The 144,179-nt window shown below is 36.1% G+C and overlaps 1 protein-coding gene, 1 long non-coding RNA gene and 2 pseudogenes across 5 annotated transcripts; 2 read left to right on the forward strand and 2 right to left on the reverse strand.

Annotated features, from left to right (window-relative positions):
- Positions 1–8,147: 8,147 nt before the first annotated feature.
- Positions 8,148–8,438, reverse strand: LOC131821164 (U6 snRNA-associated Sm-like protein LSm8; annotated as a pseudogene).
- Positions 8,439–29,544: 21,106 nt separating this feature from the next.
- On the forward strand, positions 29,545–100,508 carry GPR174 (G protein-coupled receptor 174). Of its 4 annotated transcripts, none has more exons than XM_059157989.1 (4): positions 29,545–30,013; positions 55,208–55,303; positions 82,502–82,566; positions 97,129–100,508. In XM_059157989.1, the coding sequence occupies exon 4, from the start codon at positions 97,679–97,681 to the stop codon at positions 98,669–98,671; it is 993 nt and encodes a 330-aa protein (XP_059013972.1). In that variant the 5' UTR covers positions 29,545–30,013; positions 55,208–55,303; positions 82,502–82,566; positions 97,129–97,678; the 3' UTR covers positions 98,672–100,508. The 4 variants fall into 4 exon arrangements, with proteins under 4 accessions (XP_059013972.1, XP_059013971.1, XP_059013975.1 ...); XM_059157988.1 differs by having other exon boundaries at positions 55,208–55,299; XM_059157992.1 differs by lacking the exon at positions 82,502–82,566.
- On the reverse strand, positions 91,827–92,223 carry LOC131821714 (protein JTB-like; annotated as a pseudogene).
- A 21,931-nt stretch (positions 100,509–122,439) lies between the features above and the next one.
- LOC131821929 (uncharacterized) lies at positions 122,440–126,425 on the forward strand. The gene is made up of 2 exons (XR_009350019.1): positions 122,440–122,547; positions 126,356–126,425. It is a non-coding gene; the product is annotated as an uncharacterized LOC131821929 (long non-coding RNA).
- Positions 126,426–144,179: the final 17,754 nt, after the last annotated feature.

Consider the following 144,179-nt stretch of genomic DNA (forward strand, 5'->3'; position numbering starts at 1 on the left):
AAAATATAACCTATACACAGGGAACAGAAACAAGCAATAGAAAAAATCTTTGAGAGGGCCCAGATGTTGGACTTAGCAAACAAAAATCCTAAAGCAATTGTTATATCTATGCACAAAAAACTGAAGGAAACAATGTTTAATGTCTTGAAGACATGAAAATTGTATATTATAAAGTAAATAATATCAATAAAGATATAGAGATTATAAAAATGGAAATTATGGAAATAAAAACACAATAAGCAAATTGAAAACTTCAAGAGAAAGGTTCAAGAGTACATATAATTTTTATTTTTTTAACTTTTTTAAATATTTATTTTTTTGGCAGAGATCACAAGTGGGCAGAGAGGCAAGCAGAAAGGAAGAAACAGGCTCCTCGCTGAGCAGAGAATCTGATGTGGGACTCGATCCCAGGACCCTGGTATCATGACCTGAGCCAATGGCAGAGGCTTTAACCCACTGAGCCACCCAGGCGCCCAAGAGTACATGTAATTTTTAGAATAAAGAATCAGCAAACTTGAAGATAGATCAACATGTATTATGCAATCTGAAAGACTTAAATAGAAGTGAGGATAAGTGAACAGCCTTAGAAGAAAGTGGGGCAAGATGAAGCAGACTAACACACATATAATGGAAATATCAGAAGGAAAGAGATTGATTAAAATGACAGAAAAATATTTAAAGAAGTGATAGTCACAAATTGTATCAATTTGGTGAAAAGCACTAATCTTCACATTCAAGAAATTTTAAAAACCTTCAAAATTATACTGAAACAAAGAAGTCTACAAACAGAAACATAGTCAAAACATTAAGAGCCAAAGATAAAGAGAAAATCATGGAAGCATCCAGGAAAGGCATTTGTACCTGACCTTTTAATTTTTTTTATTTTATTATTTTTTTAAGTTTTTGTCTACCTTTATGTTCCCAGGATTTTTTCAAACAATTTTAGAATCCTTGTTGTAGCCTGTTTTCTTCTTTTGCTTAAGTTTCTTCTACAACATTCCTGTTTTAGTTTGCTCAGGATATATGTAATTGTACCCCAGCAGACTCTGAGCAAAGGTGGGTGATGCTTTGGCAAAACCAAAGAAAAAATCTGGAGACAGTGAATGAGGCATATGTTTATCAGGGAGCTTACATACAAGGAGTTTAGAAGCAGCTAATGGGACAAAATATCTGTTGCTGGGATCTACATGCAGCAAGCTTTTATAGAGTAGTCTAGGAACTATATGCATCCCTTCCCTCCTTGCAGAGCCTGTATTCCAAGGAGAGCAAGGCTTGCCATCTGGACATTTTTCATTATAAGGAGATGCTCTGTTTTGGTCACACCTGGAACACCTGATCTTGAAGACTGAACTACACATTTTTCTACACATTCTGATTGATAGGAATATAGAAGTGGGTGGGATCTCTGCATTCTCAAGACTTACAGGGACAGTTAAGGTGTGCTTGCACAAGCTAGCTATTTGGCACATACAATGCAGGCTTCCATAACAGAATACCTTAGACTGGGTAACTTAACAAATTGATTTTCTCATAGTTCTATAAGTTGGAAAGTCCCAGACCCAGGTTCAGTTTTTAGTGAGAGAGCTTCCTTCCTGGCTTACAGATAGGTCCCTTCTTACATGGGAGAGTCACTGTGTGTGTGTGTGTGTGTGTGTGTGTGTGTGTGTGTGTGGAGAGAGAGAGAGAGAAAAGAGGAGAGAGAGGCGAAATTAGTTTTGGTGTCTCTTCCTTTTCTTATAATGGTATCAGCTCTATTCGATTAAGGCCCAATTCTTATGAAATCATTTAATCTATAACTCTCTTACAAGCTTCTTCTCTAAATACGGTCACATTGGAAATTAAGGCTCCAACATATGATGAATTTTGGGGAGTACACAGTTCAGTCCATAGCAGTCACCATCGTGAATAGTCCAGCTTCTGATTTCAGACCTCCAAAGAGACAGGGAACACATTTACTTGCTTATGCTGTCTTTTTAAGTAATTGTTTCAATGGTTTTTCTTGCATTCAGCAAACATGTCTCTTGGGAATTTGTATTTACTTCTTCCAATTCTCCCGTTAGTATTGTGTTGATTGATCTGCTCACGGAAAGGCCCTGGCTCTGTAGCTGGTGCATAGTAATCATTGAATAAGATATTATTTTGTGAAACAGCCCACTGAGTTATTTAAAGGTAGATATCATGTTCTTCATTCTACACTCCCACATTCTGCACACTAAATGTCCTGAGTTATTTCAAATAGTTAATCTTGTAAATATATTTTTATCATCTTAGATGTTCTCTTGGCATCATATTCTTTCCTCAAGTGTGACTAAACTTCATAAGCGATTTTAGGAGTGGTCTGACTGGCTTGGAGTAGAATATAACTATCAATACTATCATCCTAGTTTATTTCCATTAATTCAGCCTAACATGAGATTTATTTTTGTTGCTGCTGGTGATTGTTGCTTACTATTCACTGAGCATGAGTTAACAGTGAGCTGAAATTCCTCTTTTCTACTTGCATTTCTGCTTAGCTACAATGCAACTGTTCTCTGGCTGGTGACTTTTTTTAAATGAAAGAGTAAGGTAAGACAATTTTCCTATTTAAAATCCATATCATTAAAGCCAATCCTAGTTAAGATAATGTTGGATCTGTGATTATGAACATTTTAAAAGCATTGTCTCAGTTTCAGTTTTTCCAATAAGCATGTAATGCAGCACAGAGAAACCTTGAGCCAAAAAAATGAGACATATATGGTATGGTTGAGGCATGATGCTGTCAGGTTGTATCTGTTTATAGCTAATTGCTTTAGAAATAGTTGGAGTAAAATCTGAAATACTGTGAAGTCACTGATATGTCTGATATAATCATCTACTTACTAAGCTAGAATAACCTTGAACAGTCCTTTGAAATATTTAAGTCCTTTGTGTTTCATTTTCCTCATGTGTAAGAAGAATATAATAATACCTGCTCTACTTACCTTTCAGGACTATTGGAAGCACAGATTATCACCACTTAGGAAAGCCTACCTAAGAATAAAGCCAAGCTAGAGGAAATAAGAGAGTATATATGATAAGAAGCATGTTTTTGCTTTCATTGTCTGTAACCTAGATCCAGAAATGTTTGAAGTCCTGGAAATTTTTCAAACATAGTCTAACACATTTTTTCCCCAGGTCCAGTTTGAATTGGGTTTTAGTCAAATGCATATGACAAAAGTCCTTACTAAAACATCCAGAATATGGCAGAGGAGATCTTGGTTAATATGATGATAACCCTAAGGATTAAAATGCCTGACATATGGAAAACAGAGTGAAAGGAATAGTAATGAGACATATACAAGGCTCCAAAAAGGAGCAGATGGCTTAGAATTTGCCTATTGGGTATTTGATTAATTACTTGGGATAGAGCATGGCCTTTTGGGATGGGGAACCAGGGACTCAGATACTCTCTACATAGTGGCAAGAGGAGCATTTTGTTCATCTTACATTACTTGCTTTTTGCTGCGCTAACAGAGAATAGAGTTGATGTTATTCTTGTTAACAGTTTAGTTGATGTTTACAATGAGCTGGAGATGTGACCTTTGTTTAATAAGTCATGACAAGCAAAACTAAATGGGAAATTGCTGATAAATAAATTGTTTTAAGTATCTTTGGTTTAATATAAACTAAAAAGTAGATCAATATTAAAGATTTCATTTATTGCTGTGTATAATTTTTAAAGCAAATTAACTGGGAAAATAGGCTCAAAAGAAGTAGGCACTTCTATACTGGAGATATAGGCAGTATGGCTCATGAAATTTGTACAACCTAATTAAGTAGAAATATAAATAGCCTATTTGGGTTTGGATATTCTGCTAAGATAGATGGTTTCAAATTAACTTTCTATTATCCAACCAGAAGAACCTTCAGCAAATCCTTGAAATTAGAAGGGATTCATGGAACCAATTTAGTCCAATTCCTTAAGCCAAGGAAAAACTGCTTTTTACTGATCATTTTTTATTTTCTACTGTATGTGAATAATCTGTGGAAACTATACCTAAAAAAAAAGGTCTTTTCCTCCATATGACCTAGAAAAGAAGAGCATCTTCATAAGTTATTAGCTCCTGGTCTTTTAGTCAGATCTGGGATTCAGGGCAAGAAAATCAACATGCAGTGGTCTCCAACCAGTCCCATTTCCTTGTTCCCCCAAGATTACGACTGTTTCCTTCCAGAGTTCATCACAGACACAGAGAACATTGCCTATGAACATATAATTTACTCTAGCTGAAAAGTCTCTTAACCAATTCCACCTTTAATCCATTTTTTCTTCTTTTCCCCTCAGCTCTCAGCCTCTTTGCAGTCTCTCTATTCCTATCACCCAATTATCTACCCCCATTCCATTTACTCTGCTGTTAATTCATTTTTACCTCATTGTGCTCTTGAACCAGATCAGGCATTCCTGAGCCGACAGGGTCCCACCCCTCAGTCCCTTCAAACTCCTGATACAGTCAGTTCTGTATGGGAACATGCAAAAACACAGGCAATTCCTAAACAGGCATTTCAAATTAAAGAGTGTAGACATGGATTTAGGGTATTTTACCATTTTTAATGTTTATCTTCTTAATCATGTTTGACTTAAACTAAAATTCCTAAGAGTTTTATTTATTTATTTTTTATTTTCAGCATAACAGTATTCATTATTTTTGCACCACACCCAGTGCTCCATGCAATCCGTGCCCTCTATAATACCCACCACCTGGTATCCCGACCTCCCACCCTCCGCCCCTTCAAAACCCTCAGATTGTTTTTCAGAGTCCATAGTCTTTCATGGTTCACCTCCCCTTCCAATTTCCCCCAACTCCCTTCTCCTATCTCCCCATGTCCTCTATGCTATTTGTTATGCTCCACAAAGGAGTGAAACCATATGATAATTGACTCTCTTTGCTTGATTTATTTCACTCAGCATAATGTCTTCCAGTCCCAGCCATGTTGCTACAAAAGTTGGGTATTCATAATTTCTGATGGAGGCATAATACTCCATCGTGTATATGGACCACATCTTCCTTATCCATTCATCCGTTTAAGGGCATCTTGGTTCTTTCCACAGGTTGGCAACCATGGCCATTGCTGCTATAAACATTGGGATACAGATGGCCCTTCTTTTCACGACATCTGTATCTTTGGGGTAAATACCCAGTAGTGCAATGGCAGAGTCATAGGGAAGTTCTATTTTTAATTTCTTGAGGAATCGCCACACTGTTCTCCAAAGATGCTGCACCAACTTGCATTCCCACCAACAGTGTAAGAGGGTTCCCCTTTCTCCACATCCCCTCCAACACATGCTGTTTCCTGTCTTGCTAATTTTGGCCATTCTAACTGGTGTAAGGTGATATCTCAATGTAGTTTTAATTTGAATCTCCCTGATGGCTAGTGATGATGAACATTTTTTCATGTGTCTGATAGCCATTTGTATGTCTTCATTGAAGAAGTGTCTGTCCATATCTTCTGCCCATTTTTTGATATGATTGTCTGTTTTGTGTGTGTTGAGGTTGAGGAGTTCATTATAGATCCTGGATATCAACCTTTTGTCTGTACTGTCATTTGCAAAAATCTTCTCCCATTCCGTGGGTTGCCTCTTTGTTTGGTTGACTGTTTCCTTTGCTGTGCAGAAGCTTTTGATTTTGATGAAGTCCCAAAAGTTTATTTTCACTTTTGTTTCCTTTGCCTTTGGAGACATATCTTGAAAGAAGTTGCTGTGGCTGATATTGAAGAGATTACTGCCTATGTTCTCCTCTAGGATTCTGAAGGATTCCTGTCTCACATTGAGGTCTTTTATCCATTTTGAGTTTATCTTTGTGTATGGTGTAAGAGAATGGTCGAGTTTCATTCTTCTACATATAGCTGCCCAGTTTTCCCAGCATCATTTATTGAAGAGACTGTCTTTTTTCCACTGTATATTTTTTCCTGTTTTGTCGAAGATTATTTGACCATAGAGTTAAGGGTCCATATCTGGGCTCTCTACTCTGTTCCACTGGTCTATGTGTCTGTTTTTATGCCATTACCATGCTGTCTTGGTGATCACAGCTTTGTAGTAAAGCTTGAAATCAGGTAACGTGATGCCCCCCGTTTTATTTTTGTTTTTCAACATTTCCTTAGCGATTTGGGGTCTCTTCTGATTCCATACAAATTTTTGGATTATTTGCTCCAGCTCTTTGAAGAATACCGGTAGAATTTTGATCAGAATAGCATTAAAAGTATAGATTGCTCTAGGCAGTATACACTAATAATGAAAATATGGAAAGGGAAATTAGAGAATCGATTCCATTTACTATAGCACCAAGAATCATAAGATACCTGGGAATAAACCTAACCAAAGAGGTAAAGGATCTGTACTCGAGGAACTACAGAACACTCATGAAAGAAATTGAAGAAGACACAAAAAGATGGAAGACCATTCCATGCTCTTGGATTGGAAGAATAAACATTGTTAAAATGTCTATACTGCCTAGAGCAATCTATACTTTTAATCCAAAGAGTTTTGTGTCATACCAGCACTGTGTAGTTAACTTAGTACTGTCCCAAGGTTTTAGCATGTCAGTTTTGATTTTAAATTATTCTTTGAGTGACCTACTAACACTAACCCCCTTTGCATACTGCAATGTAAAACAGTTGACTAGTCTCACCTCCCATGGAAGATATTCTGTGTTTGTTTATCCAATACCCATTCCAACCTAATTCTAGTTTGAATTCTTCTACAATTAAATTACGAAACTAAAATCTACATTGCATGTATGCATACATACACAAACACACATATTTTTAAATTATTTTTTGGCAACTGATATACATGCCTGTGACCCAATTTGGTTAAGCAGATGAAAATTTATGACACTTGGAAGCAGAAGAAAGCAATATGAGGCTGGGGCCATATGGGTGAGCTTGGATCTTATGGAAATCATTATGGCAGAGGCATCCTATTCTTTTAGGCAATCTGTGCAAAGTGTCACATAAAGTCTCTAATATCATAGTGCTAAGTGTTAGATAGTGAATATTCTCCTAGAATATTCCCATGATGTGACATATATCCTTGCTGAATTGTCCTTAGCTGTGTGGCATCTGGGCCTATTTTTTTTTTTCTCTCCCTCCTGGAGATTCAGTGATTTATCTAATAATCTTTGACAAGTTGCTTCCTGTATAAATGAAGTAGATCCAATTTTACAGTGTCTATAACTAAAAACTTACTTATGTCACTTTAACTTCTTGCCACAATCACAGTGGCTAGATTTATTTGAAAATGTATTAATTGAATGCTTTGAGTTTCAGAAGATGTCCTTACATTCACTTAAGAATACCTTTCTGTATTGAGTCTACAAGTGTCTGTGGTTTTGAGTATATCTCATCAGGTCTTTCCCACATGTATTAAATAGGCCAAAAGCATAAATACATCATCCTTAGAAATATAAGGTAGTAGAGAAAAAGGTTGCTTAGGACACAGTGTAAAAACCACTGAACCAAAGTTGAGAGCCTGAGTTCTTGTCTTAGCTTTTTACTTCCTAACTGTGAGAACATGTGAGTCCCTTATCCTCTTTGGGCCTTAGTTTACTTCAATGAATAAATGAGGTCAGTGGTTTTTAACTTTTTTGCATGTTATGGACTCTTAAGAAGCTTATAAAATCTATAGAATATTTTCTGTAAAATACACACACACTCCAAAAATTTTATACAACTTCAGAGATCCTTTAAACTCAGGAACCTCTATTTTAAATTTTTTTCAAATATAATGGCAATAGCCCTGGAATTCAACATTTAGTTCCCTATTATTTCACTTATCCTCTTCTATCATTACACAGATCTAAAGATACCTAAAAATGCCAGCATAACCCTGTATCCAACACAGTGAGCACCCTCTCTACCATTTACAGTGACTCTCAGAAAAGAAACATCAAAATAAAATAGAAAGAAGAAAAGATAAATGATCTCTCATTAGACTCACAATAATTTACACTGAGCTCATCTGTATTATCTGTATTAAGACATGTAGAAATATTTTAATTTACATGTCATATCACAATAAATCAATGTGGAGTCAAAGTCCATCATTACACATTCAGAAAAATTCCATACATTATCCTCCAAATAATCAGTTTCTATACAAAGATTTATAGATATGCAAGGTACATAGTTTTTCCTCAGTGTGATACAGAGTTTAGAAGTTCTGCTTGAATAGTCCCCAAATCAAATGCAGGATTTGTTTCTTCAGCAATTTCTCCAATGAGTGCAATATTGTGACTTTGTTATGATGTGTATCCCTAGTACCACTTGTTTTACTCCTGTGAAGGGCTGAATACTAGTTCATGACTTTCATCCAAACTCAAGTTAATGGTCTGGTTAAAACATTGCAATCTTTGCACAACCATTCTCTCCTCAGAAGTAATAAATGCAACAGTTTGGTTGATGTAGTTCTCCAAGGCAGATGTCATAATGCTGGGCTCAGCTGCTCTGGACAACACAGCAATGCAGGTGATAAGTGAAGCTAAAAAGGCCTGCCTGAGCTCATCTATATTACACTATTTTAGCATGCTGTAATTATAATTATACTACATCGGACAATTTGTATAATTGTCTTTGGGTTTAAATCTCCTCACCTGTAAAATAAGGAAGTACGACAAACTAGCAGTATAACCATTTAGGGGAATATTATATGAAAGCCCTCATTTTCTGGGCCCTTCCTGCCAAGTCGCACTTCTGATAGCACAGTCTGTGGTGGTAACCTTTCTTAGTCCAGTGGTTCTTAAATTTTTTTTGTCCCAGCCCCTTCAAGGATCTGATTAAAATGTAGACATTTTCCCCAAAAAAGTGCTCATATGTATGCACACAGAAATTTTTTTATAAATGCTTTCAGAAATTCCAGAACCTTCTGAAGTCCATGCATAGGACCAGTAAAAACTCCTTTACAGGAAGATGTTTAAAAATCCTTTTATAATTTTTTAAAAATTTAAATTCAGTTTAGTTAGCATATACTGTATTATTAGTTTCAAGGGTAGAATTTAGTGATTCATCAGTTGCATATAACACCCAATGCTCATTACATTAAGTGCCCTCCTTAAAAATCCTTTTACTTCCAATAAGTTGTGAGTCTCTTACATGGTCAGCATGTTTGGCTGAATGCAAAAATGGGTGGTGGATACTTCCCTAAGCCCTTCCCATTCTTCTCCACCATTATTTTTTCCTGTTAATTATCCCCAGATTGCCAGGATCCCCACTGAGAGTAGATTTACCTAATAGGTTTATGCTAAATAAGGAATTTGAGGCTGTACATGTTACCCTTCTCAATAGTTTGCTTTTGCAAAAAGGACAAGGAAGGGGAAGAGCAAAAAAGGACACACTTGGAATACTGACTTTTCAGACCTGATGGCAGGTATATGAGTGGGCTTTTAGGGATTATAACACTTGTATTGAATACTGTGTTGTGTAGAACAAGTGACCTTCTAGTTTATCTATGGATAGGGTGTTTCTTTCTATGAAGGGCAAACCACATGCATATATCTGAATACAAGCTTTATGAAGTGAATTTTGTGTGGGCTCCTGCTGAATCTCCTATCACAAGTGTCTGACACAAAAGATACTCTCACTTATTGTTAATTATAAAGACTTAAAATCAGTAACAATAATACCATTCTTGCCCTGAATTCTGGTGTAAGCATGCAGATTCTAACAGCACCCTTTTGTTTATTTCCTTTGAGTGCTATTTTTGATTGAGATATTCAGTGCTCATTTGCACTTACACTGTGACTTTTAGTACAATGTTCTTTGAAATTTTTCAAAATAACAAATTAGGCTCCCTCCAGGCCCAAAACTGGTCTGATTGCTATGGCTAGAACTTCCAGTATTATGTTGAATAAAAGTGGAAAGAGTGAACATCCTCATCTCATTCCTGATCTTAGTATTTCCCCATTGAGTATGATGTTTGCTGTAGGTTTTTCATATATGGCCTTCATTATGTTGAAGTATGTTCCCTCTAAACTTATTTTGTTGAGGGCTTTTATCATAAATGGATATTGTAATTTGCCAAGTGCTCTTTCTGTGTCTATTGAAATGATGATATGGTTTTTATCCTTTCTCTTATTGATGCGATGAATCATGTTGATTGATTTGTAAATATTGAGCCAACTTTGCATACCAGAAATAAATACCACTTTATGGTGGTGAATGCTTTTTTAATGCATTATTGGATTCAAGTTGCTAGTATTTTACTGAGGATTTTTGGACTCTATTCATTGAAGATATTGGCCTGTGGTTCTCTTTTGTTGGTATTGTCTTTATCTGCTGTTAGTGTCAGGGTAATGCTTGCCTGCTTTCCTCATAGAATGAATTTGGAATTTCCTTCTGTGTGTGTGTGTGTGTGTGTGTGTGTGTGTGTGTGTGTGTTGTAAACTTTGGAATAGTTTGTGAAGAATACATATTAACTCTTCTGTAACTGTTTGGTAGATTTCCCCTGTGAAGCCCTCTGGTCCTGCCATAATATATAATTTAGAAATGAACATGGTCTTGAGTAAACTGACTCTTTGGCCACTGGACTATTTGGGATAGAAACAATGTTCAACCAATTTCCCCTCATTTTCTTCCTTCTTTGCTTTCTGTAAATTGAATTCTGTTTTCCAACCCCCTTTTATGATCAATTCAGAGACTATCCCTCAAGGAAAAAACAAAACATACAGATATAAGATAACACTGAAAACTTTGGTAAAGAAGGAAGGAGTTGAGTCGGTGATATACCCTTGGACTGCTTGTAATTTTGGTACTGAAAGGTAATTTGCAGTTTATTTGGGACTATGTGGGAGTTCCACAAATATGGAATCTACTTTATGCCATAACCTGATAATCCCAAAGCTGTGAGAATTTTTCTCTTGGCCATGTGCATCTCCTGAATAAAAATTTTTAAGTTATTCTTTTATTTTCTTTATATTTATAATGATTAACATAATTTGGTTCCAATATTATATTTTACCAATAAGTACCACTATATCCTGAGAATCAGCAATGATAATGTGTCTTGAAATTTTAAACTGCTTTTCTTTAGATTTTATTTATTTATATGTCAGAGAGAGAGAGAGAGAGAAAAGTAGGCAGAGGGAAAAACAGGGTCCCCGCTGAGCAAGGAGACAGATATGGGACTCAATCCTAAAACCATGGAATCATGACCTGAGCCAAAGACAGACACTTAACCAACTGAGCACCCAAGTGTCCTTGTGTCTTGAAATCTTAATTTCAAAATTGCAAATCAATTTTTAGCATTTTTTGACAATCAAAGCTGTATAACTTAGAGAAAGTTACTTAAAAGTAAAAAGTTATACTTAATATAATTTATATATACTTATATATATACTTAATATATAGCTATATATTATATATAACTATATATAAGTATATATGTATACTTATAAAAAGTTATACTTAAAAGCTGTATAACTTAGAGAAAGTTACTTAAATTACTCTTTTTTTAAAAGATTTTATTTATTTATTTGACAGACAGAGATCACAAGTAGGCAGAGAGGCAGGTGAAACAGACTCCCTGCTGAGCAGAGAGCCCGATGCGGGGCTTGATCCCAGGACCCTGGGATCATGACCTGAGCCGAAGGGAGAGGCTTTAACCCACTGAGCCACCCAGGCACCCCTAAGTTACTCTTAAGTTACTCTCTTAGCCTGGTTTTTAATCATAAAATGGGACAAATACTATCTAAAACGTAGGGTTGTTTGGATGAATAAATAATAGAACAAATGTGAAATTGGTAGTACAGTGCTTAGTGGATTGCCAACTCTCTGGCTGATGAAGTCCCAGAACCTAAGTCAGGTTCGGTGGGGTGAGAAGGTTCGGAGCCGACGACTAAAGAAAGAATTCTTAAGACGTCGTTGGTGCAAAATGGTGGTTTATTAAAGCACGGGGACAGGACCCATGGGCAGGAAGAGCTGCTGCCCCGGGTTGTGAAGGTGGGCATGTTATATACCCCATGGTTGGGGGGAGGTGGTGAAGGAATGGGAGATTTCGACAGAGTTCTCACATGCTAGGGAGGGCCTACAAGGTGCCGGGGGGAGTCTTTGCCCTTATGGCTTGATCAATGTCGTCCTTAGGTCAGGCATTAACATCAAGATAATTGGGAGATTCTTGGTGGGGTATTATGATCCTGCTGTCATTTACATTCCCTTCTACCTCAGTCTCCTCCAGTTTATGGTGGGAGGGAGACATTAGGGCTTCAGTTATTTGCCTCTGGAAATTTGTGCTATTGATAAGGTAACCTCCCTGTTTAGGTCTCTAGGACATCTTGTAGAGCAAGGGAGATTCCTGTTCTGCAGGATTGCGATCCCTGCAAGTTAACTATTTATCGTTTTATGGCAGTCAGGGGTGCCTGAGGAATGCCACACGTATGGAGGGGAGCAGGTGAAGAGGGGGTGCAAGGCGCCAGCTTTTGCTTTGTCCTCAGCCAGCCTCCTGCTCCCTCATCATTCCCCCCTGAACAATTTTGACCCTTAAATCTTTAAGGTGGTTGAAGGTGGAAGGTCTCATCTTCTGTAACTTCTTCGTGCTGAATAGGGGCGTAGAGCTGTCCCTACCTGCTCGGGTCAATATTGGTCAGGGTAGGAACGTATAAGGGAGTTACAAAAGGTGGAGGCAGCTGAATCCAGCGCTGACAGTGAAGAGGCGTCCTCGCGCGCGACAAGGATCGTCTGCCGTGGTGTAGTCATTGTAGCAATGGAGTCTCAGCACAAAGTAAAGAAACATGGAACAAAGCAACATATTAAGATTAATAAGGCGATAAGAATAAGAAGCCCAAAAAGGAGATTCGGCCATAGTCCTCCTTCAAATTAGGAACTTAGCCATTTACTGAGAGAGAGAGAAGGATCTTGTAGGGCCTTAATCTGGGTGTTCATATCCTTTATTATTCCTGTGACATTTTTGCGATAGTCTGGGATGTATACGCAACATTCTGTCTTGATATTGCATGTGTGCCACCCTGGGCTGCTGTCAGGACATCTAAGGCCATCCTATTTTGTAGGACTGCCTTGCGTATTTGTGAGACTTTGGTATTAAGGAGGGAGATGCCATTTAGTGGATCATTGAGTGCCTTTGTAGTATATTTATTAAGGGCTTCTACATGCCACATGACATCCTCTAGTCCCACAGATGGAACAAAAATGGATGCTAAGTAATCATACCATTTAAAAACAGATTGCTTCCATCTTTGTTTTAAATTGGAGAGATTAGCTGGAGTTGTAATGGTTTTAGTAATGCGCCCATGGATCCAGGCAAATCCCAAAGTACAGTGACCTATCCATCCTGGAGGAAACCAGGGCCACAGGTTGGTTCCACATATCCAGTGGGTTCCGTTTGGAGCTGGCCATCTAATGCCAGGTCGCCTTACCCAATCAGTAGCAAACCAGTCAGTAGTCTGGAGTACTATTATCTGGGAACACATTTCTAGTGGTAGCCATCCCAGATATCGTGCGTTATTTGCCCAAGTACCACTCGTATGATTCTTTTGTTCCCAGCATAAAACTGCCTTTTGACTGAGCCGTCCAATCGTGGGCGTAAGCCACAGATGCGCATCCCAGATTTGATATATATCATCCTTAGTATAGCGATAAGGAGGGTTTCGTAACTTAGGCCCTAGCCGGTGAGTATCATCTTGTGAGCCTGTAAAGCCAGTTAGAATTTTAATAGTTTGAGAATATGAAAAACTTTGATTATGTCCTGGTGAATCCCATGTTTTACTGATCATGGGCCAGGAAGAAACATTTTGATTAGTAATAGATTTATCCCGGAATGTGCTGTCTCCATCTACCATCTCTGAGATATAATTTTGTAGAGAATGCCAATCAGTGCCCTGTAAAGGAGAAACCCACCAGGGTAATCCAGACGTACTTGAAATAGGCAAACTTCTGCAGATCCAGCAATCTGTCTGATTATGTAGTTCAGCAAAATGCTGTGCCCACTGTAGAAAGGAATTGTCAGTTAAGACAAATGAAAGGAAGACAAAGAGAATATATATAACCTTCATTTTCGTTTGAAGGGAAGTTTGAGGTCTTCTAGGGGCTCACAGGAGTAAGAAGTCACGTTGGTTTGTTTGCTCGGTTCCTATGGAGGAGGTACAGGTTTTATTCTAGATATATGAACCCATTAGGAGTGTCCTTCTAATTTCACCGCAGTGGGGGTACATAATATGACCCGATATGGACCTTTCCATCTTGGATGTAAGTTTTCAGTTATATCTGACTTCCAATTTTTTAAGTAAACCTTATCTCCGGGATTTACATGGGGTGGGCTTTCAGTTATAGTTAAATCAGGTTTGGGGAGAATACGATTAGTATACTCATTAAGTGACTTATGATTTAAACCAGCTTCCAGTGAATAGTTTAGTAAGGCATTATAATCTCCATCTAATAACAGATCTACAGAAAGAAATGGTCTCCCATAAACTAACTCAAAAGGGCTAAGTCCTATAGGTTGTTTTGGGGCAGTTCTCATCCTGAGAAGTCCTATTGGTAGGAGAGTAACCCAATTTTCTCTCATCGTTAACAATCCAGTCTTGTGCGTTTTTAGTATAGCCTCGCTCCGGAGCAATATAATTTTCTTGGTCTGAATAGACTGGAGTTATGGACTCCATTGGAGTCAAGACTGGTATAAGGCTTAATATCTGTTTACCCTTTGCTGCCTCTTTGGCTGCATGGTTTGCTAGGTTGTTTCCTTTAGATTCCAAGGTCATATCCTTCTGATGTCCTTTGATGTGAATCACCGCTACCTCCTTAGGCAAGTGTACAGCCTCAAGAAGGGCTATGATCTCAGGACCATACTTGATTGGGGAGTTATGGCTTGATAGCAATCCCCTTTCCTTCCAAATATCTCCATGATCATGTAGTACCAGGAAAGCATATTTGGAGTCAGTATAAATGTTAATTCTTAGGCTTTGGCAATTGCAAAGTGTTAGTGAGCACCATAACATACCTCATCAGAAAATCAACTGTCATTCGTATTTTTAACAGGGGCATCTTAAATCTGGCCATATAGAATAAGCAAGATCAAATAAAATAAAAAGAACATTTTTGCTCTATAGAGAAAGAAGTACAGTGGTCAGGTTCAGGCATACAGGTAACTAGGTTTAAAGTTTGACAAATTTTAAGTATTATTTCTGGCATATCCATAAGTATGGCCCAATATTTAATTAGTTGGCCTCCATCATCCATTGGTGGCCTTTGGCTTCTAAGACAAATCTGGACCTGATGTGAAGTCATTACAGTCAGGGACTGTTCCATAGTGAGTTTTGAGGCTCCTTTTATGAGGGCTGTTCTATGCTTAGCTAAAGCATCTATTTGCAATTGCACCTCAACAGAGGTGGCCTCTAGGATAAATATGACTAAGGGATGAAACCAATAAGAAGACCTTTGAGTGGTCCAGCCTTAACAATATTCTGATTACAGAGGATCACTGGCAAGTGAGAAAACTTGTCAAGAGATAAGGGGAGTTCCCCATGCATCATCTGATCCAATCATAAAGAAAGTGGGGTCATCCATCATCTCCACAAGTCCATAGTTAATCCTATGGAGTGTGATAGGTTGGCTTTTAGGCAATTTCATTATCCCAGCCACACATAAGGTGTAGTTAAGTTATATAATTGTAGGGAATCAATCCCATTTTTTCAGTTGTTTAATCATGTGCCACGGGGTTCTGCTAATATCCCCACAAAATAATAAGATTGACTAAAGAAGCTATTGTGCAACTTCTCTGAAGTTTACCTCAAATTGTTGAGCTTGGGTAAACAAGCATTTAAAGACAATCAAATCTAGAATTTAATATCCATAAAGGTGTGTTACCGAAACATAATTTTTCTCTCTAAAGTAACCCTCATTTCCAGTGATAGCCAAATCAGGACTAATTCACTTGTGACACAGGTCCAGTTTTAACAAACTTGGCCCATTATTTACATAAGCTCAGCAAGAACAGTGAGTGTGATCAAATAGATCTATTAGAATCTGCTTTGCTGGAACTTTGCATTAGGAATCTCTAGGTTGAACTTTTAGTAGCCTCTCCGGGCCAGAAGCCAAGCCCTGTACTTGCCATGAGGCATGCCTGCAATACCTTTGGGCGAATTCCTCTTCCCGAGACTGCACCTACCAAGGAGTGACATTCTTTACTCACCTGGTGAGGCTGCTGGGAACTCTGTAAGCAAGGTATCAGGCCAATAGTCCCAAGGGGCTTTATGGCTCCAGGTTTCATAAAGTCAACCTTAGTTCCTTAAAGCTGTCTGGTCATATCTGAGTCTTTTCAAATATGACATCCCAGTCAAAGCCTTGGTAAAATAACCCGTGTTTCCAATTCTTTCCTGTTACAAGGAGAACAGATTCTTATTGAACTTATGCAAATGACTGATTGCCATGGAAGAAAGAATACTTACTAAGACCTTTTGGTTTCAAAGGGTTCAGATAGAGAGAAAAGGTGAATGCTTTGAGCACTTTTACAAATGAGCACTTTTACATCTCTATAAGCTACAGATAACTAGGAGGGAGTATCCCTAGTCTGTAAGAGCAAACATTAGAGAGAACCAGCAATGTTTAAAGTAAGACAAAACATTAAGAGACACAACACTATAATCTTTTAGTTCATTTAGTCCCATGTTACTAATTCTGGTGAATGCGGCTTTAGTCAGTTTTGGAAATTCTTAGCCATTTCAGTTTTAGGATTTTCAAGTATATCAAATATCTGTATTTGTCCTGAAAGTCCTTTATAAGAATCTCCTTGAAGATAAAACTCATTATGAATAAGAGAATTAAAACAATTATAAATGACAAAAACTCAGAATGGATATGGTTAGAGCTAAAGAGACATGGGAGTTTACAATTTAGCTGCAAGGAAATCAGGTTATTTCTGTGATACATAACTTTTCCATAATTACAGTATCAAGCGGTGATCTCTCAAAACGTTAAAACTTTAGGAAGTGCGTAGAATCTCTAGAATAGTTATAGTATTTTCCCAAATGTAATCCAAGGTTTATCATTGGTTCAGTAGTACTTCATGAGCAACTTCACATACCAAGGAAAAGCCTGAGTTAAAGAGATTTACGATTTAAATCTTGTCAACATTTGCTAAAATCTTATGAAGTTTTAAAGCACATGCCTAAATATAATTAGGGATGTTAAACACCTGATAAAACTGAACATAGAAACTGGTTTTTCTGGGCAGGCAAAGAGAAAACCATTTACATTTTCTTAACAGCAGATCAATTGATCTAAGAAAACATTGTCCTTTGAACAGAGACAATTTCTGTCTTGTACCAATGTACCTTTAAAACCCATTCATTTCAATCTTAATCCATTCTTGACCATAGCTAAAATTCCTTTTCTGAAGATTTCCCTTCACAAACCTTCTACAACTTTCCTTTGCATTCAGGTTTTGTCCCAAGACATTTCCTTCCAAACAACCATCTCATTTAGGACAAAATTACCTTCCTTTACCTTCAACAAAATGTATTCCCATTCCTTAAATCTTTCTTACATATCTCCTACTTTCCTACATACAGAGTTTCCCTTTATTTCCATCAGTCTTAGTTACACTAAGCAGAACTTCGTATTCTTAGAAACACCTTTAGTTATTAACCAATTGTGAACTGTTACAACAGAATTCTTCAGGTGGCAATTTATGAATCTGTTAAGTGGAAAACAAGTTTACCAGCAGATTTAAATACTCTTAGTTTCTTTGCAGTAAGAAGTCAAAAGCACAAACCTACATCCAGTAATTAACGACTTAGCATTTTATCCTGTTTGGTTAAGACCTAGATGTCCACAATTTAATTCCATTTGTCATCTAAGCAAAACTTTAAAACTTTCAGGTTACCAAAGACTTTGAAAGCTACTTCAGCAATTACCCATTAGAACTTTGAGACAGACATTTAACCATCAGTTTAGTCATTTCTTTGCTAACAAATTTTAATAAATAACACAAGTTTATTTGACCTTCAATAAACTTTGATAGAATAAAAGTTTCACATTTACTGCTGTAACTTCAAAGACGCATCTTATCTTAATTAAACCAACAAACTTAACTTAGTTCCAATAGTGATTTATGTTCCACCTGGGCCCACTCCACTTTGAATGTTTACCTGAGACATACGTGGGAAGATCTGGAGTGGGGAGTGTTAGGTCCAGGGGGTGCTCTTCTTGCTTCTTTACAGTGGAGAGAGAAGGAGCCATGGTGCATGATCTAGAGGCTAGTCATGCAGGTTGCACGCGCGTTGGCGTCCTTAGGTCAGGCATTAACATCAAGATAATTGGGAGATTCTTGGTGGGGTATTATGATCCTGCTGTCATTTACATTCCCTTCTACCTCAGTCTCCTCCAGTTTGTGGTAGGAGGGAGACATTAGGGCTTCAGTTATTTGCCTCTGGAAATTTGTGCTATTGATAAGGTAACCTCCCTGTTTAGGTCTCTAGGACATCTTGTAGAGCAAGGGAGATTCCTGTTCTGCAGGATTGCGATCCCTGCAAGTTAACTATTTATCGTTTTATGGCAGTCAGGGGTGCCTGAGGAATGCCACACGTATGGAGGGGAGCGGGTGAAGAGGGGGTGCAAGGCGCCTGCTTTTGCTTTGTCCTCAGCCAGCCTCCTGCTCCCTCATCATGGCCATCAAACACTTTCCAAAAAAAGTATTTTACTTAAAGAAGGAATAAGTATGTTTAGTATTTTAATTGGTAACTTGACAAAAAATTAATTTAGGTATCCTATTTTTTTTAATTTTTTTATTTTTTATAAACATATATTTTTATCCCCAGGGGTACAGGTCTGTGAATCACCAGGTTTAAACACTTCACAGCACTCACCAAAGCACATACCCTCCACAATGTCCATAATCCCACCCCCTTCTTCCAAACCCCCTCCCCCCAGCAACCCTCAGTTTGTTTTGTGAGATTAAGAGTCACTTATGGTTTGTCTCCCTCCCAATCCCATCTTGTTTCATTGATTCTTCTCCTACCCACTTAAGCCCCCATGTTGCATATCCTATTTTTTAATGTATTTTAATTTGTTAATTGCAGCACTCTAATGTCTTATTGATGATGATGATGTGTTAATTTTGTGCAATCACTTCACAGCATAAAGCAGTTTGCAGATTATAGAGTGCTGAACAAATGCTAGTTATGATTAAATCAAATGATAACAATTTAAACTATAGAAAATTTGTAGAAAGGGAGAACCAGTGGTATTTAAAATTATAGGTCAGATGATATGAATATGTATAGAAAACTTATTTTAATGATAATCTATATTGCATTATGCAATATTGTATATGCAACATAATAAACTAAGTTGAAATAGTAATTTTAGAATCATGAGGTAAACATTAAATGATAATGAAGCATTTATTAAAAAGAAAATTCTTTCCTCGAACAAATAATAGAAGCTCAAACTTTTCCTTTATTTACACTTTATTATTATTATTTTTAAAGGATTATTTATTCCCTTTAGAGAGAGAGAGAGACAGTGCACAATTGAGCGGAGGGCAGCAGGAGAGGGAGAGAGAGAATCTCAAGCAGATTCCCCACTGAGCATGGAGTCCTATACATGGCTCTATCCCATGATCCTGAGATTATGACCAGAGATGAAAGAAATAAAAGGCATTCAAATTGGCAAGGAAGAAGTAAAACTTTCATTATTTGCAGATGACATACTATACTATGTCATATATACAACAAACCTGAATGACTCTACCAAAAACATACTAGAACTGCTAAATGAATTTTGTAAAGTTGCAGGATACAAAAACAGTGAGAAAAAAATCAACCTACTGAACCACCCAGGTGGGCCACACTTTCATTATTAATTATTGTTATTATTATTTTGCCTCACAAGATCATAATTATTTACAAAAATAGGAGATTATGAAGAATAATTTACAAAGCCATGCCTCTCTGAACAGGGAAAACAGACTCATTTTTATTAATCTTTTAAAAAAAAAATTCCAATAGAGTTAACATAGTGTGTTATTTTAATTTCAGGTGTATAATATAGTAATTCAACACTTCCATGTATCAGCCTGTGCTCATCACAGTGCACTCCTTAATCTTCATCACCTACTTAACTTATTCCCCCACTAACCTACCTTCTGGTAACCATCAGTTTGTTCTCAATAGTTAAGAGTTTGTGTCTTGGTTTGTTTCCCTCTCTTTTTGTTCTTTATTTGTTTTGTTTCTTAAATTCCACATATGAGTGAAATCATATTGTATTTGTCTTTCTCTAACTTATTTCACTTAGCATATACTTTCTATCTCAATCCAAGTCCTTGCTGATGGCAAGATTTCATTTTTTAAGGCTGAATAATATATATATATATATATATATATATATATATATTATATATATCGTATTGTATATTGTATTGTATTTTATTGTAACAATATTGTATATTGTATATATGTAATTATATATATATAATATATATATTTATAATAGTATATATGTATACACCACATCTTCTTTATCCATTCATGAACCGATGGATGTTTGCACAGTTTCCATAATTTGGCTATAGTAAATAATGGTGCAATAAACATGGTGGTCCATGTATCCCTTTGAATTCGTGTTGTATTTTTTTGGGTAAATATTCTGTAGCACCATCATTTAATGATAGTGTAATTCCTTTTTAATTTTTTGAGTAACCTCTCTACTTTTTTCGACAGTGGCAATACTGGTTTGCATTCCCACCAACAGTTATCTTGTTTGCTGCAAAAAACAGTTATCTTTACATTTTTACCTGTAAAGGTAAAAATGACCTTTACAGCATAAGGTCATTTCTTATGCTTTTTATTTTAGCACTCATGGTTTTGATTTACATTTCCCTGATGATGAGTGATACTGAGCATCTTTTCTTGTGTCTGTTGGCCATTTGTAGATCTTCTTTGAAGAAATAGATGTTCATTTATCTGCCAATTTTTAATTACATTATTTGGCTTTTGGGTGTTAATTTGTAAAAGTCTTTAATATATTTCCATACTAACCCTTTATTGGATATGTCACTTGCAAATATTGTCTCCCATTTAGTAGGTTGCCTTTTCTTTTATTGATGATTTCCTTTGCTGTACAAAAGCTTTTTATTTTGTATAGTACTGATAGTTTACTTTTGCTTCTATTTACTTTGCCTCAGAAGACATATCTAGAAAAATGTTCCTACAACTGATACCATAGAAATTACTGCCAGGGCTAACTTCTAGAATTTCTATGGTGTTAGGTCTCACGTTTAGGCTTTTGTTTTTGTGTATGATGTAAGAAGGTGGTCCACTTTCAATCTTTTTCATGCAACTGAACAGTTTTCCCAACACCATTTGTTGAAGGACTCTCCTTTTCCAATTGGATATTCTTTACTGCTTTGTTTGAGATTAACTGACCATATAGTTGTAAATTTCTTTCTGAGTACTCTATTCTGTTACGTTGACCTATGTATCTATTTTTGTGCCAATATGATAGTTTTCATTACTACAGCTGTGTTATATTACTTGAAGTTTGAAATTGTGATACCTCCAACATTGCTTTTATGTCTCAAATTTGTTTTGTCAATTCATGGTCTTCTGTGGTTTCATATAAATTGTAGGATTTTTGTTCTACTTCTGTAAAAAATGACATTGGTATTTGACAAGGATTGAATTAAATGTGTAGATTGCTTTGGGGAGTAAAGACATTTTAACAATTGCTCTTCCAATCCATGTTCATAGAATATATTTCTATTTCTTTGTGTCACCTTGAATTTCTTTTATCAGTGTTTTATACTGTTCAGAGTGAAGATCTTTGAACTCTTTGGTTAGGCTTATTCCTAGGTTAGGTTGTTTATTTGAGATTTTTCTTGCTCTTTTAGGTAGGCTTCTATTGCTTTAAATTTCCCTCTTAGATCCACTTTTGTTGCATTCCAAAGGTTTTGGACCATTGTGTTTTCATTTTCACTTGTTTCCATGTAATTTTAGATTTTTTTTGATTTCTTGGTAAACACATTCACTGTCTAGTAACATGTTATTTAACCTCATATTTTTGGGAGTCTTTCCAGATTTTTTCTTATTTTTGAATTCCAGTTTCATAGCGTTGTGATCAGAAAAGATGTGTGGTATGAATTCATTTTCTATTTATTGAGACTTATTTTGTGCTGTAATATGTGATCTATTCTGGATAATCCTGTGTGTACCTGAAAAGAATGTGCATTCTATTTTAGGAAGACATATTCTAAATATGCCTGTCAAATCCACCTGGTCCCATAAGTCATTCAAAGCCATTGTTTCCTTGTTTATTACTGATTGGACTATCTGTCCATTGAAATAAGTATGATATTAAGGTCCCCTATTATTGACACTTGGAACATTCTCCAGAGTAGATCACATATTAGGTCACAAAACAGGTCTCAACAAATATAAGAAGATTGACATCAAACCACACTTTTTTTTTAACCCTAAGGCTCTGAATCTGGAAGTCAACAACAACAAAAACATCTGGAAAGTTCTCAAATACATGGAAGTTAAACAGCATGCTGCAAAACAATGAATGTGTTAACCAGCAAATAAAAGAAGAAATTTAAAAAGAACAAGGAAACAATGAAAATGAAAACACTGTGCTTCAAAATCTTTGGGAGGTGGATGGGGAATGGGCTAAATAGGTGATGGGGATTAAGGAGTTAAGGAGTTCACTTGCTGTGATGAACAGTGGATGTTATATGGAAGTGTTGAATCACTATATTGTTTACCTGTAACTAATATTAAACTGCATGTTAACTAACTGGAATTTAAATAATTAAAAAAAATCCCTTATTATTACTGTTTTACTATCAGTTTCATTATATTTGTTTTTAACAGCTTTATGTATTTGGGTGCTCCCATGTTAGATGCATAAATATTTACAATTGTTATATGTTCTTGTTGGATTGTCCACTTTATTATTATATAGGGTCCTTCTTTGTCTCTTGTTACAGTCTTTGTTTTAAAATCCAATTTTTCCGATGTAAGTATTGCTACTCCAGATTTCTTTCCATTTTTTGGTAAGATTTTATTTATTTATTTGACACAGAGAGAAATCACAAGTAAGCAGAGAGGCAGGCAGAGGGGGAAGTGGAAGCAGGCTCCCTGCTGAGCAGAAAGCCTGATGTGGGGCTCAATTCCAGGCCCCTGGGATCATGACCTGAGCCAAAGGTAGAGGCTTTAACCTACTAAGCCACCCAGGCGCCCCATGCAACTTTCTTTTGACAGCCATTTGCATGGTAATTTTTTCTCCATCCCATCAGTTTTAATGTGTAGGATTTTTTAGGTCTAAAATGAATCTCCTGTAGGCAGCATTTTGATTGATACTTTTTTTAAAAATCCATTCTGTAGCCCTATGTCTTTTGATTGGAGCATTTAGTCCATTTACATTCAAAGTAATTATTGATAAATATGCATTCAGTGCCATTTTATTATTTGTTTTGTGGTTGTTTCTGAAGACTTTTTCCTCATCCTTTCTTGTCATACTCTTTCTCTCTTTTTTTTGTTTTCTTTAGTGATATATTTGGATTTCTTTCTGTATTTTTCTTTGCATGTGTATTATTGGGTTTTGATATATGATTACCATTAGATTTTTATATAACCTCTTCTGTATATAGCAGTTTATATTAAGTTGATAGTCATTTAAGTTTGAACCCATTCTTTTCTCCTCTCCTCCTCAAATGTTAGGTATACATGTCTTAGGTATACCATGTCTTACATCTTTTGCTTGGTGACTTTATTGAGTGACTTTTTTTTTCTTTTACAGAATATTCATTTTTACTGCTTTTGTATTTCCTGCCTTCTTACTATCACTTTTGGTCTCTCCTTTCTACTCAGAGTCTCATTTAATATTTCTTTCAGGGCTGAATTAGTGGTCACAAACTCCTTTAGTTTTTTGCTTGTCTGGGAAACTTTTCATCTCTCCAGTCTTTGTGGATCAAGTGTTCTTGGCTGCAGATTTTTCCCATTCAGCACTTTGAATATATCATGCCACTTTCTTCTTACAAAGTTACCACTAAAATATCTGTTGATGGCCTTATGGGTTCTCCTTTGTATGTAACTGTCTTTTTTTTTTTTTTTTGTCTTTTTTCTTTTAAAATATTTTCTTTATCCTACATTTTCCCTGTTTAGTTACAATATGTCTCGGTATGGATCTGCTTTTGTTGATTTTGTTGGAGTTTCTCTGTGCCTCATGAACCTGGATATCTGTTTTCTCCCCAATTTTCAGCTATTATTTCTTCAAGTATATTTTCTGCCCCCTTTTCTCTATCTTTTTCTTCTTAGATCCCTATAATATGAATGTTATTATGTTTGATGAAATCTCTGAGTTTGGCAAGTTTATCCTCATTTTGCATAATTCTTTTTTCTCTCTTTTGTTCAGCTTGATTACATTCCATTACTGTCTTCTTGGTCTTTAATTCATTCCTCTTCTTCTTTCAGCCTGCTGTCCATACTATCTAATGTGTTTCTCATTTTGTTTATTGAATCCTTTATCTCTATTATATGTATTTTTTTCTTTTTGGTAAGGGTTTCACTGATGCCTTCCACTCCTTTCTTCATCCAGTGAGTATCTTTATAATCATTGCTTTCAATTCTCTATTGGGCATGTAATTACATCTGTTTTTGTAGATCTCTGACTGTGGCCTTGTCCTATTATTTCACTTGGGAAAAATTCCTCTGTTTTCTCATTTTTGTCTAAGTCTCAGTTCCTGTTTATACGAATTAGGAAAATCAACTATATCTGTTCTTGAGGGCAATGGATTTATGCAGAAGAGTTCCCATATTCAGTGTAGTGTCCTTAATTCCCTAGGGCCAGGTGTCTCAGAGTGTGGACTCTGCTGATTTATCCTGGTTGCTTTATCTTTCAGTAGTCTGCAGAAGCTTTATTTGCCTATTGTGTGCAGAGTTTGGTCCCTGACCTGAATATGGTGAGTTTTAAGAAGGTGTGCTGTGGTCTGCCTGTAAAATAATACCTGCTGCCACCACCTCTGGAATCATGTCCCTGCAAAATTTCCAGGAATTCTGGGGGAAGGGTTACACCACTCTTTACTTACACAAGCATGACTGGGAAGAGAAGGGTAGTTCCACTGGAGTGAAGGGGATCTAGTCTTGGTGTAAGCAAGTTCCATAGCAAGCTTTGTAGTCTTGCTGATTTCTGCATGTGGCCCTGTGCTTATTCTCAAGGGAGAGAAAGGGAAAGCTGTCTCCCAGTTCCTTCATTACCAGAGGGGTCTCTCTGTGAATACTACCTCTTTGGTACGTACACTGAAATAAGTAAATAACCTCCCCATTGTGTGCCCCAGGTTTTTTTCAGATTGCTGTTTTCATGTTGTATCTTCACAGCCTGTTTGCCCTGCTTTCTCTCCAAGAGCAGTCCAAATGTTTTTTATGTTATCTTGGAGTCAAGCCCACCAACCTTTAAAATTGCAATCTTTAAGCACACTTGGTTGCCAGAAGTCACGAATTCATTCCCTCCTGCTTTCCAAGCCAATCACTATGGGAATTGCTTTTCCCCGTGCACCACCCTTGGGTTTGTCTCTCTCTCATCTTTCTCTATCACCATGGCTGCATCCCCACTGCAGGGACTACAATCTATTTCTCTACCAAACTGCATTTCTGTACGTCTTACCTTCTTCGATATGGCCTCTTCTCTACCTTTAGTTGTGGAGTTTGTTCTGGCAGTCTTCAGGTCAATTTCTGAGGTATTTAAGATAATTTGATACTTATCTAGTTGTATTTATAGGAGCCTAGGGTCCTCCTATTTTGCCACCAACTTCCCCTTTTTTTCCCACTTTAATATATTTTACATTTCGAAATTACAGTACCAAGAAAATATTTATAAATTGTCTTGACCTGTATTTCTAATTTGAATGAGCTTAAACATTTTTTTCTTTTTAAAGTAGATCCACATCAGTCAAAGTAGATCCACATCAGTCAAATGTCCACCCCTTTTATGTATAAAGGCAGAAGCATAGAATGCAGCTTTTGAGTTTATTTGATATTTGATCTTTCCTCTGTAACTAAGACAAAGCCTTGATACAGATGATACAATTGTGAACAAATTACCCATATCATTAATGCCATGAGACACTAGCCAGATAGAAATGACTTCGGTGAGAACATTGTCTTAAAAGTCAAGAAACCTGGGTTTAAGTCCAAGATTTATCATTAATTCACTATGAAACATGAATCCAGTCCTTCTCTCTTACATTATTCATCCTTAAAATTAGAGCTTAGACTAAATCATCACTCAAATTTCATTTGGTTCTGATATAGTGTTCTTATCTGACCAATTTGGAGTGGAATTTAACAATGTTCCTTTGGGGATATTAATTTGATTCTAATTGGGCTGAAGTTCCTTGATCTAAATAGGAATGATAAGTCTAGGTCAGGAAATTTTACTACCAGGTATTTTGTGTCATAATACATGAAGATTGGCTCCTATGAGTTTTTATTTGGGACAGCCAGCTAAAACCACAAGACTGATATGTCCATGCCTAGACCTTACTTGGTGGAAACAGACAGGAAGAAAATGAAGATAATAAAAGGTGAGCCTATACCAAACAGCAAAATTTATGGGCTTTTAGAAATCTGAAAATATATCTTTCTGTTCTGGGCTTATTGAAGTCCTGCTATTCTTTTTTTTAAATTTCTTTATTTTTTATTTATTTTCAGCATAACAGTATTCATTATTTTTGCACCACACCCAGTGCTCCATGTAATCCGTGCCCTCTATAATACCCACCACCTGGTACCCCAACCTTCCACCCCGCCACCGCCACTTCAAACCCCTCAGATTGTTTTTCAGAGTCCATAGTGTCTCATGGTTCACCTCCCCTTCCAATTTCCCCCAATTCCCTTCTCCTCTAACTCCCCATGTCCTCCATGCTATTTGCTATGCTCCACAAATAAGTGAAACCATATGATAATTGACTCTCTCTGCTTGACCTATTTCACTCAGAAGTCCTGCTATTCTTAATTGGCCCAGCCCAATTTCTCATTCTCCTGGAAGTCTTGCCTGACTTGTACCCTGAAGTTCCATTCCTTATCCAAGCCTCCCCCTCTCCCCCCAGCATCTCTGACTTCTGTAAAATCTTGCAGCAGTAGATATGACATTTTTAGGTCCTTATGACATGTATGTTGCCTTATATTTGAGGCATCTACATAATGTCTTATCTGCTTAACCACATTTTAAAACATTGTCCTTTTGTTTACCATCAGCTCTCTCCTACTCTTTTCTCTTCATTCTTTCTTCTTCAGCTATATTTGATTACTGGCCTTCATTTGGCAGTTACTTGGTAGATGTTTGCTGAATGAAGTTAAGTCAGAGAGAAGGGAGAAAGCACCAAAATAAATTCAAGACACAGGAAAAAGAAAATAGGAAATTTTTCTTTAAATAAGCAAATAAAACATTAATGCCCTATTCTGCCAGACTGTGAAGTACAGAATAAAAAGATACAACAGGAAGAATGAATTGTGATCTGTTGTCAATATATCTGACTTAATGCAATCATAGATTAATTTGACTCTTTCTCCTATATTCACTACAATTGCTGAGCACTATTCTCACCATAGCTAGCTTAGTGCAAAATCATTAAATGTTTTTGTAATTCAGTTTTATGTCCTGGAATCTTTCCATTTTTCTTTTATATCCTGCTCCCACCATCTATTCTCAACTTTCTAATTCTAGTAAATTCATTCACACCAAAGTTTTCAAATAAGTATATTTCTAAGTGTCAGGATTTGAAGATCAAGGAAGAAGGAAATGCTTGCCTCCAAAGGACTTGTGTTTCAGACATTAGTAAAGAAAATATTTTGAGGCAAAGAGTTCTACAGATGCTTCCTATAATATACTGTGAATGTATGTCCTGGTATGAGGCTTGACCTGCATTAATATATTTCTTTCTTCCATGGTCTATATGAAAAGTTCCCTTGCTTTGGTCTAAAATACTACTTAAGTCTTGGAGATTGCCTTCAGTTGTCCCTTGTTCATCTCTAAGGGATCCTGCTGATGAGGGAGCAGAAGGCTGGCTGAGGACAAAGCAAAAGCTGGCACCTTGCACGCCCTCTCCATGCACTCCCCTAGGTAATATGTGTGACATTCTCAGGCACCCCTGGCTGCCCTAAAAGAAAAACAAATAGTTTACTTGCAGAGATCACAATCCAACAAGACAGGAGTCCCCCTCAGTTTACAAATGTCCTAGTGATTTACAACAAAGCAGCTATCTTATCAATAGCTCAACTTCCAGAAACGAACAACAAGCCCTAATGTCGCCCTCCCTTCTATAAATAAAACTGAAGGAGGCTGAAGTGGAAGGAAATTAAATAAAGTTAAATTTCTTCTAAACCTAAATCTCACTAACAAGGATACTTGATAGCAGGAATGTGACATTCCACCAGGAAATTCCCAATTGTCTTCATGCTAGTGCAACATTAAAGGGAAAAATGGCCGTGGCTTGACAGTAACCAGGCCTTCAATATCCTGACAGTATCTTTACCATGATAGCCCTTCTGAACACCCCTTTTGTCCTCACCTACCCAACTCCTGTGTATATAATCATCCACTCCTCACATCCCCGGAGGAGCAGCTCTTCCTGCCCATGGGTCCTGTCCCCGTGCTTTAATAAACCACCATTTTGCACCAAAGATGTCTCAAGAATTCTTTCTTGGTCATCAGCTCCAGACCTCACCCCACCGAACCTCACCTATGTTCTAGAACTTCGTCACTGCTGCCGGTGGTGATATGTTGGTTGTCTAATACAGTGTAGTGCTGATTTCTAGAGCTCTGAGGCTACTTGGAACCCCATCTTCAATAAGCTGTGGCTAAGGGTCTGGGCTGCAGGAAATCATGTTCTTTTCACCCAATTATCCCTAACTATGGAGAGGAAATGGGAGTTTACTTGCACTTCCTGGCCCAGGACCCTGGGAAGAATGGGGAGTGGGTGAACAGGAAGTGGGAGGTTAGTTAGGTATCTTCAAGTTTTTCTTAAAGAGTATTTATTTTAATATTGGGCTTAAAGGTCTACACATCTAAGAATACCCTAGGCAGAGGTCATTCCCACTTTGAACTCTCCTACTAGGAGCTACCTAAGGGCAACTTTAGGTAAGGAGTATCTACCTTGGTACCTCAACACTATATATATGAGGGTCTGAGAGAAAAGATCACAGTGAAGATTGCAGTGGCCTACTCTCTGTGAAAGTGGGAGGTTAGGGTACCAGGTGGTGGGTATTATAGAGGGCATGGATTGCATGGAGCACTGGGTGTGGTGAAAAAATAATGATACTGTTATGCCAAAAATAAATAAAAAATAAATTAATTAATTTTAAAAAAAAAGTGGTCAGAAGGTAGATAACTTCTGCAAAAGGCTCCATAAACAAACAGGCCACCTATTGTCACAAACTCAAAGCTTAGTGCAACCACAAGATTAGAAGACAATGAACAATGAACGGTGGTCCTATAAATAGAAACAAGGGTTTCTTTGCTAAGTGTGAAGTTTAGCAGGCGTTATGTACAGCCCATAGCATAGCTCTGCATCATTAATCAGAGAGAGAGAGAGACTGAGCACCAGCGAGCTTGCTAGCTCAAGCTACCTCCTGGAAAACGGAAATGTTCAGTGTGCACAGAGGCTTGCATATTTCACTCTGACATCTCACTACCATGTTTTCCAACATGGTAGTGGTTAGGTAATGCTGAAGGTTTTTTTTTTTTTCCTTTTGCTATCTTCATTTTTTTTTGGCTTTTTAAAATTTTGTTTTCTTTTTATTCTTCTCCCCGCTCCTTCTGTACCTCCCTCCCTCTCCCCTTTTCTTTTCTTTCTCTTACTTTTATTCCTTCCTTTCTCTCTTTCTTCTTTCTTTTAGTCTTTATTTCCTTTTTTTTTTTTTTTGGTAGTGAGAAAGAATTAGATTGTTTTTTTCTCAGAACAGGGAGCTAGAATTTATGTATATATCAGTAGCATCCTTGTTGGAGTTGTTGTCGCTTGAATTCTTTGGAGATCTCTGGAGAAAACAAAGAAACTGAAACGGTAGGCTCCTTTTTTAATGAATATTTAGATCTTATCTGAGTCTTTTACTGTTAATATCTAGAATTGGTCTCTTCATACCAGATTCTGGATAACCTGTCAGTTCTAAGGGTGGTATGTATATCATGAACATGGACCATCCTAGTATGTCATTTCCTTAGTATTTTTACCACCACCACCACCAACAACAACAACTATATATGTATACATACAGTTGGCCACTTGATGTGGGAAGGGGAGTAACTTAGAATAGGAAGAAATTAAGTTTGACATGGAGAGATTTTTCCTAATGTGTTTCACTCAATTGATATTGAATAAAATATACCCATGAACATTCATAAATTAACCAACTTTGTATTAAGAATATTCACTTGCAGAATGTGCAGAATATTTTTTATCTACTCTTTGTTACCACTTTTTTGGAGGTGATATTTTTATCTACTAAATGATTAAAATGGTAAGGTTTCTGTTAGTTTCAAAATGAGCTTGTGATTAAAAAACAAGAGCTATAATGTCTCAGGACCTTTACTAATATGAATGCATGTTCTAATCAGCTTGTATAAGTTACATATTTTTACTAAAAATGTGAATTGTAGTTAAGTGTAGAGATTCTGCTTTCAAAGAATGCTCTGCAGAACAACAATGACAACAAAACACAATTAAAATGAGAAAAAAGAAATAAGAAGACAAGATATATAGATGAGCTGTATCTATCAGAATAATCAGTACATAAAAGAAACAACAATGAGCTAAATGATTTTAGGTTAAATTTACATCTTTAGATACACATAATTAACTTATTTTGACAAAATGTAAGTAAATACATTTTATATTTAGTAGTTTCCTGGTTTGCATTTTTTTTCCTCGTTTGTGCTCAAGTAGAAATATTGAGGAAGGTGCCTTCTAACTTTAAACCAAATGATGGGATTATTAGTAGCATGGAACTGTTAGGAGATGCATTCAGAGATTATGAAAAAAGAAAGGGTAATTTTTAAAAAAAGGATGGATTTCCAACATGATCCATGATGAAATCTCAAATGAGTTTCCTACTCCTTTCTCTGCTCTTAACAATGGTGTGCATGGACGTTATATTAGTTTTTCATTATTTTTTCCATGGACTTCATTTTATATTGCTTGGATCTTTTTAGCAAAGAAAAAAGGTATACTTTTATTCAACTAGAGTTACATTTGTTAGAGAGCTTTGTATCATTCAGCAAGAAGTATTTCTTTCCTTCAGCTGCTATAAATATCAGGTATTGTGGTAAAGGTATTGATTTTATAGATGGGAATCAAGTTTTTCAGCTGAATGAAAGATTCTACCAGCCACACTAGCAGATACCTAGATCACATAAAAACCATCCTTCAAGAAATTTGTGTTGGAGGGTTTCTTTAATTATAGAAAATATTCTTTGCACTTTTAAACACTTGTACTGATCTATTTTGCTGTATGTTTTCAGTATTATTTCTGTGAGACAGAAATCATCTAATATACCTATTCTGTTTGGGCTGGTACAATATGCTACTGAATATTGTAAAGGTGAATAAATACAAATGGACATTGACTCCTCCAAAAAATTCACTGAATTTTCACCTAAAGACCCTTAAGAATGAATGAATTCCATTTTCCCCCTTTGCACTAGGTGACTGAAATGAATAGGAGAAAGAAGCATGCTTTCTACAATCCTCTCATAGACAGTTTCAGCATTAATCAGATACTCAGAGTAAGAAAGGGAATTTAACTCTTTCTTCTGAACCCTATCTAATTCTGAAAGGGGACCACAGATAGTGCTGTTTCCCTTGCCCTTTAAATTGACCTCCCAAAAGCCTTTTTATTGTGTCATAAGTCTAGAGAATCAGTCTGCAGACACTGAGACAAAGAAAATGGTCAGAAACAGATTCAAATCCTTTCACTGATGGGAGAAATGGAAAACATCTAAGATTATTTTATGCTTGAAAAATGGAATACACTCACAGTTTTCATTTTACAGTCGGAAAAACTGAGGCTCAGATAATTGAAATGACTGGGCCAAGTACTTCTATGAGTCTGTGACAGAGAAAAGGCTACAACCTACATTTCTGACACCTCATCCAGTGCTCATTTCACTTTTTCTTACTACTTAACAAGGCTTGAGGATTAAGAGAAGCATGTATTATTCATTGGGAAATGTTAAAATGTGTCATTTAGAAATCGCTCAAGAATAAAGGGGGCACTTTTCAGGGTTCTTCCAAGGACCTTACAATATAACAAATTTTGTTTTGCTGGGATCTAGCATTGTCACTGTTTCCTTGCAAGAGTAGGAGGTAATTATTCTACTATGCCCATAGGAAAGAAAAAAAAAAAAACCTAAAATGAAAATGAACATGCACAATGTTGCAAAGTTAACACAGTCCTGGCCATGTACTTGATATTTATGTGCTATATCATATGCCAAGGCAATGTTTGGCCAAGCTCTAAGACAAGAGAAAGTACTCAGGAAGTCCTGAGTTCTAGGAGATTCCACGTTTGAGTAGAGTCAAGATTATAGGGTAAGCATAAAGGCAAAATAGACTTAGAATAAAGTGTGAAGAAGTTAATATAATAATTTGTGGTATGTGAATCCACAAGAGGATATAGTCATTAGAGGCTTGACTATTACTGCTTATTGTATAACATCATGATATCTGGGATTTGAAAATTAAAGTGAGTTCTCTTGATACAGTCATTGAAAGATAATCCAGACAGGAGAGTGTGCTTCAGAAGAATAACTTTTACTTGTAGCAATAACTAGATTAGCATAAGCTGCTACAAATCAAGATGTAGACACAATTCCTGAGAAATAATCAGAAGTACAGGTTTTGGACTAAAACCAAGTTTGTATAGATGCTGGAGATGGATATGGGTCAAGAAATTCACTAAATCTCATTAGCTAGTGAGGAAACAAATGTTTAAACCATTGCTCATGATTATTTGGCAAATCACGATAAGAATGGCTCCTGCTCAGAGCATGAGCCTAGCCTTCAGTTTCAACTGTATCTTGGACCGCATAATTACTATCTCGTTAGGTTCCTAAAATATATGCAAATGTCAACCATTAACTCAAAAAGCCCTTCAATTCCTTTCTTACTTCTTGACAATGCATTTGTTTTTCCAACAGTTTTTGCTCAATGTCACACTGTTTATGGAAGGGAATGACAAGGTTTCCTCCACATTCTCAGCAACAGAAGAAAGCATTTAATTTTGTTATAATTATAAATATTTAGCTAGAATTATTTTCAGTTCTACTTGGCAGGTCACATACAGGTATTTCTATAAAGCTAACAACATATTACTAATGTTTCTTTTTAAAAAGTTTTTATTTAAATTTCAGTTAGTTAACATACAGCTTAATAACATATAGCTTAATATACAATTTAGTGATTCAACATTACTGTACAACACCCTATGCTCATCACAACAAGTGAACTCCTTAATCCTTGTGTCGTCTTTTACCCATCCCCACCACTCACCTCACCTCTGGTAACTATCATTTTGTTTTCTATAGTTAAGAGTCTGTTCCTTGGTTTGCTTCCCTTTCTATTTTTTCCTTATGTTCCTTTGTTTTGTTTCTTAAATTCCATATATGAGTGAAATCAATTGGTATTTGTCTTTCTTTGACTGATTTATTTCACTTAGCATGATATTCCTTAGTTCCATGCACATCATTGCAAATGAAAAGATTTCATTCTTTTTATGGCTAAGTAATAATCCATGGTGTGTGTGTGTGTGTGTGTGTGTGTGTGTGTGTGTGTGTGTGTATTCATTGGTAGACAAACACGAGGGCTGTTTTTATAATCTTGCTATTGTAGATAATGCTGCTATAAATATCAGAGTGCATGTATCCCTACAAATCAGTATTTTGTATCCATTGGGTAAACACCTAGCAGTGCAAGTGCTGGATTTTAAGGTAAGTTCTATTTTATCCTTTGAGGAACTTCTGTACTATTTTCTACAGTGTCTACACCACATGGCCCTTCTACGAAGAGGGTTCCCCTTTCTCCACATCCTCCCCAACACCTATTGTTTCTTGTGCAGTTGATTTTTACCATTCAGACTAGTGTGAGGTGATATCTCATTGTAGTTTTGATTTTCATTTCCCTGATGATCAGTGATGTTGAGCATCTTTTCATATGACTGTTAGCCATTTCTATGTCTTCTTTGGAAAAAAAAGTCTAATCATGTTTTCTGTCCATTTTTAATTTGATTATCCAATTTTGGGGTGTTTAGTTTTATAAATTCTTTATAGACTTTGGATACTAACCCTTTATCAGATACGCCATTTAAAAATATCTTCTCGCATTCCATAGGTTGCCTTTTAGTTTTGACAATTGTTTCCTTCTCTGTTCAGAAGTTTTTTATTTTGATGAAGTCCCAATAGTTTATTCTTTGCTTTTGTTTTCCTTGCCTCAGGAGACATATCTAGGAAAAAACGTGTTATGGCTAATATCAAAGATGTTACTGCCTGTGTCCTTCTCTAGGATTTCTGTGGTTTCATGTCTTATATGCAGGTCTTTAATCCTTTCTGAATTTGTTTTTGGGTATGGTGTTAAGAAAACGGTCCAGTTTCATTCTTTTGTTTATTGCTGTCCAGTTTTTTCCCAACACCATATGTCAAAGGGACATTTTCTCTTTCTGGCTTTCCTGAAAATTAATTAATTTACCATATAGTTGTGGGGTCATTTCTGGATTTTCCAATCTGTTGATCTATGTGTCTATTTTTGTGACACTACCATACTGTTTTGATCACTACAGCTTTATAATATAACTCAAAGTTTAGAGTTGTGAAGCTTAATTTAAAACAGAAAACGTTTCTGTAGTTTGCAATAATTGTCTTACTTTATTCACTTTTGTAACCAGAGTGGCTTTATTTACACATATTGACTTTGTTTATACATATTAATGTGACATCAATCAGAAATTTCAAGAAAACATTTCCTCCTACAGATTTTGAATTAAATGGGTGTTTAAAAAACACATCTGAAAAATAATAAATCGGTTTGTTTTTCACACATCATTTATTTTCTGACACACCATTTGGTCTGACATTTTCAAAATAGAGAAGGTACTCAAAATATTCAGGTTTTTTAAAAGATTTTATTTATTTATTTGGGACAGAGAATGAGAGAGAGAGAGAACATGAGAGGAGAGAAGTCAGCAGGAGAAGCAGACTTCCTGCCGAGCAGGGAGTTTGATATGGGACTCAACCCCAGGACTCCAGGATCATGACCCGAGCCAAAGGCAGTCACTTTACCAACCGAGCCACCCAGGTGCCCAAAATATTTAGTTTTAAAGAACCAACTCACACGTCACCTTAAGTCACCTAAAAATGATTACATACTCTAAGCAGTAAATCATTGCCATTAATGTCCTATAAATAAAGTGTAAGAATTATTTTATCATATAAACATGTCATTAACTTATAAGAAATATGTGGTAAGAGGTGAAAGACCTGTACTTTGAAAACTATAAAACACTGATAGAGAAATTGAAGATGACACAGAGAAATGGAAAGACATTCCATGCTCATGGATTGTAAGAACAAATATTAAATATCTATACTACTCAAAGCAATCTACATATTTAATGCAGTCTTTATCAAAATACCAAGAGTCATTTTCACAGAGCTAGGACAAAAAGTCCTAAAGTTTGTATGGAACACAAAAGACCCCAAATAGCCAAGGCTATTATTGTTGTTGTTTAATCTCCCCCCCCCCCCCGCTCACTGCATTCTAAAGTATTAGCAGATTTCTCATGTTTCTAAGAATATTGGGGTTAAATTTATGTGTTACTGATTTTTAATATTTCATAAAACTCAATATGATGAAGGAAAGTTTGGTCACTTGACCTAGCATTAGTCTTCTGTGGAAGAACTACTGAAAATAGAAATATTTCCACATCACACCATCTGGTACAGTAATTCCTTTTCCTCTGAAAGTCTATCACATCCAAAACCTTATCAGGACTAAAACAAAACATGATTTGTGATTAATTTCACATCATGAATATAATAAAACTAACCCAGAGATGATTTAACTAGCTGAGGCAGAGTGTGACTATGACAGAGAGTTAAGTGGCCAGTCTAGATAACCAATACAGAGGAATTAAGGAAAGTTGATTTGGGGCCTGAGTTACCCAGAGTATGTGATCATCATTTGGATTTTGGGCTAGCCGTTTTTGTTCTGGCCAGTTGCTGAAAGGTCTGTTTGGTTGTGGAGGACTGAGTAAGCGTCACTCAATTCTGGACCATTAAATTTGATTAAGCAGAGCACTATGAAGATATTTTTCAATTTATAGAGATAACAGTGATGTTGTTCAGAATTCAGATATTATGACCTGCATCATATTTTATATAGAATTACTTATTAATAACCATCTTGGTTCTAAGTTAAAGTTGTAAGAATTGCTATCTGTGTGTCTGAGCTTTTCCTAGGGAGGAAAAATTACTTGGGAAATTTAAAGCTGTGTAACCTCTGGGAATCAATAAATTTGAAAATCTCTCTGACACGGTTCAACTGGGTAGAGATACTAAGGTTTATTATCCTGGATTATAAGCTACTTTCTAACTGGGACTTGGGCCGAGCATAGCTGTAGTACAAGCCTAGGCTAAATCAATATCTAGAGAATATGGGCATGATGGTTAATCATACTGGCTCTCCCCAAATGTTATGGAATCTCCAATATGTGGGATGCTTTAACACACTAAACAGAGATATGTATTCCCCCAGACTTTTCAATTAGCAGCACATCTGGGAATTTGTTGAAAATATTTTGGTTACATATATAATTAAAATTGCTGGTGAACCACCATAATATACTGCTTTCCAAAGACTGTATCATGTTGTGTAGGAAATTTTAAGTCTAAAATCAGTGTTTTCATATTGGGCCAAGAAATATAAAGCACTTCTAAGAAATGTTTATCATTACATTATCTTTTTCTGTAAATTGTCATCATATTTATTACAAGAGAATTAATTTATCTTCATATTTAAAAATTTGTCTTCAAATTAGTTTTAATTTTACATAACCTTTTTGTGATATGGAGTTATTTTTAGGTTTGAAAAATTCACTTTGGAATGTAAATTGGTTTTGATTTCCTTTGTTTTGTTCCTAAGCATGTTGACTTCATTTTCTTCATGGAGAATTCTGAATGTTTGGCCTTGGTGTATTCTCACAACTCTGGGAAGCCAATATGGTTTTTATAGCAAAGGGAAAATAATTAGAATTCTCCAATGTGATTTGGGGATTTATAAGTACATTTAGTCCTTCCCACCATGGAGTAAGGATCTACATGAAATTCTCAAACTTTTGGTTTTCTCTCAAAAGAACTTATACCCTATTCTAAAATGATTATCTTCTTAGTAATGATTCCAGAAAAAGTCCATAAGCATCTAAACAGCTACCTAGAATCTATCAGCTTTTGGTGCTTATATACTACTGGCTCTAACTTTGATTTTAGGTGTTCTATCATTAAAAAAGCAATAATGGTTCTTATTTATTGTGCACTTATGATGTACTGAGCACTGGGAAAGATATCTTACATTTTTATAATAACTCTATTATTTCCCCCATTTTATAGATGAACGAACCAAAAATTAAGCAACTTGCCCAAAGTTGTTTAACTGTCTTGGTTGTGTTTGAAACAAAATTCTATTTGTTGCCAAAGCTCTTTCCACTAAGCTGTACTGTGTGAAGATGATACAGTTATTTTTCACTATTTTGAGAATCAAGAGAATTCATAATAGAAATAAAATGCACCAATTTCAAAATAGGTTGTCCTTTTATTAGATTTAGGTTAGGTGGACTAAGAAATGGGGAGGAAGATTAAAATGGATAAAATGAGGAATAACAGATTTAAAAATAGGAATCATAGAAAACGTATATAAAATACTTTCTCTTTGACCAATGTTTATGGTGTTTACTATTTTTCAAGTGTAGTATGAGTAATAATAAGAGTCATATAAGATATAGCCCATACCCTTAGGGAGCTTATTTACTTGGGGAGGATAAAGTGGCACATATTAAGTCTGTACAAAAGGAATTTAGAAAAATGTATGACTTCATAGCACAGTTTGCTTTAAACAGGAAGTCACCACTGTCATTCATGTTAAGCTGCTGAGATGCAAAAAAAAAAAAAAAAACTCATTAAAGCTTTAACAAAATGTTTGTTTTCTTATGTTATACTAGTCTATGTTATGCTAAGTTTAGACCAAAGCTTCTGAATTCCAGATATAAGGCTATATCAGAGTAGGACAGAATGTGTGATTTTAGATGCAAGTTATCTACACAAGGAAAGGGCTCAGAAGAAAATTATGCATAGAGAATCTCTAAAATACATACGGAAGAATAGATTCATTTATGTGTATGCTTATTTGTGTTTTCCAACTTCTATATTAGTTATAGGGCATCTAAACTAGAAGGAAAACCATTAGATTCTTCACACAGAAAATTAAAGCTACACACCAACCATCAGAAGAGAGAGTGGATTGGTTTGGGTAGTATAGACATATTAATAAAATTTGTCTTTCCAATCCATGAGCATGAAATGTTTTTTTTTTCCATTTTTTGCATTCTTTTAAATTTCTTTCATAGATATTCTATAGTTTTCAGAGCATAGATCTTTCACCTCACTGGTTAGTCACTTATGGTTTTTGGTCCCATTCTAAATGGAATCAATTCTTTGATTTCTCTTTCTGCTGGTTCATTATTGGTGTAGAGAAATGCAACAGATTTCTGTATGTTGATCTTTATTTTTATTTTTATTTTTATTTGTTTATTTATTTGAGAGAGAGATAGGGAAAGAACATGCATGCATGGGGGAGGGCAGAGGGAGAGGGAGCCAGAGAAGGAGACTCCCCACTGAGCAGGGAGCCCTGTCTGGGGCTTGATCGTGACCTGAGCCAAAGACAGACAGTTATCCAACCAAGTCACCCAGGTGCCCGTTGATTTTATATCTTGTGACTTTACTGAATTTGTGTATCAGTTCCAGTAATTTTTTGATGGAGTCTTTCAGGTTTTCTACAGTATCATGCCATCTGTGAACAGTGAAAGTTTGACTTCTTCCTTGCTAATTTGGATGTGTTTTATTTCTTTTTATTGTCTGATTGTGGAGAGTAGGACTGCCAGTTCTATTTTAAATAACAATGTAAGAGTGAACATCCCTGTTTTGTTCCCAACAGTAGAGGAAAAGCTCTCAGTTTTCCTCATGGAGGATGATATTAGGGTGTTTTTTTTTTTTCTTCATATATGGGCTTTATGGTATTGAGTTATGTTCCCTCTATCCCTACTTTGTTTAGAGGTTTTATCAAGAACAGATTCTGTATTTTGTCAAATGTTTTTACTGCATCTATTAAGAGGATGATATTGTTCTTATCCATTATTTTATTAATGTGGTATATCACATCATTTGATTTGCAGATATTGAACCACCCCTGGAGTCCAGGAATAAATTCCACTTGATTGTGGTGAATAATTATTTTAATTTACTGTTGGATTCCATTTGCTAATATCTTATTGAGAATTTTTGCATCCATGTTCATCAGAGATATTGGCCTAGAGTTATTTTTAGTGGGGTCTTTGTCTGGTTTTATAATCAAGATAAAGCTGGCCTTGTAGAAGGAGTTTGGAAGTTTTCCTTTCATTTCTATTTTTTAGAACAGTTTGAGAAAAATAAGTATTAGCCCTTCTTTAAATGTCTAGTTGAATTCTCCTGGGAAGCCATCTGGTCCTGGATTTTTTTTTTTGGCGGGGGGGAGATTTTTGATTACTGATTAAATTTTTTTGCTGGTCATGTGTCTGTTCAAGTTTTCTATTTCTTCCTGTTTAAGTTTGGAAATTTGTACATTTCTAGGAATTTATCCACTTCCTACAGATTGACCATTTTGTTGGAATGTAACTTTTCATAGTATTGTCTTATGATTGTATTTCTGTGGTGTTGGTTGTGAACTCTCTTCTTTAATTTGTAGCTGTATTTACTTGGGTCCTTTCTCTTTTCTTTTTGATAAGACTGGCTAGGGTTTTATCAATTTTATTAATTCTTTCAAAGAATAGTTTTTTGGTTTTTTTTTTAAGATTTTATTTATTTATTTGAGAGAGAGACAGTGAGAGAGAGCATGAGCGAGGAGAAGGTCAGAGGGAGAAGCAGACTCCCCATGGAGCTGGGAGCCCGATTTGGGACTCGATCCCGGGACTCTGGGATCATGACCTGAGCCGAAGGCAGTTGTCCAACCAACTGAGCCACCCAGGTGTCCCTCAAAGAATAGTTTTTATTTCATTGATCTGTTCTACTGTTTTTTGTTTGTTTGTTCCTATATCATTAATTTTGGCACTAATCTTTATTATTCCCCTTATTCTGCTGGCTTTAGGCTTTATTTGCTATTCCTTTTTTATCTCCTTTAGGTATAAGGTTAGATTGTGTCTTTAAGGCTTTTATTACTTCTTGAAGTAGGTCTGTATTTCTATATACTTCCCTCTTATGACCACCTTTGCTGCATTCCAGAAGTTCTGGACTGTCATGTTTTCATTTTCATTTGCATACATGTATTTTTTAAGTTTATTCTTTGATTTCCTGGTTTACCCTTCATTCTTTAGTAAGATGTTCTTTAACTTCCACGCAATCTACACATTTAATGCAATCCTTATCAAAATGCCACCAAGCATTTGTCACAGAATTAGAACAAACAATCCAAAAATTTCTGTAGAACCACAAAAGCCCCCAAATAGACAAAGCAATCTTGAAAAACAAAAGCAAAGGTGGAGACATCACAATTATGGACTTCAAGCTATATTACATAACTGTAGTTATCAAGACAGTATGGTACTGGAACAAACACAGACACAGAGATCAATGGAACAAAATAAAAAATCCAGAACTGGACCCACAACTCTATGGTCAACTAATCTTCAACAAAGCAGTAATTAATACCCAATGGAAAAAAATACAGTCTCTTCAACAAATAGTGTTGGGAAAACTGGGCAGCAGCACACAGAAGAATGAAAGTGGGCCATTTTTTTAATACCATGCAGAAAAGTAAATTCAAAATGTATGAAAGACCTAAATGTGAGACAGGAAACCATCAAAATCCTAGAAGAAAACACAGGCAGCAACCTCTTTCATCTCAGCTGTAGCAACTTATTACTAGATACCTCTCCAGAGGCAAGGGAAACAAAAGTAAAAATGAACTACTGGGAATTTGTCAGGATAAAAAGCTTTTGAAGAACAACAGTAACAATCAGCAAAATTAAAATGTAACCTACATAATTCAAAAAGACATTTGCAAATGACATATTTGATAAAGGGCTAGTATCCAAAATCTATAAAGAATTTACCAAACTCAAAACCCCAAAATAAATGAGCCAGTTAAGAAATGGGCAGAAGACATAAACATTTTGCCAAAGACCTCCAGATGGTTAATAGACACATGAAAAGATGCTCAGTATCACTCATCATCAGGGAAATACAAATGAAAACCACAATGAGATATACCCCACACCTGTCAGAATGGCTAAAATCAAAATTAACAACACACACACAAAAACCAGGTGTGGAAAAAGTGGAAATTTCTTGCATTGTTGGTGGGAATGCAAACTCTGTATTCACTCTGGAAAACTTTATGGAGGTTCCTCAAAAAGTTACCCAATGACACAGAAATTACACTGCTAGATATTTATTAAGGACACAAAGATACAGATTTGAAGTGGCACATGCACCCCAATGTTTATAGCAGCATTATCAACAGTATCCAAATTAGTGAAAGAGCCCAAATATTCATTGATGAATGGATAAATAAGTCCTACACACACACACACACACACACACACACACACACACACACAGGAATATTACTCAGCCATCAAAGAGAATGAATTCTTGCTATTTGCAATGACGTGGATGGAGCTAGAGTGTATTATGCTAAGTGAAATAAGTTAAATACCAGAAAGACAAATACCGTATGATTTCACTCATATGTGAAATTTAAGAAACAAAACAAATGAATATAAGGGAAGGGAAAAAAAGAAATTGTTAAACAATTTGTTATACAATCTAGTAAATCACCTATGATTTACTAAATTGTAAACTTCAGTCCAATTTTACCATATATATTACCTAACTAAAATTTAAATGAAAAGTAGAATTAAAAGAAGAAGAGAAAGTAGATCTCTACTTCTATTTGTGAATCATTTTTTTCCCTTTGGAACAAGGATTTGGAGTTACAGGATTCTTGTCACAGGTTCAGAATAGAATATATGGCCATATTACAGAGAAAGATAATGGAATTTAACACACATACTTAAGTTTAGGACCTCAGTGTTGTAACCGTCTGACCTAATCAGCTACAGAACTCTGGGAAACAAACAGATAGAAGGTTTAGGATAGTCTGTCTCCTGATAATGTTGGTTATTCTCCATGTCCTCCTGCTCTCTGCACCCTGGCCTCTATTTTTATGCTTTTTTATCCAAGAGGAAGTATAGGAAGGGTCTTAGGACATGAATCTCTGAACTCTGATCTAAATCATATTTTCAGCAGGCACTAATCAGAAGCTTGAGCTTCAATTTGTGCTTTTTGGGAGCTAGCTAGGTGCATAAACCTGAACAAGGAGGTAACCTCCATTTTTCAGTTTCTGTATTTGTGCAAATAGTGTGATTGAGGGCACCTCTCTCTCAGAGGTATTACTCAACATGCAGATACTAAATACATACTTCACATTACTTTGTTCAGAATTTTCCTGTAGAATTTGCAAAATGCCATGTGCAATTTTTAGATTCAAACTATACTGGGAAAGTTAAGTTACATCTGCCTATTTCCTTCAGCACATGGGACCATTATGCTTGGTCCAGCTTTCACCTTAAAATGTTTATGAGGAGCAGAATATTTATAAGGCTTAAGTTGAAAAAATGGGAGAGAAGTATGAGATTTATGAATTAGTGAAATCTCTGCTTTGAGAAAGGCCATATGGAATGCTCCAAGCACATTAAGCACCATGGTGGGTTTGTTTAAATATATGGTCAGCTTTCTATGGAGCTATTAATATAATATTATATAATATATATATATTATATATATAAATATATTATATATATAAAACCATTAATATTTGGCATATTCAATTTAGCAATTGATTTCACTCATTTCTCTCTTGTTATGTGTATTGTGCCACTGCTGCCAGTATATAAGTTTTCAAGGAGAGAGGCCATTTCTCCTTTTCCTCTCCAGTGGCATCTAGCACAATAACTATAATTATTGTGGGAATAGATACATTTACAACAAGTTATTGTTCATCTCATCACTTAATTCCTTTTTGCTAGACTGATCATTTAACAAACTGTAGGAGCAGTTCATATTGTGGGAATGGATACATTTACAACAAGTTATTGTTCATCTCATCACTTAATTCCTTTTTGCTAGACTAATCATTTAACAAACTGTAGGAGCAGGAAAAGGGCTGGCCAAGAAAAAGAACATTTGTCCTATTTTAGTTACTTTCTTCCAGAATTGCATGCCAGTGAAAATAGATGTCTGTATGTCTGTATTTCTGCGTGTGGGGTGGGGATAGAAAGAGAGGTGGAGAAAAGGCAGGAATAAGTGTTATGTTTTTATACACATATCAAGAACGCATAGCAAATATTCTGTATTGCTTTTAGTTAATGAATAAAACTAATTTCAAGTCTACAGTAAGCTAAGCTGAATACAAAGTCTTAGTGAAGGAGGTCTGGGGGTTAGCATGCCATTGCAGAAAGCAAAATAAAGGACATGTATTTCAGTGATCTGTACATGTGTTGATTTAACAATTGACTGCCTTTAATAACATAAACAAAGCTCAGATGCAAATGCCTGACTATATAGGAAGAGAAATATCTGTTCACCTATTAGAGAATGTACAGTTGGAAGTATAGTGTGGATAAAGGAACTCAAGACTTTTGAATTAAAACTTAGATTCTAGTCCTGGCTCTACCATTAAATTGCTATATAACTAAGAATGAATACCGTGGGCCCCTGTGTGGCACAGTCAGTTAAATGTCCAACTCTTGGTTTCAGCTTTGGTCATGATCCTGAGATCATGGTTGTGAGCTTAAGCCCCAAGTCAGGCTCTGCACTCAGCCCAGAGTCTGCTTGAGTTTCTCCTTCCCTTTCCCTCTTACCCCCACTCATGCTCTCTCTCTCTCTCAAATAAATTAATAAATCTTTTTTTAAAAAGAATGAATACCTTACTTTCTCTAGGCCTCAGTTACCCTGTCTCTTAAGACTACAGCATTAATAGAGATTAATAGATTAATGCTGAAGATAAAAAATCCAATATTTATTTAAAATGTTCAGTAATTTCTATCATCAATTACAGATTATAATTAGTCTCATTGATGGAATATAAGAAATAGCACAGAAGATCATAGGGTTAGGGGGCAGAAACCGAATGGGAAGTAGTCTGAGAGGGAGAAAAACCATGAGAGACAAACTAAGGGTTTCTGGAGAGGGGGAGAGTGGGGTATGGAGTAATTGGGTAATAAGCATTAAGGAGGGCATATTATGTGATGAGCCCTGGGTGTATGCAACTGATAAATTATTGAACTCTATATCTGAAACTAATGATGTGTTATATGTTGGCTAATTGAATTTAAATTACAAAAAATGAAAAAATATTTCATTGAATTACTACCTATGTCATCATTGGGCTTATCAATGAAAAGAGCATATGGACAAAAGAAAAAAAAAACAGCATACCATTCCAGGTATTCAATAACTATTTGCTAACTGAACTTGTTGAATTACTTACTCAATATGTTGGGTGATAAGCAAGTTTAGTATAAGATTTGAAGGGTGGATCTTGTTTAAAATCCCTCCCCTGCTCTCTTTCCATGGTACCACCCTCCTTTTAACTTGTGTCTGTGATGGTTCCCATCAAATGACTTAAAAAAAGAGTACTAGGAAAGTGCCTTCATGGTCTCTGTGAAGGTCCTGGATAATACCTTCTAGTTCTTCATCATAAGTACATTAGCTTAAATCCACAGATCAAATTTCAGTCATTTTGAGTTTAAAAATAGAGACATTCTTTTTCTCTGACTTATTTCACTTAGCATTACCTTCTAGGTCCATTAGTGCTGTTGCAAATGGCAAGATCAATTTTTTTTTTTTAATGGATGAGTAATGTCCGGGTTTATACCACTTTCTTATCCATTAATCTGAGGATGGACTTGGGTTGCTTTTGTATCTTGATTATTGTAAATAATTGTGCAATAAACATAGAGATACATACATCTTTAAGAATTAGTGTTTTCATTTTCTTTGGGCAAATAACCAGTAGTGGAATTACTGGGTCCTATGGTAATTATATTTTGATTTTTTGAGGAACTTCAACACTGGCTACACCAATTTGAAGTCCCACCAACAGTGCACAAGTGTACATTTTTCTCTACATCCTTAGCAACACTTGTTATTGATTGTACTTTTGAGTTCAGCCATTCTGACATGTGTGAGGTGATACCTCATTGTGGTTTTGATTCGTATTTCCCTGATTATTAGTGATGTTGAGCATCTTTCCATGTGTCTGTTGTCCATCTGTATGTCCTCTTTGGAAAAATGCCCATTTAGGTCCTCTGCCCATTTTTTAATCAGATCATTTTTTTGGTGTTGAATTGTATAAATTTTTTATATATTTTGGATATAACCCCTTATTGTTTACAGCATTTTCAAGTAAACTTTCCCATTCAGTAGAATGCCATTTTGTTTTGTTTATGGTTTCTTTCACTATGTAAAAATCTTTTATTTTGGTGTAGTGCCAATAATTTAATTTTATTTTTGTTTCACGTGCCAGATGAAATGTATCTAGAAAAATGTTTCTGTCGCCCATGTCAAAGAAATTACTATCTGTATTTCCTTCAAGCAATGTTATGGTTTTAGGTCTTACATTTAGTTCTTTAATCTATTTTGAGTTTATTTTTATATATGGTGTAAATAAGTGGTCCACATTCTTTTTTTTTTTTTTTTTTTTACATACAGCTGTCCAGTTTTCTCAACACCATTTGTTGAAGAGACTTTTTCCCAATGTACATTCTTGCCTCCTTTGTCATAACTTAATTGACCACAATGTATGGGTTTATTTATGGGCTGTCTGTTCTGCTCCACTGACCTCCATGTCTGTTTTTGTCCCAATACCATATTGTTTTCACTACTATAGCTCTGTTGTATACCTTAAAATCTGGGATTGTCATGCCTACAGTTTTGTTCTTCTTTCTTGAGATTGCTTTGGGTATTTAAGGTCTTTTGTGGTTGAATACCAATTTTAGTATTGTTTGTTCTAGTTCTATGAAAAATACTGGTTTTTTTTTTAATAGGGATTGCATTAAATGTATAGATTTCTTTGGGTAGTATGGCAATTTTAACTATAGTGGCTCTCCCAATCCATGAGCATGAAATGTCTTTCCATTTCTTTGTGTCATCTTCAGTTTCTTTCATCAATGTTTTTTAGGTTTTTAATTTAATTTTAATTTTTTAAAAGATTTTATTTATTTATTTGATAGAAATAACAAGTAGGCAGAAAGGCAGGCAGAGAAAGAGCCTGATGTGGGGCTCGATCTCAGAACCCTGAGGTCATGACTTGAGCCAAAGGCAGAGGCTTAACCCACCGAGCCACCAAGGCACCCCTTAATTTAATTAAAAATTTGTTTTCATTATCTTGAGTTAGCCAACATATAGTACATCATAAGTTTTACTAGTTGCATAAAACACCCAGTGCGCATCCAATATGTGCTATCCTTAATAACCATCACCCAGTCATCCCCTCCCTCCACTCCCCTCTTTTCTGTAACACTCAGTTTGTTTTCTAGAGTCCAGAATCTCTCATAGTTTGTCTCCCTCTCTGATTTCTTCCCATTCAGTTTTCCCTCCCTTCCCCTGCATTCCTCTATTGTGTTCCTTATGTCCCACATATAAGTAAAACCATATGGTAATTGCAATATTTTATAGTTTTCAGAGTATAGGTCTTTTACCTTTTTGGTTAAGTTTATTCCTAGGTATTTTATTGTTTTTGATGTAATTGTAAATGGGATTGCTTTTTTAATTTCTTTTTCTGCTACTCCATTATTAGTGTATAGAAATCCAACATATTTCTTTATATTTTCTTTCCTGCAGATTTATTTAATTCATGCATTAGTTCCAGTAGTTTGTTGGTGGTATCTTTAGGGTTTTCTATAAAGAGTGTCATGTCATCTGCAAATAGTGATAGTTTACTTCCTCCTTACCACTTTGGATGCCTTTTATTTATTATTTCTTATCTGATTACTCTGGCTAGGGCTTCCAGTATTATGCTGAATAACAGTGATGAGAATGGATACCCTTGTCTTCTTCCTGATCTCAGAGGAAAAACTCTCAGTTTTTCCCCATGAAGTATAATGTTAACTGTGGCTTTTCATATATGACCTTCATTATGTTGAGGTATTTTCCCTCTAAGCCTCCTTTGTTGATAATTTTTAGCATGAATGGGTGTTGTACTTTGCCAAATGTTTTTCTGCATGTGTTGAGATGATTATGTTGTTTTTATCTCCTTTCTCTTATTTGAGAATATTAAAATACCTTTGTATTCCCAAAATAAATCCCATTTGATCATGGAGACTGATTTTTTTCAGGTATTATTGGACTTGGTTTGATAATACTATATTGGGGATTTTTGCATCTATGTTCATTAGAGGTCTATAGTTCTCTTTTTTTAATGTCTTTATCTGTTTTTGTTATTAGGGTAATTCTGGCCTTATAGAATGCATTTTGAAGCCTTCCTTTCTCTTCTGTTTTTTTGGGAAAGTTTGAGAAGAATAGGTATTGACTGTTTAAGTGTTTGGTGGAATTCACCTGTGAAGACATCTGTTTCTGGACTTTTGTTTGTTGCAGGTTTATGATTATTTACTCAATTTATTGCTAGTAATCTGTCTATTCATTTTCTTTTATTGCTTCCTGATTCTGTTTTGGAAAGTAACATGTTTTTAGGAATTTATCCATTTCTTCTAGGTTTTACAATTCATTGGTATATGTTTTGTCATATTCTTAAAATTATTTTTTTATTTCTGTGGTGTCAGTTGTTATTTCTTTTTCATTTCTTATTTTATTTGTTTATTTATTGATTTGATTATTTATTTATTTAGTGTATCTGGCTAAAAGTTTATCAATTTTGTCAATCATTTCAAAGAAACAGCTCCTGATTTTATTGATCTGTTCTATTGTTATTTTAGTTTCTATTTCATTTATTTCTAATCTAATTATTATTATTCCCTTCCTCTACTGGTTTTGGGCTTTATTTTGTTATTTATCTAGAACATGTAGGTATAAGGTTAGGTTGTTTTTGAGCTTTTTTTTTTTTTTTTATTCTTGAGGTATGCTGTATTGCTATACTCTTTCTTACAACAGATTTCCCTGCATCTCAAAGATTTTGGACCATTGTGCTTTTATTTTCATTTCTCTTCACCTATGTTTTTGATTTCCTCCTTAATTTCTTCATTGACCCATTAATTGCTTATTAACATGTTATTGTGCTTCCATGTATTTGTTATTTTCAGATTTTTTTGTCATTGATTTCTAGTTTCATACCATTGTGGTTGAAAAAGAAACATGATATGATTTCAACATTTTTAAAATTTATTGAGATTTGGTTTATGTCCCAACATGTGATCCATTTTGAAAAATGTTCCATATGCACTTGAAAAGGATGTGCATTCAATTTTTTAAATTTATTTATTTAACAGACAGAGATCACAAGCAGGCAGAGAGGCAGGCAGAGAGAGAGGAAAGGAAGCAGGCTCCCTGCCGAGCAGAGAGCCCGATGCGGGTCTCGATCCCAGGACCCTGGGATCATGACCTGAGCTGAAGGCAGAGGCTTCAACCCACTGAGCCACCCAGGTGCCCCTCAATTATTTTTTAATGAAATAGTCTGAATGTATGTTAAGTTCATCTGTTCCAATGTGTCATTCAAAGCCAGTGTCCTTATTGATATTCTGTCTGGATGATCTATCCATTGGTGGAAGTGAAGTGTTAATGTCCCCTACTATTATTGCTTTATTATGGAGTTTTTCCTTCATGTCTGTTATTACTTGCTTTATGTCTTTGAGTGCTCCCATGTTGAGTCCATAAATATCTACAATTGATATATCTTCTTCTTCGTTTCCTTCATGATTATAATATCCTTCTTGTCTCTTTTTACAATCTTTGTTTTAAACTCTCTTTTGTTTGGGGACCCTTAGTGGCTCAGGTAGCTAAGTTTTCATCTCTTGATTTTGTCCCAGGTCATGATCTCGGGGTCATAGGGTCAAGTCCTGCATCAGGCTCTGTGACCAGGATGAAATCTACTTAAGATTCTCTTTTTCCTTCTGCCACTCCCTCTGCTCATGCATGCTCTCTCCCTCTCTAAAATGAATAAATAAATAATAAATAAATAAATATCTTTAAAGTCTATTCTGTTTGATATAACTACTGCTACCACACTTTCTTTTTGTTTTTATTTGCATGATAAATGTTTTTACATCTTTTCACTTTCAATCTGTATATGTCTTTAGATCTGACATGAGCCTCTTGTATGAAGCATATAGATGGGTTTTACTGTTTTGTACATTCTCTCTACTTGTGCCTTTGATTAGACCATTTAGTGCATTTACAATCAAAATAATTATTGATAAGCATGTACTTACTGACATTTTTTATTATTTTATATTTGTTTTTATATTTTTTCTCTGTTCCTTTTCCCCTTCTTTTCCCTTGTATTTTGATGGCTTTCTTTAATGATACGCTTGGATTCCTCCCCCCCCCCAACCTTTTTTTTAAATCTGATACAGGTTTTTGATTTGTGGTTACCATTAGGTTTATATATAACATCCCACACATATAGCAGTCTATATTAAGTTGATGATAACTGAAGTTTGAATTCATTATAAAAGCACTGAATTTTGACTCCACCATCCACATTTTATATATAAGATGTTATGCCATCTTTTTGTGAATTACTTGCCTGATTTTTGTGGTTATAATAGATTTTATTGCTTGTAAGATTTAGTCTCCATGCTGGCTTTATAAGTAATCAATCTACCATTTTTATTATGTTTTCATGTACTTATAAATTTTTTTCTTCCATAATTTTCATACCCCTGATTGTGGTCTTTCCTTTCCACTCAAATAACTCCCTTTAATGTTTTTTTAGCTATTTTAGTGGTGATGAACTCAAACTTTTGTTTGCCTTGGAAACTATCTTTCCTTCTTTTCAGAATAAAGCCTTGTTGGATAGAGTATTTTTGGCTGTGGCGTTGTTTTTTGTTTTTTGTTTTTTCTCCCTTTTAGCACTTTTAATATGTCATGCCACTCTCCTCTGTCCTACAAATTTTCTGCTGAAATATCAGCTGATAACCTTATGGGGTTTCCCGTTATGTAACTGCTTTTTTTCTTCTTCTTTTTTTCCTCTTGCTCCCTTTAAAATTTTCTATCACTACATTTTGCCATTTTAATTATTATGTGTCTTGGTGCAAACCTACTTGGCTTCCTTTTGTTGGTAGCTTTCTGTGATTTTTGAATCTGGATATCTGTTTCCTTCCCCAGATTAGGGATTACTTCAGCCATTATTCTTCAAATAAATTTTCTGTCCCCTTTTCTCTCTCTTTTTTCTTTCTGGAATACCTATAATGCCAACATTACTACTATTGATAATGTTGCTGAGTTCCCTTAACTTATTCTAATTTTTCATTGTTCTTTTTTTTTCCTTTTTGCCAATTTTCTTGGTTTGTTTCTATTATTTTGTCTTCAAACTCACTGATCTACTTTTCTGTTTCCTCTAATCTACTATAAATTCTCTCTAGTGTATTTTTTATTTCATTTATTGAGTTTTTCATCTCTGGTTCTTTTAAAATATTTTCTCTTAACTGAAGAGATCCTCCATTCTTTTCTCAAGTCCAGGAAGTATCTTGTGGCCATTACTTTGAATTCTTTATCAGGGCCCTTATCTCCATTCCATTTAGCATCTTTGCTGTGATTTTTTCCTGTTCTTCCATTTGGGACATATTCCTCTGCCTCATCATTTTGTCTAACTTGCTGTGTTTGTTTCTGTGTATTAAGAAGGTCAGTTATTTTCCTTATCTTGAAAGTACTGGTGTTATGAAGAACAGATCCTGCAATACCTTGTAGAGCAATGTTCCTTGGTTACCCAGACCAGGCACTTCAAGGCTATCTTCTATATGTGTTCCATGCACCCTGATGTTGTGGCTGAGCCATGTTTGCCTTCAGACTAGTCAGTCAGTTGCAATGTCCCCCTTTGCCTGTTGTGGACAGGTTTTGGTCCCTGTACCACTAAGGGGCCAGTCTAGGACTACCTTGTTCTTATAGTTGTGTCAGACCTGATGCCTATCCTCAGTCCTTTTGTTGGGGCTGCTTTTGCACCAAACTGCAGGTTGCTCTACCTACATTGTTCCCTGAGAGGATTTCCTCGATGGATGGAATGTGTAGTCAGACTCAGATGTCTGCCTTCACTTTATCTTTTGGGGTTGCAGTGGCCCCAAACTACAAGGCTTTCTCCTTGTGCTGTCTCTGGTGAAGTTTTTATTGACAGGGGAGGCCAGGAGTCAGATTAGGGATCTACCCACAGCCCACTGTTGGTACTGCAGTATAGCTAATATGTGTGGTTATCTTTTCCTCTTACCAGAACAGGGATTGCTTTGGAGGGACTACTGATGAGTGGATTGGATTGGATGGGCAACTATGCAGGAGAACACAGGGACAGGGCCTTCAATGTTACTAAGCTAGGTGAGGAATGTTCAAGTTGGTTTCATGGTGTGCCTGGATATCTACATTGGGGATGGGAGGTAAATTGTGCCCACCAGCTCTTTTGTTCCTGAAGTCTTTTAAAGAACCTTGTTCTTCCAACATATGTTCTGAGATTAGTAAATAGATTTCCTTCCATTATACTCCAAGCACTTTTTCAAGCTGCTGCTTCTATGCTGTGTCTTGCAGGGGTTATTATTCAATCTTTTTAATGGCTGAGGCTCAGTTTCCTTTCTGGCTCTCCCATAGCTAAAACAGCTGAGTTTGTGGGGGTGCTTCTGCCTTCAGCTCAGGCATGATCTCAGGGTCCTGGGATTGAGCCCCACATTGGGCTCTCTCTCTGCTCAGCACAGAACCTGCTTCCCCAACCCCCACTCTCTGCCTACTTGTGATCTTTCTTTCTGTCAAATAAATAAATAAAATATTTGAAAAAAATGCTGATTTTTAAAGTACCCAGAGTTATTCCTACTTACTGTAATGGTGCAAAGTTAAGCCCCACTGGTTTTCAAAGCCAAATGTTATGAGGAGTTATCTTCCCATGCATGTCCCTTATGTCTGGGGTGACTGGCATGCGGTTTATTCCTTTTCTTTCCCACTTTCTTTCCTTCTTCTCTCTCTTCCGTTTGTGGTTAGTCTTGGCAGAAGTTTAGTTCACAGCCACATCTCTGGCCCTACTACTATTTTTGTTATATTCTCCTCCCTAGGATTAACTGTGGAGAATCTATTCTGCCAGTCTTTGGGCTGTTTCCTGAGTTAGCTGCACTGGTGTGGCTGCATCTAAGTGTATCTATGGGGCAAGGCAAGCTTAGAATTCACCTACTATACCATTTTCCCAGGATAAGCAAATCAAATTTTGTACTAGACTTAAACTATCAGAACTCAAAAGAACCTTAGGAATAAAAAGTCCAGCTATTGCATTTTACAGATGAAAAATTGAGGCCCAGAAACAGAAGTGATTTTCCCAAAGTCATACCACCAAATAATGATAAAGTGAAGACTAGAAGCCAGGTGTCCTAGTTCTCTGACCTGTGGTTTTACCCTTATACTCTGTTTCTCTCACCTTATGTGGCCTGTCTTGGGAAAAAGCTAGCTTGAAAAAGCCAGCAAATAACACAATAGTTTTGTAGGTATATGGTTTTTCTAAAAGAACAGTTGAAACGAAAACCCTTTTTTTTTATATCTTAGATGACTTTTGTCCATGAAATATAATTTAAAAAAGACTTGAGGGCACCAAGGTGGCTCAGTGGGTTAAGCCACTGTCTTCAGCTCAGGTCATGATCTCAGGGTCCTGGGATCGAGTCCCGTATCAGGTTCTCTGCTCAGCAGGGAGCCTGCTTCCCTCTCTCTCTCTCTCTCGGCCTGTCTCTCTGCCTACTTGTGACCTCTCTCTGTTAAATAAATGAATAAAATCTTTAAAAAAAAAGACTTGAAAAAAGTTCTTGAGAATATTCACCATTTCAATAAAATCTGTTTTTCTCCAGCTGGATTTGTCTAATGGTGTTTATGATTAATCTGTGACTCTACTCAGTCACTGAATTCTGTCCCTATGAACTATTGCTCTAGTTTGTCCTCACATATTTGTCCCACTCAGATGGTACTTTGGTAGTTCTGGCTATGGCTTTACACACAACAAAGTACCAGTAGGCATCATAACTTTGTTGGTTTGTAATTTTCTGTCTGGGTTTTCTTTCTTACCCTTTCCCCGTAATAGATTACTGTGGATTCTGGGGCCTCTAAGAATGCCTTTTGGTTACTCTAGTCTATTTTATTCTCACCATTAATTTTTCCTTCATTAAGTCTTTTTAAAGCACTTATTGAGAAGTCCCTGTGTACCAAACATCTTATTTAATTAATGTTGGAAGCCAGAAGAAAAAGACAAATGACACATATTAAACATCTCTTACATGCTAAGCACTGTCTTACTGGCTTTTACTTGGGTTATCTTATGTAATCTTAACAACATGCTCCAGGAGTATACATTATTGTACTCATTGTGTGAAAGGAAGAAACTGAAGCAGGGCAGGGAGAACATAAACAAGTGGTTCAAGATCCCCCAACTGAAGCTGGTATTCAAACTCTAGTATCTTTAAAAGGAGCCCCCCCCCCACAAGGAGCTTGCAGTCTAGATGAGAAAATATTCTTAAAAGGACTAGTCTGAGACAAATTTGTTTAGGTGGAAACTATTATGTTGGTTGTCTGTCTTCTTTCTTTCCTGCCCACTCCTCCCTTATACAGCATTTTTTGCCAACACTTAGAATATAATCTGGCTTCTCTGGTAATCCTAATATATTGCACCACCTAAGATTGTTCCCATCTATGTTCCTTTACCTACCTTCTTCCACAAAGTAAAATGAATCTTTTTTTTTGTATATTTCATCCTGTACACTCTCCAAAGTGAAAACTGGCATATCTGATTGACTACAGTAAATGGGCTAATTTGAAAATCTTTGTAGTATTTTCATTTATTAAGAAATTATTTGAGGGGCACCTGGGTGGCTCACTCAGTTAAGCATCTGACTCTTGATTTTGGCTCAGGTCATGATCTCAGAGTTGTAAGACTGAGCTCCACATCAGCCTCCATGCTGAGTGTGGAGCCTCCTTAAGATTCTCTCTCTCCCTCTGTTCCTCCCTCCTCCACTCAGATTCTCTCCCTTTCTCTCTTTTTCTCTCCTTCTCATTTTCTCAAAAAAATACAAGCCATTAAAAAAAAAGAAATTCTTAGAGACAAAGTACATTAAAGGGCTGAATCTGTAATGGGTATTTCAGGTAGGGTGGCAAGTCCAGGCAAGAGATCATTGTGCAATATGGAGCAGAAAGGAGTGAAGTACGGTTTTTGGTGCACCTAAACTACCCCACATGAGAAGGCATCTACAAACATTTCAAGAGTACCTGCAAGGCAGAGTTCTTTTGGGGGGGGGGGGGTAGAAGTTAATCTACTGCAGTATCAGCTGTGCTGACAGCCAGTGACCATTTGGATTTCCCTCCATGTGTATTCATTAATCAGTGAAGCAGCTGTGGTTATGAGAGCTCAGGACAAGAATCCCCACCTGAGAACAAGTCAGCTCCTATCCTCCAAATGGTTTGTGTTTGACTAGAAGCCATGGTACTTTTCCAGGCTAGTTCAGAGCTTCTTGTGACCAAGAAGTGACATGTGAACCCTGCCACTGACATTTCTATCATCTCTCCCCGTTTCCAAAGGCTACCAAGTTAAAAAAAAAAAAAAGATGTCAGATGATAAAGGGATTCCCACTTGACTTTGCTACTACCACCAGCTAAGTATAACTTTCTCCATACTATTTTTGCACATGGTAATCCATTTTTAGTTTCAGCATCCATCTGCTGAAGTATCCCAGCACTCTGAGAATCTTCTTAATGCAGTACTTGACCACTGCTTTTCTATTTTTTTCAGGCATAAATGAATTAAACCAGTCAGATTCCCCATGGCTTCTTGAGAAGACCCTATTGCTATGACTAAGGAATTCCACTACCATTGGAGAAACAGTAGGTACTCAAATAGTCTTAATTCCATTTTGGCATTATCCCTAGCAGAGTGCTTTTTCACTCTGTGAAGAGTAGACTGAGAGCTCTCACAAGTCACCTCTCCTACATTTGTTGGTCCATTGATAGATTCCCAGATAATGACCAGGTTCTTACAGTCAATGAATGTAATCTTATAGAACATGAAAGGCTAGTGTTTCTGGAGTATTTGGTAGAATGTGATATTCTTTTAAATATTATCTTGTTGAATCATATTGGAAGTGAGGCAAAAAGAAAAATGAATCATACTGACCCTGACTATATTAAGAAAATGCAAACACATAATTAAATATCACTCAGCACATATTCTCTACTCTAGACCTATAGTAGAGAGTAATATATGTGCATTGAGGAAGGGGATGCCACTTACTGAGAAGAAATAATAGACTAGTTGTAAGTGAATCACATGAATAATAGGAAAGTGTCTATTTATTGATTGGTAAGCTTAAAAGTCATTGAATCTTAGGTTAAAAGCCTATTTGGAAAATGCATATTTTGGAGAGAAGGGAGTGTTTTTTATGTTTCTTTTGGCTTCCTTTTCTAGATGTCTATTCTTAGAAGAAAGGTATTATTGAAGCACCAGCCTAGATATCTATTGTAAGAGAACATGTTTAATACTTAAACTCATTTAAAAATACAACAGCAATATCTCATTGTAGCTTTGATTTGCATTTCCTTGATGATTAGTAACATTGAACATCTTTTTATGTGTCTGTTGGTCACTTATATGTCTTCTTTGGAAAAAATGTCTATTCAGGTCCTCTGTCCATTTTTTAATAAGACTATTTGTGAGTGTTTGCTGTTGAATTGTATGCATTTTTTAATATATTTTGGATATTAATGGAATATTGGATACATTATTTGCATACATCTTATTCTAGGTGGCTTTTATATTTTGTTGATGGTTTCCTTTGCTGTGCAAAAGCTGTTTATTTTGGTATAATCCAAATAATTTTATTAACAACAGGCAAATTATGGAAGAACCCAAGAGTCAGTTGATAGATGAATGGATAAACAAGTGGTATATACACACATATATACATACAACGGAATATTACTCAGCCATAAAAATAATGAGATCTTGGTATTTGCAACAACATGGATGGACCTAGAAAGTGTTACACTAAGCAAAATCAGTCAGTCAGAGAAAGACAGATACCATGTGATTTCACTCACATGTGGAATTTTAAAAACAAAAGAAACAGGGGAACCTGGGAAGCTCAGTCAGTTAAGCATCTGACTCTTGATTTCAGGTCAGGTAATGATCTTGAGATTAAGCCCTGCATTGGACTCCATCCTAGGTGTGGAGCCTTCTTAAGATTCTCTTTCCCTCCCCCCTCCACACTCTCTTTCTCTCCTTCTAAAAAAAGTTAAAAAAAAAATAAAAAGGGGGCGCCTGGGTGGCTCAGTGGGTTAAGCCGCTGCCTTCGGCTCAGGTCATGATCTCAGGGTCCTGGGATCGAGTCCCGCATCAGGCTCTCTGCTCAGCAGGGAGCCTGCTTCCTCCTCTCTCTCTCTGCCTGCCTCTCTGCCTACTTGTGATCTCTCTCTGTCGAATAAATAAATAAAATCTTAAAAAAAAAAAGACAAACAGCAATAAAAAGACAAATTTAAAAAAAGACAATAAAAAGAAAAATAACATCAAACAGATTCTTGAATATAGAGAACAAACTGGTGTTTGCAAGAGGGGAGGTAGATGGGGGATAGGTGAAATAACGGGGATTAAGAGAACATTTATCATAATGAGCACTAAGTAATGTGTAGAGTTATTGAATCATTATATTGCACACCTAAAACTAATATAACACTGCATGCTAATTATACTTAAAAAAAATCAAGAGCAAAAGGACTGCACAGATCACTTTAACATGGAGAAAAAAAAAGGCACTAAACATGGTCACATTCACTTATAACTCTACCCAGGAATTCAGGGATTTAAAAACTAAAAAAGCTACTTAGAGTGCTCATATTCCTTATATGTGAATATGTACATGTTTAACATAAGTATTTAGTATATGGATTTCTGGATATCTGGAAACAAAATTGAAATAATTCTATCTTTTCTTTATAGTTGCACTTTCTCATAAAAATGAAAAAAACCTCTGTTCAAGACCACTTGAGACTTTTCCCCTGATTTAATCAGGATGAGAGTTCGGTGAGACAAGAAGAAAAAAAAATATATGCCTGTCTGAAGCACATTATATTTGCAGCACTGATAAATTAGTGATTAATAATAAGTGGGGTAGCCTACATGGCATGCTTTCTTTGTCAAAAATAATTATCTTTAAAAAAATAATTATCTTTTGCCTCAGTATAGTACTATACCTCTGTTGAAAGAGTTGGTTGAACTTTAGTTCCTGTTGTGGTATAAAAGTCAAGTTAAGTAAGGAAATTCAAGAGCATTTTTATTTATTAATAGCCATAGAAGTCCCTAATCATGATATAACATCAGACTTGAGAGAAGAAGAGAAATACTTAACTACGACTACCAGCCAATAAAAATAAATAAATAAATAGATAGATAGCAAAACAAAACAAAGAACAATAGAAATTTTTACTAATAAAAAAGATGCATGAAGAAAATATGTAATTTCTTATTATGATTTCCTCTTGGAGACCTTAGCCAGCATTCAGTCTTTGGCTGCAACAGTTCGATATGCATACAGTTATTTTACACTGTTTAAAATGTTAAGAATTCATTCGTTTTTTTTTTTTTAATTAGTCAGGATATTTTTTTTTCATTTATTTATTTTCAGCATAACACTATCATTATTTTTTCACCACACCCAGTGCTCCATGCAATCCGTGCCCTCTATAATACCCACCACCTGGTACCCCAACCTCCCACCCCCCCCACTTCAAACCCCTCAGATTGTTTTTCAGAGTCCATAGTCTCTCATGATTCACCTCCCCTTCCAATTTCCCCCAACCCCCTTCTCTCTAACTCCCCATGTCCTCCATGCTTTTTGTTATGCTCCACAAATAAGTGAAACCATATGATAATTGACTCTCTCTGCTTGACTTATTTCACTCAACATAATCTCTTCCAGTCCCATCCATGTTGCTACAAAAGTTGGGTATTCGTCCTTTCTGATGGAAGCATAATACTCCATAGTGTATATGGACCACATCTTCCTTATCCATTCATCTGTTGAAGGGCATCTTGGTTCTTTTCACAGTTTGGCGACCGTGGCCATTGCTGCTATAAACATTGGGGTACAGATGGCCCTTTTTTTCACTACATCTGTATCTTTGGGGTAAATACCCAGTAGTGCAATGGCAAGGTCATAGGGAAGTTCTATTTTTAATTTCTTGAGGAATCTCCACACTGTTCTCCAAAGAGGCTGCGAATTCATTCATTTTTAAAGATTTATTTATTTGAGAAAAAAAAAGAACATGAGTGGGGGTAGGGACCAAGAGGGAGGGAAAGAGCCTCAAGAAGACTTCCCACTGAGTGTGGAGCCTGACAAGAGGCTTGACCTCAGGTCCCTGATATCATGACCTGAGCTGAAATCAAGAGTTGGATGCTTAAGCAACTGAGCCACCTGGGTACCCCAGAATTTGTTCCTTTTTAAGAATATTTATATAGCACTTATTATAGAAGCTTAGAAATATTAACTGATTACTCATAGAGGGAGGCAGTATTACCTCCTTTTACAGATGAGGCAATTGAGACATGGAAATGTGTAAGTAACTTGCCCAAAGTCACACAGCTAGTCAGTGGCAGAGTCTGAATTTTTTTTTTAATTGAAGTGTAATGAACATGCAATGCTATGTTAGTTTCAGATGTATAAAATATTGATTCAGTAATTCTATGCATTACTCAATGCTCAATGATAACTGTAGTCACTGTCACTATACAATGTTAGTTATTACAATATTATTGAGTATATTATTTAAGCTCTCTTTTTATTTCCATGATTTATTTATTTTATAACTTGAATTTTGTACCTCTTAATCCCTTTTATCTATTTTAATCATCTTCCTAGTCACCTCCCCTCTGGCTGACTGGCTCCAGATTCCCATGCTCTTGTCAACTCTAAATGATGTTTCATTATTTATAAAATATCTGTATATTATACAATAATTATATATACATTCACATAAATACGACATGGAATACTAAGGCTCTTTAAAACCCAGAGGTAAAATGATATAATATTACAATTAAATTTCCTATAAAAGTTATTTGGTTTAGTCAACCAATTTCAAAGAAGAAATGAGGGAGGAAGAGAAGAAAATGCTAGCAGAGTAGGAGGACCTAGGTTTGCCTCATCCTAGGAACACAATTAGATAACTATCAATCATATTAATACCTCAGAAATAGATATAAAGCCTGACAGAAAAAACTCTACAAATAAAGGGAGAGAAGAGACCACATAGAAGATGTTAGGATGCATGGAGATATGGTTCAGAGGAGAAATGTATTGCAAGTGCTGCAGAGGGAGGGAACCATGGTCACAGAGAAGGGTGAGAGAGAGATAAGCACACAGGAGAATGTACACAAATGTTTGCCAAAGACATTGGCTTGGAAAATGAGAGAGGCTGACTTCCATGAGTTCTGGCAGCCAGCCTTGCTTACATCCTGGAGTATTAAAGGTCAGGAGTTTTGACTGATGCCTGCCATGTCAGAGACTTGAGGGCACTGCACTACTCCTGGAGAGAAGGCAGGCAAAGAACAGAGAGGCAGAGAGGGTGGAAAGAGCAATCTGAAGAGTACCTGGGGTACAGGTACTTCCCAGATCATGTCACTGAGAGGCTGCATACATACAGACACCTTACTGGGAACAAAGGAGCTGACAGATCCCTCACCCAGAAGACTAGCACAACCCCCTGCACATACCACTTCTCCAGACCAGAGAGTTCTACAGGCCTCAGTTCTGGACAGGTCTCATTTCACAAGTAGACCAGAGCACACCTAGTTAAAACTCACCACATTATGGCCAAATATGAAATACTGCCACAACAGGCAAGGAGAGATTCTGCATATGAGTGGGCTGAAGGACAGAGCAGGTAAAAAACAAACAAACAAACAAGCAAAACAACAACAACAACCAGCAGCATGCACACAGCAAATATTGGTGACACACCCTTAAGCACCAGGACATGGGCATTACATGACCTTGTCTTCATAAGGTCATTACTTTCAGGAAGAGAAGACATAACTGGTCTTTCTTTCTTCCTTCCTATCTTTATTTCTTTTTTAAGACTTTTTTTTATTTATTTGAGAGAAGGAAAGAGAAAGAGAGAGAAAGCAAGAGCAGGGAGGAGAGGAGAAGCAGGCTCCCTGCGACCAGGAATCCCAATGCAGGGCTTAATCTCAGGACCCTGAGATCATGACCTGAGCTGAAACAGAGCCACCCAGGCATCCCAAAACTGGCCTTTTTAACACAAAGAAGGCAGAAACTTAGACAAAATATGAAGATGTAGGAATTTATCCCAAATGAAAGAAAAAGACAAGGCTATTGCCAGAGATCTAAGCAAAAGAGATATATGTAAGATGTCTGATGGAGAATTTAAAGTAGCAACCATGAGGATACTCAAAGAGCTTGAGAACAGAACAGAAAACATCAGTGAGATCCTTACCACAGAGATAAAATAATTGAAAAGATTTCAGAGATGAAGAATGCAATGCATGAGGTTAGAAACAGGCTTGATGCAATGAATAGCTGATTGGGAAAAGGAGAGGAATTAATAAATAACCTTGAAGACAAAGTAAAGGAAAGTAATTAAGCTGAACAAAGATAGAATGAAGAATTATGCAACACAGGAATAAATTTAGGGAACTCAGTGACTACATCAAGCATAGTAACATTTATTTTATAGAAGTACCAAAAGAAGAAGAGAGAGAAAAGGGGGCAGAAAACTGATTTGAAGAAATAATAGCTGAAAACTTAATTAATCTGCAGAAGGAAACACATATTGAGACTCATGAGACATAAAGAACTCCCATCAAAAATGACAAAAGCCGTCCAACACCAAGATACATTGTGATTCAATTTCCAAAATATAATTATAAAGAAAAAAATATTAAAGGTAGAAAACAAAAGAAGTCCCTAATTTATAGAGGAAACCATTAAGGGCAGCTGAAGTTGTCCCAACACAAACTTGAAAAGCCAGAAGGGAGTGGCATTAGATGACAAATGGCTGAATGGGAAACATTTGCAGGAAGAATATTTTATCTAGCAAGGCTGTCATTTAGAATAGAGAGAGAATTGAAGAGTTTCCCAGGAAAACAAACACTAAAGGAATTCATGACCAGTTGACCAACCCTGCAAGAAATATTAGTGTGGATTCTTTAAGTGCAAAGAAGAGACCAAAAATGACAAAGACAAGAAAAGATAAGAAAAAATCTCCAGAAAGAATGATAAAACAAGTAAGAAAGTGGCAATAAATGCATATCTATCAATAATTATTTTGAATATCAGTGGATTAAATGCTCCAATAAAAAGACATGAGGTGTCATAATAGATTTTTTTTTAAAAAAAACAGTCTATATGTTGCCTAAAAGAAACTCATTTTAGATCTAAAGACACACTTATCTTGCAAATAAATGTCAAAGTAAAGCCTGAGCAATAATTTGTGGACAAACTAGAATTTAAAACAAAGACAACAATAACAACAAAAAGACTATAACAAGAAACAAAGAAGGGCACTATGTAATAACAGAGGGTAAAATCCAATAATAGGATGTAATGACTGTAACTATTTATGCACCTAACAGAGCAACCACATATATAAAACAATTAATAACAAACAGGGGTGCCTGGATGGTTCAGTTGGTTAAGTGTCTGACATTCAATTTCAGCTCAGGTCATGATCTCAGGGTTGTGAAATTGAGGCCCACTTTGGGCTCCACACTCAGTGTTGAGCTTGCCTAAGATTCTCTCCTTCTCCCTCTGCCCTTCCCCACCATTCACTGGAACTCTCTCTTTAAAAAAATCTGAATTAATAATATACATATAGGAACTCATTGATAATGATATAATGACAGGATGGGATTTTAAAACCCCATTACATGGATGGACAGATATTCTAAACAGAAAATCAGTAAAGAAACAATACCTTAGAATGACAAACTCGAACAGGTGGACTTAACAAATATATTCAGAATATTCCACCCTAAAACAACAGGGTACACACATTCCTTGCAAGGCCACATGGAACATTCTCCAGAATAGATCACACATTAGACAACAAAACAGGTCTCAACAAATATAAGAAGATTGAAATCACACCATACATCTTTTCTGACCAAAATCCTATGAAACTAGAAGTTAAGCAGAAAAACAAGAACAAAAACAAAATCTGGAAAGACCACAAATACATGGAGCTTAAATAATATGCTACTAAACAATGAATGGGTCAACCAGGAAATAAAATAAGAAATAAAAAATACGGAAATAAATGAATAATAATATAGAATGGTCCCAAACCAGTGGGAAGCAGCAAAAGTGATCCTAAAAGAGAAGTGTATAGAAAGATCTATCTCAAGAAGCAGGAAAAATCTCAGATAAAACACCTAACCTTACACCTTAAGGAGTTAGAAAAAGAACAATAAATGAAGCCTTAAGCCAGCAGAAGGAGGTAAATAATAAAGAATAGAGCAGAAATGAATAATAGAGGGTGCCTGGGTGTTTCAGTGGGTTAAGCCTCTGCCTTCAGCTTGGGTCATGATCGCAGGGTCCTGGGATCCAGTCCCGCTCTGGGCTCTCTGCTCAGCAGGGAGTCTGTTTCCATCCCTCCTTCTCTCTCTCTCTCTCTCTGCTTGTCTCTCTGCCTACTTGTGATCTCTCTCTGTAAAATAAAAAAAAAAAATCTTAAAAAAGAGAAATGAATGATAGAGAAACAAACATACATACAAACAAAAAAAACCCGACAGAACAGATCAATGAAAACAGAAATTATTTCTTTGAAAAATTAATAAAATTGATGAACTTTTAATTAGATTTATCAAAAAGAAAAGAGAATGGACCCAAATAAAAATAATAACAGATGCGAGAGGAGAAATAACAACCAACACCAGAGAAACACACTTAAAGGAGAATATTATGAAAAATATATGCTAACAATTGGACAACCTGGTAGAAATGATAAATTTCTTTAAAAAGATATGAAATACCAAAAATGGGACAGGAATAAATAGAAAACTTGGACAGATGAATAACCAGCAAAGAAATTGAATCACTAATTTAAAAAGTCCCAACAAACAGAAGTCTATGACCAAATGGCTTCACAGGTGAATTCTACCACACATTTAAAAGAAGAGTTAATAGATATTCTTCTCAAACTGTTCAAAAAAAAAGAAAATAAAAGAAAAGAAAAGAAATGGAGGGACACTCTCAAATTCATTCTAGGACTCCAGCATTACCCTGATACCAAAACTAGATAAAGACCACTAAAAAATTCTGTCAAGTCCTGGACTCTTGTTTTTTGGGAGGTTTTTGATCACTGCTTCAATCTCATTACTAGATATTGGTTTATTCAGGTTGTCAATTTCTTCCTAATTCAGTTTTGGAAGGTTATAGATCTCCAGGAATTCATCCATTTTATCTAGGTTGCTTAACTTATTGACATATAACTGTTGATAATAATTTCTGATGATTGTTTCTATTTCCTTGGTGTTAGTCATGATCTCTCCTTTTTCATTCATAATTTTATTAATTTCAGTCTTCTTTCTCTTCTTTTGGGTTAGTTTGGCAATGGTTTATCGATCTTATTGATTCTTTCAAAAAAACCAGCTTCTAGTTTTGTTGATGTGTTCTACTCTATCTCTAGTTTCTATCTCATTGATCTCTCCTCTAATCTTGATTATTTCTCTTCTTGTGTGTGGGGTTGGTTTAATTTCTTGCTGATTCTCCAGTTCTTTGAGGTGTAAAGAGAGTTGATGTATTCAGGATTTTTCAATTTTTTTGAGGGAGGCTTGGATGGCTATGTATTTTCCCCTTAGGACTGACTTTGCTATATCCCATAAGTTTTGGACTGAAGTGTCTTCATTCTCATTGGTTTCCATGAATTGTTTAAGTTCTTCTTTGATTTCTTGATTGATCCAAACATTCTTAAGCAAGATGGTCTTTAGCTTCCAGGTGTTTGAATTCCTTCCAATTTTTTTTCTTGTGGTTGAGCTCCAGTTTCAATGCATTGTGATCTGAGAATATGCAGTAAATAATCTCAGTCTTAGGGTTTTGGAGGGGAGGGGGGTAGGAGGTTCAGTGAACCTGGTGATGGGTATTATGGAGGGCATATATTGCATGGAGCACTCAGTGTGTTGCATAAACAATGAATTCTGGAACACAGAAAAGAAATTTTAAAAAAAATAAATAATTGTTAAAAAGAGCAAAGGAAACAGAGGAAGAGAGAAAAAGAGAGGCAAACCAAGAACACACTCTTACCTATAGAGAACAAACTGATAGTTGCCAGAAGGGAGGTGAGTGGGAGCACTGATAAAGTAGGTCATGGGAATTCTAGAGTGCACTTGTTTTGATAAGCACAAGGTGTTATATGAAAGTGTTGAACCACTGTGTTGTACAACTGAAACTAAAGTTATACTGTATATTCACCAACTGGAATTTAAATAAAAACTTAAAAAGAAAAGAAAAAAAGACCACTAAAAAAGGTCCAATATCCCCGATGAGTATTGGATGCAAAAATCCTCAATAGAATACTAATGAACCAAATCCAGCAATACATTAAAAAAAACATTCATCATGATCAAGTGGGATTTATTTCTGGATCACAAGTGTGGTTCAATATTCACAAATAAATCAACATAATGCATAATATTTACAAAGGAAAGGATAATAACTGTATGATCATTTCAATAGATGAAGAAAGCATTTAAGAAAGTACAGCATGTATTCATGATAAAAACCCTAAATGAAGTAGGTTTAGATAGAACAAAATAATAAAGGTCTTACATGAAAAACCTATAGCTCATGTCAAGCTAAATGAAGAAGAACTGAAAGCATTTTGTCTATGGTAAGAAACAAGATACAGTAGACACTAACGTCATTTTATCCAACAAAGACTGGAAGTCCTAACACAAGAATAAAACAACAAAAAGAAAGAAAAGACATCCAGATCAGAGAGAAAGTATAAAACTTTAACTTTTTTGCAGGTGCCATGATACTTTATATAGAAAAACTGAAAGACTCCACAAAAAAACTACTAGAAATGATAACCAAATTCAATAAAATTACAAGATATAAAATCAATGTACAGAAACCTTGCATCTCTATACACCAATAAAAAAAAAAAAAAAAACAGAAAAAAGAGGAGGAGTCAAGATGACAGAGAAGTAGCAGGCTGAGACTACTTCAGCTAGCAGGAGATCAGCTAGATAGCTTATCTAAACATTGCAAACACCTGCAAATCCATCGGCAGATCAAAGAGAAGAAGAACAGCAATTTCAGAAACAGAAAAACAACCACTTTCTGAAAGGTAGGACTGGTGGAGAAGTGAATCCAAAGCTACGGGAAGATAGACCCCGGGGGGAGGGACCGGCTCCCAGCAAGCGGCGGAGCAACAGAGCACAAAATCGGGACTTTTCAAAGTCTGTTCCGCTGAGAAACATAACTCCAGAGGCTAAACCGGGGTGAAGCCCACCCGGGGTCAGCGTGGCCGCAGGTCCCGCAGGGTCACAGAAGGATTGAGGGTGTCTGAGTGTCACAGAGCTTGCGGATATTGGAACGGGAAAGCCGGCTACAGAGACAGAGCTGACAGTAAGCTCGCAGTTTGGGATTACCTCGAACCAGTCGCAGGCTCAGTGAGCGCGGCCAGAAGTGAGGCAGACGGGAGTTACTGGGCGCTGTTCTCTGAGGGCGCACTGAGGAGTGGGACCCCGGGCTCTTGGCTCCTCCGGGCCGGAGACCAGGAGCCGCCATTTGTATTCCCATCCTCCAGAACTCTACAGAAAGTGGTCAGGGAACAAAAGCTCCTGAAAGCAAACCTGAGCATATTATTCAGCCCAGACCCTGGTAAGAGTGGTGCAATTCCGCCTGGGGCAAAGACACTTGAGAATCACTACACCAGGCCCCTCCCCCAGAAGATCAACAAGAAATCAGGCCAAGACCAAGTTCACCTACCAAGGGGTGCGGTTTCAATACCAAGGAGAGCAGCAGAATTCCAGAGGAGGAGAAAGCAAAGCAAGGAACTCACGGCTTTCTCCTTGTGATTTTTTAGTCTTGCAGTTAAAGTAATTTTTTTCTTTTTCATTTTATTTTCTTCTTTTGCTAATTTTTTTTTAACTTTTACCCTTTTACTTTTTAACGTTTTTAAACTAGTTTATCTAATATAATATATATTTTTTTCTTTTTTTTTTACATTTTTAATTCGTTTTCTTTTTTAATTCTTTTCTTTTCTTTTCTTTTTCTTTCTTTCTTTCTTTTTGAACCTCTTTTTATCCCCTTTATCCCCCCTCACGATTTGGGATATCTTCTGATTTGGTTAAAGCATATTTTCCAGGGGTTGTTGCCACTCTTTTAGTATTTTACTTGCTCCTTCATATACTCTTATCTGGACAAAATGACAAGGCGGAAAAATTCACCACAAAAAAAAGAACAAGAGGCAGTACTGAAGGCTAGGGACCTAATCAATACAGATGTTGGTAATATGTCAGACCTAGAGTTCAGAATGACAATTCTCAAGGTTGTAGCCGGGCTCGAAAAAGGCATGGAAGATATTAGAGAAACCCTCTTGAGAGATATAAAAGCCCTTTCTGGAGAAATAAAAGAACTAAAATCTAACCAAGTTGAAATCAAAAAAGGTACTAATGAGGTGCAATCAAAAAAGGAGGCTCTCACTGCTAGGATAAATGAGGCAGAAGAAAGAATTGGCGATATAGAAGACAAAATGATAGAGAATAAAGAAGCTGAGCAAAAGAGGGACAAACAGCTACTGGACCACGAGGGGAGAATTCGAGAGATAAGTGACACCATAAGACGAAACAACATTAGAATAATTGGGCTTCCAGAAGAAGAAGAAAGAGAGAGGGGAGCAGAAGGTATACTGGAGAGAATTATTGGGGAGAATTTCCTCAATATGGCAAAGGGAATGAGCATCAAAATCCAGGAGGTTCATAGAACGCCCCTCAAAATCAATAAGAATAGTCCCACACCCCGTCACCTAATAGTAAAATTTACAAGTCTTAGTGACAAAGAGAAAATCCTGAAAGCAGTCCGGGAAAAGAAGTCTGTAACATACAATGGTAAAAATATTAGATTGGCAGCTGACTTATCCACAGAGACTTGGCAGGCCAGAAAGAGCTGGCATGATATTTTCAGAGCACAAAACGAGAAAAGCATGCAGCCAAGAATACTATATCCAACTAGGCTATCAATGAAAATAGAAGGAGAGATTAAAAGCTTCCAGGACAAATAAAAACTGAAAGAATTTGCAAACACCAAACCAGCTCTACAGGAAATATTGAAAGGGGTCCTCTAAGCAAAGAGAGAGCCTACAAGTGGTAGATCAGAAAGGAACAGAGACTAAATACAGTAAAGTCACCTTACAGTCAATACAATGGCACTAAATTCATATCTCTCAGTATTTACTCCGAATGTTAATGGGCTAAATGCCCCAATGCAAAGACACAGGGCATCAGAATGGATAAAAAAACAAAACCCATCTATATGTTGCCTCCAAGTAACTCATTTTAAGCCCGAAGACACCTCCAGATTGAAAGTGAGGGGGTGGAAAAGAATTTACCATGCTAATGGACATCAGAAGAAAGCAGGAGTGGCAATCCTTATATCAGATCAATTAGATTTGAAGCCAAAGACTACAGTAAGAGATGAGGAAGGACACTATATCATACTCAAAGGGTCTGTCCAACAAGAAGATATAACAATTTTAAATATCTATGCCCCCAACGTGGGAGCAACCTACTATATAAACCAATTAATAACAAAATCAAAGAAACACATCAACAATAATACAATAATTGTAGGGGATTTATCACCCCCCTCACTGAAATGGAAAGATCATCCAAGCAAAAGATCAGCAAGGAAATAAAGGCCTTAAATGACACACTGGACCAGATGGACATCACAGATATATTCAGAACATTTTATCCCAGTGAACATTTCATCTGTAGTGCACATGGAACATTCTCCAGAATAGATGACATCCTCGGTCCTAAATCAGGACTCAACCGGTATCAAAAGATTGGGATCATTCCCTGCATATTTTCAGACCACAATGATCTGAAGCTAGAACTCAACCACAAAAGGAAGTTTGGAAAGAACCCAAATACATGGAGACTAAACAACTTCCTTCTAAAGAATGAATGGGTCAACTGGGAAATTAAAGAAGAATTGAAAAAAATAATGGAAACAAATGATAATGAAAATACAACAGTTCAAAATCTGTGGGACACAACAAAGGCAGTCCTGAGAGGGAAATATATAGCGGTACAAGCCTTTCTCAAGAAACAAGAAAGGTCTCAGGTACACAACCTAACCCTACACCTAAAGGAGCTGGAGAAAGAACAAGAAAGAAACCCTAAGCCCAGCAGGAGAAGAGAAATCATAAAGATCAGAGCAGAAATCAATGAAATAGAAACCAAAAAAAACAATAGAACAAATCAACAAAACTAGGAGCTGGTTCTTTGAAAGAATTAATAAAATTGATAAACCCCTGGCCCAACTTATCAAAAAGAAAAGAGAAAGGACCCAAATAAATAAAATCATGAATGAAAGAGGAGAGATCACAACTAACACCAATGAAATACAAACTACTATAAGAACATACTATGAGCAACTCTACACCAACAAATTTGACAATCTAGAAGAAATAGATGCATTCCTAGAAACATATAAACTACCACAACTGAACCAGGAAGAAATAGAAAGCCTGAACAGAACCATAACCAGTAAGGAGATTGAAACAGTTATTAAATATCTCCAGACAAACAAAAGCCCAGGTCCAGACGGCTTCCCGGGGGAATTCCTCCAAACATTTAAAGAAGACTAATTCCTATTCTACTGAAACTGTTCCAAAAAATAGAAATGGAAGGAAAACTTCCAAACTTGTTTTATGAGGCCAACATCACCTTGATCCCAAAACCAGACAAGGATCCCATCAAAAAAGAGAGCTATAGACCAATATCCTTGATGAACACAGATGCGAAAATTCTCACCAAAATACTAGTCAATAGGATTCAACAGTACATTAAAGGATTATTCACCAATTCCAAGCGGGATTTATTCCAGGGCTGCAAGGTTGGTTCAACATCAGCAAATCAGTCAATGTGATACAACACATCAATAAAAGAAAGAACAAGAACCATATGATACTCTCAATAGATGCTGAAAAAGCATTTGACAAAGTACAGCATCCCTTCCTGATCAAAACTCTTCAAAGTGTATGGATAGAGGGCACATACCTCAATATCATGAAAGCCATCTATGAAAAACCCACTTCAAAAATCATTCTCAATGGAGAAAAACTGTAAGCTTTTCCACTAAGGTCAGGAACACGGCAGGGATGTCCATTATCACCACTGTTATTCAACACAGTACTAGAAGTCCTAGCGTCAGCAATCAGAAAACAAAAGGAAATTAAAGGCATCCAAATCAGCAAATAAGAAGTCAAATTATCACTCTTCGCAGATGATATGATACTATATGTGGAAAACCCAAAAGATTCCACTCCAAAACTGCTAGAACTTGTACAGGAATTCAGTAATGTGAGGATATAAAATCAATGCACAGAAATCAGTTCCATTTCTCTACACCAACAACAAGGCAGAAGAAAGAGAAATTAAGGTGTCAATCCCATTTACAATTGTACCCCAAACCATAAGATACCTAGGAATAAACCTAACCAAAGAGGCATAGAATATATACTCAGAAAACTATAAAGTACTCATGAAAGAAATTGAGGAAGAAATGGAAAATGGAAAAAGAAATGGAAAAATGTACCATGCTCCTGGATTGGAAGAATAAATATTGTGAAAATGTCTATGCTACCTAAAACAATCTACACATTTAATACAATTCTTATCAAAGTAGCATCCATCTTTTTCAAAGAAATGGAACAAATAATTCTAAAATATATATGGAACCAGAAAAGACCTCGAATAGCCAAAGGGATATTGAAAAAGAAAGCCAAAGTTGGTGGCATCACAATTGCTGACTTCAAGCTCTATTACAAAGCTGTCATCATCAAGACAGCATGGTACTGGCACAAAAACAGACACATAGATCAATGGAACAGAATAGAGATCCCAGAAATAGACCCTCAACTCTATGGTCAACTAATCTTTGACAAAGCAGGAAAGAATGTCCAATGGAAAAAAGTCAGCCTCTTCAATAAATGGTGTTGAGAAAATTGGACAGCCACATGCAGAAAAATGAAATTGGACCATTTCCTTACACCACACACAAAACTAGACTCAAAATGGATGAAGGACCTCAATGTGAGAAAGGAATCCTTCCAAATCCTTGAGGAGAACACAGGCAGCAACCTCTTCAACCTCAGCCGCAGCAACATCTTCCTAGGAACATTGCCAAAGGCAAGGGCAGCAAGGGCAAAAATGAACTATTGGGATTTCATCACGATCAAAAGCTTTTGCACAGCAAAGGAAACAGTTAACAAAATCAAAAGACAACTGACAGAATGGGAGAAGATATTTGCAAACGACATATCAGATAAAGAACTAGTGTCCAAAATCTATAAAGAACTTAGCAAACTCAACACCCAAATAACAAACAATCCAATCAAGAAATGGGCAGAGGACATGAACAGACATTTCCGCAAATAAGACATCCAGATGGCCAACAGACATATTAAAAAGTGCTCCATATCACTTGGCATCAGGGAAATATAAATCAAACCCATAATGGATATCACCTCACACCAGTCAGAGTGGCTAAAATCAACAAGTCAGGAAATGACAGATGCTGGCGAGGATGCGGAGAAAGGGCAACCCTTCTACACTGTTGGTGGGAATGCAAGCTGGTGCAACCACTCTGGAAAACAGCATGGAGGGAGGTTCCTCAAAATGTTGAAAATAGAACTGCCCTATGACCCAGCAATTGCACTAATGGGTATTTACCCTAAAGATACAAATGTAGTGATCCAAAGGGGCATGTGCACCCGAATGTTTATTGCACCAATGTCCACAATAGCCAAACTATGGAAAGAACCTAGATGTCCATCAACAGATGAATGGATCAAGAAGAGGTGGTATATATACACAATGGAATACTATGCAGCCATCAAAAGAAATGAAATCTTGCCATTTGCGACAGCATGGATGGAACTAGAGCGTATCATGCTTAGTGAAATAAGTCAATTGGAGAAAGACAACTATCATATGATCTCCCTGATATGAGGAAGTGGTGATGCAACATGGGGGCTTAAGTGGGTAGGAGAAGAATCAATGAAACAAGATGGGATTGGGAGGGAGACAAACCATAAGTGACTCTTAATCTCACAAAACAAACTGAGGGTTGCTGGGGGAAGGGGGGTTGGGAGAAGGGGTGTGGGTTATGGACATTGGGGAGGGTATGTGCTTTGGTGAGTGCTGTGAAATGTGTAAACCTGGTGATTCACAGACCTGTACCCCTGGGGATAAAAATACATGTTTATAAAAAATAAAACAATTAAAAAAAAGAAAGAAAGAAGAGAAATTCCAGAATCAATCCCATTTACAATTGCAACAAAACCAATGGGATACCTAAAAATAAACCTAAACAAAAATATGAAAGATCTGTACTCTGAGAACTACAACCAATAATGAAAGAAATCGAAAATGACACAATGAAATATAGAGACAATCCATGTTTATGGGTTGGAATACAAACATTAAAATGTCTATACTATCCAAAGAAATGTACATATTTAAAGCAATCCCTGTCAAAATACCACCACCATTTTTCATAGACCTAGAACATACAATCCTGAAATTTTTATGGAACCACAAAAATACCCTGAAGAGCTGAATAGCCAAAGCAATCTTGAAAAAGAAAAGAAACCTGGACACATCACAATTCCAAACATCAAGTTATATTACAAAGCTGTAGTGAACAAGACATTATGCTACTAGTACAAAAACAGACACATAGATCAATGGAACAAAATAGAAAACCCAGAAATAAATCCAAAATCATATGGTTAATTCATCTTTGAGAAAGGAGTAAATAATATCCAGTGGGAAAAAGACAGTCTCTTCAGCAAATGGTGTTGGGAAAACTGGAAAAGAAAAGAAGAAATAAAAGAAAGAAAGAAAGAAAGAAAGAAAGAAAGAAAGAAAGAAAGAAAGAAAGAAAGAAAGAAAGAGAGAGAGAGAAAGGAAGGAAGAAAGGAAGGAAGGAAGGAAGGAAGGGAACCACTTCTTACAGCATAAACATAAATAAATTCAAAATGGATGAAAGACCTATAGGTGAGACAGGATACCATCAAAATCCTAGAGATGAAGACAAGGAGCAACCTTTTTGATATTGGCCATAGCACCTTGTTACTAGATAGGTCTCCTGTGGCAAGGGAAACAAAAGCAAAAATGAACTACAGGGACTTCATCAAGATAAAACGCTTTTTGCACCATGAAGTAAACCATCAATAAATCTCAAAGGCAAGCTTTGGAATGGGGAAAGATATTTGCAAAGGACATATTTTTTTTTTAAGGTTTCGCTTATTTTTTTGAGAGGGGAGAGAAAGACGGAGAGGGAGTGAGGAAGAGAGAGAGAGAACAGAAGGAGAACAGAACACTGAAAAAAAGGGAGAAACAGCTCTGCTGAACAGAGAGCGTGATGCAGGCTGGGCTCAATCCCAGGACACGGTCATTTTTTATCAAAAGCAAAGTGCGTGGGAACATTCATTTTTCTTTTCTTTTTTTTTTCTTCGAAGTTTTTAAATTCCAGCTAGTTGACATACAATGTAATATTAGTGACAGGTGTGGAATTCAATGATTCATCACTTACATACAATACCCAGTGCTCATCACAAATGCCCTCCTTAATACCATCACATATTCCACACAACCCCCCCAGCCTGTCTCCTCTCCGGCAACCCTCAGTGTGTTCTCTATAGTTAAAAGACTATGTTATGATTTATTTCCCCCTCCTTTTCTTGATTAGCTCAAAGGAGTCCCAAAGATAATTCCAAAGAATAAATTATGAGAATATTTCTCAAAATACAGCATCACTAGGCTGAGCATCTATCTTTGCAAAGTCACCGTTTGAAGGTAACATTGATTTGAAAATATAAACTGTGATGAATTTCTTTAAATTCGTCATAGCAAAGCCAACTTCATTGTAATGAAAATCAGATTAAGAGTGAGAAGTCTTGAGCTCTTGTTCCATATCTGCCATTGGATGTCTGTGTGACCATGAGAAAGTCAATTTATCTGGGCCTTCATTTCTTTATTGGGGGGCACTCTAAATACCCTTTATTTTTTTAAAAGTTGGTTTTTTTTTAAGTCCAGATAGTTAACACAGAGTATAATGCTTCTTTGAAGTGTACAATATATAGTGCTTTAACATTTCCATATAGCACCCAGTGCTCATCACATGAGCACCCCTTAATCCCCAAAACCTATTAAACCAACTCCCTACCCCACTCCCTTCGAGTAATTGTTCGTTTATCCTCTATAATTAAGGGTCTGTTTCTTGATTTGCCCCTCTCTCTCTTTTTCTCCTTTGCTCCATTTTTTTGTTTTCTCATTCCATATATTGGTGAAACCACATGGTATTTATCTTTCTCTGACTGGCTTATTTCACTTAGTGTAACACTCTCTAACTCCATCCATGTCATTGTAAATGCCAAGATTTCATTATTTGTTATGGCTGAGTAATATTCTGCTGTGTGTGTGTGTGTGTGTGTGTGTGTGTGTGTGTGTGTGTGTGAGAGACCTCTTCCTTAGCCATTCATCAGCCTATGGACACTTGGGCTGTGTCCATGATTTGGCTTTTGTAGATAATGCTGCTATAAACATCTGGGTGTGGGCGCCTGGGTGGCCCAGTAAGTTAAGCATCTGATTCTTGGTTTCCACTCAGGTCATGATCTCAGGGTCATGAGATGGAGCCTTGTGTCATGCTCTGCACTCAGCAATGAATCTGCTTGTATCTCTCCCTTTGCTCCTCCCCGCCCCAACTCTCTCCCCCTCCTCAAATATATGGATTAAAAAAATCTTTAAAAAGCAACAACAAAAAAAAATTCAGGTGCATGTCTCCCTTTAAATTAGTATTTTTGGTTTTTTCTTCTTTCTTCTTTTCTTTTTTTTTTTTTTTTTTTTTTTGTAAATACCTTGTAGTGCAATTGCTGGATTGTAGTGCAATTGCTGGGTAATTCTATTTTTCATTTTTTGAGGAACCTCCAAATTGTTTTCCAGGGTGGCTGTCCCACTTTTGCATTGCCACCAATAGGGTAAGAGGGTTCTTCCTCTTCACATCCTCACATCCTCACCAACTTCTGTCGTTTCTTGTGTTGTTGATTTTAACCATCCCGAAAGATGTAAGTGTTATCTCATTGTAGTTTTGATTTGTATTTCCCTGATGATGAGTGACGTTGAATGAGCATTTTTTTACTCTGGTTAAACACCCAGAGCTGAAATGGCTAGATTTCACTCTTTTTATGGCTGAATAATATTCCTCTATGTGTGTGTGTATGTGTGTACCACTTCTTTATCCATTTATTAATCAAAGGATACTTTGGCTGCTTCCATAACTTGGCTATTATAGATAATGTTATAAACAAGAGTCCATGTATCCTTTTAAACTAGTGTTTTTGTATTCTTTTGGCAAATACCCAATAGTGCAACTGTTGGATCATAGGGAGTTTCTATTTTTAATTAATTAATTAATTAATTAATTTATTTATTTATTTTTGAGAAAGAGCAGAGAAGGGCAGAGGGAGAGGGAGAGACATACTCTTAAGTATGCTCCATGATTATGCTCACAACCCTGAGATCATGACTTGAACTGAAATCCAGTGTTGGATGTTTAGCCAACTGCACCACTCAGGCATCCTGGGTTTTTCTATTTTTAATTTTTTGTGGAATGTCCATACTGTTTTACACAGTGGCTGCACCAGTTTGCATTCCCATGAAAAGTTCAGGAGTGTTCCTTTTTCTCCATAGCCTTACCACACTTGTTCTTTCTTGTGTTGTTGATTTTAGCTGTTCTGACAGATGTGAGCTGATATTTCATGGTAGTTTTTATTTGCATTTCCCTGATCATAAGTGATGGTGAGAATCTTTCTGTAAGTCTGTTAGATATCTGTATGTCTTCTTTGGAAAAACACATGTTTCTTTGACAAAATATAATGTCTTCTGCCTATTTTTTAATTGGACTATTTGTCTTTGCAATGTTGAGTTTTATCAGTTCCCTATATATTTTGGATACTAATCATTTACTGCATATATCATTTGCAAATATCTTACATTCTGTAACTTGCCTTTTAGTTTTGTTGACTGTTTCCTTCGCTGTACAGAAACTTTTAAAAAATGAATTCCCAATAGTTTATTTTTGCTTTCTTTTAAGATTTTTTTTTATTAATTTGACAGAGAGAAAGACAGTGAGGGAGGGAATACAAGCAAGGGGAGCAGGAGAGGGAGAAGCAGACTCCCCACTGAGCCAGGAGCCCGATGCAGGGCTTGATCCCAGGACCCTGGGATCATGACCTGAACCAAAGGCAGATGCTTAACAGCTGAGCCAACCAGGCACCCCACTTATTTTTGCTTTTATTAACTTTGCCTCAGGAGGCCTATCTAGAAAATAGTTGCTATGGCCAATGTCAGAAAAGATATGGAATGTATTTTTTCCAGGAATTTTATTGGCTCAGATCTCACATTAAAGTATTTAATATATTTGAATTTATTTTTGTGTATGATGTAAGAAAGTGGTCCTTCTTTTGCATGTTGTTGTCCAGTTTTCCCAACACAATTTGTTGAAGAGACTTTTTCCCATTGGATATTATTTCCTCCTTGTCAAAAACTAATCGACCATATAATTTTGGATTATTTCTGCATTTTTCTATTCTGTCTTATTGATCTATATGTATATTTTTGTGCCAGTTCCATAATATTTGGATTACTACAACTTTGTAATATAACTTGAAGTCCAGAACTGGGATGTCTCCAGTTTTACTGTTCTCTTTGAAAATTGCTTTGGGTATTCTGGGTCTTTTTTGGTTCTTTCTAAATTGTAGGATTGTTTTTGTATTTCTATGAATAATGCTGCTGGTATTTTGATAGGTATAGCATTAAATCTGTAGATTGCTTTGGAAAATATAGACATTTTAACAATATTTGCTATTTCAATCTATGAGTATGAAATGTCTTTTCATTTCTTATATCATCTTCAATTTCTTTTGTCAGGGTTTTATAATTTTCAAAGTATAAGTCTTTTACCTCTTTGGTTATGTTTATCATTGGTATCTTAATATTTTTGGGACAATTATAAATGGGATTGTTTTCTTTTCTTTTTTTTTTTTTAAAGATTTTATTTATTTATGCGGTGGGGGAGAGCACAGGCAGACAGAATGGCAGGCAGAGGCAGAGGGAGAAGCAGGCTCCCAGCCGAGCAAGGAGCCCGACGCGGGACTCGATCCCAGGACGCTCGGATCATGACCTGAGCCGAAGGCAGCTGCTCAACCAACTGAGCCACCCAGGCGTCCCTGGGATTGTTTTCTTAATTTCTCTTTCTGCTGTTTCATTATTGGTATATAGAAATGAAATAGATTTCTGTACGTTGATTTTGTATCCTGTGAGTTTACTGAATTAATTTATTGATTCTAACATTTTTTGATGGAGACTTTTGGGTTTCCTATATATTCTATCATGTCATCTCCAAATAATGAAACTTTTACTACTTCTTACTGATTTAGATGCCTCTTATTTCTTTTTGTTGTCTGATGCTCTGGCTAGGGCTTCCAGTACTATGGTGAACAAAAATGGTGAGAGTGGTCATCTTAGCCAAATTCCTGACTTTAGGGGAAAAGCTCTCTGTTTATCTCCATTAAGAATGATATTAGCTATGGATTTTTCATATGACACCTTTATTATGTTGAGGTATATTTCCTCAAACCTTTGTTGTTGAGAGTTTTATTATGGATGGATGTTATACTTTGTCAAATGCTTTTTCTGACTCTATTGAAATGGTCATATGGTTCTTATCCTCTCGGTTATTGATGTGATGTGTCATGTTGACTGATCTCTGCACACTTGCAATCCAAGGGTAAATCCCACTTGCAATCCAGGAGTAAATCCCACTTGATTGTGATGAATGATTTTTTTTAATGTATTTTTGGATTTAGTTTGCTAGTATTTTGTTCAGGATTGTTGCATCTTGTTCATCAGGATCTTTGTCTATAGTTCTCTTTTTTAGTGATGCCTTTATCTGATTTTAGTATCAGGGTAATACTGGCCTCATAGAATGGGTTTGGAGGCTTTTCATTTCTATTTTTTAGAATACTTTGTGAAGTGTAAGTGCTAACTCTTCTTTAAATGTTTGGTAGAATTTGCCTATAAAGACATGTGGTCTGAGACTTTAGCTTGTTGGGAATTTTTTGATTACTGAGTTAATTTATTTGCTGGGAATTGGTCTGTATGATTTTTTTCTGTTTCAGTTTTGGTAGGTTATATATTTTTAGGAATTTATCCTTTTCTTCTACGTTGTCTAATTTGATCTTATATAGTTTTTTCATAATATTCTCCTGTAGTGTTTTATTTCTACAGTGTTGGTCATTATTTCTCCTCTCTCACTTATAATTTTTTTTATTTATGTCCTTTCTCTCTTTTTTTTTCTTTGTATGTCTGGCTAGAGGTTTATCAATTTTATTGGATTTTTCAAAGACTATCTCTTCATTTCATTTATCTTTTCATTGTTTTTTAAATTTCTGTATCATTCATTTCTGTTCTAATCTTTATTATTTTCTTCCTTCTGTTGATTTTATGTTTTGTTTGCTGATCATTTTCTATCTCTTTTAGCTATAATGTTAGGTTGTTTAGTTGATATATTTCTTACTTCTTGAGGTAAGCCTTTATTGTTATAAACTTCCCTCTTAGTACCACTTTCACTGCATCCAAATTTGAACCACTGTGTTTTCAATTTCATTTGTTTCCATGCACTTTTTAACTTATTTTATTTCTTGGTTGACCTAGTCATTGTTTTGTAGCATCTTATATTTGTGTTCTTTCTAGCTTATTATTGTTGTTGTTGTTGTTGTTTTGTGGTTGTTGTTGACTTCAACTTTCATACTGTTGTGATCAGAAAAAATGCATGGTAGGAATTCAATCTTTTTAATTCACTGATACTTGTGCTGTGGCCTAGTATGTCATCTATTCTGCAGAAAGCTCTATGTACACTTGAAAACAGTGTGAATTCTGCTTTTTTATGATGAAATGTTCTGAATATATCTGTTAAATCCATCTGTTGCAAGTGTATTATTCAAACCCATTGTCTGCTTTTGTATTTTCCTTTTAGATTATCTATTTATGTAAGTGTTAATGCCCTATACTATTACTTTATTATTAGAAATTACTTCATTTATTTGTTATTTACTGTTTGATGTATTTAGGTGCTCCCATGTTGCATGCATAAATATTTACTATTGTTATTTCTTATTGTTGTATTGTCCCCTTTATTATTATATAGTGTTCTTCCTTGTCTTTTGTTACAGTCTTTGTCCTAAAGTTTGTTTTTTCTGAGGTAAGTATTAATAGTTTCACTTTATTTTGACATACATTTTCATGACAAATATTTCTCCATCTCCTTATTTTCTCTCTTTAGGTGTCCTTAGGTCTAACATAGGTCTTGTATGCAACATATACTTGGGTCTTCTTTTTTTTAATCTATTCTGTCAGGATATATCTTTTGATTGGAGCATTTAGTTAATTTACATTTATTATAATTATTGATGGACATGTATTTATTGTAATTTTAATACTTACTTTGCAGTTGTTTTTGACTGTTTTCTCTGATCCTTTCTTGTCTTTTCTTTTCATGTTTTGTTGACTTTCTTTAGTGATATATTTGGATTTCATTCTCTTTATTATTTGCATTTTTATTAGTGGCTTTTAATATATGATTACCATGATGTATTTATATAATCTCTTCTGCATATAATAGTTTATATTAAGTTGATGTGTTTAAGTTTGAGCCCATTTCTTTCTCCTCTGTTACCCATCCTTGAGGATTGTGTTGTCATATTTTGCATCCTTGTATGTTTGAGATTTTTCACTGATTATTTTATAGAAATATTCATTTTCACTGGTTTTATGTTTCCTATTTTTTTAAAGATTTTGCTTATTTATTTGACAGAGAGAGATCATAAGTAGGCAGAGAGGCAGACAGAGAGAGAGCAGAGAGCCTGATGCAGGGCTCGATCCCAGGACTCTGAGATCATGACCTGACCTGAAGGCAGAGGCTTAACCCACTGAGCCACCTGGAAGCCCCTGTTTCCTATTTTTATACTGTCATTTTTGGTCTCCCCTTTCCACTTAAAGAGTCCCCTTTAATATTTCTTGCAGGGCTGGTTTAGTGGTTACAAACTCCTTTTCCTTTTGTTTGTCTCAGAATTTCTTTCTCTTTCTAATTTGAATGTTAGCTTTCCTGGATAGAGTATTCTTGGTCACAGACTTTTCATATATATCATGCCACTCTCTTCTTGCTTGCAAAGTTTCTGGTGAAATATCTGCTAATTTTCTTATGTCGTTTCCCACGTATGTAACTTTCTTCTTTTGTCTGTTTTTAATTTTCTTTTTTTAATTTTTACTATATCTCTGTATTTTGCATTACATTATTAATTATAATATATCTCAGTGTGGATCTGCTTTTGTTATTTTTTGGCAGGGATTATCTATGTCTCATGGATCTGGATATCTCTTTCCTTCACCAGATTAAGAATGTTTTCATCTATTATCTTTTCAAATAAAATTTCTGCCCCTTTTTCTCTCTCTTTTGCTGGTACTATTATATGAATGTTTTTATGTTTGATGGAGTCACTGAGTTCCCTAAGTTTGTTCACGTGTTGCATAATCCTTTTTTTCTTTCTTTCTTTTGGTCTGCTTGATTAATTTCCATTAGTCTGTCTTGTAGGTCATTACTTCCTTTCTCTGCTTTTTTGAGCCTGGTGTTTATTGCAGTAAGCCTGTTTCTAATCTCACTTATTGCACTCTTCATCTGTAATTGGTTCTTTTTTATTTCTGTGTTAAGGGTCTCACTAATGTCTTCTGGTCTTTTCTCATGTCCAGTGAATATCTTTAGGATCAATGCTTTATACTCTATCAGGCATGTTACTTATTTCTGTTTCACTTAGATTTCTGGCCATGGCCTTCTCCTGTTCATTCATTTGTGACAAATCCCTCTGTTTTCTCATTTTATCTAAGTCTCTGTGAATTTATCTGTGTGTGTGTGTGTGTGTGTGCATTAGGAAAGTCAGCTACATCTCCTGTACTTGAGGGTTATGAAGAAGAGGTCCTGTAGTTTCCTGTCATATAGTGTCCCCTGTTCTCCAGGGCCTGGAACTTGCAGAAGCGTCTCCAATGTGTGCTGCATGTTTTCTGCTCTTTTGTCCTGGCTGTTTTAGCTTTCAGGCCCAGTTGTCTGCAGAAGCTTTCTTTGCCTGTTGTGGGCAATGTTTGGTCCCTGACCTGAATGTGGTGGATTTTAACAAATGCATTCTGATTTGCTTCTGAAATGAGATCTGTTGCCACCACCACCAGAACTGAAGCTCTGCCAAACTCCGGAGTGGGGAGATGTGGTGTTTTCAGGGGTATAGGCAGGTCTTCTGGGGAAGGAGGCCTTGCCACAATGGATCTGAGGCAAGGGTGACTGGAAAGCATGGATCCATTAAAGTATGGTATGGCAGGGCTTAATTTATATTAAGTAAGTTAGGTAATGGGTGTTGGTGATATGTTGGTTCCTGCAAGTGGTTTTCTGCTTATACTGAATTGCAGGGGAGGGAAATGGCACTTGTCATTCATTTGTTTCTGTAGGGGTCTCTCCATAAATGCTGCTTCTCAGGGACATTCTCTGAAATGAGCAAATAATCTCCCCACTGTGTGTCCAGGTGTTCTTCAGGTTGTTGTTGCCATGCTATATATCCTCAGGCTCTTTGCCCTTCTTTCTCTTCAAGTGTGGCCACTCTGCCTCAGGGGTCTCCCTGAGTCAAACCCCTTGACTTTTTGAACTCCAGATTTTAAGCCCCACTGGTTGCTAAAAGTCATGAAATTCAGTCCCTCTGGCTTTCTGAGCTGATTCCTATGGGGATTCATTTTCTAAATGCACTCCCTTGTGTGTTAGTCTGTCTCTCAGCCTTCTCTATGACCATAGCTCCCTCCTCACTTCAGAGTCCATGATCTCTTTCTCTCTCATACTGTGTATCTGTACATCCTACATTATTCAGTGTGGCTGCTTCTCTCCATTTTGTTGTAGAATTTGTTCTGTCAGTCTTCAGGTCTTTCTGTGCTATTTAGGATGATTTGATAGTTATTTAGCTGTATTCATGGGATGAGGTAAGCCTAGGATCCTCTTACTTTGCTGTCATCTTCCTTTTCTCAGAATATCTTTCCATCTATTTGTGTCATCTTTAAGTTCTTTCAGCACTGTTATAATTTTCATAATTTACTTTTCATAATTTACTTCCTTGGTTAAATATATCCTAAATATTTTATTTTTGGTGTAATGTTAAAAGTATTATTTTCATTTCCCTCTGATTTTTTGTAAACAAGAAAAAACACAGATTTCTGCATGTTGATTTTCTATCCTAGGACTTCACTGAATTCATTTATTAGCTTTTTCTTGGGGAGGGGTAGAGTATTTTGGATTTTCTATATAAAGTAGAAAGTATTTGTCATTTGCAGATACTGACAGTTTTACTTCCTTTCTGTTTTGGATGCCTTTTTATTTTTCTTATGTAATTGTTCTGGCTAGGACTTATGAAACTATGTTGAATAAAAGTAGGAAGTGTAAGCATTCTTGTCTTTTTCCTGATCTTTGAAGAAAATCATCTTTTCACCACTGAGTATGAGGTTAGCTGTGGGTTTATCATATATTGCCTGAATTATATTTAAGAGCATTCCTTCCATACCCTCTTTATTTTATCATAAATTAATATTGAATACTGTCAAATTATTTTTCTGCATCTGTGATCATATATGATCTTTTAATCATGTAATTTTTATTCTTCATCTTGTTAATGTAATGTATCATGTTGATTGCAGATGTTGAACAATTCTTGCATCCTTGGAATAAATCCCACTTGATCATGGTGCATCATTCTTTTAAGGTATTGTTGGATTTGATTTGCTAATAATTTAAGTATTTTTGCAAGTATATTCACCAGGCACATTGACATGTAATCTATTTTCTTTAGGGTGTTTTTGTCAAATTTTGGTTTTATGGTAATGCTGGTATTGTAAAAGAACTTTGGAAGTGTTTTCAAATTTTTTGGGAGATTTTGAGGGTAGATATTAAACATTCTTCCAATGTTTGTTCGAGTTGACTAGTAAATTCATCTGGTCCTGGACTTTTATATGGTGGGAGATTTTAAATTATTGATTCAATTTCCTAACAAGTAACCTATCTATTCAGAATTTCTAATTCCTCATGATTGAGTCTGGAAAAATTATCTATTTCTAGGAACTTATCTATTTCTTCCATGTTGTCCAAATTGCTGGTGTATATTAGTAGGAGTTTCTTATGATCCTTTGTCCTTCTGTGATGTCTGTTGTAACTTCTTTCATTTCTAGTTTTATTTATTTAACCTATCTTTTTTTCTTGGAGATTCTAGCTAAGGGTTGATCAATTTTGTTTATCTTTGAAAAGAAACTGCTCTTAGCTTCATTAATCTTTCCTGTTTTATTTTTAGTCTCTATTTCATTTATTTCCACTTTTATATTATTTCCTTTCTTCTTCTGAATTTGAATTTCATCTATTACTCTGTTTCTAGCTTATTTAGGTATAGAGTTAGATTGTTTATATCAGCTAGTTCTAGTTTTTAGAGGTAGGGCTGAATTACTATGACCTTCTCTCTAGCAATACTTTTGTTGCATCTCCTGGATTTTTGTATTTCATAAATCTATTTTTACTTATTTCTAGGTTTTCTCAAAATTTCTTCATTGATTACTTCAGTGACCCATTGGTTGTTCAGAAGCATGTTGTTTTATCTCTATTTTTTTTTCCATTTTTTTCTTGTAATTTATTTCTGGCTTCATACCATTGTCAGAGAATATGTGTGATACAATTTAAGTCTTCCTGAAGTTATTAAGACTTCTTTGGTGATTTAACATGTTATCTATAATGAAGAAAATTCTAAGTGCAATTGAAAATAATGTATATTTGTTGCTTTTGGATGCAATGTTCTATCTATTAAATCTGTCTGGCCTAATGTGTCATTTAAGGACGCTATTTCCTCATTAACTCTCTCTTTGGATGATCTGTTTTAATGTAAGTGGGTAGTTCAAATTGCATCACTGTTATTTTTTTCCCTTTTATGCCCATTAGTATTTGTTTTATATATTTTGGTGTTTCTTTGATGTGTGCATATACATATATTTACAAACGTTTGGTCCCCTTGTTTGGTTGACCCCTTTATTGTTATGTGCCTTTCTTTGTCTATTATTACAGTCTTTAAAGTCTATTTTGCTGCTGACTAGAATACATGATTTTTCTTTTTATTTGATTTATATGGAATATCTTTATCTATTCCTTCACTTTCAATCTGCATTGTCCTTACTTCTGAAGTGTGTCTCTCATGGGAAGCATATAGAAGGGTCTTTGTTTGTTTGTTTGTTTGTTTGCTTTAATCCATTCAACCACTCAGTCTTTTGATTAAAGAGTTTAGTTCATTTATATTTAAAGTAACTATGATAGGTATGTACTTAATGACACTTCATTATTTTCTGGATGTTTCTGTAGTTCTTCTGTGTTCCTTTTGTCTTTTTCTCTTTCCTTAAGGTTTGATGGCTTCCTTTGTTGTTATATTTAGATTTCTCTTTCATTTTCTTTTGTATTTTTACTGCAGACTTCTGCTTTATGGTTCCTATAAGATTCACATACAACTTCCTATGTATATAATGTCTGGTTTGAGTTCATAGCAACTTAAATTTGAACACATTCCCAAACTAAAGTTTTTTTATCTTCCCCCATATTTTCTGTTGTTGTTTGTGATATCACATTTTACATATTAAAAAAACATTTTATTTATTTATTTTAGAGATAGAGAGAACAGCAGGGGGATGAGCAGAGGGAGAAGGGCAGGCAGACTCTGTGATGAGTGCAGAGCCCAATGTAGGGCTTAATCCTACACCCCTGAAACCATGACTTGAGCTGATATCAAGAGTTGGATGCTCAACCAACTGAGCCACCCAGGTGCCTCTTACATATTTTTATTTTATGCATTCTTTAAGTAGTTGTTGTACTATCAGTTAATTTTACTATTTTTAAATTTTAACTTTCATACTTGTTTTGTAAGTGATTGACCAGCTACCTTTACTATATAATTACCTTTTCAGTGAGATCTTTAGTTTTGTATGTATTCTTGTTTGTAATTGAGTACCATTTTCTTTCAGTTTAGAGAAGTCTCTTTAACTTTGTTTGTAAGGTCAGTTTAGTGGTGATAAACTACTTTAGGTTTTGCTTATCTGGAAAGTTCTTGATCTCTCCTCTAATTCAGAATGTTAACCTTGTCAGGTAGATAATTTTTGGTTGGAAGTTTTTGCTTTCAGCCCTTTGAATATATTGTGCCACTCTCTTCTGGCTTATAAAATTTCTGGAGGAATAAAAAACCTGGTATTCTTTCAGATTTCCTTTGTATGTAAGAAGTTGTTTTTCTCTTGTTGCTTTTAAGACTCATTCTGTATCTTTAACTTTCACCATTTCAAATATGATATGTCTCAGTGTGCATATTTTTTGGTTCATTTTGTTTGAGACTCTGGGCTTTCTAAACCTGTTTGTTTCATTCCCCAGATTACATAAATTTTCAATCATTATTTCTTCAAATAAGAAATTGACTCTTTCTCTATGCCTCTCCTCTTCCAGGAATTATAATGTAAATGTTATTCCCTTTATATTGTCATAAATGTCCCTTAAGTTACCATCTTTTTTCTGGCTCTGTCTGAATTAGTTCTGTTGATTTGCCTTTCAGCTCATGGATTTGGTCTTCAGCTTCACCCACTATCCTGTTGAAGCTCTCTAGCGTATTTTTCAGTTTAGTTAATTTATTCTTTAGCTCTGTAACATCTGTTTGGAACTTTCTTACATATCTTATTTTTTAATAAGAATTTCACTGTGTTCATTCATTGTTTTCCATGTTTAATAAGCATTTTTATAGGTATTACTTTGAAAACTTTATCAAGTAGATTGTTTATCTCCATTACATTAGTGTATCTTTTTTCCCTGATATTTGGTCTTTCTTTGTGTGTGTTTTTTCTTATTTTCCCTGTCTGTGTTTGGCTCTACATACTACACAAATCAATTAATTTTCCGAGTCTTTTTTTTTAAAGATTTTATTTATTTATTTGACAGAGAGAGATCACAAGTAGACAGAGAGGCAGGCAGAGAGAAGAGGAAGCAGGCTCCCTGTTGAGCAGAGAGCACACTGCAGGGCTCCATTCCAGGATCCTGAGATCACGACCTGAGCTGAAGACAGAGGCTTAACCCACTGAGCCACCCAGGTACCCCTAATTTTCCCAGTCTTGAAGGAATGGTCTTATGTAGGACAAGTCACATGGTGCCCAGAAGCACAATCTCCTCTGACCACCAGAGCTAGGTGCTCAAAAGGTGTCCCTTGGGTTGGTTGTATATGCTTATCTGTGTTTGGGCTGTATCTGTGGTGAAGACATGGGTGGGACTGGTACCCAGCCCATTTGTAACATGTGCTTGCACTATAGCACTGAGATGAGTGGGCAGGTTAAGACCCAGCCAGGCTGTGACATGCAGCTTCACTGTATGGATGAGTAGTGGAGGTTTATTTTTAAAGTGAGTGACAAAGTAAACTCCTTTAGAATTCTCCTAATTTATAGGGTCCACTTTCTGAGTATAAAAAATATTGTAGAAAATTAAGAAGTACAGAAAAGAATCCTATTTAACTGGAGTACCAGAAGAGACAGGCTACTAAAAGCCAAAAAGTAAGACAAGTCCAGCAAAAACAAAACTGACACTAGAGGAGTTTTATATTTAACCATCTGGGATAGCCGCTTTCACTGTCTTATACCCATCTCCCTTGCCTTCCTCCAAGTCTGATATAAGGATGTGATTTAGTATCTGTCATTAAAATTCAAAAATGAGATCCCTATGTTTTAGATTAATTACCTTTTTACTGGGATGTCAAATGTTCCCTAGGCAGTTTTTTAGAATAATTATTAAGAGCTACGTGGGTACATTTTAAGGTAATTACTCAGAGCTAAAGAATCTTTTGTTTTTCCCCTGTATTTCAGTATTTAAAATCTTAAAATCTAAATAATATTTTATTATGTTTTTTTTAATGTAGTTTCTAAAGACCTCAGGCATCTACTGAAAGCCTTCCATAATATGCTTTTGTTCTTTTTAAAAATATTTTATTCATTTATTTAAGATAGAGAGAGAAAAAGAGAGAGAGAAAGAGAGCATGCAAAGGAGAGGAGGATGGAAAGATTCCCTGATGAGCAGGGATCCCGACATGGGGCTTGATCCCAGGACCCTAAAATCATGAACCAAACTAAAAGCAGTTGCTTAACTAACTGAGCCACCCAAGCACACGCTTTAATTCTTTAAAACAAACTACTATAGGGGCACCTGTGTGGCTCAGCCAGTTAAGCATCTGTCTTCAGCTCAGGTCATGATCCTAGTGTCCTGGGATCACACCCCATAAAGGTAACCCTGCTCAGCAGGGAGTCTGCTTCTGTATCTCCCTCTGCCCCTCCAGCTGCTTGTGATCTCTCTCTCTTTTTCTCTCAAATGAATAAAAATAAAATACTTAAAAAATAAATAAAACAAGATGCTATAGATTTTGCGTAATACAGTGGAGAGAAAATGTTCTCAATGTATAAGTAAAACACAACTATGGGGGAAAATACTAAGCACCAAGAACAAAAAAAAAAAAAAAAACTGATACACTAACTGAACTGTAAAATACAGAATGCAAAAACTCTAGGATCTATTATACATGATACAGAAAATCTGAATTTGTGTGTGGTACTGATATTCCTCAGGAAAAGATGCCAGTTTTAAGTTCCTGAACTCCATCTTTAAAGGTGGAAGTCTGGCATTCCAAGCCTAAATTTTTTTTATATAAGGAAAAAAAATGTCTCATTCTTAAGAAAAATGAGTTTGGACCCCAACCAACAAATTGGAAGGGATTTCTACTTCCATTTTTCTTACAGGAGGGCTTTTTGGCAGCCCTTGAAATCACAGCGCATTAGGTAGCCACCTACATTCAAAATCAAAGCCAGCACTGGAGTGAAGCCCTGGAGTTTGGTTTAATTTTCTACTCCATTCTTGCTCTTTTTACCAGACCTCTTAAAGTTGCTTTACTTCTTCACTTTTGTAACTTAATAATCCTATGAAGCAGTGGATAAGGCACACTCTCAAAAAGAAATTTGCAAGAAAAGGACTGCAAAAAAGTGAAAACAGCCAGAAGGATCTGGTTATATTGGACCTTACTTTATTTTCTATAAACTTGAAAGCATTTAACTTTCCTCTAAAAAGTCCTCTTTTTGTCTAAATTCTGATGTTTGGTCTGAAATACCAGATGAACATTAAGAAGAGTGGAAGAAAATCTCTATAGACTTGTCAGCACTGAGAATAGGAAATACATACAGTTTTCCCACTGCACCATAACTTGTGATTTTGTCGTCACACCTACATATTAAAATATTTGAAATATAATGTTTAAAATGGAACTTTGTAAAATGGTGACCTTTATTTCCAAATGAAAATTAGGATACATACACCCAGAGTTGTAAAAACAGGAGACACTAATAGCTAGATGGCTGGATACATAATTAGAAACTGTTTGCTCAGTGTTTCATAGTACCTGTGAAAAGTGATTTACTACTTTATCCTGTATTTTAACCATGTATGAATAAAGTCTTGAAACACTTTATTAGCCACAAGTTAAACAATAGTCAATATGGAGCTATATTCAAATTGTTTACAAAATAACATGGCATATATGAGACATAAAAGGATCCTCCTATTGTATTAAGCTCTGACCTAGATGTTCAATAAACTTAGTTGAATATAATTGAGTTATGACTACATGTAAAATAGCTGGGCACTTCAGTGGTGGAGAGTTATATAATCAATAAAACATGGTCTTTTCTAGTAATGATATCACAGTTTTGTGGAATGAATAAGAAAAGAAAATATATTTATATTGCAAAGTGCAATGGGAATTCATAGGTGGGTATGATCATAATCAGAGAATAATGGAAATTTTAATAAGGAAGGTAGCATTTTTTTAAGGAGTGTCCTCAGAAGATGGGCAGGATTTCAATAGGTAAAGATGGGGATGTATCACTTTAAGCAGAGGGAAAATCAAGAACCTAGGGAATGGAGGTAGGAAAGCATAGAAAATGCCTGCAAGGACCTAATTTCGGTATGGAGCTTAAGAAAATGACTAAATTGATGTTGATGTTGCCCTTTATAATTCAAGGAAAACTCTCAGATTTGAAGGCTCTCAAATTTGTTTCTCTTGGAAACTTGTTAAATGTAGCTACGTTGGCTCTATCCTTTGGAAGTTAAGATTTGTTCCATCTGGAAATATTCATTTTTAATATGCACTCCAGTTAGTGCAGAGAACACATTTTGAGAAATATGGCTTAAGAAAAAGTGAAAAAAAAATAAAGAGCTTTAAATCATGTGTATAAGAACAAGACACTGAGAGATAGGAGCAGTGTAAGAACAATCTAACATTTTTTAATGGATGGTAGGGGCAAGGAAGTGGGTAGTGGCTAAAGTACTTGTTAATTATTAGTACAGATTTTAATGGCATCTGAGGTCACCAACCAATTAGTGAGTGTTTGTCTCCAGGATATGAAATGATTACAAACTAGAATATCTGAGGAAAGGCAGTGTAACTGGGCATTACCTTCTGGTAATGTGAGATTGAGTAATGTACTCCTTGCTGTCTCCTGGTAATTAAAATAGTACTACTACTCAGAGTAACAAGGTGCACTGTCTGTTGAAGAGGAAATGGGCTTCAGATCTCAGGAAAGACATTTAGACCCAACTAAATGAAATAACTTCCAGGTAAAATTACAATGCTCACAATAACTACATTGTCTGTACACACATAGTTTTCCCCCCCTTTATGAAGTTGGCTTATGAAGGAATCATAGGAGGTATCAAATATAAGAGAAGTTGGGAGCCTAATTGAATGCGATATCCATGCAGAACTCCCTTATTTAAAATAAAAATTCTGACTGAGACTTCAATAGGGCAGAACTGGTGAATTTTCTAGGAGAACTAGCCAGGAAAAGACTTTGTGAAGTATTTGCTCACTGTGCTGTAGTCAGCTCTTTAACTAACTGCAGTTGCCAGATAGGTTTTCTGGGAAGATTATAAGCTATTTGACTTCAAGATCTTCAAAAGTGAAAAATAATCCCTGATATTTGTTATGTGTGCTGATCAGTATCAGGAGAAATCTTTGCCCTTATCTATCCAATATTTGTGATTATTTATGTATCATAGTGGTACTATTGCCTCTCACACACATGTACACATCTTATTCAGTCCCACATCATTTGCAGTCACTTGAAGCATTAGGTCTGCATTTTCTTGGCTTACTAAAGTATGTACCTTTCTAGAACTCTAAAATAAAGTTGGTTTTTGGGTAAGTAGTTGCCTTTGACCTATGAAAGGATGGTTGCTGGGCAGAACGCCACATCCCAAAATATAGTATTTACTTGCCGCTAATATGTCTCAAAGAACACCATTAAAAATTAGGTCATTTGATGGTTTAATATTTTTAATGATTCACTTTCTTTTAATAAAATATAGAAACACATGTTGATAGGTAAAAGTCTAGCATCTTTATAGGTAATAGTAACTTGTTCAGAAGTCTCAGTAAGGTAACACAAAAAGTTATCCCTGATATTCATTTGAATCACATTTTTCCTGGATAAGCAACCAAACACATAATATTGCTGGAAAATACTCTTAGACCATATCATGAGTGAAATTTGGTAAAGCTTCAGGTTTTGATAAACATAAATATTCATAAATGAAAATAAAAACTTCTCATGAGAACTCCATATGAAATAGTTTCTGACCTGTAGATTGCTGGGAATCAGGCCAGATTTAGGCCATTGGTTTCATTTTCTCTCTCTCTTTTTTTTAATTCCCAAAAGAAAGTAAGTAAAGTTAAGGAAGAATAGTCTCCTGAAAGCAAAAAATAATTTCATCAAGGAGTCTGGCATGTTTCTTCAAATAAATATCTAACTCAAACTGGAGTCTGTTTTAGTGCCTGTTATAATATGGATCATTTCCTGAGAAAGGAAAATCTCAAAAAATAGTGGCATGCTCTGGAAAACAACAACAACAACAACAACAACAAAAAGCCTCCTTCATTTTTTTGTGTCCATTACTCTTAGATAATGTGGAATTTACATTCATTATAGAACAGCTAAGTAGGGATTTTTCCATGATGGAAAGCTTTTTCAGTCATCCCAAGCAACTTTTCCTATTAGAAAATAATGTTATTTAAACAAAGGGAAAATATCGTCAGCTCTCCCAGAAGAAGCTAGAGGAACTGTAAGGGAGATACTCTATTCAGGAGCATTTCAAGGTTACAAGCTAGGGTATACATATGAAAATGCACTTGAATGTGGGCAATGACAGATTAACCAACAGGAAAAATATAGATTTTAGGAGGATGGTCATGACTTTGATTTCACTTCACTTAAGCAAATTTGTTCTTTATATTTTAGTTTTTTCCCTTCGTTTGTGTTTATAGAATACACTGTACTTTTTCTACAAACACACTTTTTTTTTGTTATACATCTACAATTTTATTTTTTCTTTGGGGTAAGGGTTGGGGGGAAACAGAGGTTTTCTCAGAGGCTGAGAAATAAACATTTTGCTGAAATTTTGTCCTGAAAATTTTAAATAAGTACCAGAAGAAGGGGGAAGATAGGTAGTTGGTACACTGGGGCCTAAAGCTGCTATCCCATTTCTGCCACCAGGACTTCCTGTCCCAAACCAAATTATAATAGAGAAGAAAACTATTCTGTATTTTGCTCATTAATGATACAGACAAGAGACAGAGAAGGAGGTGCCACCACAAGTTCCCAAGAACAAAGGGCCCAAGTCCGTTCATTCTACTGTGTCAAAAAGTATGGACTCAGTTTGTTTTGTGAGATTAAGAGTCACTGAGGGTTGCCGGGGGGAGGGGGTTGGGGAGAAGGGGGTGGGATTATGGACATTGGGGAGGGTATGTGATTTGGTGAGTGCTGTGAAGTGTGTAAACCTGGTGATTCACAGACCTGGGGATAAAAATATATGTTTATAAAAAATATATGTTTATAAAAAATAAAAAATTAAAAAAAAAAAAAAAAAAAGTATGGACTCGATTTGCTTCTGGGCCTTTTCCAGAGCTTTTCTGTTCAGCTGTCGCTGACGAATGATGACAAGGAAAGCAAAGACCAAGGCCACACCCACGATGGCCCCTTCAAATCTCCAGAATAAATATTGTTCCATCAGAGCTGAGTGGCAGCTTATGAATTCATTCCTCTTAGATGAGCTGCATGTGATTTTCTCCACATACCCTGTGGAACCACACTCAGGGGTTGTTTGGGACTGGAAATGGGAGCACGTCGCACACTCTTCCGCCACCGCGAAGTCCTCCGCCAGCCAGCACGGCAGGTTCGAAGCGTCCACAGAGCTTTAGGGTGAAAGCGCAGAGCAGCCAACAGATGTGGCAGCCCTGGGGGAGGCACCGCCTCCCTCCGCCCACAGGCATGGAGCGCTCAGGGTCGCGCCTGTTGGGGCAGAGGGACTTTCGAGACTGGCCTCGTGCCTCAGCCGGGGCCCTTCCGCCTCAGGCTCCGGAGGTCCTTCTGTGAGAAGCCGACACTGCCTCTCAGGGCAGAGGCATCACTGGGGCGTCCCCACGGCCATGGCAGGAAAAGCCATCACGCCTTCGTTGGACTGGGCTTGAGCTCGCTTCCTGGGGCCCGCACGGCCCTCGGGAGAAGCCGCGGGGCGGACGACCTAGCGCCCCGTCACCTCCCGGGCCGTCCCGGCCGCCGCCATCTTGCTCTGTGGAGGATGCCGGGCCAACACACTTTTTTAAAAATTTTGTAAGACAACTATCATTCTGCCTCACTAGAAAATAAGGTCCAAGAAGACAAAGATCATGTGCTTTTTCCACTGTCTATATCCCCACTACCAAGAGTGGTGCCTGGCAAATGGTAGATGGTGAATAAATATTTGCTGGATAAATATTAGATGAACCCATCACATTCCAAACATGGCTTTAGGTGCTTCAGGGGATATAAAGGTGTTCAGGCCCCAATCCCTAACTTCAAGGAATTTCTGGGCTTGTTATGGTGGGATGAAATAGGCAGGGGAGCAGAGGTATAAATAAGATACAGACACGAATTGATAACTAAAAAAACAGAAAGTTAAGTACTTTAAGAGAGCTATAAATGAGTATTTGAAAATGGGATTAGCATAACAGTGCCAAGTTAATTGCAGAAGTTTCCATAAAGAACAGGAAATTTAAGAAAGGCCTTCATAAATAGGTAGGACTGATATGCAAAAAGACAATATTCCAGGATGAGTAGCATAGTAAGCAGTTGTTTGTGAAAAACAAAAACAAAAACAAAAATGTCAGTTTGAACAATAAGGAGCTCAGTTTGCCTGGAACAGTGATCATCACAAGGAAGTAACGGGAGACAAAACTAAAGGTCTAAGGAAGATACAAGGTACAGTGGCTTTAAGGAAGAAATTGACTACAAGACTATGTACTTTGTGATCTGATGGGTAATAGGGAGTCATTAATTCTCTTTAAAAGGTTCAGCTTAGAAAAAAATTCTAATGGCATTATACACAATAGAGAAGGATAAGATATAGGATAGGGAGACAAATTCAGTAATAAAGGCCTGAACTAGCGTGAAACAATGCAAACTTCAAAAATGAGATGGTTGTGAGAAATAATGCGGTTGCAGAAAATAGTAATAGGATCAGTTATAATAACTAATGTTTATTATGTACTAGACACTATGCTAAATATATTATATACAGCAGTTCAATTAATTTTCAAACTGATTATGTATGTTAGGTACTATGATTTTTCTCATTTTACCAATGAAAAAATTAGAGATCAGAGAGGTTTAGTGATATACCCTGGGTCACAGAGTAATTGAAAGAACAAGAATTTAAACCGAGGTCATTCTGACTTCTAAACATACATTATTTCCCTCATAGTATACTGTCTCCCCCTTAGAAACTTGTTTGGAAGTGGAGAACAAGTGACAATGAGTCAAGGTCTCCAAGATTTTGATACAACCTGGGAAAATATTGATGAGCTTAGTAGAAATAAGGAAGTCTAGAGCAGAATCAGGTTTGAAGTTTTGAGAGATGATAATTTTTGTTTGAGACTATTGATCTCTATAGTCATATTTTTTTATTTACTGAAACTATTTCATTCAACAAATACTGAGCACTTACTTTATGTCTTGCACAGTTTTTGGTTTTGGTACACAGCCACTGGACAAACACAAGAATTCCTGTCCTCAGACTTTACGGTCTAGTAGGTAAAATATATAAAAAACAAATAAGTAAAAAACATAAACATAAAGTATATTAATTATGGTTGGAAGTGGATAAAATACTGAAGGAGATGGGAAATGTTGGAGAGATGCAGTTTTAAAATAGAAAGTTCAGGGAAAGTCTCCTGAAAGGTAACATTGAGGTAAAGATCTGAAGGAGGTGAGTTAATGAACAAGTGAATAGCTGGACTAAAGCATCTCAGGCACAGGGAACTGCTAATTCAAAGGCTTCAAGGCAGGAATGGACCTGGTCCATTCCCCTAACAGCAAGGATGGCAAAGTGGCTGGAGCACAGTACAAGAGGGAGAATGTTAGAATGTGAGCTCAGAAGAGCAATAGGGACCAGAGCATGTAAGATAAAAGCCTATTTTTTAAAGATTTATTTATTTTAGAGAAAGGAAGTGGGAGAGGTAGAAAGAGAGTGGGGAGGGGCAGTGGAAAAGAGAGACATGAGCAGGCTCCCCAGTGAGCATGGAGCCCAACATGGGGCTTGATCTCACAATCCTGAGATCTGACCTGAACTGAAAACAAGATCTGGAAGCTTAACTGACTGCACCATTCAGGCATCCAAAAGATGCAAGCCATTGTAAAGAACTTTGGTCTTCCTCTAAATGAGAGGAAAAGTCATTAAAATATTTTTATCAAAGACATGACATAATCTGACAAGATAAGACATAATTTGAGTAAATATTAAAGATAACTTCATATTCATGTGTTGAATTTCAAGGTGATAATGAAACATTCAAGAGGAGAGTTCTTATACATAGTTGGAAAGAGAGCTACAACTCAAAAGAAATACAGATTTAAGAGTCATTGCCCATGTTAAGGAAGATGGATTTTCAATAGAGATTGACTGGATGTATATTTATATAAACTTCTAATGCCTATTCAATGACATTAAAAGACAATGACTTCTGTATAAATAGTTAAGAGGCTGAAAACCCAGGGCTTTTGATTGTTTGGTCTGCCACCCAATTTTGCCTGTCACCTGTATAAAATTAGTACCTGTGAAAATATTATAAAGATGAACTTCAGTTTGAGAACTAAACAATCTCTAATTTTAATCACTTTCAATATATATGTTATTCTTTAAAGCTGTGCTTCCTTGTATTTTATAATGCCATTTTCCTACTTTGTGCTTTCTAAGAAATCTCAGGTGTTTAACCTCTTCAGTTTGATGCATAGTTCATATCATTCATCAGGTCTTTTAGTTAAAAAGGGCATGACGGTTTTGAACAAAATGGCTGCATAATATATATATATATATATATATATATATATATATATATATATATATAGTATATATCTATACTATAGATTTTGGATATATATATATATACCACTTCTTCTTTATCCATTCATCTTTTGATGGACATCTAGGTTCTTTCCATAGTTAGGCTGTTGTGGACATTGCTGCTATAAATATTTGGGTGCACATGCCTCTTAGGATCATTACATTTGTATCTTTAAGGTAAATACCCAGTAGTGCAATTGCTGGGGCATAGGGTAGCTCTATTTAAAACTTTTTGAGGAGCCTCCATGCTGTGTTCCAGAGTGGCTGTACCAGCTTGCATTTCCATGGATTCCCCTTTCTCAGCATCCTGTCCAATGTCTGTCATTTCCTGACTGGTTAATTTTAGCCATTTTGACTGCTGTGAGGTGGTATCTCATTGTGCTTTTGATTTGTATTTCCCTGATGCCGAGTGATGTGGAGCAATTTTTCATGTGTCTCTTGGCCATCTGGATGTCTTCTTTGCAGAAATGTCTTCTCATGTCCTCTGCCCATTTCTTGATTGGATTATTTGTTCTTTGGGTGTTGAGTTTGCTAAGTTCTTTATAGATTTTGGATACTACCCCTTTATCTGATATGTCATTTGCAAATATCTTCTCTCATTCCGTCAGTTGTTTTTTGGTTTGGGGGACTGTTTTCTTTGCTGTGCAAAGGCTTTTGTTTTTGATGAGGTCCCAATAGTTCATTTTTGTCCTTGCTTTCCTTGCCTTTGTCAGTGTTTTTAGGAAGAAGTTGCTGTGGCTGAGGTCGAAGAGGTTGCTGCCTGTGTTCTCCTCAAGGATTTTGATGGATTTCTTTCTCACATTGAGGTCTTTCATCCATTTGGAGTCTATTTTTTTGTATGTGTAGGGAAATGGTCCAGTTTCATTCTTCTGCATGTGGCTGTCTAATTTTCCCAACACCATTTGTTGAAAAGACTGTCTTTTTTCCACTGGTCATTATTTCCTGCTTTGTCAAAGATTAGTGGACCATAGAGTTGGGGATCTATTTCTGGGCTCTCTATTTTGTTCCACTGATCTATGTGTCTGTTTTTGTGCCAGGATCATACTGTCTTGATGATGAAAGCTTTGTAATAGAGCTTGAAGTCTGGAATTATGATGCCACCAACTTTTGCTTTCTTTTTCAACATTCCTCCGGCTATTCGAGGTCTTTTCTGGTTCCATATAAATTTTAGGATTATTTGTTCCATTTCTTTGAAAAAAAAAAAGATGTTATTTTGATAGGGATCACATTAAACATATATACTGCTTTAGGTAGCATAGACATTTTCACACATGCTTGCACACTGGACTTCAGTGTAATTACTATAAAAAAAATCCAATTCTTCCAATCCATGAGCATGGAACATTTTTTCATTTCTTTGTTTCTTCCTCAATTTCTTTCATGAGTACTTTATAGTTTTCTGAGTACAGATTCTTTGCCTCTTTGGTTAGGTTTATTCCTAGGTATCTTATGGCTTTGGGTGCAATTGTAAATGGGATTGACTCCTTAGTTTCTCTTTCTTCTGTCTTGTTGTTGGTATATAGAAATGCAACTGATTTCTGTGCATTGATTTTATATCCTGACAGTCTTTGGCATTTCTAACAAGCTCTCAAACAAAGTTCGTTCACAGTCAGAGACTATATTACCTTTCAAGTGACTTCTAGCTATAGTTTTTTGTAATTCTAAAGGAACTTATAGAAACTGGCTTGTCACCCTCACTTACATCAGAATTTTCCTTCATAGATTTTTGTACACATAGGCTTTTTCTTTTTTTTGCAAGAAGTCCCAGAATTAATTGACTTATATGTTTTTTCACTTGCAGCTTTGCCTTTGTTTCCCATTTTTAAGCTTTCAACACATAGCTGAAAAAGTCTTGGAAAACAGATCTATCCAAATTAATCACCTCTGAAGAACTGCGGACTTACTGAGTACTAAAGCAATCCTTTCTTCTACGTGAGGCAAACATAAGAAAAAAAACAGCCTGTCAAACACCTGTAAAGAGATGGCTATCATCATATGGAAATTTGAAGAGCTGCTACGTAACAATTCATGGTCCAAATGGGAGAGTCAACTGTTATGATGTCCCAGGAAGTCTTATAACAGGGAACAAAAGGGGAAAATTGTAACAGCTTGTTATCTGTGCTTGCACACTGGACTTCAGCATAATTATTATAAAAAAATCCAAAGCAAATATGCAAATAGTTCTTTGAAAAGTCCCCGAATTATGTGTAGAGGCTCAGATCAATGCAGTAAATGCAGTTATACTCACTCTCTATCACCCATTCATAATTAGTCTTTTAGGAAGAGTGGCAGTTAATTGTGAATTTATATTTAGATCCACTATTTGGCAGACAGTTGCTCTGGGAACAAACATGCTTGCAAATTACACATGTGCTGGGCCAGAAGGATATAAGACAGATTCTCGATATTTTATCTATGCAGTGACATACACTGTAATTCTTGTGCCAGGTCTCATAGGGAACATATTAGCCTTATGGGTATTTTACGGCTATATGAAAGAAACCAAACGGGCTGTGATATTCATGATAAACTTAGCCATTGCTGACTTACTGCAAGTTCTCTCCCTGCCACTGAGGATCTTTTACTACTTGAATTATGACTGGCCATTTGGGCCTGGCCTCTGCATGTTCTGTTTCTACCTGAAGTATGTCAACATGTATGCAAGCATCTACTTCTTGGTCTGCATAAGTGTGCGACGATTTTGGTTTCTCATGTACCCCTTTCGCTTCCATGACTGCAAACAGAAATATGACCTATACATCAGCATTGCTGGCTGGTTGATCATCTGCCTTGCCTGTCTCCTCTTTCCTCTCCTCAGAACCAGTGATGACATCTCAGGCAACAGAACCAAATGCTTTGTGGATCTTCCTACCAGGAATGTCAATCTGGCCCACTCGGTTGCCATGATTACCATTGGCGAGTTGATTGGGTTTGTCACTCCTCTTCTAATTATTGTATATTGTACCTGGAAGACAGTTTTATCACTGCATGATAAATATCCTGTGGCCCAAGACCTTGGGGAGAAAAAAAAAGCCTTGAAGATGATCTTAACCTGTGCAGGAGTATTCCTAATTTGCTTTGCACCATATCACTTCAGCTTTCCTTTAGATTTCCTGGTCAAGTCCAACAAAATTCAAAGCTGCCTAGCCAGAAAGGTGATTCTAATATTTCATTCTGTTGCCCTCTGTCTTGCTAGTCTGAATTCTTGTCTTGACCCAGTCATATACTACTTCACCACTAATGAGTTCAGAAGACGACTTTCAAGACAAGATAGTATCCAACTCTATGTAAAATCCTTTGTAAGCAACCATATCACTTCTACTCTGACAACTGAATTATGCTAAATTAAAACAAAACCTGAATGTGGTCTAAAATGCAAGTATATCAGTACATATTTATAATACCCCAAGCCACTGGAAAGTAATCATAGGAAGCACTCACTGCTGTTCATTTATGCTCTATCTTACCTATATGACAAATTCACACCTTTATAATGGAACCTGTTTTTAAAGCATTGTATTCCACCATCACTGTTGTTGATATGTCTGTGTAATAATTTGTTATTAAGTTAGGATTTAAACTGTAAAACTTCAGTGACATTCTATATATGTATGCACTCAATTAGAGTCATCATAAGCACTTAGTTTTGCCACAATGGACACTGAGTCTCTGTACTTAGAGGCGATGTAGTTGTCTATTTATACTGGTAATCACAGTTTATATTCAAATACCATATTTTGAGTGTATTTCAACTAAGATGGGCAATTTGTTATTCTGTGAAAACAGAGTGGTATAAATATGGGACTATTTTTATCTCCTATGTGTGATTATACTCTAGGGTTTGAAGACTCAAATAACTATTCTCTTCATTTAGGTGTCAATATGAAACATCATGTCACACTTATTCATAAAATGAAAATCTGAGCTCAGGCCTCTGGTATGTTTAAAGTAAGAACAAGAAACAAATTCATATACAGTAACCTCTAAGATTATATAAGATGTCTTACGGAATCCACCTAGATCAGATAGCTCACCAAAGTACATACAATGTAACCTAAATTTTTTCTATAGGTCTGGGAGATGGCAGATAAGTGACAATCAGAGCTCCAGTTCTCTTAAACTATTTCCTAAGAATACCTATTGAAATGTATGGACCTGCCTAATAGAGAGAGCTTCCACCATCCTTCTAGAGTAACACTGAATATCTCTGACAGGACACTGCACTATTTGAGCTTATGAAGAAGTAGTGCAGTAATTAATTACTAAGCTTAGGCCAGAATAAAAAGATGAAGGGATGGGTACACCTCTTAAAAGTCTCACCACTTTGTATTCATTACTTTAAATGATGATTGTCAAGCCACCTTCATGAACTGAAGGCAAACAGGCATGTGGACCTTAGAGTCTTCAGAAATTTTGGGGGGCCAGCTTTGCCTCAGTCATACCATTGTGAGTCCTGCACAGCCTACCTCCCAGAAGCTATGGGAGGAGATTCTTTCACCATTTTTGAGAAAATAAAAGTGCAGAAGATGAATTTTGACAGCATTGGACACCCCTTACAGTTATTTACCTGTTAGCTGTTTGGTGCTAGTATGCAGGTAGCAGACCCAAGATATGAGTCATAGTTATATCTGAAGTTAAAATATTATAGTACCTTGAAATATGTTTTAGCAGAAAGCTCTAATTTAAAACAATGATCTACTTAAAAATCTGTGTGCTATATAATAAAGACACATGCTACTTCTCATCTAGAAGGAATGTAGAAATCAACCAAGGGCTCCATCATATTTTCATAGGAAAGGAGTTGTTTTGGGCACACAGTTATGATACTAATATGATTTGGGAGAAGCTGGCAAATCAAAATTAATGGAAAATATTCAAATGTTTTTTCTAGACAAGTATTGATTTTACTTTGTTATTAAAATAATACCTTATTAGAAAACAGACTTTGTGCTGCTAGCAATGGTGTGTTTGTCTCTTTATTATTCATCATAATGTACATATTGTGATGTATTATAAGAGTTCTAAATGAGTGTTAAATTGTGTTTTAAAAAGGAGGAACTGTAACTATGTCTGGTCTGTTTGCTTTAAAGTGATTTGTGTTTGAATATAATTTAACGTTTTAATGGGATCACAAGTAATAATTTTGTGGGTACTTATAATAAAAGAGTCTTGTTTATAGCATATTTTTTTACTATTTTTTAGATTAACATGGATTACGCTTTTTAGGGTCGTTTTGGGGTACCAGAGATTTAATTTTATTAATATATTAATGTTACTTTAAACACCATTTTTTTTCTAAAAAGGAGAGGGAATATTTCTAGGACATTAATGAATTTCTTAGAGGAATGGTTGAAGGGGTTAGAGCCCATTTATTGGTGGTCCAGAGCCTTTGTAGATCATTTACATCATTAGAGCAGAGGATAAGTGTCTTGTATTATGATACTGTATATCTAGTACCACGACTTCTCCCAGGTCTGCCCATCTAGGTTTGTATTAAATGTAATTCACTTTATTTACCTCTCTTCTCCATCAATACATTTTTCCTCCTGTCCTATTCCCTTGTTCTTCTAGTCAGTAATCTGATCAATTTATTCATACTTAGGTGCTAGAGACTAATGTTAGTTTAATATTAACTTGCCGTGGGATACCTGAATTCAAGTTTTAGGGATATAACTCAAAATGTTAATCCCTTACTTTTAATGGGAGGTTGAATGACACTGTAGAAAACTGGAGGGGAAGATTTTTTTAAGAAAGTGAATTTTATAGCAGTGTCTTTCAAATTGCCTAATAAGTGATCACTTATTTTGCTTGCAGTAATTTTAAGAAATATATATTTCATCCATCTATCTATCTATCATCTATCTATCTATCTATCGTCTATCATCTATCTGTATCACAATATATCAGCTTCTCATGTCTCTGCTTGTTTCCTTTTTCTTTTTGCCTTTTCCCCTTCCAAATCTGGACTTTATTTTCAGGAGAAAAGCTCTGCTGTTAGGAGTCAGAGGGATGTGTTACTGCAGCTGCCATCTGGACAGCAGTCTCCTCTCTGAGCTTCTCTTTTCCTTGGAAAATCTTTTTGAATCTCCCATTTATCACTCTCTGGGTCAATGAAACCAAGGTGCAAAAGTAAGCATCCTCAACTATAGTAATATACAATTCAAAATAAATAAACTCACATTTCCTATATAAAGTTTTTTGAGTTCTGATTCCAAAACCTACATAACATGTAATTATTCCAAAACCGGAGATTTTGAATATGGGGTGATTTCCATGTTACTATTATTGTCATTATTATTATTATTATTATTATTATTATATTCAAATGGTTTAAATTTTTTCATTGTCACTCAGATAAGCAGCTAATTCTACTAACTTGTAATTCCATAAAAAAATGAGCCATTTGTCCTAGGAACAACAAGAGATCAAGCTACCTTGATCTGAAAGAGTACATGAGTGGAACTTTTGTGTAACTTCATTTTATATCATCATTCTGTTTTTACTTTCAAGAGACTGTGAAAAATGTTGCACTTGGAATTTATTTTCATATGTAATTTATAATTTTCATTTTAGCAATAAAGATGGTCTCTGTAATTATATATTCTCTGCCTCCTGAAGTCAAGGTATATTTAGTGACTTTTCATAAAATGATAAGCTTGAGTATTTCTTTTTCAGTATTCTCACCCACATAGATAAGTCCCATGAGGCTTCACTCTCCCTTTCTCTCCCCTGAGAGGTGCATTCTTTTTTCAAGTAGAAAGATAAGGAACTTCCCTCATTCTACACCATCCCCTTCCCTCCACTTCTCCCACAGATAGACTCTCATATATGCACACCCTTCTAAGATTATTCCTCACACTCACTTGTTGACCAAGTTTATTTGAATGACAATGCCCTTTATTTTCTAGAATCTAGTTTATGGGCAGAAAAGGAGATAAAGTGACAGAGGGAATATTTTCTCTTTAGTCTTAAGGGTTGTTAAGACCTGACAATCTGATTTGTTTTACAGTTTGCCAGGAACCCCACCCCCACCCCACCCCAACAATTTTGCACTATGCCCTTCCACTCTTCCAAAAACAGATTGAAAAACAAACAAAACATGCAAAGACAGTAAATTGTCTCTGGCCCTCTTCTCATCTTCTCTTTCTTCCACTTTAGCAGCTCCCTCTTTATCTTGCCTATATCTCCAGGGATTTGGTGAGGCCCAGGTATCTTCTCTAATAACTAGTTAGGTAAGAATTACACATTTTGAACAATTTGAGGTTTGCTGGAAGGGAGATGGGCAGGGGATGGGCTAAATGAGTGGTGGGTATTAAGGAGAGAACATGTAATGAACACTGGGTGTTATATAAGTGATGAATCACTAAATTCTTGAAACCAATATTACACTAACTAGAATTTAAAAAACAAACCTTAAAAATAAAAAAAAATAAAAATAAAAAGGAAAAAGGAAAAATTTAAAAAAAAAGGAATTACACATTTTGGCTACTGCAGAAATAATTTCCTGGGAATGGTGAAGACTTTTTAAAAAGAAATCTCTGATGTCTTGGTAGACATGGAAGAAATTAACGGGATATAAATATGGAATCTGGCCCATGCTTCCAATACCCTCAAATCATATATACACCTTTTCTGTACCTTCCAAAAGCCAGACCAGAAGTAACTTCACTGCCTCCACTACCATATTTTGGGAGGAAGGAGTGAGAGATAAACTCTCAAGTAAATGTGGCTCTTTTAACTCATTCCTTAGTTATAGAGGATGTGATGTGTGTTTGAGAAACAAAACAGTGTACTGTAAACTTTCTTAAACTTCATTAACCATTTCCTCCGTAGAATTTCCTCACTTATTTGATTTTGTCAAGAAGACATTTCTTCTTCCATTGTTTGTTGATTAAGTTTTATTTATCTGACTCCTTACTATGCATTTGCTAATTCCTCTAAAGGCATAACTCTTATTTGATGCCTTACCTTTGTCTCCTTGGATCTTTTCAAAGAATAATAGAGCAACTGTTCCTTGGAAGGGAGAACTATCATTAGACCTATCACTCTGACCCCAGTGTTTTCTTTCTGAAAGGGCTTCAGAAGCAGAGTTCAGAGGCAATCCTAGGATATTTTGCTCTTCAAAGTTTGATTCTGAGCATAATGGGAAGATTTGTTTCCAGCCTTTTCTAAGCAATATTGAATATCCACAACCTGTGCAATGACAAGTATCATTCATATTTTTAAACTGCTAATCTAATAACAAGAAAAAAATAAATAACTAGCTTGAAACACTAATGGTCAAAGTATTGGGCTCAAGGAATGAAAGCATGAAGTAAGTAGCCTTATCATAAGAATCCTGCCATGCTTGCATGAAGTAAAATTTATAATACAGCGTTAAAAATGTATGAAATCACAGTAGTGTCCTATGTCACTAAATGAGTTTAACTTTTTTACTTAGATGCATATAAGTCTGTGTGTAACTATGGAAAAGTTTAAATATATTAAAATGAGGAACAATTAGCATAACAAACATCCATGTCCCCATTATTCAGCTTCCATTAACATCAACACATGATCAGTCTTTATCTATGCCTGTACCTATTTTCCTTACTCTATATTATATTAAAGTACATTTCATACATTATATAATTCCATCTTTAAATATTTTAACAAGTTATATTACTATTTAAATGAACTATTCAATATATGATCAAAAGCCATTAAAGATAAATGATTTTAGATGTTTTCAGTAATAACATCAAACACTAAATTCAAACAAATAAAATAATTTCTTTTTGATCAATATGAACAGGTCCCAACTAAGATAAAAATGTGTATTAACCTGACTCTGTTTTCCACAGATGAGCTTTCTACTGCAGAAGTGTGATGGAGACATTATCCTACAATGGTATCCTTCTTATATGAAAAAGAAATAAAAGTTTTCTCAGACAAACAAAGATTGAGGGAGTTCATCACCACTAGATCTTCCTTGAAAGAAATATTTAAAGTTCTTCAAGCTGAAGTGAAGACCCTAATCACTGAAAGAAAAAACATATGAAAGTACATGACACCCTGGTAAAGACAAAAAGTAGTCAGACTTAGAAAACTGTAACTCTATATTAAGGTAGTGTGTTAACACCTCAACTACAGTTCAAAAGTCAAAGGAAAATGATTAAAATAATATAACTACAATATATTGTTAGCAAATACATGACATAAAAGAAGTGACTTGTAACATCAATAATATAAAAGAGAAGACTGGAAGAATGGGGACTTTACAGACATTCAAAGATAAGTTTCTATCAGCGTAAAATGGAATATTTTATTTATTAGACATTTTAAATAATGTAAAGGCAATCACAAAGCAGAAACCTAGAGTAGATCCACAAAGACAAAGAAAAGGGAAAGAGAATATCACTATGGAAACTAACCAATTTACAAAATACATAGAGACAAAAGGAAAAAGAAACAATAGAAATATGAAACAACCAAAAATAAGATAGTAGTAGTAAGTCTTATATATCAATAATTATTCTAAATATAAAGGTATTGTACTTACCCATCAAAAGGTACACAATGGCTGGGTAGATTTTTTTAAAAATCAACTATATGCTGCCTATAAAGGGCCAATTTCAGATTTAAGGGCACATATAAACTCAAAGTGAAGGGATGGAAATAGATACACCATAAAAGTGGAAACCAAAAGAAAGTAGAGGTAGCTACATCAGACAAAATAGACTTTATGGTAAAAAAGTAACAAAAGATGAGGAAGATTATTGTATAATGATAAAAAGATCAATGCATCAAAAAGATATGGTCATCATAAACATATACACACCTAACACTGGAGTACCTAAATATATTAAGCAAATGCTAACAGATTCAAAATAAGAAATAGATAATAATACAAGAAGAGTAAGGGATTTCAACATTTGCTTTCAATAATGGATAAAGTAATATAGACAGAAAAGCAACAAGGAGATAATGGACTTGAAACATACATTATACCAAATGGACCTAACAGAGATGTGCAGAAGACTCCACCTAAAAAAAAAAAAAAAGCAGAATACACGTTTTCAATGCACAAAAAGCACTGTCCAGGATACAACATATGATAAGACAGAACAAATCTTAGCATATGCATAAAAGACTGAAATCATACCAAGTATCTTTTTTGACCACAATGGTTCAAAACTGGAAATCAAAATAAGGAATTCTGGAAAATCTGCAAAAATATGGACACTAAACAACACACTCCTGAACAACCAAAAGATCAAAAAGGAAATCAAATAGAAATTTAAAAAAATAGAAACAAATGAAAATAAAAGCACAACTTACCAAAACCTATAGAATGGTACAAAAGCAGTTCTGAAAAGGAACTTAATATTGGTAAATGTATATATTAGGAAATAAACAAGATGACAAATAAACAACCTAATTTGGAAAAAAAGCAAATTGAGCCCAAATTTAAGGGAAAGAAAGAATAAAGATCGGAGTGAAAGTAAATGAAATAGAGACTAGAAAAAAGGAAAAGGATCAATGAAAATAAGAATGATATTTTCAAAAAATAAAATTGACAAAACTTTAGCAATACTGAGAAAAAGAGAGACAACTCAACTAAGTAAAATTAGAGATGAAAAAGGAGAAATAAAAAGTGACACCACAGAAAGTCATAGAATATCAAGAGACAACTATACCTCTCAATTGATACAGAAAAAACATTTGACAAAATATAGCATCTGTTCTTGATTAAAACAGTTCAAAGTATAGGAATAGAGGGAACATTCCTCAGCTTTATAAAATCTATCTACAGCAAATATCATCCTCAATGGGGAAAAGCTGACAGCCTTCCCTTTGAGATCAGGAACATGACAAGGATGCCCATTCTCACCATTTCTGTTCAATATCTTACTGGAAGTCCTAGCAACAGTAATCAGACAACAAAAAGAAATAAAAGGTATTCAAATTGGCAAAGAAGAAATCAAACTCTCTCTCTTTGCAGATGACATAATACTTCATATGGAAAACCCAGAAGAGTTCATCCCCAAACTACTAGATCTCATACAGCAATTCAGTAATGTGGCAGGATACAAAATCAATGCACAGAAGTCAGTTGCTTTCTTATACACTAACAATGAAAATATAGGAAGGGAAATTAGAGAATCAATTCCATTTACTATAGCACCAAGAACCACAAGATACCTGGGAATAAACCTAACCAAAGAGGTAAATGATCTGTACTTGAGGAACTACAGAAAACTCATGAAAGAAATTGAAGAAGATGCAAAGAGATGGAAAAGCATTCCATGCTCATAGATCAGAAGAATAAACATTGTTAAAATGTCTATACTGCCCAGAGCAATCTATACTTTCAATGCCATCCCAATCAAAATTCCATCAGCATTTTTCAAAGTGCTGGAACAAACAATCCTAAAATTTATATGGAACCATAAAAGACCCCAAATAACTAAGGAAATGCTGAAAAAGAAAAACAAAGCTGTGAGTATCACGTTGCCTGATTTCAAGCTTGTACTACAAAGTTGTTATCACCAAGACAGCATGGTACTGGCACAAAAATAGACACATAGACCAGTGCAACAAGGTAGAGAATCCAGATATGGACCCTCAACTCTATGGTCAAATAATTTTCTACAAAGCAAGAAAAAATATCCAGTGGGAAAAAGACAGTCTCTTCAATAAATGGTGAGGAAAAAATTGGGCATCTAAGTATAGAAAAATGAAACTCGACCATTCTTTTAGACATTCACAAGGATAAACATGAAATAGATGAAAGACCTCAATGTGAGGCAGGAATCTATCAAAATCCTAGAGAAGAACATAGGCAGAAGAACATAACCTCTTTGACATTGGCCACAGCAAAGAAAACAAAAGCGAAAATGAACTTTTGGGATTTCATCAAGATCAAAAGCTTCTGCACAGAAAAGAAACAGTCAACAACACGAAGAGGCAACCCACAGAATGAGAGAAGATATTTGCAAATGACACTACAGACAAAGGGCTGATATCCAAGATCTATAAAGAACTTCTCAAACTCAACACCCAAAAAACAGATAATCATGTCAAAAAATGGGCAGAAGATGTGAACAGACACTTCTCCAAAGAAGACATACAAATGGCTGACAGGCACACAGAAAAATGTTCATCATCATTAGCCATCAGGGAAATTCAAATCAAAACCTCATTGAGATATCAGCTTACACTAGTTAGAATGGCCAACATTATCCTGACAGGAAATAAACAAATTTTGGAGAGGATGTGGATAAAGGTGAACCCTCTTGCACTGTTGGTTGGAATGCAAGTTGGCACAGCCAGTTTGGAAAACAGCTTGGAGATGCCTCAAAAGATTAAAAATAGAGCTACCCTATGACCTATCAATTGCACTACTGGGTATTTATCCTAAAGATACAGATGTAGTGAAAAGAAGGGTCATATGTACCCTAGTGTTTCTAGCAGCAATGGCCACAATCACCAAATTGTGGAAAGAGCCAAGATGCCCTTGAATGGATGAATGGATAAAGAAGATGTGGTATGTATATACAATGGAATATTATGTAGCCGTTTTTTAAAAGATTTTATTTATTTATTTGACAGAGAGATCACAAGTAGGCAGAGAGGCAAACAGAGAGACAGGAAGAAGCAGGCTCCCCACTGAGCAGAGAACCCCATGCAGGGCTTGATAACAGGACTCTGAGATCATGATCTGAGCCAAAGGCAGAGGCTTAACCCACTGAGCCACTCAGGCGCCCTGATAAAACCTTTTTCATGAGCAGTCACTGGCCAATACTTCTCAGAGACAGCTAGTTTAATGTTTGAAAAAGACTTCTCATGCATTTCATTAATACAAAAGAGTGTTTTAATGGCTCAGTTCTTTTACTGTGTAGTGTCTAGATATAGTAAAATTCTTATGAGGTGTGTAGGTTTGTTTACCCATATACTGAATGCTTCTGGACTAACATTACTTTTTAAATTTCTTTTGTTCATTTTTTAGACTGTTTCTGTCTTATTTTCTTTTTGTCAACTGTAATTTCTTTATCCTGTACTAGTATTTACTCTCCTTTCCCTATTCTAATGAAATGCTTCTAATATTCTGTAATAACAATGCTCATTAGAATTACTTATAAAATAGGAGCCAAATGGTTTAGAATCATTCAAATATTGTGAAATGCTGGGTAAAACTCTCTCTCTCTCTCTCTCTCTCTCTCTCTCTATATATATATATATATATATATATATATATATGTGTGTGTGTGTGTGTGTGTGTGTGTGTGTGTGTGTATGTGTGTGTGTGTGTGTGTGTACACACTTGCATTTAGGTTAAATAAGATAATTATACAAGGCAGATATAAAGAGACCTAACATGATAAGTACTCACATTTAAGATACAGCTTTGAGTAAACTAACTCCACAGTTCAATGTGTCTATCCACAAGCAAGCAACACTCTTTTTTAAAAAAGATTTTGTTTATTTATTTGATAGAGACACAGTGAGAGAGGGAACACAAACAGGGGGAGTGGGAGACAGAGAAGCAGGCTGCCTGCTGAGCAGGGAACACTTAATGACTGAGCCACCCAGGTGTCCCAGCAAAACTCTTTTAATACTTTAAGAAAGGAACATTTTCCACAATTAGGAAGGTGTCATTCTTGCTTTAATTCACATTGGTCAGATGAGTTTTGGAAATCACATTTTAGGACCGACTTAAATAAATTAAAGTATCCAAAGGAAGATGAACAATGCCGTGAGAGGCTGGAAAGCATGGCTAATGAAGAATATGTGATGAAACTAGTGATGGATATCCTGGGGAATTGAAAACTGATGCTGGTGAAGGAGAGGAAAAAGCATGTTTGCTATCTTCAGAAGGAAAAAATGGCTGTCATATGCAAAAGTGAAGGAAGTTAATTTTTTAATGTAAGAAAAGAAAGAAAAAATACCAATAACTGGAAATTAGGTGGATATGGGTATCCAGTTATAAAAGAGAACTTATAAGCAGTTCTTTAATAATTGGGCAGCCTGCATATGAAAGTAGAAGTTCCCCAAATTGAAGGGCATTGAAATGACATACAATTTTATTTACAATGAAATTAGAAATATGCTGAAGAAAGTTTCCGGCTATGAAAAAAAATTACATGTGTCAGAAATGTTAGGTCTATGAAAATTCTTCATTAATAGGTTAGCCTGCAAGCAAGGTGAAATATGTATCTAGGCGCCAGACAGACAGAGTTCTGAGGCCATGGCCACTAGGTTTTTAACCCTCCAATGCATATGTCTCTTTCTTTCTGTGTTTCTTTTTTCTTTTCCTATTTATTTGCTCCCCTGCCCCTGCAAGTGTATGCCTTAAATCACTAAAGGTTTTCACTTGTAACCTTCAAGGGTAAAGAAAACACTAAGACTTGACATAGAGATTGTTCCCACCCTAACTGATCTAGCTATATTTCTCTAAGTATTAATTGTATTATCTTAGGTGATTTTCCAAACTCTTTTGGATTTTAGTTCCCTTCTGTGTGAAATAATTTTAGTTCTCTTCTGTGTCAAATAACTTACCCTCCTTTTTGTTGAAGCAGTATGCATGTGTGTGCACACACTTCTAGTTGTGCAAAACAGACATAAAAATCAGCATTGCAAAACAAGGCATTATTAGTTTAGTCTCTCAGACATGAGTAAAATATTGGCAGTTTTAACAAATTGTTTTCATAGGAAGCTCTCCCCAGATGTTTGTATGTGTGTAGTAGGGGTGAGAGAGTGGACTTAACTCAGTCATTTCTATTCCTACTATTCCAGATGTCTCCATTGGTAATTAAGTGCATTTTATTTTCCTTGGATCTAGAAATATTCTCCAGAAGCAGATGGAATATTATGTTGGGGATGGGATGAGAATCCCATCTTCAGAAGCATTACTAACATGTCTTTGTAGCTATTTAAGAACATGTGGATGGGTTTTCTGTCAGGTAACTTTTGTGAATTAAATAATTGCAATGGCCTCTGGGAAGCACCCCTCACAGACAGGACACAATAACAGATTTGTTAAACAAACAAACAAAAAAAATAAACAACAACAAAACCCTACCATGGACCCTGGGCTTTCTGAGGAACCATAGAACATAGCTACTGGTCCCCTCTGCTGGTGAGCTGCAAAGGTTTGGATAAAAAACTGCCATGCAGGTGCGCCTGGGTGGCTCAGTCCTTAAGTGCCTGCCTTCTGCTCCAGTCATGATCCCAGGGTCCTGGGACTGAGCCCCACATTGGGCTCCTGCATCAGGCTCCCTGCTCTTCAGGAAGCCTGCTTCTCCCTCTGCCCCTCCCCCTGCTTGTGTGCTCTCTCTCTCTCTTTCTCAAATAAATAAAATCTTTAAAAAACAAACAAACAAACAAACAAACAAAGAACAGTGGTGCTACCCCACAGCATTTCCCAGTTTATGTAAACATGAAACAGAAAGCCAGCCCCTAGACTCCCTGTTTTCCACTGGCTTCCCCACTCTGGTGCCTGGGAACTATGTTGCACTCAGACACCCCTGTTCTTCTTGTGACCCCAAGGATCCTGAGATCAAGCTCTCCCACCTGCGATCTGCCCTGCTTCACCACCTAAACACCTTTAAGCCAGGGAAGTTCCCCACTGTAGCCAACTTCTAAAAGTTCTGATTTTGCACTTGGGTCAAGAAATGGGCAGAAGACATGAACTGACATTTATCCAAAGAACACATACAAATGACCAACAGACTCATGAAAAAAATGCTCAGCATTACTTGGCATCAGGGAAATACAAATTAAAACCACAATAAGATTCTACCTCATACAGATCAGAACGGCTAAAATGAACAACTCTGGAAACAACAGATGTTGGCAAGGATACAGAGAAAGGGAACTCTCTTACACGGTTGGTGTGAATGTAAACTGCTGTAGCCACTCTGGAAAATAGTATGGGGATTCCTCAAAAAGTTGGAAATAGAACCCTATGACCCAGCAATTGTACTAATAAGTATTTATCAAAAAGATGCAAACATAGTGATTCGAGGGGACATATGCACCCCAATGTTTATAGCAGCAATGTCCACAATAGCCAAAATTTGGAAAGAGCCTAGATGTTCATCAATGGATGAATAGATGAAGAACAAGTAGTAGGTATATTTATATAGTGGAAAATTACCATCAAAAGGAATGAAATCTTGTCATTTGCAATAATGTGGATGGAACTAGAGGATATTACACTAAGTGAAATAAGTCAGTCAAAGACAAACACCATATGATTTCACTTGTATGTGGAATTTAAGAAACAAAACAGATGAACACAGGGGAAGGGAAGGAAAAATAAGATGAAAACAGAGGGGGGTCAATCATAAGAGACTGAACTATAGGAAACAAACTGAGGGTTGCTGGAGGAGGTGGTGGGTGAGGGAAAGGGGTACCTGGGTGATGGGGATTAAGAAGGACATTTGAAGGGGTGACTGGGTTGCTCAGTTGGTTAAGCAACTGCCTTCAGCTCAGGTCATGATCCTGGAGTCCCAGGATCGAGTCCCACATCTGACTCCCTATTCATTGGGGAGTCTGCTTCTCCCTCTGACCTCTCCCCTCTCATGCTTTCTCTCCCTCATTCTCTCTCTCTCTCTCAAATAAATAAATAAAATCTTTCAAAAAAAAGAAGGGCCTTTGAAGTAATGAGCACTAGGTGCTCTATGCAACTGATGAACCACTAAATTTTACCTATGAAACTAATAGTATATGTTAATTATATTGAATTTAAATATAAAGTCAAAAAAACACAGTAGCAAGTGATGCCTTGCTACAGAGTATCGGCTCTGTGAATAATCATGAGGATGATAGTTGGCATTGTTCAGGACCTTTAAACAACTAAAGATCCACTTAAACACTGAACTATATAACTCCTTACACATCTAGCTAATTATGACTTAGAGGTATATTAAAAACACACAGGAATTCCACATATGAGTGAAATCATATGTGTCTTTCTCTAACTGACTTATTTTGCTTAGCATACTATAGTCTAGCTCCATCCATGTCACTGTAAATTACTAGATTTTGCCCTTTAAAAAAAAAGATTTTATTTATTTATTTTACAGAGAGAGAGCTCACAAGTAGGCAGAGAGGCAGAAAGAGGGAGAGGGAGAAGCAGGCTCCCTGTGCAGAAGCAGGCTCCGCTGTGCAGAGCCTGATGTGGGGCTTGATCCCAGGACCCTGAGATCATGACCTTAGCCAAAGGCAGAGGCTTAACCCACTGAGCCACCCAGGCACCGCAATATTTTGTTCTTTTTGATGGCTGAGTAATATTCCTTTATATATGTGTATATATACCACATCTTTATCCATTCATCAGTTGATAGACATTTGGGCTCTTTCCATAATTTGGCTGTTGTTGATAATGCCACTATAAACATCTGGGTGCATGCATCCCTTTAAATCAGTATTTTTGTATCCTTTGTGTAAATACCTTGCTGGGTCATAGGGTAGTCTGACATTTCTGAACAAAGGGGAAGGGGGAAAAAAGAGAGGGAATCAAACCATAAAATACTCTTAAGTATAGAGAACAAACTTAGGGTTGATGGAGGGAGGTGGGCAGGGGATAGGTTAAATGGGTGATAGGTATTAAGAAGGGCACTTGTGATGAGTATTGGGTGTTACATATAAGTGATGAATCACTAAGTTCTACTTCTGAAACCATTATTACCCTATATGGTAACAGACTAGAATTTAAATTAAAAAAAAAAAACTGGAAACAAGCAAAAAGAAACACACAAGGTAAAATATAAAGCTGATAGTCTTCAAACCTTACCTCAGACTATAGAAAACTATGTTGTTAGAGTTTAATGTCAAGGTTTTTGAAACTCTCACCTAACCATACTGGTGAAAAAGTGCTACAGAGATAAAGCTAAAGTTGTTTTAAAAAGGCAACCAAGAAGAGGACCACAAATTTTCTCATTCCTTTGAGATCCCACAGAAAATCCAGGCCTTAGCTAATCAAAATGCATGATGAACAATCCATCCCCAGATTTCTGTCTGATAAGATATCATGCCAAAACCAAAAAGGCCTTTTATTCATATCTCGTATGCTCTATGACAATCAGGTTGATTCTCTGAAGGCATCTATGGAGTAAGAAAATGTAAATTGCTGAAGAAATGCCAATGAAAGAGAGAACTATGATTAATTTGCACAGAAACAGCTGGAAAGTAAGTACTTGTCTTCTCACTTTTAGAGTTAATTTCACCATAGAAAAAAGGTCCTCGAATGGGGCATGTAGTCACTTGCTAGCTAGTATTTGACACTCATAAATAAACAATTATCACCCTTCAAGTTAAATAACACTTCAGAGATTACCACATTTGCTTAAAATTTAGTAACCTTGGGGATTTTTCTCAATACCCCTAAGTCATGATGGTCATTTTATAGATAAGTTTACTAGGGAGAAAAAAGTTATTTCATTTTGCCTGGAGGGTAATATAGATTTGATGATGATAGTTGTGCTAGTGGTGGTGATGGTGGTATACAACATTTATTAAAATAGTATTATCTTTTGTTAGACCAGTTTTTTTATTAATTTAATTTCTTTTCAGTGTAACAGAACTCATTGTTTAGCACCACACCCAGTGTGCCATGCAATATGTGCCCTCCATAATATCCACCATCAGGCTCCCCCAACCTCCCACCCCCCACCCCTTCCAAACCCTCAGCTTGTTAGACCAGTTTTATGTATCATTTCATTAAACTCTCATATAATCCTATGATATATAGGACCTATTACTGTAACTATTTCATAGATGAGAAAATTGAAGTAAAGAATGTTAAGTAGTTTTCCTCAGGTTACACAACTACTAACTTGCAGAGTTGGAATTAAGATCCCAGGCAGTCTGACTCCCACAAGATGTAAAGCCTCCTTACTTACTGCTAATAATTGGGTGAACCAGGACTTAAGAACAAGTTCCTAACTGCAATGTTAATGTTCTTTCCATTCTTTCTTATAACCCGCTACAGAAGACTTCTTGCACCATGAATTAAGCTGGGCAGCCACACTTACAAAATATGATGGGGAAAGGGATTGTGTCTTTGCAAAAATACATTGGTAGCTGGAGCTCTAAGCAAGCAAAATTTGATTATATCCCCAAGTATTCAGACCCACCCTTTTAAGCCAAGGGAAACTTTGTAGCTGGAAGCTGAGTCGGCATGAAGGAAAATTTTAAGGTGGCCCTGCTAGCCCTAATTACAATTTGACAAAAGCAAAGGCTTATCATTTGCCACTTCTGGAGGAGGCTGGAGTTATCATACTCTTTTTACAAGTTGGTTTCTCTATGTCTCATCTCATAATCACTTGAGGGGCTGTTTCCATAGACACCCACACTTCAGTTTCCCAGATTAACCACATTCAAACAAGAATGTAGGCCTTGGTTGCAGCAACTGTGAACTGTTTCACCATGTGTCTAACAGGCATGGCTTATCTACTTTCCTCTCTGTGTATAACAGAACAATAGAGTTCAAAAACAGAAATAAAATTACCTGAAAGATCCTTGGGAGTTTCAGAGCTAAAGAAACATATTTGCTCTCCATGAAATAAAGCAAAATCAGAAAGGAAAGGAGGAGCCAACTAATTTTTTTGTTGTTTGTTTTTATTTGCTTGTTTTTTGTCCTTGGCCTTAGGGGGGAGGGTGAGGCATTAGTTCTAGTCTAGTCTGTTTCACAAGTGTAAAATGAAAGCACACACCTTTCTTCTCTACCTGAAACAGAGTTGTGGGTCCCTGGGGATCTATAGGGGAGGGTGGTGGAATGTGGAAATCTGTGTAGGCACTGAAGAAAACCTAAAAAAAAAATAAGCTAATAACATTCACAAGCCAAAAGGCTGTGTTTAAATTTGAAATCGTACTAACAATCAAAGAAAATAATTGAATTATGTTTTAAAAGCCCTTGCCTGCTGAGAATCTGGGAAAAGAATATTGAAGTAGAAGTTTCCATAGAGAGAAAAAAGGATAAGAATCAGCTTAAAATTTTGCTTTTGTGCAAAAGATAAATAGTAAAGTTGTCAGTTGGTCTAGGAACACCCAGTACACAATACTTTCTGGTTATGCACATGCCACTTGAACACAACATATATACAAACATGCCTCATGTCATGGTGTACTTTGAAGTTCAGTATATGCAACTAGGCAAATATTCTGAGCTTAGATGAAGCTGGTAACAAGGATGACATGCTGAAAAATCCCATGTTCCAAAATAGTGAGAGCAAACGCTATTTCAACTCATATAATCATCATAACTATCCTATGATATAGATTCTATTATTACATTATACAGATGATGAAATTGAAGACAAAAGTCTTAAATGACTTGCCAAAAGTCACATTGCTAAAAAGAGGTCTAACCAAGATTTGACCTTAGGCAGTTTGATACTAAAGTCTGTTCTCAAAGTCAATAGCATTTTAGTTAGCATGTGGAAAGAAGTGCTCTGAGCCCAGATGGAAAAAGTGGGTGCTTATCCACCCTCACTTTTCTTTCTTCAAAGCTTCTAGAGCTTTTTGTGAGTTTCTGTTTTACGTCAGTGGGTAGGTGGGTAGGAATTTAGTGGTAAAGATATTTTCGGTGGGGAGGGATGTGTGGTTTGAAAAGTAATCACTATCTGGTGAGAAAATGAACTCTTTGTAATGAACTCAGCAGAAACTCTTTCTCTGTCTTCACCTGCTACTGCTAAAACAGTGCATGATCTCAATTTTGGCTTAGATTACAGGTCCTCAAAAAGAGAAAAACATGTCCATGTTGATTTTTGGACAACAATATTGCAACCAAATTCAAAGCTTTTTCCCCTATTATTTCCTGGTTCATAAAGAGAACTTGATCATACAGCATCTTTTACTGTAATTTGCTGGAACAGAGTTTTTAATGTAATATTTATATCTGCAGATGAGCTAGTTGGTGCATTACCTTTTTACATAAACAGATTAAATCTCTCTTTGTGTAGCCATTATGTTTCATGTTCTTCTGTGATCAAGGAAGCTTTTCTCAGCTAGTTGAATTTCTACAAATGGAGATATGTTTCCACTTGTAAGACTTTAAACAAGCAAAAGTTTGTTACCTTTTTTCATGCTCCCCTTCCAGATAGATTTAATCTTACTGAGTAGACTTTGGGCTATTGGGAATGTGTGAAATAAAGGCACCAATGTTTTCTTTTGGATACTCACAGAAATACAGTTGAATCATGGATTAAACAAAGAAACTACAACACTCTAAAGATAGGCCATTTTGGTAGTTCTCTTACTCATATTAATTACAGACACTATGCACAAAATAGAATAAATTGACTTTCTTTAAGGGCCAAATATATTATTATTATTATTATTATTATTATCTAATTCTTGCTTATGTTGTTTTATTTTATTGCAAGAAGTAAAGATAACTCAGAAACTATTGAGGTATTTTTTATGTATTCATGGGATTTGAATCTGGATCTAAAAGAGGAGGAAGGAGGAAAAATGTTAAGGATAGTGTTGCATAACAATTAGTTAAACATAAAAGTCAATAGTAACCTAAATCACTAGAGTTGAGCCATGGCTCCGGTATGAAGAGCAAAGAAACATCTCTGGCACTAAAGCAAATTCCTTTCAACATTTTTTTTTTCTGGGTGTAGTTGTGGGTTTCTGTTTCAGTGCTAAGGACTAGTAGGTGAGCTGTGAACCTAAACGAACAGATTTAAGAACCTGATAGTTAGCAAGGAGATTTGCCTTTAAGATATGTAGCGTATTAAAGTGGATACAAGAGTATTTAATGGGGCAATTTAAACTTCCCGGGTAAGGTGTTTAGAGCATTTCCTGCAAAAGACAATGACCACAGGAGAGCCTTGAATGCTAATGTATTAAGATTAGGGCTATATCAGCAACAATATGAAAGTTATTTTAAGTCTAATATCACCATTTAAAATATATTACCAGCTATCTAGACATGAGCAGAATTATCTTAAATATTAAGTTTCAAAACTGGTGACTTATAGATGTTTGGAGGTTTGGAAATTAAGTGAAATTACTGAGATGCTTGAGTTGCAAATAATCTTCAATGAACAGGAGGCAATATGTTGCATTTGAAGATTACTAGTCATGGGAAATGAATATATTTTTTTTTACCTAAAGAAGAAAAGCCATGAAATCCCTGAAGATTCCACTTAAAAACTCAAGCTAAACTGAAGTTAGCCTCTTTATGTATGCCTTATATTCTCAGACATTATCCACGCTGCTGATGAAATATGACCTATCAACTGCTCAAGCCATGGAGAGTTTTCACCACAGGTTAGGAGATTCCATGTGTTCATATTTCGTCACACTTAGGGAAGGAGTGGGAACTGGCAGACGTTGAAAGATTATGATTCAACTTGGGGATTAAGCCTGAAAAAGAAGTCAAGGAAATATAAGAAGAAAGGGGGAAGGTGTGAGATGAGAGGGGAAACTGAAATCTTGCCAATAATGTTAGTCAGACTTTCCCTGAGTCCTTATATGAATAGATTGCTATTTTGAGATCCTCCCTACTGATCACTGAAGAAAAAAGCTGTTATGAAAATACTGTAAAAATAAATTGAAGACATATACTATATATATATATATATATATATATATATATATATAAATACAAAATAATTGATTTACAAAGAAATTGAAAATATTGGGGACCATTTGGAAATGACTGTTTGTGTCCCTGGACTATTCATTAGTCACATCAACACTAATCTATTTCTTTCCCTGAGCCAACTGTTTTCACTGAAACTTATAAATAGAGGTTAATAAGAGCTCTTTAAAGGTGACAGAAATAACTAAAACATCAACAAAATTTTAAAAAAATTACCATCAGAAGTATGAAAATAGTTTTCCCAGAGTCAGGGAACAGTTTAAATAACACTACTTAATCTCAGTGGAAAATGAAGCGATAAATACTGGGATATGTAGGGCAATGACACACTAAAGTAACAATGACCTCATTTTTCTTTTCCACTGTGTTAAAACCAAATGCAAAAAGAACACACATAGTTATTTTTGTTTATAACTTAAAGATAGACATATATAAACTACATTAACCCCATAGCCTCACCTACCATTCTGTTTTGATTTTTAGATAAGAAGTTTTTGTGTATCATTAAACATAGAATAATTCTTTTTTACCTGTTACCATTCAGTTTTTACCATCTTTCACACTCAGGTTTTTCCTATAAATGACTTTTACCCACTGCATCCATATCTTTATTTTCCAATCTGTCTTAAAACCTGGTAATTCCATTTTCTAATAAAAATATTCCATTAAAAGTTACTAGTGACTTCGCAATGAATAACATGAAGTGGTATTTTCTCAAGTCCTCATTTAATTGCCTTTGGGCTTTTTAAAATGTTTTACATTGTTCACCACCACTTTTGAAAATTTGTCCCCTTAATGTTTCTTTAAAAAAAAATTATTTATTTATTTGACAGAGAGAGAGAGATCACAAGTAGGCAGAGCAGCAGGCAGAGAAAGAGGGGAAAGCAGGCTCCCCACTGAGCTGAGAGCCCGATGCAATGTTCAATCCCAGGACTCTGTGATCATGACCAGAGCTGAAGGCAGAGGCCTTAACCCACTGAGCCACCCAGGTGCCCCTCCTTAATGTTTCTTAATCCAGTACCTATCCTAATTTTCTTCCTACTTCTATGTCTCTTTTGTTTTCCTTTTGGTGCAACTTTCCCCCTTAAATATTGTCCTTTCCTTGGTTACATCCAAGGTCCATTTCTCTTTTAGTGTTGTTCACTCACTCTGGGCAAGGACACCTACTTTTATGATTTTGGTTACTATCTCTATACTAATGATTCCTAAATCTCTATTTATGGCTTTGTCTTCTCTCTCATTTCTTTTTTAATTTAAATTAAATTAGCTAATAATAGTTTGAGATGTGTAGTTCAGTAATTCATCAGTTGCATGTAACACCCAATGCTCATCACATCACATGCAATCCTTAATGCCCATCACTCAATTACCCCATCCATCCACCCTTCTTCTCTCCAGAAACCCTTAGTTTCCCATAGTTAAGTATCTGTCATGGTTTGTCTCTCTTTCTCTGATTTCTTCCTGTTCAGATTTCCCTCCCTTCCTCTACGATCCTCTGTACTATTTCTTGTATTCCACAGATGAGGGAAATCATAAGATATAGATATTTGTCTTTCTCTGGTTGACTTAGTTTGCTCCATATAATACCCTCCAGTTCCATCCACATCGATGTAAATGGTAAGATTCCATCCTTTTTGATGAGTAATATTCCATCATATATATAAGAAAAATATGTATTTATATAATATAAATATATGTAATATTATACATTATATATAATGTAAATAAATAATATATTATATTATATATATATAAGAGATATATAAGAAAAAAGCATATATATATATATTCTTTTGACATCTTTATCCATTCATCTGTCAGTGGACTTCTGGGCTCCCTCCACAGTTTGGTTATTGTGGACATTGTTGTTATAAACATTGAGGTGCAATTGACCATTTGGATCACTACATTTGTAACACTGGGGTAAATGCCTAGTAGTGCAGTTGTTGGGTTGTAGGGTAGCTCTATTTTTATCTTCCTGAAGAACCTCCATACTGTTTTCCAGAGTGGCTGCACCAGTGTGCATTCCCACCAAGAGTGTAAAAGGGTTTCCCTTTCTACACATCCTCACTAACATTGTTTTTTTCCTGATTTGCTAATTTTAGCCATTCTGACTGGTGTGAGGTGGTATCTCATTATGGTTTTGATTTGTATTTCCCTGATGCCAAGTGAGGTTCAACATAATACTAGAAGTCCTAGCCTCAGCAATCAGACAAAAAAAACAAAATAAAAGGCATTCAAATTAACAAAAAAAGAAGTCAAACTCACATTCTTCACAGAGGACATCATACATCATGTGGAAAACCCAAAAGACTCCACCCCAAAATTGCTAGAACTCATATAGGAATTCAGCAATGTGGCAGGATATAAAATTAATGCACAGAAATCCTGTTGCATTTCTGTACACTAACAATGAGACAGAAGAAACAGAAATTAAGGAATCAGTTCCATTTACAATTGCTCCCCTTTGGTTCTTACTAATATTATGAAATTTGTCTTAATCAAAGACAGAAATACAGCTAAAATAATACTATTATTAGCTCTGTGGCCTTATCAATGTTTAAAGGGAATTTATTGCCACATTAAATGTTATTTGAAAGTGAAAATAAAAACCTTACTCACCTAAAGTCCAAAAAAACTTATGTAGTGATTTACTCAGTTGTATTCTCAGACTAGATAGCTCAAAGGTTATGTTTATATGAGTAAACCTCAGATGGCTTCTTTTTACCAGTTTACACCAAGGCAACAGAACAGCTTCTTCCAGTGATGCTACTTTCAGGATAGCTTGGAAGTATGGGACTGGGCATGCATTTCAAAAGACACCTGAACATTGAAGGAAAGGCTTAGTACATTCACCTCTACCTTTTTTTCTTTATCTAGAACCCTTTATCACGGCTACTTCCAGTGACAACCTGGTCTAGATAGAACCTAGAATTTCCTAGGAGGCCAAAATGCCTTGGTTCTATAATTGTGCTGCCTACTCTGCCATTATGAACACGTGGATCAGATATGACTCTCCTGCTAGTTCTCAGTTTTCTTTCCTCTAAAGCACAGAGTGTAATGTCTGCTCTGCCTACCTTCCTAGGTTGTCTGAGACTCAAAATGTTAATAGAAATATAGCAGCTTTTCACATAAAAGATAACTTCATTAATCTCTAGTGTCCAAAGAATTAGCAAAAACACAAACATTAATAAATGCTGATAGGGGTCAAAAATCACAGTTTCCTGGGGCAAATGTTAGGGGGCTCCATTCATCCTAATGAAGCAAAAGGTAGCTGAGCTTGAATAAATCACAAAGGGTATACACACGCACACATACACACACTCCTAACCTTGGCAAGGTGCTTTCTCTGAAGGTCATTTGATATGGCTTTCTCACAGCAACCATATCAGATCTTTTATTTGGGAATTTAGCTTGTTATTTTGGTTTTATTCTGAGTTGCAGATGTTCAAATACCATCATGCCATTCATGAAACACGTCCTACAATAGTAGAGTACCTATACCTCAACTTGTAAAACAAACATGCAGCCCCAAAAATCTAAGCAATTATATGAGGCTTATTATGACCAGCAGCAGCAGATGACATTTTTCATGAACATTTATGGTGAAATGAGAATTCAAGTTTTATCGCTTTTACCCTTCTGACATCTTTTGAAAAAGCATATCTGTTTATAGAATTGTTATAATAATTTCCAAGAAGAGCAATATCAGCCTGTGGTAAAACAGCCTTTCATCTAGTGGGTGAATTGCTCTTGCTGAACATATGACTTAGGCGATGCTGATACTTTTGAAATAAATGAGCATTCCACAGACAGTACTAAACATAACACTGAGTAGAGGGAGGAGAATAAGGAGGTGGAGAGAAAATAATTTAATAATTCTCCTTTTAGGAACCATTGATGAAATTACAGAATCTAAGGGCTGACAGCAACCTTGAGGTTACCTGGTCCTGTGTTTCCCAAATTTCAATCATTCTTGTAAATTCTTCATGATTTTGCGATATCTACTTATCACCACTTAATATGCATAATAAGATGTGTCTTTTTCTTTAATCTATTTTAATTTAATTGTATGTAATGTTATTTTAACTTCTTTTAAAAGGAAATATTTTATTGCTATATGGTTGGAAGGCAAGTACATCTGGCATAAAGGGATGATAATTGCAAAGTATATATATTATAAATAATATTTTGTTCATTAGTTATTAAAACAAAAATTATCTATAAATTTCCCCCAATTTTTTTTTGTTTTTTTAAGGTTTTATTTATTTATTTGAGAGAGACAGAGATAGTGAGAGAGAGCACAAGCAGAAAAGAGAGGGAAAAACAGGCTCTGCAGGGAGCCCAAAACGGAGCTCGATCCTAAGACCCTGGGATCATGACCTGAGCCAAAGGCAGATGCTTAACTGACTGAGCCACCCAGGTGCCCCTCCCAATATTATTTTGTATGCCACTTGTGACAAATGGATGCAGTTATATATCTGTTTTGTATCCACAGAGTATTTTAGAAAAGAACTTCTCTTATCCTGAAAGATCGACTCCTGTCTGAGATCCCACAGCCAGGCAGTGGCAAAAATGAAACTGACCTGGGTACAGGAATACCACTGTCTTAGAAAGGTAACTCCTTTTTTGTATACTCATGGAGATAAGACCCATAGTAAATGACCCTTTGAAAGAAGAGCTATTACTTTAGACTTAATAGATTGTCACTTAACTTTTCCTTCCTGAATTTACTGGCACATTTAACCTACAGCCCCAGTTATAAGAGATGGCTAATTTAACAGTCAAAGAAAGAAATTGAAATTTGGAAAAGGACATCATCAGAGTGGGACAGGGAAAAAAATCTTGATATAGATGGATTTATATGTGCAAAGCCTCAATCTCTACAGACCGAAGGGAAAGTTAGACACTGATCACATCTCTTAACAGTTGCATAAATCTTGGGGGCCCATGAAAAAGACAGCAAAGCAGCCAACTAGGACAGGAACACCAGGTTTAACTATAAATCTTAGTGACTGGAGAGGAGTTTGGGGTATAAATGTAAAAAGAAGCTACTGTCAAAGATTTTGCCAAATCAGCCATTTCCAGGGTGTGTTTCCCTGGATTTAGGAAATAGCCCAATTCTATATACTTTTCTCCATTTTTATCTCTAGACATAAGCAGAGAAGACTGGTGCTCAACATGTTTCAAAACTAAGTTTTACATCAACGTGATTAGAAGTAGCAAAAGTCCCCAACTAAAAATGGCATTAATTTATTAGCTTAATTAGCTTTATTAGCTATTACTTATAGATGAACATTAGTCACAATCTAGCAAATTTGCAATAAATGATTCCAAATGACTTTAACTAGAAATGTGGAATTATAGAAGGCCTGGAGGACTACTCAGTATAACCATCTCAAATAATTGGATGAGTAAACAAAGCCCAGAGAGTGATAGAATTTCCCTATAGTAACATATAGTAACATAGCAAGTTGACCTCAGAACTGCAGTTAGAACCTGGGTGTCCTGACTGCCAGTATGATCTTATTTTTAAATACTATATTCTGTTCAGACTTCAGCTTTCCTCTCTCTCTCGCTTCCCATTCCCACCCTTGCTTTAGAACACTTCTGCTCTTACAAGTACAGGGTATTTTTTGACTGAGTAGTCTCTCTTTATTTTTTTCTTTTAAAATTTTTTAAACACACAGAACAAGTACCCAAGTTTTAAATGACAGCCCAGGCTGCCATCGAAAGACCGACCACCGGGGTCCCAAACCCTCTGAGTTCAGAGTCCTAAATCTACCATTAGCCCTTGAGTTACCACCTGGTACCCCGACCTCCCACCCCCCTGCCACTTCAAACCCCTCAGATTGTTTTTCAGAGTAGTCTCTCTTTTAAAACTAACATTTTAGTGATCCATTTTGGAAGTTAAGGTTATTTTTTATTCAAAATAAAACTCAATTCCTAGGTAAATGAAATTCATTTTGTTTTTGCCCAGTCAAGACTTTAGATTTTGGCCCTGTTCCATCATACCAACATGAATCTAAACCAGGCTAAGTGGGTAATTTGACTCTAACTCAGATTTGACCCCTGTCTCTTTCATGCACCTGGCTTCATTTATCTTGGTACTTTTCAGTGTGTTTACACTGCCTGCACAAGCTAGATTTTCTAAAGCCCCCTGCTCTTCATGACCTTTATTTCCCCATATCTGCAGTTTTTTCTTAAAATGTTTTCAAACTGTCCATCTTTTGCCCAGAAACTTCCTTCAGAGACAGAGAACAAGCTTTTGTAGGAAGAACTGTTCTTTGCAAATGCTTTAGTATACTACTGAGCTAGTATCATTCTTGGCAAATTCCCCTCATGTCCAAGAAACACTAATAAAATTTACAAAATATGAAAGCTGAAAAAAATCAGGGTAAAGTAACAGAAACTCATCTCCCTTTGGAGAAAAAAAAGAACAGTGGGGGGTGGGAGGTGTTTGAACATTAGTAGATTTAGGCCAAATTGCCTATTTTCCTTAATAGACAAGTATATTACATTTCATGAAATGGAAGTCATTCTTGGCCACTCTCCTATCCAATTGTGTTCTGGAGTGGAAGAATCACAGAAACATTGTTTCAAAAATGATTTGGGCAGTTGGATCCCTTTCTACCTCTAAGTTTCAGCCTTTAAATTTTTGCTAGCTATTTGCTTAATTTCTCTAAATATCTAAGAGGTTTGCTTATTTATTAGTTTATTTATTTATGTTTTTTGGAGGGGCTTCTATATAATAAGTTAGTTTTTTTGCTACATCATCTCTTAGTTCTCATATATGCTCTTCAACCAGAAAGCACATATGGTCCCTGTTTGCGGATGTTCAAAAGGTGTTTTTCTCTTTCAGAAAAATCCAAAATATTATGCAACCAGAGTCTCAGCTTCTTTCTGCTTGATCCATTTCACGGTTGTTCCCCTGCTGATGATCCATCAGCATTCCATGTTTGTCTAGTTATATATTGAGTGGGTGATGGCAGAGGAATTTTTTTTTAATTGGTTTGTTCTCCTTAAAAATTACAGTTTTAAAGCACAATATCAAATTGTTCTGGAAATACTCATTCAAATCAATTGTTGCAGAATCAAGTTGTATTGTGAAATATCCAGCTTCCCTCTCCACATACTCACAAATGTACATGTCTTACCATAGATTTGTTGGTTTTGCTGGATAAAATTAAAGGAACCAACAGATGTAATATAAGGCAAATAATAAAATTATAGTTTCCACATTTGTGACCTAAATTACAATTCTCTTAAAAGCCAACCCCTTCATTTAGCATGTGATAGAGTACAGTATTATAAACAGGCAGGCACCTATGTATAAAACTTTTGTGGGCTAAAGCCTCTGCCTTCGGCTCAGGTCAAGATCTCAGGCTCCTGGGATCAAGCCCCACTCCCCACATGGGGCTCTCTGCTCAGCAGGGAGCCTGCTTCCTCCTCTCTCTCTGCCTGCCTCTCTGCCTACTTGTGATCTCTGTCTGTCAAATAAATACATTAAAACTTAAAAAAAAAAAAAACAACTCTTGTTGGTATGAAAGCATGTTTTATAAGAAATTTTTTAACATGGTTATTTTAATGGATTATTAAAATCTATAGATTATACATAATTTATGTTACATAGTAGGCTTTCACTAACATGTTACTTTTAAAAATAATATTTATTATAGATATATTAAAACAAAATAGAACAGCATGATGAATCCTAATGTACCTAATGTATGCCAGCTTTAATAACTAAGAATATATTGCCAATCTTGTTGCATTTATCTGCCTTCCCTCACAATTTTTATTAAAGAATTTTAAAGCAAATCCCAGATACAATGTCATTTCATCTTTCAATGCTTTGGTAAAGCATTGGTTACCTTAGTAATAAAAAAAAAAAAAAAAGCATTGGTTAATTTGGTTAGAGGTTGAGGATAATTCGTTTCTACATTACTACTATACACATAACTTTTTTTAGTGGACTTGCTAGCTTGCAAGAGACAGACCCACAGAAAACTGGGAAGCCTGAAATCTCATTCCTACTCTGTCAACATCCAATTGTGTGATTCCTTTAGGATCTTAGCTTCTCTTTCATCAAATAAGAGTGTTAGATACGATCCCTAGGACCTTATTAATCTCTGAGATTCTGGAAATAACTGGCAAAAATGATTAAGTTTATAATCTATGTTTTATTATTCCTCTAGTAGGTAGATGTGGAGAAAAGAAGATTAGAACCTGGTATTTTTAACACTAACTGCATTAAGAATTTGAATTTGAGGTAGACACTTAAAGATTAGTGAAATAAGTTTTAAAATATAATTATTTCTATCTTCTGAGGAAATATTTCTTGTAACTGCCTACACAGAAATCTTATAATTATTTGAAAACAATAATAACATGGTTTAATCATTCTACCTTCCTTCTTTTAAAGAGCTGGTAATGGCGTGACAGAAGTGCTCCTAAAGCCTGTGGCGCCCTCTTCTGACATCTCAGCCAACATAGTAAGTCATAGCTTTTTTTCTAAATGACCCTTGGTCTTTATTTAGGTTTTCTCCTGTTACATTTCAGTCCTGAAATATCATGCAAAAATTCACACAGAACTGGTGAAATACATAGGTCCCATGAAAGAAATCTAGCTATAGTTCAATGGTTAATACTTTACATATTCTTATAGGTTTCCATTTTGAAATTTGAGAATTACTCTAGAGGAGAAAATGTGATACCTGAAATTTGAAATGTGATAGAAGTCTCACTGAAACAACACACCTATGTAAGAAAACCTTATGAAAAGAGGGAATAATCCTATTCTGATGAAATATCTGAATTATAAAAAATATTTTGTATTGAAATTCAAACTTCATGCCATTAACTATGTGCCTTAAAGCAGAGAAGCAAGATGGGCTGTTCTGCACAACATACTCTGCACTTTAAAATCACTCTCTGGATCTCTATTTAAAGACAGATGTTCTCTTTCAAAACTTGTAGTGTTTTATTTTACCCTGCTTTACTTTCCACAAATGCTAGTTTCCTCTCCTATCCCTCACACCTATTGCTCAAGGAGGCTTTCTACAAAATATCCTTCTTTATCTTTGGCATTCATCCAAGCAACTGTCATCCCCATTATTTTTAGGCCCATCACAAATCTTATCTGGTCAAGGAAATCTTTCTTGAATGTGCTACTTCACATGACCCTTTTTCTCCTCTCAATTCCTATATCTAGAATTTACCATTAAAAAGTCCATTATACTATAAGATGAGACTGACTCCACAAACTATGGTTTGACAAAAATTAAAATATCTCATTATAATAGTCACTTTATATTCTCTGTTCTCTGATTGTTAGCATGCTTGATTTATGATTTGTCCTCTAATTTGTAATTTAAACTTTAGAAATATAGAAGCATACTAATCTGAAATTTCCTTGCAGGACTGGGCTTATCCACTATTTTCTTGAAAGTCCCAAGGTCTCCTGCTGTTGGGTTTTCTGTGATAAAATCTAGATTGGATTAGGAACTGAAATTTGTGGGTTAAACAGAACTCACTCAACTAGCCAAAGTAACTAGTTCCCTGACCATCTGAAAGACCCTAGAGGACCCACACCCAAGGACGCACTCACAGACCACTGGATGCAATAAGCAAGAGGATTTTATTCGGGCATGCTCGGACTCCCAGGGACACTTGACCATGAAATCCGCGAGGGATGGGTCAGTGTCTGAGAGCCCCGATCTGTTTCGGGAGTCCCTTAATATAGAATTTTACAGTCCATTACATCAGAGCCCTCACTTTTCTAGCCAGTAATTTCAAAGCATTACAGTAAGGCCTACACATAGGTAGCCAATCCTTTAAAACCAACCATACATTCCGGCCAGTCACCGTTCAGGTAGTGTACAGTAGAGGGTACGTGTTGAATTGCATGTTTCTAACCTTTATCTGTATACGGGCTGAACCTCACGTCTCCAGCTAGCGTACATGCTGAACCGTACGTCTCCGGCCTTGGTACGGGTTGCGTCTCTGGCCTTGGTACGGGAAGCAACCCTTATCAATTTTACTTAGTAGTAGGGGAAATTCTTAACAGGGGAAGGGTATAACTTTATTTGATTACACAGCGAACGAGGGTTTAAGCAATTTTTCATTTCTTAGCAAAGCATTAGAAGCATTATTATACAGAAGCCAGAAACAGCTGGGTTAAACACAGATTTTTCCTATTCGTTATCCTGTTATGCTGCTTGCTGACTCCCTTATCTATGGTCAGCTGGCCACAGTTTCTTAGTTAGCATAAGCTGGTTATAAAAAGAATGTTAAAACTTATAGGCTATACTATAGTTCTGACCTGGGATCCTTCACATCTATATTAGATGGGTACCATTTACATGCCCCAGCAGTCTTTTGCTGGCTGCTTTCAAAATTCACAATAAAACAGCCATTACTTTAAGCTACATGTTTGTTTTATATTAAAATTCCCCATAAAAGCAAGCATTAAAATCACTATAGAAGAGAAGTGTTGCATTTCCCTTTTTAAAAAGATTTTATTTATTTATTTGGCACAGAGAGAGAAATCACAAGTAGGGAGAGAAAGAGGCGGGGAGAAGCAGTCTTATGTGGGGCTCAATCCCAGGACTCTGATATCATGACCTGAGCTGAAGGCATAGGCTTAATCCACCGAGACACTCAGGCATCCCAGAGTGTAGCAATTCTTGAAAGCTGTTTGGATTTGCAGAAAGAGCCACTTTATTGGATTTTTGCACTAAAGCCAACAGAATCTTTCACCAAGTTGTTTGGCAAGATTAAGGAAATGAAAAGTGAATTGAGGTAAATCGGAGGAGGAGATGAACCATGAGAGACTGTGGACTCTGAGGAACAAACTGAGGGTTTTGGAGGGGAAGGGGGTTGGTGGGATGGGTGAGCCTGGTGTTGGGTATTGCATGGAGCACTGGGTGTGGTGCATAAACAATGAATCTTGGAAATTGGGAAAAAAAGATTAATTGGAATTGGCAGGGTAGATTCAAATAGAGAGTGCAAAGCAGAGAATTTTTTTAAATATGGCAAAATATTAATTTATAGTAACATGTAATGCAGGATGGGAAAGTTCTTGCTATGCATCTTCAGTATTTGTGGCAAATTTTCCTTTGGTATTCTGACCATGATTTCTCCCTTTGCTGTTAAAATGGTAAAAGAATTGTTCAGAGACACTGCACTTCTATGCAAATTAGAAACTATGACAGCAGATGAAATATTTTGCCATTTGGGAAGAAATAAATATGAGCAAACTCTATTTTGAATTGATCACTGATGCCTGTAAAAAAAAAAAAAAAGTTTGTATATTTGGCATCTATATGTTACAGCATAATGCTTGGGGGATATATTTTGAAAGTATCCTTTGCTCTCCCTAGAATAGTTCTTTTATTTAGTCTACCACCAGGACACAACTGCCTCAGTTCCATGCAAGAAGGAGTTCTTGCTCTGTGACATGCTTTTTGAAAATCTTGCCTTCTACTCATCTATGTTGGTGCCCTGTTTCTTTTTCTCAGATGATCTGCATCATTTCTTTTATGTTCTCTTCAGCACCTCTCTTCATTACTTCAGGCAAATGAACTTTTTGCAAAGTCCAGGGATCAAGCCTCTCTCACAGCTCATCCTCCACATTCTTTTCCAGGGTATCTAAGGTATAACAGGAAAAAAAGACTGGTAAAGAGAGGAGAAGTGAGTGTGGTGGTCGGGGGAGACAAACCATGAGAGACTGTGGACTCTGAAAAACAAACACAGGGCTTTGGAGGAGAGGTGGGTGGGGTGTTGGGAGAGTCTGGAGGTGGGTATTAAGGAGGGCATGTATTGCATGGAGCACTGGGTGTGGTGCATAAACAGTGAGTCTTGGAACACTGAAAAAAATAAAATTAAATTTAAGAACAAAACAAAACAAAAAGAATGCACCAAACTAAAACAAAACAAAACAAAACAAAAAAACAAGACTTAAGTATCAACTTACTAATTTATGGGGGTGGCATTTCCTTAGGCATAAAAAAAGTCTAGGGGATATTTAATATATTTAGTGGATTAAGTTAACACCTATAAACCATTGGTCATGAGACTATAACAGTTTTCATTCATTCATCTGGTCATGCTTACATTCATTATTAAAAACATATTTGGGGGGCACTTAAAATAAGCGAGCTAGTGATCTGAGTGGTGATAATACAGTAGTGAACAAACTATGAATCCTACTATTATGGATTTACAGTTTATTGGGGGAAAGTATATATTTTTTAAATAAAAAAATGAATACAGGGCGCCTGGGTGGCTCAGTGGGTTAAGCCGCTGCCTTCGGCTCAGGTCATGATCTCAGAGTCCTGGGATCGAGTCCCGCATCGGGCTCTCTGCTCAGTAGAGAGCCTGCTTCCCTCTCTCTCTCTGCCTGCCTCTCCATCTACTTGTGATTTCTCTCTGTCAAATAAATAAATAAAATCTTTTAAAAAAATGAATACATAAATGAAAACTATGGTAAATAATTTTTTAAAGTTATGAGAAAAACTGTTGTAATGGGTGGGGCTACTCTGGACTGGGTAATCAGAGGAGTACTCTTAAAGAAATGGCATAAATCATATCTGAAGAATGATAAAGATCTAGACACATGGTAGAGGTAGGGGTAGGGATCAAGCACATTACAGAAGGAAATAGTATTCCAGGGCCTTGATGTGGGAACAAGCTTGGCCATGGTGAAATAGGGAGAAAGTTGCACAATAAGAGCAGGGGAAGTTTTGTGAAAAAAAGGAGAATTCATTCCTTTTCTCTCACAGTTGAGTTGGAACATCTCATTTCATATCTTCTGTCCTTGGCTTGGCCTGATACGTACACCATCAGATTCCCTGTTTCTCAGGCCTTTGGACTCAGACTGAATGACATTACTGATAGGATTAGGAATCTGAGAGTGAGAATGGGAAATGTCTTGTGACATCAATTTTAACCTGTGAGACAGACAAGCTTGAAATCCTATAGATGAACCTAAATGTGTGTGAATGAAGTCAGGGCTGTGGTACAGGTTATAGAGTTACAGTTGGTGTTGAAATATGGTCATGGATAAGGCCACTTTCCCATTACCAAAAGAGAGATGAAGTTTAAAGAGAACAACATTTGACACTTGGATGGAACTAGAGCGTATCATGCTTAGCGAAATAAGTCAAGCAGAGAAAGACAACTATCATATGATCTCCCTGATATGAGGAAGTGGTGATGCAACATGGAGGCTTAAGTGGGTAGAAGAAGAATAAATGAAACAAGATGGGATTGGGAGGGAGACAAACCATAAGTGACTCTTAATCTCACGAAACAAACTGAGGGTTGCCGGGGGGAGGGGGTTTGGGAGAAGGGGGTGGGATTATGGACATTGGGGAGGGTATGTGATTTGGTGAGTGCTGTGAAGTGTGTAAACCTGGTGATTCACAGACCTGTACCCCTGGGGATAAAAATATATGTTTATAAAAAATTAAAAAAAATTAAAAAAAAAAATTAAAAAAAAAAAAAAGAGTCACTAAAAAAAAAAAAAAAAAAAAAGAAAGCATAAAGACAAAAAAAAAATAAAATAAAGAGAACAACATTTGACACTTGGAATTAAGCTAATTATTTGGGCCTATTGTTAATTATCCTTATGGTAATTATTTGTCAGTATTTAATATAATTCACTTTTAGCTGATGTCAAGCAAGGAGAAGGAAAAAATGTAGCTGTCCACATGACATTAAAGTTTCAATTCATGAATAAAAAATAAGTCAATAAAAAATTCCAAACATCCAGATATTATCTAAGCAAAACATATCATATATCATGTAAGCAAAAATAAAAATGTTTATGTTTTCTATCAAGTTGCTTTTGTGTTCCATGCACACAGCCTAATGTGCATTTCATATTGAACATTTCTTTTACTTATTAAGAATTTTAATAAATTATTTGATGTATTTTTTAATTATCTCAGAATTATTATTTTCAAAGCTCTCACTTTTCCCCATTACAACTAATCAAAAATTTATCTCCAAGTGACAAGGGAGTGTGGGTGATGAATCCCAAAACTAGAAAAGAATAAAATACGTATTTTCAGATGGAAACTAAATACAAATTCACCAGAAAAAGTAAGGTCTTGGAAATGACAAGTTTAATGGCTTCAGTTCACTCCCTGGAAAGTCATTAGGTAATTATTAAGGATTTTATTTATTTACTTGACAGAGAGAGAGTACAAGCAAGGGGAGCAGCCCGCAGAGGGAGAAAAAGACTCCTAATGGAGCAGGAGGCCCGACATGAGACTAGATCCAAGAACTCTGGGATCATTATATGAGCCAAAGGCAGACGCTTAACTGATTGAGCCACCCAGGCACCCCATCATTATGTAATTAAAAGACAACAGATACTCATTCAAAGGCTTAACAAATTATAGTCAAGTCACACTGATTTCACTTTTTTATGATTAAGTAGGAGATCTAGAGATAAAAAAAATACAGGACATATACTCAAAATATATTGGTTTCAGTAAACCTTTGAATGAGTCAAATTTACCTATGAACAGGGACGCCTGGGTGTCTCAGTTGGTTGGGCGGCTGCCTTCAGCTCAGGTCATTATCCCAGTGTCCTGGGATCGAGTCCCACATCAGGCTCCTTGCTCATCGGGGAGCCTGCTTCTCCCTCTGCCTCTGCCTGCCATTTTGTCTGCCTGTGCTCACGTACTCTCTCTCTAACAAATAAATAAATAAAATTTATTAAAAAATATTTATCTATGAACATGTGGTTAAAACACATTAGACATTTCAGAACTACTCAGACATTTTTATTCACTGCCACATTTGTAAGTCAGATGTGTTGTGGGACACCTGAGAAGAAGGGGAGAGAGGAAACAATGCACTGTATAAAGAATAACTTCAAATGTGTTTATATGTTGGTAGTGTTAAAACACATGCACACACACACACACACACACACACACACACTCCCACAGACTGCACACAACCACACATTCAGAATACATCAAAAGGAGAGGACGCCTGGGTGGCTTAGTCTCTTAAGTTTCTGCCTTCAGCTCAGGTACTAATCTCAGGGTCCTGGGAGCTGGATCCCAGCTCCATCTTGGATCATCTCCACTTTGAATCAAGTCTCCATCTTGCTTCCTGTTCAATGGGGAGTCTGCTTCTCTTTCATCCTCTGCACTTCCCCCTCCCCTCCTTATGCTCTTTCTCTCTCAAATAAATATATAAATAAATAAATAAATAAATAAATAAATCTTTTAAAAAATAAGAATATATCAAAAGGAAAAATAAAATTAGCACTTTTAAGCAACTTGTAAATATGTAGAGTCTAAGTAATTTGAGATTTTCAGTGGGTTCTGTAGAACTATTTGCCAGTAAGGAAGACTGTGAGAATTGATTAGTAAAAAATATAATAAGATCAGTTTTTCCCATGTTAGCAAACTTATCTCCTAAAGAATTACATATTATTTTTATTGTTACAGTATTTCAATTTTTATTTCTATTTTGAGTTTATTATTTTAATTTAATTCCTATCACCTATTTAATACATTCCATCACTCACCTCCCCTCTGGTAGCCATCAGTTTGTTTTCTATAGTTATGAGTCTGTTTCTTGGTTTGCCTCTGTTCTATTTTTCCTTTGCTCATTTGTTTCTTAAATTTCACATGAGTGAAATCATATGGCATTTGTCTATTTGTCTTTCTCTGACTTATTTCACTTTATTAGCATTATGGACCCATCCATGTTTCATTTTTATGGGTGAATAATATTCCTCACGCACGTGTGTGTGTGTGTGTGTGTGTGCGCGCTCACATGCATGTGTGTGTGAGAGAGAGAGAGTGTGTGTGTATCTTCTTTATCCATTCATTTACTGATGGACATGGGCTGCTTCCACAATTTGGCTATTGTAGATAATGCTGCTATAAACATCAGGGTGCATATATCCCTTTAAATGTGTGTTTTGTATTTTTCTAAATATCCTGTAGTGTGATTACTGGATCACAGGGTAATTCTATTTTTGATATTTTAAGGAACTTCCATACTGTTTTCTACAGTGGCCACACTGACATAGGGTAATTTTATTTATTTTTTTAAAGCTTTTATTTATTTATTTGGAGAGATATTGAGGGAAAACATGGGAAGAAGGGGCAGAGGAAGAAAGAGACTCCTTGCTCAGCAGGGAGCCTGATGTGGGACTCAATACCAGGACCCTAGGATCAAGACTTGAGCCAAGGCAGATACTTAACCGACTGACACCCAGACACCCTGACATATGGTAATTTTAAAGTAGGATATGAAACCAACCAATTTTTAGCTTTGTTTCACCACTTGCCTCCCTCCCTTGCCCAGTGATTTTATGGTAGAAAATACTTCTCAATGCCAAGGTCAGGCAAATATCAACATATCATTTCTTCTACTGCATAAGAGTTTCACATTTAAACATTTAATGCATTGACTTACCTGGAATTTGTATGTCTTTTTATTCCTTCCACAAACTTAATAGTGAAACTGAACCACATATATAACAATATTTTGACCAAGGAGAGATTTTGTGGCAGGAAGTTCAACAACTAAACTCATGTTGGTCAGGTTATTAAACTGTTGCTCTTAAATATTTCCTTTCAGTGAAGCAAATCACATAAACACTTAAATGAGAGATGTGCATTTTTGCCATACAGTTTTCTCCTGGTTTTTCAGTAATTTGATAAATAAAGAATGACATACTGTATTTTATAACTATGTAGAAGTTGACACTGACAGACACATTATATTGAAAAATATGGTGGTATAAAATGGTGGTTTTGATAACAATATACAAAACTCATAGTAAAAATAAATACATTTTACTCTCAAATATATTTTTATTTCTAAAAATATAATTTTAAATAATATTTCAACTAAATAAGAAAATTTTGAACCCCTTGTGATCTCTGATCATGTCTGACTTATTTTATAACCCTAACCTCATGACATACAATAGGCACTCAGTAAATTTTAACTTAATGAGATTCATGGATAATTTACACAAGGAAATAATCACAATGCTTTTATAATTAGAACGTACTAATAAAATAAGACTTGCAAGTTGATAAATCCATATGGGGAGATCTATTTATTTAACTATTAATATTGTGAATAATTTTTTTGTATATTCAATTTATTAAATTCCAGTTAGTTAACCAGTGTAATATTAACTTCAGATATAGAATTTAGTGATTCATTTACATGCAAACACAGTGCTCATCACAATAAATACCCTTTTCTTAAAAAAATGTTGACTTTATTTTTTCAGTATTCCAAAATTCACTGTATATGTACCACACCCAATGCTCCATGCAATATTTGCCTTCCTTATTACCCAACACCAGGCTCACCCCCCCCACCCTCAGTTGTTTCTCAGAGTCCACAGTCTCTCATAGTTCATGTCCCCTTCTGATTTCCCCCCAATTCACTTCTCCTTTCCTTCTCCTAATGTCCTCCATGATATTCCTTATGTTCCACAAGTAAGTAAAGCCATATGATAATTGACTTTCTCTGCTTGACTTATTTCACTCAGCATAATTTCCTCCAGGCCTGTCCATGTTGATACAAAAGTTGTATCATCCTTTCTGACAGCTGTGTAGTATTCCATTTATATATGGACCATACCTCCTTTATCCATTCGTCTGTTGAAGTACATCTTGGCTCTTTCCACAGTTTGGCGATTGTGGCCATTGCTGCTAGGAACATTGGGTACAGATAGCCCTTCTTTCCACTGAATCTGTATCTTTGGGGTAAATACCCAGAAGTGCAATTGCTGGGTCACAGGGTAGCTCTATTTTTAATTTTTTGAGGATGTCCACACTGTTTTCCAAAATGGATGCACCAACTTGCATTCCCACCAACAGTGTAAGAGGGTTCCCCTTTCTCCATATCCTATCCAACATTTGTTGTTTCCTGTCCTGTTAATCTATGCCATTCTAATTGGTCTAAAGTGAGGTGGTATCTCAATGCAGTTTTGATTTGAATTTCCCAGATGGCTAATGATGATGAACATTTTCTCATGTGTCTGCTAACAATTTGTATGTCTTCTTTGGAGAAGTGTCTGTTCATGTCTTATGCCCATTTTCTGACATGATTATCTGGTTTTTTTGCAGTTTGAGGAGTTCTTTATAGATCTTGGATATCAGCCCTTTGTCTACAGTGTCATTTGCAAATATCTTCTCCCATTTCCTGGGCTCCCTCTTTGTTTTGTTGACTGTTTCCTTTGCTGTACAGAGGCTTTTCATCCTGATGAGGTCCCAAAAGTTCATTTTTACTTTTGTTTCCCTTGCCTTTAGAGCTGTCTTTTTTTTTTTTTTTTAGATTTTATTTATTCATTTGACAGAGATTACAAGTAGGCAGAGAGGCAGGCAGAGAGAAAGAGGAGGAAGCAGGCTCCCCGCTGAGCAGAGAGCCCGATGCGGGACTCGAACCCAGGACCCTGAGATCATGACCTGAGTCGAAGGCAGTGGCTTAACCCACTGAGCCACCCAGGCGCCCTGGAGTTGAATCTTAAAAGAAGTTGCTGTGTCCGATGTCGAAGAGGTTACTGCCTATGTTCTCCTCTAGGATCTTGATAGACTCCTGTCTCACATTGAGTTCTTTCTTCCATTTTGCATTTATCTTTGTGTATGGTGTAAGAAAATGAACAAGTTTCATTCTCCTATACAGAGCTGTCCAATTTTCCCAGCATCACTTATTGAAGAGACAGTCTTTTTTTCACAGGATATTTTTTCCTGCTTTGTTGAAGATTATTTTACCATAGAGTTGAGAGTCCATATCTGGGTTCTCTATTCTGTTTCATTGTTCCATGTCTGTTTTTGTGCCAGTACCATGTTGTCTTGGTGACCACAGCTTTGTAATAAAACTTACAACCAGACAATGTGATGACCCCAGTTTTGTTTTTCTTTTTCAACATTTCCATAGCAATTTGGTGTCTTTTCTGATTCCATAAAAATTTTAGGATTGTTTTTTCCAGCACTTTGGAAAATGCCAGTAAAATTTTGATTGAGATGGCATTGAAAGTATAGATTGTTCTGGGCAGTATAGACATTTTGATAATGTTTATTCTTCCGATCCATGAGCATGGAATGCTTTTCCATCTTTTTGTGTCTTCTTCAATTTCTTTGATGAGTGTTCTGTCGTTCCTTGAGTACAGATCCTTTATCTCTTTAGTTAGGTTTATTTCTAGGCATCTTATGGTTCTTGGTGCCATAGTAAATGGAATTGATTCTCTAATTTCCCTTTCTATAATTTCATTGTTAGAGTATAAGAAGGCAACTCACTTCTGTGCACTGATTTTGTATCCCAGCACATTACTGAATTGCTGTATGAGTTCTAGTAGTTTTGGGGAGTGGAATCTTTTGGGTTTTCCATATAAAGTATCATGTCATCTGCAAAGAGAGAGAGTTTGACTTCTTCTTTGTCAATTTGAATACCTTTTATTTCTTTTCATTGTCTGATTGCTGTTGCTAGGACTTCTAGTACTATGTTGAAAAACAGAGGCAAGAGTGGGCATCCTTGTCATGTTCCTGATCTCAATGCGAAGACTCTCAGATTTTCCCATTGAGAATGATATTTGCTGTGGGTATTTCATAGATGAATTTTATGAAGCTGAGGAATATTCCCTCTATCCCTATACTTTGAAGCATTTTAATCAGGAAACAGATTCTGTATCCTGTCAAAAGATTTTTCTGCATCAATTGAGAGGATCATGTGGTTCTTCTCTTCTCTTACTGATTTTTTCTATCACATTGATTTGCGAATGTTGAACCACTCTTGTATCCCAGGGATTTATCCCACCTGGTCATGGTGAATAATCTTTTAAATGTATTGTTGGATCCTACTAGCTAGGATCTTGTTGAGAATCTTGGCATCCATATTCATCAGGAATATTGGTCTGAAATTCTCCTTTTTGGTGGGGCTTTGCCTGGTTTGAGGATCAGGGTTATGTTGGCTTCACAGAAAGAGTCTGGAAGCTTTCCTTTTGTTTCTCTTTTTTGAAACAGCTTCAGGGCAATAAATATTATTTCTTCTTTAAATGTTTGGCAGAATTCCCCAGGGAATCTGTCATGTCCTGGGCTCTTGTTTTTTGGGAGGTTTTTGATCACTGCTTCAATCTTGTTACTAGATGCTGGTCTATTCAGGTTGTCAATTTCTTTCTATTTCAGTCTTGGAAGTTTATAGTTTCCAAGAATACATCCATTACTTCTAGGTTGCTTAACCTATTGGCATCTAACTGTTGATAATTTCTGATGATTTCTTGTATTTCCCTGGTGTTAGTCATGATCTCTCCCTTTTCATTTTAATTTTATTAGTTTGGGTCTTCTCTCTTCACTTTTGGGTTAGTTTGGCAAGCAGTTTATTGATTTTGTTAATTCTTTCAAAGAACCAGCTTCTATTTCCTTTGATGTCTTCTACAGTATCTCTAGTTTCCAACTCATTGATCTTTGCTCTAATCTTAATTATTTCCCTTCTTGTGTGTGGGGTTGGCTTAATTTTTTGTTGATTCTCCAGTTCTTTAAGGTATAAAGAGAGCTGGTGCATTTGGGATTTTTCAGTTTTTTTGAGGGAGACTTGGATGGCTATGTATTTCCCCTTTAGGACCACCTTTGTCATATTCCATAGGTTTTGGACCAATGTGTCTTCACTCTCATTGGTTTCCATTGTTTAAGTTCTTCTTTGATTTCCTGGTTTCTCCAAAGATTCTTGAGGAAAATGATTTTTAGCTTCCAAGTGTTTGAATTCCTTCCAAACTTTTTCTTGTGGTTGAGATCCAGTTTCAAAGCACTGTGGTCTGAGAATATGCAGGGAATAATCTCAGTCTTTTGGTGTTGGTTGAGCCCTGATTTGTAACCCAGTATGTGGTGTATTCTAGAGAAAGTTCCATATATGCTTGAGAAGAATGAGTATTCTGTTGTTTTAGGATGGAATGTTCTGTGTATATCTATGAGGTCCATCGGGTCCAATGTGTCATTAAAAGCTCTTATTTCTTTTTTAATTTTCTGCTTAGATAATCTGTCTATTGCTGAGAGTGGCATGTTAAGATCCCCTGCAATTTATGTATTCTTATCAATATGATGCTTTATTTTGGTAAACATTTGGCTTATGTAGTTGGCTGTTCCCATGTTGTGAGCCTAAATATTTAGAATTGTGAGATCCTCTTGATGGATAGACCCTTTAAGAATGATGTAGTGTCCTTCTATATCTCTGACTACAGTCTTTAGCTTAAGATCTAATTTATCTGATATGTGAATTGCTACCCTAGCTTCTTTTGAGGCCCATTGGCATGAAAGATATTTCTCCATCCCTTCACTTTCAATCTGATGTATCTTTAGGTTCCAAATATGTTTCCTGTAGACAGCATATGGATGGGACTTGTCGTTTTATTCAGTTTGCAACCCTGTGCCATTTTATGGGAGCATTTAGGCTGTTCATGTTGAGAATGATTATTGAAAGATAAGTTTTTATTGACATCATGTTGCCTGTAAAGTCCTTGTTTCTACAGATTGTCTCTATAGTTCTATGTCACTCTTGGGTTCTTTCTTCTTTTATATAACCCTCCTTAATATTTCTTGTAGTGTTAGCTTCGTGGTCACATAATCTTTTAAACTTTGCTGGTCTTGGAAGCTCTGTATCTCTCCAGCCATTCTGAAAGTCAGCCTTGGCTGCAGGTTCTTCTCATTTAGTGCTCTGATTTGTCTTTCCAGGCCTTTCAGGCTTGCTAGGTTTCTGTGGACAGGTCTGACATTATTCTGATTGTCCTCCCTCTGCACATAGGAATTTCTTCACCCTAGCTGTCCTTAAGTCTTCTCTGAATTTATTAATCATGAATTTTGCAATAACATGCCTAGAAGTCTTTCTGCCCTCATTGATCTTGGGGGTGTCCTCTCTGCCTCTAGGACATGAACACTTTTTCCATTCCTCAGGTTAGGGAAACTGTCATCTAGGATTTGTTCAACTATATCTTCTAGTCCTCTTTCTCTCTCCACACCTTCTGGGATCCCAATAATTCTGATATTGGAATATTTCATGCCATCATTTATTTCCCTAGTTCTGTTTTCATGATTTCTAAGCTGTTCCTTCCAGAACTCCTCCTGATTCTTCTTTTCTATCAGTTTCTCTCCTAGATCACTAATTTGATCTTCTGCCTCATTTACCCTAGAGTATTTAGTATTTATTTAATACTGTTAGAGTATTTAGATTAGATTAGATCTCATTGATAGCATATCCAGATCAGCTCCCACTTCTGCCCTTAGAGATTCTATGTTGCCATTAATTGTCTTCTCCAACCTAGACATTACCTGGATTATCGTTAACCTGAATTATATTGCTGACATATTGTTTTAGTCCATATCCAATAGTTTTGTGGCAAAGGCCACAGTTTCTGAATTTTTCCTATGTTGGGTGTTCCTCCTCTTAGTCATTTTGGTGAGAGGTGGTTGAGAGGATGTATAGCTGAATATATCAGTCACAATCCAGGCAGGGTGCACCCTGGAAAGTTTTGGAGCAATCAGAAGTCACCACCAAAAAAAAAAAGAAAAAGAAAAAGAAAGAGAGAGAGAGAGAAAAAAAAAAACCCAGCCAAAATGAGCCCCAAAAGTAAGATTTATAAGGCACAAAAGCAAAAACAAACAAAAAGACTGACAAAAGGAAAAGAAAAAAAAAAAGCCAAAATGGGCCCCAAGAATAAGATTTATATAGTATAAAAACAAAACAAATACACAGAAACACTGACAAAAAAAATAATATGGGAAGATGCTTATTTCAGTTTTTTTCTGGGTGCATTTTTTAATCTTTGTTAAAGGACTCAACTTTCCAGAGATACAGGGTAATTAAAACTGGTTTATACATAGGGATAGTGTTGAATAGGGGAAAAGGACTACCTTGAAGCTTATATCTATTTATATTTTTTTTAAAGAAAGAGAAACAAAGGTATATTTAAGAAAAAAGTGCAAGTTAAAAAGTTTTTATGGAATAAGTTGTATTAAACATCTGGTTGTAATGTTAAGTAGGTTAAGGAAATAAAAGAACAAGAATCATGAGAATGAATTTAAAAAAAAAAAAAAGAAAGAAAAAAGAAAAGTTGTATCTATGAAAAATACAGATTTGGGGGCAATACCAGGAGCTTAATATATTGTTTTCCCCTGATGTTGGGGTTTCACAGTTTATAGGGACCCTGTGGTGGTTGTCCCCTTGTTCTTCTGATTTGTCTACTGGGGGAGGGGACTGCTGCATTGTTTTTCAGTCAGTTTTGGCTGGGCCTATCAAGGGGCTGGGCTCTGTGGAAACAGGTTTTTCAGGCTTTTGTTCTCTTGAGGTTTTTGTTCTTTGGTGGCTTTATGTACCTTTTCAGAGGGTTAGTGCAAAGTAAACTGTCCATACCCAGACCTCCCCCTCAGAGAGAAGTCTCAGTCTGCTCCCCTCTGGATGATCCAGAATTCACAGACTCTCCCTCTGCAAACTGCACTGAACACCACAACCTCCCACAGGTGGTGCATACCCCCAGCCACCATGTCAGTGGGCACCCAACGCCTCTGCTTGTCTCTGCACCCCTGTGCCCCTAAAACCACCAATAATACTGGTTCACTCGAGCCTGATCCCCTGGCTGCCATTGCCAGGGACTGCTGTTTGGAGCCCATGCCCATGTCCACACCAGGAGCATTCAGAGCTGGCAGTGGTGCAGGTTGAGCAAGGCTGCAGGCCCAGAGACTGCCAGCTGGAGCCTGCATGGGGCTCTCTCAGGCACAGGTGGGGACCAGTTGTGACCACCCTGGAACCATGGGCTTAGGCTCATGTCCATGGCTGCCTGATCCCACCAATTACCCATTAAGATCCTTTGTTCTTTCTAAGCGCTATTAACCAGTCTTCAAGTTAATGCTGGTCCCCCAGCACAGGACACTTTCATATTGGGGTCACCTTTGGTGGTTCATTCGCCCTTCTGTTTATCCTCTGATATCAGTATGAGCACTTCTATTCCTCTGTATCTCTCCACTGATGATCTCCTGCCCCCAAAGAGATCCAGAAGTGTATAACCTTATATGTCATGCTTACTTCATGGATATTCAGAGTGTTCTGGTAGATATTTAGCTCAGTTCAGGGGACACATTGAAACAGGGTCTCCTACTTCTCCACCATCTTGCCCCTCCCCACATTAGGGAGGTTTTTAGCCACTATTTCCTGAAATAAGTTTTCTGTCCTTTTTTATTTCCTCTTCTTCCAGGACTCATATTCTTGGAGTCACTGAATTCCCTAAGTCTATTCTCACCTACCATAATCCTTTCTCTTTTTTGTTCAGCTTCATTTTTTTCTTTTCTTTTCTTTTTGTCTCTTTTCTTTCTGTCTCTTTTCTTTTCTTTTTCTCCTATTCCTCTGCCACCTTGCCCCCAATCCTAATAAGTACCCTTCTTAATTCCCATCTCCTATTTAACCCACCCCACACCTCCCTGTTTGTTCTCTATAATTAAGAGACTGTTTTATCATTTGCCTCTCTCTTTTTTTCTCCCTATGTTCACTTGTTTTGTTTCTTAAATTCCACATATGAGTGAAACTATGTAGTATTTGTGTTTCTCTGACTGATTCCACTTACCATTATACTCTATAGCTCCATCCATGTAGTTATAAGTGGCAAGATTTCATTCTTTTTGATAGCTGAGTAACTTTCCATTGTATTAATATACTACAATTTCTTTTTTAAGGTTTTATTTATTTATTTGACACAGAGAGAGATCACAAGTAGGGAGAGCAGCAGGCAGAGAGAAAAGGGAAGCAGGCTCCCTGCTGAGCAGAGTCCGATGTGGGGCTCAATCCCAGGACCCTGAGATCATGATCTGAGCTGAAGGCAGAGGCTTAAACCACTGAATCACCCAGGTGCCCCCTATACTACAACTTCTTTATCCATTCATCAGACAATAGACATTTGAGCTTTTTCCATAATTTGACTACTGTTGATAATAAACATCTGGGTGCATGTATCCCTTCAAGTCACTATGTTTGTATCCTTTGGGTAAATACCTAGTAGTGCAATTGCTGGATCATGAAGTAGTTCTATTTTTCACTTTTAAGGAAAACCCATACTGTTTTTCAGAACAGCTACAACAATTTATATTTCCATAAACACTGTAACAGGGTTGTCCTTTGTCTGCATCCTTGCCAACATCTGTTGTTTACTGTGTTGTTAATTTTAGCCATTCTGATGGGTATGGGTCAATATCTATTGTGGTTTTGATTTGTATTTCCCTGATGATTGGTGAATCAGCCTCTTTTCATGTGTCTATTAGCCATCTGTATGTCTTCTTTGGAAAAATGTCTCATTCATGTCTTCTGTCCCCTTTTTAACAAGATTATTTGTTTTTTGAGTGTTGAGTTTTATACATTATTTATAGATTTTAAATACTAACCCTTTACTAGTTATGTCATCTGTAAATATCTTCTCCGATTCCAAAGGTTGGCTTTTAGTTTTGTTTATAGTTTCCTTCACTGTGTAGAAAGTCTTTTCTCTTGAATACTTTTAAAAAAATATTTTATTTATTTATTTGACAGAGAGAGAGAGATCCAAAGTAGGCAGAGAGGCAGGCGGGGTGGGGGGGAAGCAGGCTCCCTGCTGAGCAGAAAGCCTGATGCGGGGCTCGATCCCAGGACCCTGAGATCATGACCTGAGTGGAAGGCAGAGGCTTTAACCCACTGAGCCACCCAAGCACCCTTTGTATACTTCTTTTGCATAAAGATTTCTATTAGTGCAAAATACAAGATACTCTATGGGTAATGATATAATTATGCACTATAATTTTAAATGTTAATTCTTATAATTAAATGCAATTCATTGTAAATATATTACATATATACTGAGTTGTAAACTAATTAGACTGTTTGCATTGATAAGATGCTGTGATTCAGAGTGTAAAAGGGACACATTAAATTGAAAGATCTTAAAACAAAAAATCTTTGATTTACTTAAATTCTGTATACTCAGGAACATTATAACTTCTTAATCAATGTTAAGTGTTAATGAGACAGCTATGTAATTATGTCACTATTTTCAGTTAGACTGGATATTGGGCCTTTAAATATATTATCAATAAGAAACCCAGTTTTACAATATAACAGATAATTGATATAACAGAATGAACAAAATTGTAGAACAAGTTCATACTTTCATTTTTCAAATAATAGAAATGCAAGAGTTTTTTTATACTTCTGAATCTTTTTTATTGAAGTGTAATTGACATACAATA

Source organism: Mustela lutreola, chromosome X, assembly GCF_030435805.1.
Source record: "Mustela lutreola isolate mMusLut2 chromosome X, mMusLut2.pri, whole genome shotgun sequence".
Classification (NCBI taxonomy): Eukaryota; Metazoa; Chordata; class Mammalia; order Carnivora; family Mustelidae; genus Mustela; species Mustela lutreola.

Bases quoted from the DNA above. Each gene is read 5' to 3' on its own strand.
- GPR174 (XM_059157989.1), top strand. From the start codon at position 97,679: ATGCTTGCAAATTACACATGTGCTGGGCCAGAAGGATATAAGACAGAT.